General features: G+C 39.8%; 4 protein-coding genes and 2 long non-coding RNA genes across 9 annotated transcripts; all 6 read left to right on the top strand.

The window, feature by feature from the left end:
- The first annotated feature begins 456 nt into the window (after positions 1–456).
- On the top strand, positions 457–4735 carry LOC133420378 (uncharacterized). The gene is made up of 3 exons (XR_009770605.1): positions 457–563; positions 3443–3543; positions 4551–4735. It is a non-coding gene; the product is annotated as an uncharacterized LOC133420378 (long non-coding RNA).
- A 9638-nt stretch (positions 4736–14373) lies between these two features.
- On the top strand, positions 14374–20564 carry LOC133420449 (uncharacterized). The gene is made up of 5 exons (XM_061710141.1): positions 14374–14803; positions 15157–15261; positions 16185–16285; positions 17552–17657; positions 20554–20564. Exons 1-5 carry the CDS (start codon positions 14494–14496, stop codon positions 20562–20564), a joined length of 633 nt encoding a protein of 210 aa, XP_061566125.1. The 5' UTR covers positions 14374–14493.
- Positions 20565–29431: 8867 nt separating this feature from the next.
- LOC133420377 (uncharacterized) lies at positions 29432–33212 on the top strand. Of its 2 annotated transcripts, XR_009770604.1 has the most exons (4): positions 29432–29467; positions 29649–29753; positions 32556–32656; positions 33021–33212. It is a non-coding gene; the product is annotated as an uncharacterized LOC133420377 (long non-coding RNA). The 2 variants fall into 2 exon arrangements; XR_009770603.1 differs by lacking the exon at positions 29432–29467 and having other exon boundaries at positions 29479–29753.
- A 5560-nt stretch (positions 33213–38772) lies between these two features.
- On the top strand, positions 38773–39811 carry LOC133420195 (protein S100-P-like). The gene is made up of 2 exons (XM_061709797.1): positions 38773–39002; positions 39574–39811. Exons 1-2 carry the CDS (start codon positions 38865–38867, stop codon positions 39712–39714), a joined length of 279 nt encoding a protein of 92 aa, XP_061565781.1. The 5' UTR covers positions 38773–38864; the 3' UTR covers positions 39715–39811.
- A 38535-nt stretch (positions 39812–78346) lies between these two features.
- Positions 78347–96979, top strand: kiaa0232 (KIAA0232 ortholog). Its single transcript, XM_061710707.1, has 8 exons — positions 78347–78464; positions 82769–83341; positions 84100–84240; positions 87606–87675; positions 87782–87866; positions 88015–91393; positions 91575–91683; positions 93995–96979. The coding sequence occupies exons 2-8, from the start codon at positions 83105–83107 to the stop codon at positions 94009–94011; spliced, it is 4038 nt and encodes a 1345-aa protein (XP_061566691.1). The 5' UTR covers positions 78347–78464; positions 82769–83104; the 3' UTR covers positions 94012–96979.
- A 1423-nt stretch (positions 96980–98402) lies between these two features.
- On the top strand, positions 98403–142832 carry tbc1d14 (TBC1 domain family, member 14). 3 transcript variants are annotated; one of them, XM_061709489.1, is made up of 14 exons: positions 98403–98422; positions 98548–98830; positions 103237–104005; positions 113071–113194; positions 123202–123326; positions 125538–125620; positions 125697–125814; positions 128687–128793; positions 130099–130334; positions 131963–132034; positions 134459–134587; positions 137033–137142; positions 139848–140106; positions 142066–142832. In XM_061709489.1, the coding sequence occupies exons 2-14, from the start codon at positions 98788–98790 to the stop codon at positions 142132–142134; spliced, it is 2244 nt and encodes a 747-aa protein (XP_061565473.1). In that variant the 5' UTR covers positions 98403–98422; positions 98548–98787; the 3' UTR covers positions 142135–142832. The 3 variants fall into 3 exon arrangements, with proteins under 3 accessions (XP_061565473.1, XP_061565474.1, XP_061565472.1); XM_061709490.1 differs by having other exon boundaries at positions 98406–98830; positions 130099–130173; positions 130252–130334; XM_061709488.1 differs by having other exon boundaries at positions 98406–98830.
- Positions 142833–144179: the final 1347 nt, after the last annotated feature.

The following is a 144179-nucleotide window of genomic DNA, read 5'->3' as shown; positions in this document are numbered from 1 at the left end:
TCTCAAGAAGGGATTCTGGGATATACATCTGCAGTGTCTATGTGGAGATACCGGATTTAGCCACATATAAAGGAAAGGGTACGATTATCACAGTCACATCAAGAGGTTAGTGGCAAAGTAATAATAGTTCAATCGTGTAGTAATGATGTACCGACACATTCTGATTATGATCTGATCTGTTTGGAAAGAAATGATTTCATCTCACTATGGCTCATCTGATCAAGATGAATAACAGCAGGGTCTTATGGTCCAGGTTTATTCCCTCCTAAAGGGGAGTTTTTCTTGCCACTGTTTATGTAATAATTGCTCGGGGGTCATGTTGTGGTTCTCTGGAAAGCACCTAGAGATGACTTGTATTGTAATAAACACTATATAAATAAAATTGAATCAAATTGAATTTTTATGCAATCAGATATTAGCAGTCATTGTTTTGATCAACATCTGTTTCTGACATCCAGGTTCTTCCAGCGGTCTACCAGTCCCCGCCATAATTGCTCTGGTTGTCGTGGCTCCACTGATCCTCATTGCTGTCATCTGTTTCTTCTTTCTACGAAGGAATAAAGGTAAATGAAAACATTTATTATATAAATATTTATTCAGCTCTTATAATTAGCAAAATGTAATTAATTAGTTACAGCTTTGAAATGTCTATGAAACTACTTTTTATGTAGAGATAGCTAACATTTACTTCCACGGAAAAGTTCTTTGTAAAGATGCACATGCTGGTGATCTACCGTCGAGAGATACCATGCATGGAACTGCAATTCATCATAGGAAACAAGTATAAGTAGACCTTTGTCGACCTGCTGATGCTGAAACCACTAAGAGTGCAGAGGAGAAATATGACATTTGCGTCTCCGTAGACCAGTGGTTCTCTGCTGCTCCGGCTTTGGAGCCCGCCATCACACCTTAACGACAAGATGCAACCCAATTTTCTGAATTTGTGTCCAAATTGAGAAAACTTGGACATAAGACAAAAGATGACATTAATAATGACTGGTGTTTGAGTAGAAAGTATCATGGTATGGGGACCGGACAGAAGAGAAGTATTTAATATTAATATTAAAGATCTGGTTTAGGTTATAAACGCAACCAACTTTGCTGCCCATTTCTGTACATACTGTAAATATACACGGATCTACCCATTCACCCAATAGTGTTATATCAGGCTCCTAAAAGCCGCTAAACCCCTTCCTCTTTGTACCTCGTGAAAATCATGTTTTTATATTTGTTTTTAAACTGGTTAATGTTTGGACATTGCTTTAATTCTGAATCCATTCTGTTCCATAGTTTAACTCCACTGACTGATATAGAAAATCTTTTCATAGTTGTTCATGTTCTACGAGAGTACCCCTTAAATTATACCCCCCCTCTCTGTCATAAAACATTTCCTGCAAGTGAGATGGTAATACGTTGTTCCTAGCTGTATGCATGAATTGTGCAGTTTGGAATTCTACTATGTCAAAAAATTTGATTATTTTAGAATTGAAGAATAGGGAATTGGTGTGTTCACGAAAACCTGCCTTATGAATTATCCTTATGGCTCTTTTCTGCAGTATGAATAGTGGTTGCCGTGAACTTTTATATGTATTTCCCCAAACCTCTAAGCAGTAACTCAGATAAGGCAAAACCAGGGAACAGAACAGAATGCGGAGTGATTTGCTATCCAGGAATTGCTTTGCTCTGGCCAGAACTGAGATGCCTCTAGATATTTTGTTGTGGATATATTTAATATGAGATTTCCAGCAAATCTTGTCATCTATAATTACCCCAAGAAATTTAGTTTCATGTACTCTTTCAATGTTTACACCCTCAATCTGTACCTGTGCTTGATTGTTTTTATTGTTTCCAAATAGGCTACCATCATTTTTGTTTTGTTTAAGTTTAATGATATTGTCAAACCATTTCTTAATTTTGTCAAATTCTGAGGTAATATTGTCCAAAAGTTGCTGTAAATTCTCACCAGAATAAAATATGTTTGTGTCATCGGCAAATAGTATGAATTTCAGTATTTGTGATACTATACATATGTAATTGATATAGATGATAAACAGTTTAGGACCCAACACTGACCCCTGGGGGACTCCACACTCAATGTCCAAACATTGTGACTGGTTTTCTCCCATCTTCACAAATTGTTTCCTGTTCTTTAAGTAGCTTCTGACCCACTGTAATGCACACACCCCCTTATCCCATATAGTTCCAATTTACTGAATAATATTTCATGATTTATTGTATCGAAAGTTTTTTTTAGATCAATGCATAAACCAACTGCGTATTTCTTTTCATCTATGGAATTTGTGGTTACTTCAATGAGTTCAGTTAAACCTGGTCATGTTGTTCGGGTTTTTCGGAATCCATACTGACTGTCAGATAGTAAATTGTGTTTATCTATGAAATTGTCTAATCTGTTATTAAATAGTTTTTCAAATTTTTTTAAGAATTGTGGGAGAAGAGAGACAGGTCTGTAATTTGTGAAGTGGTGTTTGTCTCCAGTTTTGTGCAACGGCATAACTTTAGCTATTTTCATGCTATGGGGGAATTGACCAGTTTGTAATGATAAGTTAAAAATATGTATCAGAGGTTTTTTTACTATTTTCATGTCTATTTCATTATAGTCAGTTGATGTTTTGTTTTTGCATTTATTCACAATATCTATAATCTCCTTTTCCTCCACAGGTTTAAGGAACATTGTGTTAGGATTTGTTTCTATGAGATTATCATTGGATGTCACGGGATCTGGGATTTTTTTTATATCTATTTGACTTCTATGCCTCTTTTACTGCTTTATGAGCCATATTAAATATATGAATTTATAAAATTCTTCCACCTCCTCCGTAATACATTAATACTATTAACATATAAAAATCAAAAAGCACATAAAAAGAAAAAATAAATTACCATACAATTCAATTCAATTTTATTTATATAGCGTCTAATACAACAGAGTTGTCTCTAGACGCTTTACAGAGACCCATACCCAGAACATGACCCCCGTGCAGTTATTACATAAACAATGGCAGGTAAAAACTCCCCTAGTGGGAGAAAAACCTTAAGCCAAACAGTGGCAAGGAAAAACTATAATACATATTTATAACGATACAAAAGCTATAATTATACAGACGGCTAAAGTTTTCTATCAGAGTATGTCGTATAATATGTATGGGGCCATTGATTAAACCCTGTGGTGCGCCACTAAAATAAACATGAACTAAAATAAACTAATTATGAGGGCTACTCAGCAAAAGGGGTTCGGTCTCAGCAGTGAAAGGTCCAAGAATTGTACGGCTCTCTACAACTGATGCTCCAGGTCCTAACAGCGTGAAACAGACAAATAAGAACGGAACATGCTCTTACAGCAGTAAAGTTTTCAAATGTGAGAAGATTGCTGTTTTTTACCAACAGTTTGTGTCATGTGGGTCTGTTTCCACGTGTCATTTAGGACATGCAACCAGTGTGATCTACGAGGCTCCCCACTTTGACTCTGAGCAAGCAGAGACGGACAAACACAGCACGAGTTCCTCCAGAGGATCTTATCAATGGGTGAGTTTCACTGGCGTTAAGTGACAATAAACACTCAGCAGCCGCTTTATTTGGCACACAAAGATTACCTGATACAATGGTCGGTGAGCGTATCACGGTGGGGGATCAAATAAAACAAGACCCTACTGTGTTCCCACGTTACCCAGACCTCCCACACAAAGCGATATTTGTAGCATAGGAGAGATGAAGCTGGCCCTTTCTTGGCTGGAGTGGGCCAGACGGCATCCCAAATTGGCTGCTTAAAGAGCAGGCAGAGGACCTGGCGGCTCCGGTCATCACACATCTGGCCAACTGCTCTTACCAACAGGGATTCGTCCCCGATATATGGAAAGAGTCAAACATCTGTCCCATGCCGAAAAGGCCAAGACCCTGGCTCAATCTCAGATTGGCGTCCCTTCTCTCTATCGTCTTGTGTAGGAAAAATAATAGAACATTTTGTTTTGAAAAAGCTCAAACCCACAGTCCTTGACGCGTGTAAAAACCAAAATGCTAACCACAGTGCACAACGGCCTTAGTTAGAGCAATGCACACCTGGCTCACTGAAACCGACTCCAAACCAACAATGGTGAGAATACTGCTGGCAGATATGTCCAAGGCATTAGACCGAATTGACCATGGGACCCTAATGCATTAAATGAGATATTTTTAACTTTGAAATTTAATGTTCTAAAATTCTATGTAATTTATGTTTTTTTATAAATTGCTGTAAAATTCAGCTTTTTTTCAGTGGAGCCCTGGCTTTCACTGCAAGCAGAATTGAATCAAATCAAAACTGCCCAATGTGGTTTAGTGGTATATTATTTGTCCATTTCAAGTTTGTGTTACTTTGTGCATCATGTCAGTTTAGAAAAAAACAACGACTGACATCCTGTGTCTGTCTAAGCATTTGGCTCAAACCAGTGCTGTTCTGTACAGTATGTGTGAAATGAGAAACATTTCCTGTTATGCACTAGTGTTGTACTGATAAAATATGCTTGTAACTTTAACTCTTTTGTTTTTGTTTTTAGTGCCAAGTGCCTGTGTATGATTCCTTGGACTACTTTGAGCAAGTGGAGACTAAAAGAAGTGAATAAGGATTTACTCCATCATTATACCCAACTCTTCACATTGTATATCAAGTGTATTATTTTGCCTTATTGATGTAAATTCTTTTGTTTAATGAAATATTTTATATTATAATAATAAAAATGTTTTTCCATCTTTGTGATCATTGCAGTCATTGTGGTGGAACAGTGAGGGTGCATTCATGACATCAGGGCAAAAACAACACGTTAATAACTTTGATTCGTAGCAGTACTCATTCACACCAGTCAGGCATATCAGTATGACAGCAATTGTGTGAGTTTCACAACGATGAAAGATGAAAGTGTGGTACACAAGACAAGTGCATATTAGGTCAACAGCAGGAAGTGGAAAGAGCGCCTGTGGCCGATGTCTGTAGAGCACACAAACATCTTGTAACATGTAACATCTTGTTACATTTGACCGTTGTGATATTCAAACACTTCAGAACATAAATTCTAAATTTCCAGTTACATTTTTTAATATTTTGCAGCTCTATTGGCCTTTATTCAAGATGTAGACAGGAAGGGGGAAGAGAGAGAAGGGAATGGGGACGACGTGCAGCAAAGGGCTGCAGGCTGGGACTCCAACCTGCGGCCGCTGTAGGACTGTAGCCTCAGTACATGGACTGCTTGCTCTAACCACTGTGCCACCCAGCGGCCCTGAAGTTCCAGTTATATTTAAACCTTCTGTTATTTCTTAGACCCTGTTGGTGAAACACTGTGTGTGTAGCACATAAGAATGAGTCTTAAGCATAAGAAATGCTGCTATCATAGCGTGAGAAGATGAAAGGAGGATGTGTGGGGAGGAAGGTGTGAACGAGAAACCACTTGTTGCTAATTAGGCAGCAGTGCAGATATGCAGCTTCCAGAAGCCCAAAGGTGTCGGCGGCCATGAACGCCAGCGCAGTTCACAAGACTCCGTGAGACAGAGAGCAAGTGGAGAAACAGCAGGGCGTTAGCGGAGATATTGCGCCAATGATGGTTCTCCAATCCAAATAATCAGAATAATCTGAAGCTTGATGGTGTAACTGCTTTTTTTAATTGTTCACAAGATTGTAAAAAAGAGCTCTCGTAGATTTAGACCACATATCAAACACTGTAAAGCCTAAAATCCTGGTTTGGTGCAGACAGGGATCACCGTTATTTCTCCTAATTTTCACAGTTTGTTACTTCCTGTTTTATTTTGAAGTCCATGTCCTTGTGTTTGAGTTCCTGTTTGACGTTACTGTTTCCCATATGCCCTGATTGTCTGCACCTGTGTCTCGTTAACTCTTGTGTGGCCCAATCCCAAACTCCACCCTAAACCCTCAAGCCCTGAGCCCTCACAGACTTTCAGTGACGTCAGCGTCACGTGATCAAGTGTGCGAGGGTGTGAGGGCTCCAAATGGTATAAATAGGAATGGGACACACTTAGCAGAAACCGGAAACAAGTCAGATAAAAACGTCTGTTTTTTTTGTTTTTTTTCAATAAACTTTATTTAAAATTTCAATTTACAAAATTCCTAGTCAGATCAAAATGTTACCTACCGGTATTATAAGTTTGGGAATGATCATCCGGATGTTTGAAAACAAAGTGGTAGCCTATATAAAGGAGCATAAAATTCAACAAAGAACACAATTTAAACATGCGCACAGTACAATATGTATTTCCTTGTTAACATTGTCTTTCTTTCAATCTACCCATACCAGCGCATCCAGTATGCCAGGCTCAATCGCAGAGTAATTTCTTTTTTGTAAGCGCGTGTAAACTGAGTTAAATATTCCAGCTGTGTTATGACCATATAATATTACTTTCCATTTTTCAGCATGATGTCATTTCATTTTTGTAAGAGAGCGTATAAATTGATGGTAACCTGAGCTAAATATTACAGTTATATTGTTACTATTTACTGCAACGTTTTTGTTCAACTTGCTGAAATTGTTTAAATTTTGTGGTCATAAATAAATGAATAACCAAATAACTGCCTGACTTGTTTGTGTTGGATCTAAAACTATCTTGCTAGTATTTACATGTATGCATTTCTGTTAACATAGGGAATCTTATTTCAAACACTGTACTCAGATCAAAGAAAAGCAAGTCTTGTTTATTCAACACAATCCTGGTCCTCGTGGGCCCCTGTCCTGCATGTTTTAGATGTTTCCCTGCACCAACACACCTGATTCTAATTAAAGGTCCTCATTAGCTTGTCACCAAGGTCTGCACAGCTCTGTTGATGACACAGGTACTTTTATCACGGTGTGCTGAAGCAGGAAACATCTAAAACATGCAGGACTGGGGCCCACGAGGACCAGGATTGAAAAACACTGGTCTAATATAAAATGAAAACAAATGAAATTGAACCTCAAATTATGAATGAAAAAATGATGAAGAAAACTACATTTTGTCCTCCATCTTCCCACAAATGTCAATTAACTTAGATAACTGGTCATCCCTCTTCCTTTCCCTCTCCTCCTCCTTTTCATCCAGCTCCCTCAGCCTCTTTTCCTGTCTTTAGTCTTGAAGAAAGTCCAAAACGTCATTTGTCCTTTTTTTGGATTTCTTTCCTCCGTTTGAATGAATGAATGAGTGAATGAAAAACTTTATTTCGAACATGCTAAAAAAAAAGAAAAATGAAATATATATATATATATATATATATATATATATATATATATATATATATATATATATATATATTTAAACCAAAGAACAATAGTTAAATAATATGTTTGTTGGCCGCTCCTTTACATGTTTGTAAAGGAAATAATAGGGCTGTTGAAAAATCATCACGGGACAACAGTTTCTGAATTTAAATCACCAGTGGGATATGTATTTATATTTACAGGTGAACTTTCTTCTCGCAGTCGCACATGGTTCCTTTTCCTCCGCCCCCTGTTTTGTTTTCATTCTCCCTGGTAACCTCCTTTCATGTCACAACGCAATGAACTGTGGGTAATTCCCTTTCCCAGAGTGTGCTGGGATGCTGACTTGCGGGAAGGGGGCAGTAAGGGCTCAAAATGGCTGCCGGGAGCCCTCGCGCACTTGACCACTTGAGGAATGGGACAGCCCTAAGCCCTTACGCAAGGTGCGGGAGCGCGCACGTAAGTCTACGAGTCTGCGAGGGTGGAGATTGGGATTGGGCCTGTATATCTGGTCTTGCCTTGCTCCCTGCTGGTCCGTACTGTTTTCCTCCCTCTGTGTTTTTCCAGTCTTCCAAGGTTTTTGTAGTTTTTGGTTCTTGTTTGAGTTCTGGCCTTTTTGTAACCTGCTCTGAATACTGTAGTAATACCACATAACTTCAGTACATTAACAGCTGAACATCTACAGAAATGTACTCTCCACTGCCACAAAAAAACTGTTTCAGGGAGGTGGGAAGCTAACGCTAAATGATGCACATGACTGTCCACCTGCTCACTGGCATTCGGGGGCATTTAAAGGAGCATGAGGCTCCTTTTAAGAAATGAGACTCTCTAGCGCCACCCTTCGCCACGACGGCCGTCGGGGGTACTGCAGCCAACAGCGAAGCCAGCACGGGAGAACCAGCCCCCGAATCTCGCGCTCAGAAGACACGCCTATTTTTTCCAGTGGCCAGCCGCGGTACTGCAACAAAAAATCCCATGGGCAGGGGCGCCGCTAGGGATTTTGGGCCCCATGAAAATAATCTTTACCGGGCCCCCCAACACAGCGGCGAAATTTGTTGATGCTATTTTACATACAATGCATTTTATTGGTATTTTTGACTATCATTACCATATTTGTGAAAGAAGAGCAACATGACAGTAGGGGAAGAACTGAGCACTCTGAATACAATGGAATTCATTTTGATTCATTTATTTGCTGCAACACTGATTTTTAAATTGGAAATAAACTCTTCCATGAAAAAATAGAAATTATAATCAGTGGAGAGAAAATCTGGAAATGTAAAAATCTCAGCAAAAACAAAACACCATCAAAATACAAAATGGTCATATATGATTTCTCATCGTTTATGTAGAACTTAATATATGAACGAATGGCAAATATATAACGTTGCCGACTGAGTCAAGCTTCCTTTTGCAACCTTTCAATCACTGGTCCTGGCTCAACTTTTCTCACCAAAAGTCCAATGCCGAGCCTTCTCACGTGCAAAATCACTTATCAGGTCTCACCAATATGTAAACTTCTCTGATTGGACTGAGAGCGGTCACCCCAGTCTGTTGCACACACCACAGATTTTCCCCTCTGTTTTTACTGCACGTCTTCTATTTAATTTTTTAAAGGGTTTATGCTTTTTAAACCATTAAAATTGTTCAAAATTACTTTTTTCATTAATTTTAATTATTTCCCATAACAGATTCACCTTTGTATTGTTTTGAGACTATAGTAAAAATGTATCACAATTATTATTATTTCAACACACACAGCTGCTCACCTCCTTCCTCATGTGGGGGCACTGGGGCTGGTTCAGGGGCAGGGGGAGTTGGGGGACTGACAGACAGCTGCTGCTGCTGCTGCTGCTGCTGCTGCACTTGACTGTTCAGAATGAGGCATCATTTTGACAGGGGGGAGATCAACTATTATTGAATGAGAACAGCTTGATAAATGTTTGACTGGATTTATTATTTCACTAATATAGCAGTAAATGAGAAAAGTGAGCTAGCTTATAAACCACAGACAGGGACAAAGTTAATATTCCGTAACTTTCCACCACAACTAACAAACCCACTTTTTTTCGGAAATACCGGGTGAAATACTGTCGACCCTTCAACTCTCTCTCCTCTCTTAATTTCTTTTGTTTTCTTTTTTGGCTGCCTGATTGTTGAGGAATGATGCCTCTCCTCCTCCTGCAGCTGTGACGCTGTGACAAACCGCACGTGCGCTACCTGCAGCTAATCCAGTCGGACTGAACCATTTTACGTAAATAGAGGGGGGGGGGGGCTGCAGGCGTTGATGTTTCCAAAACAAATAAAGTTATTGTTACCAGGGCATTGAAAATAAAACATTTGTGATTATATGTTATTTAATAACTTAGTGTCATTATTTTTCTTTATTATAATTTTGATCATCATTAGGGGCCTCTCTGGGCCCCCCTCAATCATGGGCCCCTATAATCTGTATCCTTTACCCCCCCTTTTCGGCGCCCCAGCCCATGGGGCCCAGAAAGCTTTTTTCCCATAGACCGCAATAGTAAAAGAGAAGCCTCTAAAACTGTTCACAGGAACCTCCAGCTGTAATCACCAGCAATTACTAATCTTTGTATTCTATATTTTTAAGTCATGGACTTTATATCCGTCAAAAATGTTTTATAACGGCCAGAAAACTTTAAAGTCAAAGAAAAGTCTCTTTCTGGGCGTGACGTCACGGCTGACGTCACAGCCGTGTCCGTGCATTCCACGGATGTATTATATTAATATATATTATGTAATTATATTATATTAATACATTAATAATATATGTAATACTATACATGTAATAATATACATGAATTAATATATTATATTAATACATATTATATTAATATTTGCGTCATTGCCCCGGGGCATGATGGGAGGCCCCAGAGCATCATGGGAGGTGACTCAACTGCGCATGCTCTATGGGCCCGTTAACGCGGAAGTAAACTCGGGAGTCCGAAATTTTTTCGGCGTATGCGCTGGCTGAGCAAAATGCATTGAAATGAATGGGCGGCCATTTTCAATGTACCATCCAGTTCTATAATACATCCATGGGGAGAACGGGGAGAACGCGCATGCAGCGTCATGTGACGTCACATCCGCAGCCCAGCGCGGGAAAAGCAGCCCCAGCCTTGCAGCACATTTTGCAGCACACAGCCTGTTCAAGGCAACGGACAGATACACTAGAGGGCTCATTCTTTTTGGTTTGGAACGCTTCATCTGACATTATTACTAGAAAACTTAAAACGTATACAATTTTTTTTCATAAATCCAGCCTCAAGCTCCTTTAAAGGAGCTTGAGGCTCCTTTTAAAAAATTAGACTCTCTAGCGCCACCCTTCACCACGACAGCCGTCGGGAGTACTGCAGCCAACAGCGGAGCCGGCACGGGAGAACGGGGAGAACGCACATGCAGCGTCATGTGACGTCACATCCGCAGCCCAGCGCGGGAAATTCGGGCCCAGAATTGCAGCACATTTTGCAGCACACAGCCTGTTCAAGGCAAAGGACAGATACACTAGAGGAATCATTCTTTTGGGTTTGGAACGCTTCATCTGACATTATTACTAGAAAACTTAAAACGTATACGAATTTTTTTCATAAATTCTGCCTCAATCTGGCCTCAAGCTCCTTTAAGGACAAATACCATTTTAATAAACAACAACAATGGCACAAAAGAGCATAAAGACAAAGAAAAATAGATGAAGAAATCTATACATAAATAAATAAATACTCACATCATTTCAGATGCCAAATCAAATTCTTTGTTTGTACAAACCTAGCGATTAAAGTTGATTCTGATTCTGAGATATAAAGATAAATAGATACAATCTAACAGGCGGAATATAGAAATAAATAGAAAATAAACAGGGGGCAAAACAAAATACAAGCACTTGGTATAAAACCTCATGGAGGCCGTGCTCGTGTGACAACAGGCCACTAACTGAGAAAGACACACCTTGTGGAAAAACTGCACCCTTGTTATATTTGATTTCCAAATATATCAAAAGCCAACCGCAGCCAACACCCACACGGCAGCTCTGTCCTTTTTGTTTCCACATTCAAATTAAAATAAACTGCCAGTATGTGGGCAGATGGTCTTCAGGTTGTGGACTTGGACAGTCTGCATGTCCTTCACCACTCACTGCTGTATCAAAGCTGAGCTGCTCACATCCTGAACGCTAGGACCCCAGTTCATTTGGAGTCTGAATTATAGGACTGCACAAATAATTAAATAATTGAAGCGCTGTAAATGACAAAATATCCATTCAAGTCATTTTGTAAAGTTTGTATTAGTTTTTAATTTATTTTGTATATTATTTATGTATTTTAAGTAAATATTTCAATTTATTTATGCACATCACAACATTTTTCTGTACCTTTTGTATTATTTTTATACGTGGAACAACTGTGGAAGGAAAAACTCCCCAGTACCTGGCAGAACCAGGCTCAGGAAGGGAGGCCATCTGCCTCGACTGGAAAGATGAGAACACAGCGGCGACAGCAAATCAGGAGCATCTGTTTGAAAGAGGAAACACAGATTAAACCAGAATAATGTCATAAATAAAGTCTGAATAAATGAAACAATGTGAGAAAAGGAGGTATCCAAGGCTTTCTAGGCATGTAGCAGCACATATATATATATATACACCGGTATATATATTTCTAATGGCTTGACCACCACCAGTCAGTTATTATGTCAGTTAAATGTGGCCTCCACGTAGTTATGAATGCATTGTTAGTGACATGCATTTGTGGGGATCTGGTGTGATTATTGGATCCTCCTCATGTCATTTATGCTGCTGGCTTCCTTTTTGCTTTTTCTGGACTCTGGTGGTGATTAGAAATAACTTCTTGCATGTCTTTGGTGAAAACTTTAACCACTAGATGGAAGCAAAAGCTGAACTATCAAGTCTTTTTCAGGCCTCAACTACACCTTTGACATTCCTTGATCAAGATGTTTGTGCCCTTAAAATGTTTTAGGAGTCTGAAAATCAATGTTTTGTGTTTCCTTTGGTTTTGTGATGCAGTTTGCTCTAGTGTGCTCTACTAGACATTTTATATCATATAAGTCACTGCTGCCTTGAAGGAGTTACCTTGTCTTAGAGCAGGGATGTTGAACTCCAGTCTTCCAGGGCGGCTGTCTTACATGTTTTCTGTTTCCTTGCAGCAACACAGTGATGATTCATCTGTTCATCCTGTCATCAAGGTCTGCAAAAGCCTGTTAATGACGGTAATTTGTATCAGGGTGTGCTAAGGAAGGGAAACATTTAAGATATGCAGGACAGCAGGCCGTGAGGACTAGAATTTGACTCCTGTGTTTTAGAATGAAGCAACTAACAGTAGGAGGCCTTGTTGTGCTCCTTCTTCAGGCAATTGCCCATAGAGGATGTCTCCATTTAGACTAAAGCATGCTAACAGTAGTGAACACTGTTGTGTTGCCCTACGAGGTGAAACTAGTCCACTGTAGGAACTGTCACGTGTTTAAAAAGCTGAATTTCAACCACAAAGTTTTGTTCCAGTTGCAGGAACCAAAGGTTATATGGACACCCCCCAAAAATGGCCCTGATAAGAGAGATAATGCTTTTAAGATTGCCTGGACTCCAGCAGGTCTTGTTGATTTGGGGGGGTTGGAAGGAGAATGCTCAGACAGGTGAAATGTCTTTGAGAACCTAAATAAGGAGGAAATGGGGAGGAAAGATGGCCGAAAATACAGCGAGTTGACTTTTGTCTGAGAGGAAGTAGACAGTATGAGTGTTGAACACTCTGCGAAACATGCACAGATATCCAGCATGATTTCAATCACAAGTAAAAAGTTAAAGTAACACCTTATTAATAACATTCGTGAACTAGCTGTACCCAAATAGTAACTGTTAATGCTCAAAATCATACAACATATGTTGTTTGAAAACTCCCACTCATGGTGCTGAGCTGTGGATGCAGCTCAAACAACCCCCTCGTCATACTTGTGGTGTCATACTCCACTGAGGCTATGTACACACGTAGCCGGGTATTTTTAAAACCAAATATTTCCCCCCTCCGTTTATAAAATAATTTGTATCCACATTACATCGTTTAAAAAAAAAAAACCTTCCACACATAACGGAAGATCTGCGTTTTCGACCACATTCATAAGCATTCCAAACCTGTAGAGATCATCTGTTCTTCTGGCCTTCGGGCCGGCCTTCGGGCCTGCCTCCGCGGCGCAGCTTCCCCGGGAGCCGCGTCTCCTTCTCGGTAACGAGCCCGAGTCCCCCCAGGTGTCCCGCCACGGAGCTGCCGCGTTAAATCGTTGCAGCCCTACGCCGTAGGGTACGCCGTAGGGTACGCCGTACGGTGCGCGTCGCCGCGTACCCTATGGCGTAGGCTCTGCGTCGGTGTAACGCAGTAAACGGTGTTCAAGAGCAGAGACCATTTATTTAATAAATAGGTTGGAGAATAGATGGTGGATCATATGTAGTTCTGTAGTGAACAAAGGTCGCACGTTAGATGTCAGAGCAGATTTGTTGTTGTTTTGGAGCATAATGTGACGTTCAAAAACGCAAAACTACGGTTGTCTCTGTCTACACGCATCTACTTAAACAGAGTTTTCAAAAATCTTCACTTTGCCCGGAGTTTTTTTAAACATTCGTTTATTTGCGTTTTCATGTGGATGACAGGTCCAAACGTAGGAAAATATCTTCGGTTTAGCAGATACCCGGCTACGTGTGTACGGGGCCTGAGAGAACGCAGAATCTCACCTACAGACGTTGTAGCTGGTCAACTCAGGAAGGAACAGAATCTTCACAGATGACATTTTGGATGTGCGTGTTCACCAATTTATGGTGGGCGGGACTTAGAGAATGAACTGAGTGCTGATCTTCAATGATGAATCAATAGAGGAAGATGTTTCTACTGAGCAGTCTGCTTCTGGCCTCCCTCTGTTCCTTCTCATCATGGAGTAAGTACAAACGCAAGACTTGGTTTCAATTTGTGCAAATTAAACACCTTAACTTCATATTTACATAAATAATATTTAGGTGTGTCATAATTTCCATTTTATATATGTTATTCTATTCATAGTAGAAATTATTGGTATATTTAAACTAGTGTGTGTTTAGCAAATATTCTCTGATTGGTTTAAAAGTGCCTGATAAATGTATTTTAGCTGGTAGTTGAACTTCTGCCATCTTGCGTACATAGATGACCTGCCATGTTCAGCACAACTACATCTCTTCACAGGTGTTTCATCACTTGTTGTGATTCAGACTCCTGACATGTCTGTCATGGAGGGGGAGATGGTGAACATCACCTGCTGCTGGACGGCAATGGTTGGAAGAGCCAGACTAACTTGGTTTAAAAATCAAACAATTATTCAGATGGAGATGGTAATTCGACCTGAACAATCTGAGAAGTACCAGTCAATCAACTGTTCAACTTACACCTTTCCAAACATCTCAAGAAGGGATTCTGGGATATACATCTGCAGTGTCAATGTGGAGATACCGGATTTCGCCACATATAAAGGAAAGGGTACGATTATCACAGTTGTTGCCAGAGAGGACTCACAGGACAACACATCAAGAGGTTAGTGGCAAAGTAACAATAGTTTAATCGTGTAGTATTGATGGACCGACACATTCTGATTATGATCTGATCTGTTTGGAAATAAATGATTTCATCTCACTATGACTCATCTGATCAAGATGAATAACAGCAGGGTCTTATGGTCCAGGTTTATTCCCTCCTAAAGGGGAGGTTTTCTTGCCACTGTTTATGTAATAATTGCTCGGGGGTCATGTTGTGGTTCTCTGGAAAGCACCTAGAGATGACTTGTATTGTAATAAACACTATATAAATAAAATTGAATCGAATTGAATTTTTATGCAATCAGATATTTGCAGTCATTGTTTTGATCAACATCTGTTTCTGACATCCAGATTCTTCCAGCGGTCTACCAGTCCCCGCCATAATTGCTCTGGTTGTCGTGGCTCCACTGCTCCTCATTGCTGTCATCGGTTTCTTCTTTCTACAAAGGCATGAAGGTAAATGAAAACATGCATTTTTATACATCTAAGTATTTATTCAGCTCTTATAATTTGCAAAATGTAATTAACTAGTTTCAGCTTTAAAATGTCTATGAAATTACTTTTTATGTAGAGATAGCTGACATTTACTTCTGCGGGAAAATTCTTTGTACAATAGGTTTTAAAGATGCACATGCTGGTGATCTACCGGCCATGAGTGCAGGAGATACCATACATGGGACTGCAACATAGCAGGCATCATAGGAAACAGGTCTGGCCTTAGTAGACTGTTGTTTAAGAAGAAAGTATTATGGTATGGGTGGCCAGGCGGAAGATAACTATTTAATGGTCACATTAAAGATCTGGTTTAGGTTATATCTATCAATCTATCTATCTATCTATTATGAGCCATATTAAATATATGAATTCATAAAATTCCTCCACCTCCTCCGTAATACAGTAATATTATTAACATGTAAAAATCTAAAAGCACATAAAAAGATTAAAATAAATTACCCTAAGTATTCATAATGATACTAAAACACAAAACAATGATACAAAAGCCATAATTATAGATAACAGACGGCTAAAGTTTTCTATCAGAGTATGTCATATAATATGTATGGGGCCGTTGATTAAACCCTGTGGTGCGCCACTAAAATAAACATGAACTAAAATAAACTAATTACGAGGGCTACTCAGCAAAAGGGGTTCAGTCTCAGCAGTTTTACAGTTTAAGAAGTGAAAGGTCCAATAATGGTACGGCTCTCTACAACTGATGCTCCAGGTCCTAACAGCGTGAAATAGACAAATAAGAACGGAACATGCTCTTACAGCAGTAAAGTCTTCAAATGTGACAAAATTGCTGTTTTTTAACAACAGTTTTTCATATTTTTGTGGACATGTGACATCGTGTGGGTCTATTTCCATGTGTCATTTAGGACATGCAACCAGTGTGATCTACAAGGCTCAGCACTTTGACTCTGAGCAAGCGGAGACGGACAAACATAGCACCGGTTCCTCCAGACGATCTTATCACTGGGTGAGTTTCAATGGCGTTAAGTGACAATAAACACTCAGCAGCCGCTTTATTTGGCACACAAAGATTAGCTGATACAATGGTCGGTGAGCGTTTCACGCTGGGAGATCAAATAAAACGACATAATGTGGTTTAGTGGTATATTATTTGTCCATTTCAAGTTTGCGTTACTTTGTGCATCATGACATTAGTTTAGAAAAAAAAACAACGACTGGCATCCTGTGTCTTTCTAAGCATTTGGCTCACACCAGTGCTGTTCTGTACAGTATGTATGAAATGAGAAACATTTCCTATTATGCACCAGTGTTGACTAATGTTGTACTGATAAAATATGCTTGTAACTCTTTTGTTTTTTTGTCTTTTGTTTTTATTTTTAGTGCCAGGTGCCTGTGTATGATTCCTTGGACTACTTTGAGCAAGTGGAATATAAAAGAAGTGAATAAGGATTTACTCCATCATTATACCCAACTCTTCACATTGTATATCAAGTGTATTCTTTTACCTCATTGGTGTAAATTATTTTGTGTAATAAGATATTTTATATCATAATATAAATGTTTTTTTCATCTTTGTGATCATTGCCGTCATTGTGGTGGAACAGTGAGGGTGCATTCATGGCAAAAACAGGGCAAAAACAACACGTTAATAACTTTGATCCGTAGCAGTACTCATTCACACCAGTCAGGCATATCAGTATGAGAGCAATTGTGCGAGTTTCACAACGATGAAAGATGAAAGATGAAAGTGTGGTACACAAGACAAGTGCATATTAGGTCAACAGCAGGAAGTGGAAAGAGCGCCTGTGGCCGATGTCTGTAGAGCACATAAACATCTGCTGTTACATTTGACCGTTGTTATATTCAAACACTTCAGATTTTTTTTAAGATTTCACAGCTCTAGTGGCCTTTATTCATTGTGTAGACAGGAAGGGGGTAGAGAGAGAGAATGGGGATGACATGCAGCAAAGGGATTCTAACCTGCGACCGCTGCAGGACTGTAGCCTCAGTACATGGACTGCTTGCTCTAACCACTGTGCCACCCAGCAGCCCTGAAGTTCCAGTTATACTGAAACCTTCTGTAATTTCTTAGACCCTGTTGGTGAAACACTGTTGGCATGAGAATAATGACAATGGCAGTGAGTACAGCTTGCATGAATGCACATAGGAATGAGTCTTAAGCACAAGAAATGCTGCTATCATAGCGTGAGAAGATGAAAGGAGGATGTGTGGGGAAGAAGGTGTGAACGATAAACCACTTGTTGCTAATTAGGCAGCAGTGCAGATGTGCAGCTTCCAGAAGCCCAAAGGTATCGGCGGCCATGAACGCCAGCGCAGTTCACAAGACTCCAGAGAGACGGAGAGCAAGTGGAGAAACAGTAGGGCGTTAGCGGAGATATTGTGCCAATGTTGGTTCTCCCATCCAAATAATCAGAATAATCTGAAGCTTTATGGTGTAACTGCTTTTTTAAATTGTTCACAAGATTGTAAAAAAGAGCTCTCTTAGATTTAGACCACATATCAAACACTCTAAAATTTAAAATCCTGGTTTGGTGCAGACAGTGATCACCGTTATTTCTCCTAATTGTCACGGTTTGTTACTTCCTGTTTTATTGTGAAACCCATGTCCTTGGGTGCGTCCGAAATCCCGTACTAAAAAGTATATACTAAAAAGTATACTTAAATTTGGCACACTTTTGAGTAAATATCAGTAGTGTGCATTAATTCGGACGTACTATTAAGAGCGCACACGGCACTTCCTGCCGTAGGGAGGAAGTGACGTGTCACAGCAGCGGTAGCAGCACCGCTCCGCTCTTTCCCGTTTATTCTGGACGAAACAAGATGACATTATATAATATTATTATATACGAATATTATAATATTAATGTTATGTAATAATATTATTATACTTAAAGGAGCATGAGGCTCCTTTTAAGAAATGAGACTCTCTAGCGCCACCCTTCACCACGACGGCCGTCGGGGGTACTGCAGCCAACAGCGAAGCCGGCACGGGAGAACGGGGAGAACGCGCATGCAGCGTCATGTGACGTCACATCCGCAGGACAGCGCAGGAAATTCGGCCTCCGAATTGCAGCACATTTTGCAGCACACAGCCTGTTCAAGGCAACGGAGAGATACACTAGAGCAGGGGTTCTTAACCTTTCTGACCTTGGGGCCCAATTTTTTCAGTACAGAGTGGCCCGGGGCCCATTAAATATTAATACTGTATAGCAGGGGTATTCAACTAAAACTTTAAGAGGTTTTAAATGTACTCAAGCGAAGGTCCAGAACATCATAATAAATATATATATATATATATATATATATATATATATATATATATATATATATATATATATATATATATATATTCAAGTAGCCTCATAGTTGTATCAACATCTGCATCTGACTGTTATATTAAAAAAGTACATATTTGCCACTTAACATGTGTAACTTGAATTACACATATTTTTTTCTCTTAAAAATAAAATACACTATTTTATTTTTCAAATGCTATCTTATTTTATTTCTCTACCAGCAGTTTGAATTTCCCCTTTTCTTGTTAATTGTCTCAACACATTTTTAATAATAAATTAATATAAACATTGGTGAGCCTGGAACGACATTTAGTTTTAATTCTGTTCATTGTGGAGAAAGCTGCTTCACAGCAATATGGGCAGGATGTTTTAAGATGGTCAGTTTATTTTCTGTGACTTCAGTTCAGACTTGAGTGGATATGTTTGATGAAAAACTTTGTGTTTTGTTTCAGTGGCGTTTCACTTTCGCACTTTGAACGCCACGGTCTATGAACGTATGAGACACTGGTTTTGTCCCAGTGGGAAAACTGAACCAGGATGAATCGGTCCATTCCGGGTTGAACTTTCGTTTCCACCTGTTACGCTTCTCATCTCTCTAAGAGTCAAGCTAATTACCGTATTTTGACAACCGTACGGGCGCCGTGTGGAAAGACGTTAGTTTTGTGTGTGTCATTTCTGTAAAACACACACACAGCGCGACGTGTGGAAAGGCCCCATCAACACACACGGAGCGCCGCCTTACAACAACACACACACAGGCATACAAGTGTGCATATTTAAAAATGGAAGCGGGAACAAAACTTAGTTTGACTGTACTTTATTTAAGATATTAAATTAATCAGTTGTCAGAGGACTCAGCGCGTCAGGTTTCATCCGAGACTGATCAGCTGAGAGCCTGCAGCTCTCTGGCTGCGGAGCAGCCGAGTCTTTCCGATGCTTTTGCGAAAGCCCGAACAACAGTCCATCCCAGCAGACACGTCAGCCCTGCATCTACATGTACAATCCTTCAGCAGTAACGACGGAGCCCGCAAGCCCGAGCGGCACCGACCTCCCCGGCCGCGGGGACGCGTCAGGATAAATGATCACGCTGCGCTCGCTCGCTCTGGGCGCAGACGCAAGTTATCGATCCCTGATCCTGGCGGATCTAAACCTACTCTGTGCAAAATGAAGGATTTACTCTGTAAAAACACACCATTTCTCTTACTATTACACGTACAGCTAGCTGAGTGTCTTCTCCTCATTTGGTCGGGAGTTACTATGCAGTCCCGCGGCCCCCGCGGCCCACACGTACAAAACTGAAATTTCTTTTGCGGCCCACTAGATGGCGCTCGCGGCCCAAGTGTGGGCCGCGGCCCTATGGTTAAGAATCACTGCACTAGAGGACTCATTCTTTTTGGTTTGGAACGCTTCACCTGACATTATTACTAGAAAACTTGAAACATATACGAATTTTTTTCATAAATCCTGCCTCTATCCTGCCTCATGCTCCTTTAATATTATACTTATGACATATACGTATCACTTAGCAACCAAACGCTGCTGCATTGCATTGTGGGAAGTTTCTGCTCGGCTAGTGTCCATCAATCCACACTCAAAGAATTCTCCAGAATGAGTATGGATAGTGCACACTATTGAGTACGTTCTAATGTTTCGGACGCACTAAAAAAAAAAATCGCACACTCATTTTGCATACTCATTAGGGTGGAAGTATGCGATTTCGGACGCAGCACTTGTGTTTGAGTTCTTATTTGACGTTCCTGTTCCCCATCTGCCCTGATCGTCTGCACCTGTGTCTCGTTAATCCTTGTGTATATCTGGTCTTGTCTTTCCCTTGCTCCCTGCTGGTCCGTACTGTTTTCCTCCCTGCCTTGAAGGACGTTTACCTTGTCTTAGAGCAGGGGAGTCGAACTCCAGTCTTCCAGGGCGGCTGTCTTACATGTTTTCTGTTTCCTTGCAGGAACACAGTGACGATTCATCTGTTCAGCCTGTCATCAAGGTCTGCACAAGCCTGTTAATGACAGTAATTTGTATCAGGGTGTGCTAAGGCAGGGAAACATTTAAGATATGCAGGACAGCAGGCCGTGAGGACTAGAATTTGACTCCTGTGTTTTAGACTGAAGCAACTAACAGTAGGTGGCTCTGTTGTGCTCCTTCTTCAGGCAATTGCCCTAAGAGGTGAAAACCTGCAACCTCCAGGGCGGGGATTGTAGTACTGAACATTTCTGATTAGTGGAATACTCCCTGATATTCTATTTCCGCCTCCAGGAAGGAAAATCTTTTAACTTGTATTACAGTAATATTCCTCTCTTTGCGTTTCAGTCAACTGAAGAGATAAAACGCCCACTTCATTCATTCTGAAGCATCTCACGTGATAACATCCATCCATCCATTATCTATACCCACTTTATCCTTTGCAGAGTCACGGGGGTCTGCTGGAGTCTATCCCAGCTCATTACAGGTGAGAGGCAGGGGACAGCCAGTCTATCGCAGGGCCACATATATACAGACAACCAGACACACTCACACTCACACCTACGGGCAATTTAGAATCACCAATTAACCTACTATGCATGTTTTTTGACTGTGGGAGGAAGCCGGAGTAACCGGAGGAAACCCACGCAGGTGGTTGAATCAGTTAACCCAGAATACATGTTTTGAACTGTAGGAAGAAGCTGGAGTAACGGGAACAACCACTTTGCCACTGTCCTGTCTGTACTTAGAGATGATTTGGAAAATAAAGAAAAACAAATAAATAAAAATAAATAATTAGTCAAAATAATACCAAAAATAAAAAATAAGTCTGATGAGCGACAACATCATAAGAGCAATGGAGACCTGATCAAAGAAAACAGAATAGGACGTTCCAGGAGATGTTCGAGGGGGGGGTGAAAGTTGCTTATAAGATGGCTGAAAGGTGGAACAACAGGATTCCAGCAACATTTAATCATGAAGCGCTATGAACTGATAAAAATCTCTTTGGAGGAGAACAGAGATGCAGTTTTTTTCCCCTCATTCGGCTGATGTGCAAAATACCACTGAGAGTTTAGACAGGTAAGATTAGGTACGATTCAAGTTTATGCTCAATAGACAAGTATGAGTTCTATAACACTGAAATGCAGATAGTCATGTTTTTGGAATTTTGATTTGATTTTATTAGGGATCCCCATTAGCTGGCGCCGTAGCGACCAGCTAGTCTTCCTGGGGTCCACATAAAAGACATACAAAATAGATTTACAAATACAACATTAATTAATATCAGTATTCAGTACTAAAAAACCTTACAATTTAAAACAAGTTACATGATGGGAGTTGTTAAAAAAGCATGGTAAACAAAAAAACAAAAACAAAATACAAAAAAAAACCTTACAGTGACAAATACAATTTTAACTTCTTTTTAAAAGTAAGTTTACTGAAAAGGGTATTGCAGAGGTTTTGGGGCAGGTTATTCCAAAGAGCCAATGATCGATATATGAAAGTTCTCTTTAAAGCATTTGTCTTTGGACCTGGTAGTACAAGATGTCCATTACTGGAACCTCTAGTGTTGTGATCATGCACAGTATTGCTATAAACTATTTGACTATAAATAAAAACAGGACTTTTACAGATTATGACTGACCTGAACAGTACAAGCTTATTAAAATACAACCTTTTAGCTACTGTAAGCCAAGAAAGGCTGGCATGCATGTGGCTCACATTAGACCTAGGTGAGCAGCCGAGAACTAACCGTGCTGCCCTGTTCTGGACAACCTGGAGCTTCCTCAGGTCACCACTAGCAGCAGATGACCACACGGTGGAACAATAGTCAAGATGACATAGAGCAAGACTCTGAACAATCTGACATAAAAGTGGTTGGGCAACACAAGCAACACATTTCCTGGCTATACCAATTGCTCTGCCCATTTTTGACACAATATAATTAATATGGTTTGACCAAGACAGAGCACAGTCTATCATCACTCCAAGGAGTTTTGTATTTTCAACTTGTTTAACTGGCGAATTACTCAACTTTAAATCAAGCATAGGCCTGTTAACTAGCCTATGCCTTGTACCCAGCACCATACATTTGGTCTTGGAAATGTTAAGGGCAAGTCTATTGCATACTACCCAGTCATGCACCACTTTTAGCTCTCTACTCAAGACCTCATTAAGTATGTTGCATGACGGTGCAGCGTAATATAAAGTAGAATCATCGGCATAAAGTACTGTAGTGGCATATTTAGTAGCCCTAGACAGGTCATTTGTAAATAATGAAAAGAGCAAAGGCCCCAGGCAGCTGCACGCCGCACTCTAAACGTCTGCTACTGGACAGACTGCCATTTAGATAAACCTTCTGTGATCTGAAAGACAAATAACTTTTTATCCACTTTAAAGCAGAGTCACTAAAACCATAACATTTAAGTTTGTCAATCAATAGAGAATTATCAAGAACATCAAATGCGGCACTGAAATATAATAGTACAACTCCCACCATCATAGAGTTGTCCATAGCTTTAAGCCAGTCATCAGTCATTTGAATTAAAGCGGTTGAAGTAGAATGGCCAGCTCTGTAGGCATGCTGAGAGTCTGTTGCAAGCATGTTTGACACAAAATAAGACTGAATTTGTTCATGCACCAACTTTTCCATAATTTTGCTCAAAATAGGTAAAATACTTATAGGTCTAGAATTCCCCTCATTGAAAGCAGATTTAGTATCCTTAGGTAGAGGAATTACCTTGGCCTCCTTCCAAATCTTTGGACATAGGCCCACATCCAAACACCTATTAAAAATATAGCAGATAGGAGATGCTATGATACCAGCAGTCATTCTAAGCAGTTTGCTATCTAGGTTGTCTAAGCCTGCTAATTTACTGTCAGGAAGTGAGAGGAGAAGCCGCTCAACCTCACTGGCATCAACCTGATGAAATTCAAAGACACAACCTTTATCTTTCATTATAAGATTCTTTATACAGTCATTTGATGCTGAGTTGTCTGACAAATTCATAGCCTGCCTCAATTTAGATACTTTATCCACATAATAATCATTAAAGTGATTTGCAATATCACCTGGTTTAGTAAGAACAAGTCCATGTGATTCCACTAATGGTGTGCACACAGTTGACTTGCGTCCCATGATTTCATTTAGAACATTCCATATTTGCTTGGTATCATATCTTGCATCATATAACCTTTGTTTATAATACTCCCTTTTTTTAACCTTATTTAGTTTTGTTGCCTTATTACGTAGCAAACAGTATTTTTGCCTGTCATCAACGGATCCTGAACTCACTGATAACTTTTTGGCCATGTCTCTTTCAGTCATTAGAGACCTAAGATTTTGATCAAGCCATGGGGCAGACCTGTTTTTGACCATAAACTTTTTTAGAGGAGCATATTTGTTTACAACATTCATAAATAAAGACATGAATAAATCCAGTGCAGCTTCAGGGTCGGCTACATTGCACACCATATTCCAATTTACCCTCGATATTTCATCAATAAAGGTATTTTCATTAAATCTCTTGTAGGACCGTGTCAAAATGATTTTAGCTTTAGGTTTTGGCACTTTTGTATATCTAGTGACAGCAATTATATTGTGGTCACTAAAACCTACAGGAACCGAAACGGCCTTAGAACATTGTTCGGAAGCATTTGTATAAATATGGTCAATGCATGTACCAGAGATAACACCATCACTACCCAGACTTATTCTTGTGGGACAAGGGACGATTTGAGACAAATTACAAGCATTTAATATAGAGACCAACTTATTTCTGTTTGGACATGACTGTACCAGCCAGCAAACATTCATATCACCTAATAGGTAAATTTCTCTGTTTTCATCTGCTATCTTGTCAAACATCTCACACAACCCCTGCATATACATAGCATCGGCACTAGGGGGCCTGTAGAAACAACATACCAGTATTGGTTTTAAATAAGGCAAATGGACTTGCACACAAATAATTTCTAAGTCTTCCCTCATCAGATCATTACGTATTTTGGCAGGTAAATTATCTTGGACATAAAGAGCCACTCCACCTCCAAACCTATTTCTATCTTTTCTGAAAATAGAAAACCCATCAATAGTTACACTTGAATCAGAGAAGGAATCATCAAGGTGGGTCTCAGAAATAGCAATGATATTGATACAGTTCTCTGTGATAATACGCTCTACATCATGATACTTATTACGCAGACTGCATACATTTACATGAGCTAGAACCATGCCCTTGGGCAAGCCCAGTTTAATGCAGCCAGGCATATCAGTATTGGATGTAGTCATAGAAATGAACTAAAAACATTTAGTTAAGTTATTCATCAAGACAAGTTAAGGTCACAGTTTTTCACAGTTTTGGTATTTCAGTTCCTGTTTTATTTTGAAACTCGTGTCCTTGTGTTTTGTCTTGACTTCCCTGGTTCCCATCTGCCCTGATCGTTTGCACCTGTGTCTCCTCAAGCCCTCTGTCTTATCTTGTCTTGTCCTTCTCTTGCTCCCTGCTGGTCTGTACTGTTTTCTCCCTCCATGGTTCAGGTCAGGTTTTAGTAATTTTGTCCAATTTAAGCTATTGTGTTTTTTGGTTAGTCCTGCTCAGTGCTTTTGCTTTTTCAAGTTAAATAAATCCCTGTTCTTTGGAGCTCCTGCCTGCTCGTCTCCTGCATCTGGGTCCTGCCCAGCCACACTCTTTGACAGATAGTTAGTGTTGGGTAGAGGAAGCTTCATAAAGCTTCTTGGGGCTTCAGTTGCTCTACTCCGCCATCTACTGGCCAAAAAATTTAAACAGGAAAAAATATTGCAATGATGATTAGTGGTATGTGTGTATATATATATATATATATATATATATATATATATATATGTGTATATATATATATTGAACTTTGTACTGGTTTAAATAGGCCATTTATCTTCATGAAGAGTCATAAGGAAAAGTAAGAATGGGGTGTGAGGACAATGAATATGCTTGTGTTGACGTGGGTTGTAAGACACTGAATGTGCTTTTGGAACTTGAAAATCATTTCTATTGCGAAATAACAGTTTGTTGGATTAAGGTGATTTCTTTTCTTGCAAAGGATTTCGCCTGCCTTTGAGAACACTCCCTGAAAAAGCACAGAGGATGCTGGGGGGCTCAAGAAAGCAACTGCAAGCCTGTGCAAGCCGGGGTAGAGGTGTTTCTGTCGTCCCCAGTACTTGAGTGGATCTTTTTGTCGGCCGCTGTTTGGCTCCATCATATACCTTTTGGACGTCTACAGCGGCATCAGCAGTGACATTCTGTCTTCTTGATTGCGTTACTCTGTCGTCTAGGTGACGCCACAGCTTGGTCTTCCACTGTTGTCCTTATTCTCATGCAGAGCCCAGTAATGCCTCAGCAAAGATCATGTCATTGTTGTATCCAAGTTCCTTGGAACACAACACACACTTCAACTTGCAAAAGAGAAATAGAAAACAAAGTAAATAAGAAAAATAGTACATCATTATCACAAATATTTTTGGAAAATGCATCTCATGTAATTAATTAGTTGTTGGGAGAAATTAGATCAATTAGAGAAAGCCAAGAGGAGGTACTTGAGTACAAGGCCAATTCCACAATGTTTGGGGCGAAAGAAGACGAAGAGAGCCGAGTGATTGGGACGAATCAAGGCCTCAACGAAGGGAGGACTAAGTCTCAACCACAGTCCCCCCCCCTCAGTTTAGCCAATTATATTGTAATCATGCATCTAATATTTGCATTTTGTCAGTAGAAAACTATGATGCACATTCTTGACGTGGTCTTTTTTGGAAGGTTGCCTGCCAAGCAGGAAAGGTCCGTGTGTATGTTAACTATGAATCTCCAATAAGAAAAACTCTAATTGAGAGAAGTTGTTATTTTTAACTAGCCTCTTCTTTCTCACAACGGGCACGCAGGTTTAAAATACCTAACATTTTGTGGTGACCCCGACGTGATGTGAGAAGAACTCCTTGAGTTCCAGACACTTGGACTCCGGTTCGTATGGGAAAGGAATCCTGTGAACTCCCGAACCCCTCGGCACTCACAGGTTGCCTCGGAGGTAAGGAGAAACCTGTTGCTTAAGAGTCAGATCTCTGAAAATGTATGTTGTGAAGAGGAGGTAAGGTTAACTGACCTAATTTATTAAAATATAGTTCTTGTAGTTCAAACTACAGTAAAAATAGTTATTGTATGAGTAATAAAGGAGATTCAAGGTACTTTTTGTAAATGATACAACCCTGGGAGTTATTTCAGGGAGGCCATCTCTGCAGTCCACCTGCTCATTCACCCCTCTGAATGGTTCGTTTCAATTACGCAATCTGTTCCTTGATCTATTTAAGGAGCAAAAAGTATGCATTCTTTGATGCCTTCGGATGTCTCAACCTAGCTTGCTGTCAATCCCACCTCCACCCCGTCTTCCACCTGCAGGCTCTATTCAAAGGGGGGGATTAGTCTTACACCCCTGTATTTATGTATAAGCCTGATGAACTTTGCTTGAATGGAGCCTAAACGTCAAATATGTGTTACAATAAATTGTTTTAACTTACTGTGAGAGTTGTCTTACTTTAATAATTTTTTACTGATTACTTTTGCTCATGTTAATTGATTTTCAAAGGTGTGAAAGGACAGGATTGTTAGGAATACATTTATTTTAGCCTGTGCAAGAGTTGCAGAGAACTGGGAGATTAAAAAGGCCCAAACATCATTGGTGTGTTGTGACCTGGCTCACACTCTCACAGGCAAAGCCTGCATGCTATGGAGGTATCACCCATGTCTTACTTAGTGTAGCTCTGAAACATTTGAAGTAGTTCCCTTATCTCAAGCAAACAGCGACTGAGAGGAGACAGCCAAGGGTGATTACTTGAGTAATAATAATACATTTTATTTATTTATGGCACCTTTCAGGGCACTCAAGGTCACCTTTATAGTGTACACGACATTGATCCAAAGAGGGACAACAATATAAATGCAATAAAATCAGGAATCAGCAGTAGCCTAGACAGGGGGGATTAAAGTGAGTAGGCCAGTTTGAACGGGTGGGTTTTTAGATGGGATTTGATCAATACGAAATTTGACAGGCAGGCAGGGGAGTTGTTGGAGAACAGGAGTGATATGATTGATATATGGAGCTCTGGAGACGATACAAGCGGCTGAGTTCTGGACCAGTTGGGGCTTCTGGATGGACTTGTGGATGGACATAGAGATCAGTGTGAGCAAGTGACAGGGACTTTTACACTTTTTTAATGTGGAAGAAGTAGAAATCACATTTTTGGAGATTTAAACCTTACTTAAACCATGTAACCGGGATACGTACATTCGATATTTTTCTAAATTCTTTCCAATATTTCTGATATAAAGAGCCTTTGATATTAATGACTTAAATATTTGATGGTTTTCAGGTCGAATTTTCCAAAATCTTGCGAGATCAATATCAAGATCAAGACTTTTTCTCTGAGGAAGTAGTGCAGTTTGCTTAGCTTATGGATGTTCAGCACGATTCTGTCACGCGAAGAGTGACATTCAGACCTTTTAAGTCAAATTTGGGGACTAGCTGTCCTGAAATAGTAACTGGTAACGCGGCAAAACATACAACAACACATGTTGTTTGAAAACTCCCACTCATGGTGTTGAGCTGTGAACGCAGCTCAAACAACCCCCTCGTCGTACTTGTGGTGTCATACTCCACTGAGAGAACGCAGAATCTCACCTACAGACGACGTAGCTGTTCAACTCAGGAAGGAACAGAATCTTCACAGATGATTTTGGATGTGCGTCTGCACCAACTTATGGTGGGCGGGACTTAGAGAGTGAACTGAGTGCTGATCTTCAATGATGAATCAATAGAGGAAGATGTTTCTACTGAGCAGTCTGCTTCTGGCCTCCCTCTGTTCCTTCTCATCATGGAGTAAGTATGAATATATTTAAACTAGTGTGTGTTTAGCAAATGTTCTCTTATTGGTTTAAAAGTGCCTGATAAATGTATTTTGGCGGGTAGTTGAACTTCTGCTATCTTGCGTACATATATGCCTTGCCATGTTCAGCACAACTACATCTCTTCACAGGTGTTTCATCACTTGCTGTGATTCAGACTCCAGAAGTGTCTGCCATGGAGGGGGAGATGGTGAACATCACCTGCTGCTGGAATACAATGGTTAAAAGAGCCAGATTAACTTGGTTTAAAAATCAAACAATGCTTTGGAACGAGATTGTAGCTCGATTTAAACAATCTGAGAAGGAGCAGTCAAACAACTGTTCAACTTTCACCTTTCCAAACATCTCAAGAGGGGATTCTGGGATATACATCTGCATTGTCTCTGTGGAGATACCGGATTTAGTCACATATAAAGGAGAGGGTACGATTATCACAGTTGTTGCCAGAGAGGACTCACGGGACAACACATCAACAGGTTGGTGGCAAAGTAACAATAGTTTAATTGTGTAGTATTGATGGACCGACACATGACTGACTATCATCTGATCTGTTTGGAAAGCAATGATTTCATCTCACTATGACTCATCTGATCAAGATGAATAAAATTAATTTAGTTAATCATGAAAAAAAGCTTTTCTGCAATTCTTTCCACAAATCAAATTTTAACGTGGGCAAAAAGACATCATTGTTTTTCACAACACAATCTGTTTTTGACATCCAGCTGTTGCCAGCAGTCTATTTATTCAATTGAGTTCTATTTAGTTTTAATATGCGTCTTTTACGATATAGATTGTCTCTTTCCAGAGACCCAGAACATGACCCCTGAGCAATTATTACATAAACAGTGGGTGGTAGAAACTCCCCTAGTGGGAGAAAAACCTTAAGTCAAACAGTAGCAGGAAAAACTCCCCTTTAGGAGGGAAGAAACCTGGACCTGGCTCCTGCTGGAGGCCAGTCGGGCAGAGCAGGAAAAGGTACCGCTGAGTATTCTGTTCAAGATTAATTAAATACACTTTGCCAATTGTGAAGAACAACTTTTCTGACGTTTTTCGACAAATCACATTTTATTTGGGCAAAGACACTTATCACTATCATCATTGCATCATTAAATATTTGCAGTCATTGTTTTGATCAACATCTGTTTCTGACATCCAGGTTCTTCCAGCGGTCTACCAGTCCCCGCTATAATTGCTCTGGTTGTCGTGGCTCCACTGCTCCTCATTGCTGTCATCTGTTTCTTCTTTCTGCGAAGGAACAAAGGTAAAAAGAAAAATGCAATTATAATGCGTGTGTGCATGTATTTACGTATGTCTGTATGTATGTACTTAATTATTATATTTTTGCTAAATGTAATTGAATATATTCCGCTTTGGAATTTCTATGAAATAACTTTTTCTTTTTAGAGATAGCTGATATTTAATAATAATAATAATTATAATAATAATACTGTAAAATAATAATGTAATGGATTCTATTTGTAAGGCACTCTTCATTCAAAAATCTCAGCCTGTACATAGTTAAAACTAACAATAATAAGTCGTAAAACTCAACTTAAAACCACCTTCCTAAATAAAAAGGTTTTTAGGCCAGTCTTAAAAGAGTCCAGTGTCTGTGCCACCCTTAGATAGTCAGGGAGACTTGACTATCTAATGGTGTGGAGCTTGGTGTTGGGAAAACAAAGGAAAACTGCTTTATTCAGTAAAAACTAGGCAAGCTTTCCAAATGTAAATGAGTGGTATTTACCATTTATCAGTGTGGTAGATGCTTGATAATTGATATACCGGCGAGTACGAGACGTGTGAAACCGGAGTTTCATCTTCAGGACCCGTGCACCCTCGAGACCTCCTCAGGCCAAGTGTGATCTTTCACACTTACAGGTGAGGTTTTAAAACCTTTGAGCTGGGAACCTTCTTACTGGGAAGTTCATGCAAACCAGTACGTCTCCGTTTCCCCCCGCCAGTTCGAGAAATGCATTTGACATTTGATAAACATTATTTGATTGTTGTGAGTGTTCTGTAGTGATTAACAAATCAACATTTCATCTTTCCTATTTCGTTCTTTATCTTGAGTAGTTATATCTATTTTTTTTTGCTTAATTCGTTAATTTGTTATCTTTCAAATTTGACACATTTCTGAGATCTATGTAAACCCCATAATGAAAAGAATAATGATATGTCTACAACAAAATCATTTCATAGAAGAAAAATAAAGACAAAAGAAGTAAAAAAAAAATTATAAATGATCTAACATCTTATAATGATACAAAAATGATTTAGAGACTGAATTGGTGCTATATTTAATTTCAATATATAATACAAACTTTTTTGTTTTATTTTCTGTGTATTATTGCATTACCGGTAGTCTTTAAAAAAATCTATATATTTATCTGTTACCTTAAAGTATTTGTCTTGTCACCATCCAACACCCTCTGTTTTTATTTACATAAGTGTTTCAGCCCATAATGTCCATTTTGTACTTTTCACAAACATTTTTACGTCTACATTATAGTGATAAATGAACTATTTTCTGAGAGCAGAGCTGGTTTGTCCAGCAGGGAGCTGCTCCTCCTTCAGTCCACTGCCATCCTCAGGCTGCACGGCTACAAGTGTAGTGTGAAACATCTATGCGTCAGCCACGTGAAAGAAGAAGCAATAATTGTGCTTTAACTATTGTTTTAACTTTAACTGGCCCCACTATGCAGCTGCCTGCCCTGAATGCTGCCGATCGGCTACTCCGGCCACGAATGTGACGGTCCGGAGAGCATAAAAATGTATAATGTAAAGCCTCGTTATCAATGTCCACGGTGGCCTGCTATCACTCATATCTACAAACAAGACATACAGATGGGTTTAAAATGTCAGCTTCTATCAGAGTATGTCATACAATATGTATGGGACTGTAGATTAAACCCTGTGGCGCACATCTAAAATAAACATGAACTAAAATGTACGAATTATAAAGGATATTCAGCAAAAAGGGTTTGGTCTCAGCAGTTTTACAGTTTAAGACAGGGGTCTGCGACCTGCGGCTCAGAACATATATAAATAATATTTCTGAATTCATTTTTATTCATATTATTAGTTTATTTTGTTGGGCAGTTATCTTGGAGTTTGAGTTGATGCCATGTCATTTTAAAAGAACTATTTTTAATTTCTAATTTGTCAACGAAAATATACGTCAGTCACATAACCTCATCAGCCATATTCATTTGCCTTCATCGCCAATGTTGCTGGCTCGCCTTCGTGCTTGATATGTGGCGAGAAGATATATCGAACAACAAAAAAATGTAACGTTGAAAGACACTTCCAAAAAAAGCACTCTGCATTTGTCGGAAAATACCCAACTGAAGATGAACAAAAGAGCAATCTGGAACAGCTACGAAAAGCTGAAGAGAGCAAACTATCTTTCAAGAAGTGTATTACCTCCCAAAGCTCAACTAGCACAGCTAGTTTTGTGGCGTTTCTGGAGGGGGAATATATGAAAGATTTGTTCATAAAAATATATCAGAGCATCTATTCTTTTATACATCCATTATTTTATATTTATTTTTTAAAGCTGCTAAGCTGCAGCTAATTATTTTTATTTATATTAAAGTTGGGGTAGTTTTTATTTTACTTTTACACAAATAAAAAAATTAAATAGGCCTACAGTTCACAGTTTAATTTATTTCAAAGTATGCCTACAAAGGCACACTGCATTTATGTTGTTATATTTAGTGGTTGTAACAGCTAAAATAAATAAAATATGAAAACTTTTAAAATCTCTGTTATTTTTTGCGGCCTCCGACAATTTTTTTTTGTAGAAGTGGGGTCAAAATGGCTCTTTTGATCATAAAGGTTGCAGACATGTGGTTTAAGAAGTGAAAGGTCCAAGAATTGTACGGCTCTCTACAACTGATGCTCCAGGCCCTAACAGCGTGAAACAGACAAATAAGAACAGAAAATGCTCTTACAGCAGTAAGGTGTTCAAATGTGAGAAGATTGCTTGTTTTTCAACAACAGTTTTTACATTTTTGTGGACATGTGTCATCATGGTGTGGGTCTGTTTCCACGTGTCATTTAGGACATGCAGCCAGGGTGATCTACGAGGTTCCACACTTTGACTCTGAGCAAGCGGAGACGGATAAACACAGCACCGGTTCCTCCAGAGGATCTTCTCAGTGGGTGAGTTTCACCGGCGTTTCACGCACTCAGGGGCTGAGCTCATTAGTCGGGCTACACACTACTAAACACACTAAACACACCAGGTATATCTAATAAAGTGGTCGTTGAGTGTGTGATTCCTTACTAGCTGATTTTAAAACACTTGGTTTAGCAGTAGACTCTTTGTCCATTTGAATTATGTGTTAGTTCCTGCATTGTGATGTTAGTTGAAAAAAACAAAACAGAAAACCACTGACATCCCCCCGTTGAGCACCAAGTACAGTATGTGTGAAATGAGAAACATTTCCTGTTATGCACCAGTGTTGACTAATGTTGTACTGATAAAATATGCTTGTAACTTTAACTCTTTTGTTTTTGTTTTTAGTGCCAGGTGCCTGTGTATGATTCCTTGGACTACTTTGAGCAAGTGGAGACTAAAAGAAGTGAATAAGGATTTACTCCATCATTATACCCTACTCTTCATTCTGTATATCAAGTGTATTCCTTTACCTGATTCGTGTAAATTCTTTTGTGTATGAATATATTTTATATTTTAAAATAAACCATATTTTTTTCATCTTTGTCATCATTGCAGTCATTGTTATGGTGAAACAGTGAGTGTGCATGTATGACATGTTTTAATGGCTCTGTTCTGAACTAGCAGTACTGGCAGAGAAGTCCACATCAGTGGGGCATTTTAACTTGGCAGCAGTTGTCAAAGTTTCACACTAACGGTTCACACAAAGGAACATGAGTGGAAAGTGTGACATCAGAGCACAAGTGTATAATAGGTCAAAGGAAGGAAGTGCAAAGAGCGCCTGTGACCATAGGTTTTGCTGTGTGTCTGTTATTTCCAGTTTGTTTAAAGATCTTGTGGTTCTAGTGGCCTGTATTCAAGGTGTAGACAGGAAGGGGGTAGAGAGAAAGAATGGGGACGACGTGCAGCAAAGGGCTGCAGGCCGGGACTCGGACCTGCGACCGCTGCAGGACTGTAGCCTCAGTACATGGGCCGCTTGCTCTAACCACCTGTTGATGAAACACTGTTGGCATGAGAATAATGACAATTAGAGTGGAGTAGTGGGCCTGGATGTGAGCAGGTAGTGCGTGAGTACAGCATGCATGAATGCACATGAGCACAAGAAACATTTACAAAGAATGTAGTCAAAGGTGGCCTGAAGGTCTTACTAGTATGGAAGAGTATTAGGGCCAGGTAGGAGAAAAATAAAAATATTATTTTAGAGGAGGAAGATTTTTATTTCATTATGCACTTCGAGAAAAAAGTCGAAATGTCGAGATTAATGATGAAGTACAATTTGGATAAAAAAGTCGAAATGTTGAGAAAAAAGTCAAAATTTCGTGAATACATTTCAGAATACAAGAATTGGCTTTATGATATTGATTTGAAACACATATCACACACATGCAGTTGCATAACTTTAGAAACGTACCCTTAACGTTCCACTCCAAGGATGTAAGTTAGTTAGTTAGTTACGGCTGCTGCTGCATAGCTGTCAGTCGCTCTGCTAACTGGATTTGATGGGCCAGAGGAGACATTTCAGGAAATTGTGTTTCAACTTTATTCACGAAATTTCAACTTTTTTCGAAATTGTATTTCAAGTTTCAACGTTTATTTAGACGGGACAATGCATATTAATTAACTCTATATTAAGCAGTGTAAATACACCGGGTTTAGCAGAAATGCTAGTTTCCACCCGCAGTCCCCACAAACAACCAGACACACTCACACTCACACTTACGGGCAATTTAGAATGATCAATTAACCTAGCATGCATGTTTTTGGACTGTGGGAGGAGACCCACGCAAGCACGGGGAGAACATGAAAACTCCACACAGAAAGACCCTGCTGGGCCTGGGGGTCGAACAGGGAACCTTCTTGCTGTGAGGCAACAGTGCTAACCACTAAGCCACCGTGCTTTCAACATTAATCTCGACATTTTGACTTCTTTCTCAGCAGTGCAGATGTGCTAGTTTCAGAAGCCCAAAGGGGGCGTCATCCATTCACACAGTTTCACCAGCACAGTCCACGAGACTCCAGAGAGTCAGAGGGCAAGTGGAAAAACACAGTGAGACGTTAGCGGAAATATGTGACAATATTGGTTCTCTTATCCAGATAATCTCCACCTTGATGGTGTAACTGCTTTTTTTAATGGTTCACGAGATTGTAAATAAGAGCTCTCACAACTTCAGACCACATATCAACCACCCTTTAACTTCAAATCCTGGTTTAGTGTTCACAGGGAAAAGTGTTAAGTCCAAAAACAATGTAAAATCAACACTTTTTAAATCTTACAGTGTCATTCTTCCGCGTTGCTTCAGATGAAAGTTTTGCAGACTACATGGGTAAAATCTCATGTTGAGATAGAGAAACATTGGTGAACGGATAATATTTCTTTGTCCCTTCAAAGAACTTCTACATTACAGGCCACATTCACCCGCGCCACCCACATATACAGGAACTCAGTGTAAGTAAGTAAAGTTTATTTATATTGCACCTTTCACAGACAACGGAATGTCACAAGGTGCTTCACAAAAAATAAAGCATCAATAATAACGCGAATAAAACACTACAATAAAAATAGAAATACGATAAAAACAAGACAATACCGATAAAAGCTGCTAGAATAAAAGTACGTAAAATCAACATGGTGGTCATAAAACAACCGTCTCACTACTAATGTTTAAAAGCTCGGAGAAACAGGTGGGTTTTAAGTTTGACCTGACCATGCAGAGCTCTAAAAGTCAGCACCAAAATTTTAAAGTTAAAACGGAAAGGGACGGGGAACCAGTGAGTTTTTAAAATTGGGGTGATGTGAGCCCTTCTATTAGAGCAGGTCAGCAGCTTTGCTGCAGAGTTTTAGACTTGCTGAAGACGAGACAGTTCTTTCTTGTTTAAGCAAGTTGCAGTTGTCCAAACGAGATGACACAAAAGCATGAATGATTTTTGACACAACTGTTCTTAGTTTAGAGCAGGGGTCTGCAACCCGCGGCTCTAGAGCCGCATGCGGCTCTTTAGCGCCGCCCTAGTGGCTCCCTGGAGCTTTTTCAAAAATGTTTGAATGTTTTTCTCTTTTTTCCTTTTTTTCTCTTTTTTTCCTCTTTTTTATTTTTTTCCTCTTTTTTTCCTCTTTTTTTCTTTTTTTCTTCCGTTTTCCTTTCCTTTTTAATCTCGACATTTTGACTTTTTTCTCGACATTTTGACTTTTTTCTCGACATTTCGACTTTTTTTTTCGAGATTGTACTTCAACATTAATCTCAACATTTCGACTTTGTTCTCGACATTTCAACTTTTTAATCGAAATTTTGATGATTTCCTCGACATTTCAACTTTTTTTCAATATTTCGACTTTTTTCTTGAAATTTTGACTTTTTTCTCGAAATTTTCAACTTTTTTCTCTACATTTTCGACTTTTTTCTCAACATTTCGACTTTTTTCTCGACATTTCGCCTCTCGCCATTTGCCTTCATTCTAAGGTTTATACAAAACTTTTCATTTTTTGTGGCTCCAGACATATTTGTTTTTTGTGTTTTTGGTCCAATATGGCTCTTTCAACATTTTGGGTTGCTGACCCCTGGTTTAGAGATATTCCTTAAATGGTAAAAACAGTTCCTCATCAGCTGTTTGGAGTTTTGTTCTGATGACATGTCTTTGTCAAAGACAACACCAAGATTTAGGCTTGACTTAAATGAGACACTCGAATCACCTAAAAACTGTCTGATAGCTGGTATCAGTGGTATCAGTATGGGATATAAATGATGACGAAGTTAAGTGCAGTCCTGGGGGACAATCCATCATTATTAAGAGACTTGATCCACTGAATCAGCCAATTTCAAATGGTTAAAGGGGTCAAATACAACAGAGACACACTCTTCACTCAGCGGCACATATAACATTTGAAGTATACCACATTTGACCGGAGCGCAGACTGACAGTCACTGCACGGACCCTGCAGATGTGCAAACACGACAAACCTTGCCACACAGTGAGAACACTGGGAACGGTTTGCTGTGGTCTGTGCACACACCTAGAATACACACACACCAGCACCAGCACCACTTTCCCAGGTACACCTGGTATCCCTGATGCAGTGGCTGGTGAGGATTTCAAAATACACCATAATTACAACGTGCGACTGATGTGTGCTATGAAACAGGAACTGGGCGTGCTAACTCATTTTAAGTCTATGAAAATCCTTAATTGAAGTCATTACTGTAATCTTCTTTTAAGTCTTTTAAAACAATAGGCAAGTTTATTCGTATAGAACAATTCAACACAAGGTAATTCAAAGTGCTTTACATCAACATTTAAAGTGGCAAGACACAATTAAAAAGTAAATAACAAATAAAATGAAATAAAATGATAAGAAAAGAGGTAAAATAATAGACGGCACAAGTTGTTACAAAGTAAGGGCAGTAGAGTCCAGCAGGTACTCATCTCATTCTTAAAATGGCAAGAATTACGTTTCTATACGGTCAAAACGTACAAAGACCGGGTCAAATACAGTATTACAAAAGTAATCTTTGCCGATTCGTGCGGTGACCGTGAATCAGACCAATTTGACAATTCTACGTCACAATGCCTGCATTGAGGGCTTATCCATAACTTTGCGTGGTTTTCAAAAATCACAAGTATTTAATTAAAGAGTACGCTTCAGTAAACAATAGTACACAATTAAAAAGTAAATAACATATAAAATTAAATAAGAAAAATAAGAAACAATACATCAATCTGAGCTGAACATGATGTACGATGAGTACGATGGATGATATATAATGTGAGCCTAGTTGTAATGTTCATTTTTACTGGAGCGGTGTTACCTCTCAGTCGTTAGTTGTGTGCATGCTTACTCGCAGACATTATGTAACAATGGTCTATTTCCTGGAAACAAAGAAAATGCAAGCAGAGACTCTCATGTGCATGAAAGCGTTGGATGTCCACACAGTGCAGAAGTAACCACAACCAACAAAATAATGTGATGGCAGCTGGTTCAAACTTGTTTCACAGTATACAGACGCAAATACACACACCCACAGGGTCTTGCCATGTACAGTAAATCGTCACAATTTATTGTAATTGGTGGGGTAGGCATGCACTGACTGAAAAAGCATGCTCATCACACCAGTCAAACACTAGTTTAGTTTAGTTTATTGGTCCTTTCAATTTCCCCAACACAAATAACCCAAAGTACAGGTCTAAATCGTCAGTGTAATACAAAAAATATATAATTTTTTGGTATATATATATATATATTTATACAATTTTAACTAAAAACCAAGGACCAAAAGGTGTAGACTGAAGCCTAAGTTTATGACGCCTACCCTTTTCACAAAAAAAAAGTTAGCTTTTATAAACTACTGCATTTAGGATTTAGAGAATGAAACAAAATACATAAATAAATCCATATGAGAAGTTGCCCGAATATAAACAAAATTACCTATCTAAAATAACCCTAACCCTAACTGTACACAAACATACAGCATATTCCACATGTCATTACTAAATATCATTCCACACAGTATTTATATAAGCACATACATACACATATACATACTTGCAGTACATACACACACGCATACTGTATATACAGTATATATATATACTTTTGTTTTATATGTATTAATCATTTTGTATTTATAGGTGCTTTTGAATTGTAATAACGTGCTCATTTCTGTATCTAAGCTGTCCCACAGATTAACTCCTGTCACTGAGATGCATAGTTGTTTAACGTTGGTTCTTGCCTTTAACAGTCATCTACATTGCTTTTGTTATGATGCACCTGGAACATGTACTGTAAACCACGAGTTTACAGTACATCTAAACTACATAAAGGTGTCTTTTCCCCCCAGCAGAATGCTGACCGGCTCCCAAACAAACAAATCTTTATGAATTCCCTTTGTCGTACAGTAAAGGAAAATGCCCTCTGTTAAATCAATAAATAAGTGACTAACCCTGCCTTTCAGGTAATGTGTACTTAGGGCGTTGTAGGACAGGTTTTACCAGCACAGTAGGAGACACCACCCATTGTAAACACATCCTTAGTTACCCCACCTTTACAATTTCACCTTACCACTAATACCCAACCCTTTTTCCTCACTAGCTATAAAAGCAGCCTCTCCTTCAGTCACTCCCCGCACAGCTGCTTCCTTGTTGTCCTGTTCGTCCCTGTGATTTTTCCTTTGTAACAAAGTACCCGTCAGTTCAGAAGCAGCCATGACCCAATTGGAGATGGCCATGGGCCTCCTGATGAGCACCTTCGATCAGTACGCTGGCGCCGAGGGGAAGAAGGACACGCTCAACAAAGCCGAGGTCAAGACTATGTTGGAGAAGGAGCTGCCTGGGTTTCTCAAGGTACGGCACACCCCTGGGAGGCACCGGGGCCTTCCTCACAACGGACATTTCATTTCATAACAACAACATTTCAAAGCACACGTTTTCCAATATTTAATAGCATATTTTTAAATGTCTTTACAGTTCAAAAATCCTTATTAATATGAAGTAATCTGGTGTCGAGGGTGATAAATGGGCTGTGTGCCAAACAGCAAGTTTTTGTCAAAACTGATTTTCATAACGACGAAGTCTTCAATGCCAGTTTTTATGAAATGATCTTAGGTTATTTAATTATTTCTTAAATGATCATCAAATCATTGATTTAAAGAGGTCAATGATGACGCATTTCCTCAGTGCTCAGCCATGTCTACACCCATATTTATATAGATGTGTCTGTCTGTGTGTGTGTCTGCGTGTGTAACTCAGTGTGCGTGTTTGTGCAGGGCATTAATACGTTTTATGTTTGTGTATTGTTTTTATGTAAAGCACTTTGTGCTGCATTTTTATGCATGCAAAGTGCTATGCATATAAAGTTTGATTTGATTTGCAAACAAGGCAGTAACCTCCAACACAATCGTGTCTGTCTTTGCAGTCTGCAAAGAACCCAGATGAGGTTGACAAGATGTTGAAAGGGCTGGACTTTAACGGGGACGCAGAGGTCGACTTCAACGAGTTCGTGGTGCTGGTAGCTGCTCTGACGAGCGCCGTCCACGACCGCGTCTCCAAGAAGTGAGCAGGAAAACCACAAACCGGGACTCCAGCAGTGACGTGACATCTGTATAGTTATTGTTATTTTGTGATGACTGATTAAAGAGAATTATCTGTCTTTACCCCGTTGTCATGTTTTTAATATAACATTTAATTTGGTGAGAAGATATTGACATGAATGAATCATGAAAGATTCAATAATGCTTTGTTATGAGGGAGCATATTTAAATATCTTTTGTGGCTGATGAAACCTGAAACTACCTGAACAAACTGAAAGAGTTGCCCAAAGTTCTTCCCATAAATTATGAAGAAAAGCAAGTACAAATGTGTAAAAGCTGCAGCAGTGTATTTATTTCCTTTGTCAGCCTAATCTGTTTGAAAGCAACAATCTTGTGAAACGTGTTTTCATGTTTTATGCTGGATCGTAGTACAGCTTCACATCTACTCCTCCGTGCTGTTTAACAGTTGGCTGGACGGTAACATGCAGGTTTGAGAAACATCACATCTTTATTGCTGTAGGGTTGCCACCTTTCAGAAATAGAAATAAGGGACGTCCTGATTTTAGCAGCGCAGGAGCCAAAAAAAAGCCCCAAAACTTCTAAACTGAATAAAAATGTGTTTATTTTATATGAAAAAACAAAATGCTTTGATTTAAAGTTTAAAGTGCTTTAATAGCATTGAACTTGCATGACTGTACAGACAGACAACCTACTAGCAACTGAAATATCCTCCTATGCTACGTACGTCCACATCAGCCAAGATGTAATATAGCCTACAGGTGAAGAATATGGTGTAAAAGTTAATTTATTTCAATAATTCAACTAGAATATGGTGTAAAAGTTAATTTATTTCAATATTTCAACTAGAATATGGTGTAAAAGTTAATTTATTTCAATAATTCAACTAGAATATGGTGTAAAGGTTAATTTATTTCAATAATTCAACTAGAATATGGTGTAAAGGTTCATTTATTTCAATAATTCAACTAGAATATGGTGTAAAGGTTAATTTATTTCAATAATTCAACTAGAACATGGTGTAAAAGTTAACTTAATTCAATAATTCAACTAGAATATGGTGTAAAAGTTAATTTATTTCAATAATTCAACTAGAATATGGTGTAAAAGTTAATTTATTTCAATAATTCAACTAGAATATGGTGTAAAGGTTAATTTATTTCAATAATTCAACTAGAATATGGTGTAAAAGTTAACTTATTTCAATAATTCAACTAGAATATGGTGTAAAGGTTAATTTATTTCAATAATTCAACTAGAACATGGTGTAAAAGTTAATTTATTTCAATAATTCAACTAGGATATGGTGTAAAAGTAAATTTATTTCAATAATTCAACTAGAATATGGTGTAAAAGTTAATTTATTTCAATAATTCAACTAGAATATGGTGTAAAAGTTAACTTATTTCAATAATTCAACTAGAGTATGGTGTAAAGGTTAATTTATTTCAATAATTCAACTAGAATATGGTGTAAAAGTTAATTTATTTCAATAATTCAACTAGAATATGGTTTAAAAGTTAATTTATTTCAATAATTCAACTAGGATATGGTGTAAAAGTAAATTTATTTCAATAATTTAACTAGAATATGGTGTAAAAGTTAATTTATTTCAATAATTCAACTAGAACATGGTGTAAAAGTTAACTTAATTCAATAATTCAACTAGAATATGGTGTAAAAGTTAATTTATTTCAATAATTCAACTAGAATATGGTGTAAAAGTTAATTTATTTCAATAATTCAACTAGAATATGGTGTAAAAGTTAATGAAAATATGGTACAAATCGTGTCCCGTATTAGTTCAAAACGGGACGCAACATTTTTTTCTCAAATAAAGGACAATTCCGTATTTTACGGGACGGGTGGCAACCCTATATTGCTGCCTAACCAGAACCAGTATCTTATCAAATGAAGCGTAGTCAACGTCACACATGCACTCAACAGCCCCTTTCTGAGCCGCACCTAGTAACACAGTGGCCTGTGAGTACATGTCTGACACTTTGTTTGTTTAGTCATCACAACAGGTAGGAATGTGTTGTGGGGGAGGGGGAGGTATGAATTGTTATCATGTATTTACCTCCTGACAAGGCCCGTCTTAGGGATGAAACATTCCTTTCAGAGTAGGCTCAGTTGTATCATGTACACATCGTGGTTGTTCTGCTGTCAGGAGACAGTCTCATTCCCCTGAATTCATTCGACAGCGTTTGCAAGTTGAGACGGTCTGAACACGCTGAGACACAAAGGCTTTCCACACACCGTTAAGATAAACTGTAGGGTTGAGTCTCTGAGGATTATAATCTGTTTTACCCAATCACGTGCATGCATGTGCAGAGCAGGGAGAGAAGGCCCCTTGGCCATGGTTGCGACAGTGGTTTCTGGCCTGATGCAAATCATGTTGCCACAAAGTTTGCTGCCTATTTACGAATGTTTCTTTATCCGTCACATGTGGGGCTGTTTTGAACTTCAGTGGTAAAACAGCTCATGACCTTTTACAAGGAATCAAACAACAACCCTATAAATATACTGATAACTAATCTTTACAAAAGTATTCAGGTGTGGCGTAAGTGATGCATTGGAGGGATTTGCAAACTAAAAGACACTGAATGGGACATTATTCTTCAGAAAGTCTTCTTTAAATCCACCTCAGTGATGTTTTCTGTATTCAAACCAGGTCATCGCTCAACCGGCTGTCCACTCAGAATCAGAATCAGAATCAGTTTATTTGGCCAGGTCTGGTCAAACAAGACAGGGAATTTTCACTCACTGTACAGTAAATAGACAAATGACAGCTCTTATTAACATATACAATTAAAGTTTTAAAGTGAAAGGTGCAGCAGTATGAGGTGGACATGGTTATTGAAAGTTGCATTGTTACAGCATATGATTGTGGTTATTATCATTATTATCATTATTATCATTATTATTATTATTATTATTATTATTATTATTATTATTATCATTATTATCATCATTATTATTATTATTATTATTATTATCATTATTGTTATCATTATTATAATTATTATCATAATTATTATTATTATTATTATTATTATTATTATTATTATTATTATTATTATTATCATTATCATTATCATTATTATTATTATTATTATTATTGCACATTGATTGATTACTCTGAGACTTCATGAGTGATGAGAGTTCATCAGAGCAACAGCTCGGGATAAGAAACTCTCTGAGTCTGGAGGTTTTGGCGTACAGAGCTCTGTAGCTCCGTCCAGAGGAGGAGTTCAAACAGGGGCCCGTTTCACAAAGCAGGTTTAGTGAGAACTCTGAGTCTGTTAACCCTGAAATGAGGGAAACTCTGAGTTTTCCGTTTCACAAAGGGAGGTAACTCAAACCAGAGAAAGAGGAGTAACTCTAGCCTGTTTCACAAAGAGAGGTAACTTAAGCTCTCGGTCAGTTACCGTAGTAACAGACGCTCTGAACCTAACCTGGTCGGGACCAGGTTTATTTCAGCGAACCTGGAGTTTCTCTCTGTCTCCTCCCTCAGTGGCGTCAATTCAGCCAATGGGTCTTTACGCAATACACATCCATCTTCTGCACCACGGACAGCAAGCGGCAGAGTTAGAGAGCAGAAAAGGCGTATCTGACAAACGCAACGTATTTTATTCACTATGTCAGTGCAACAATATCACAGGGACATCCCAGTTTAACTTCAAACAGTTAAAGTCCAAATGCAAAAAGGAGAGGGAGAGTAAAAAAAAGTCAAATATTTCCCTTAAACAGATGTATAAGAGGATTTATATCTTACTTTGAGATGAACTTGCATAATTAATCCATCAGTGGCTAACAGCCTCGTTAATATCTTCTGGACCCATCACTTGCCTTCTTTCTTTTTTTTTTATTGCGTGGTTGTCTGCTTCATTTTAATTTTTGTAAGTTAGTAACACTGCAGAGCGCACTTTTTTTTTTTTACTTTATTTAAAACTTTATTTAAAAGTTCCAATTACAGTCAGAACATTGACCGTGGACAGTCAGGCATCAAGGAATTAAATAAACAAATACAGTATGAGACATAAAGTGGATGAAGTGCATAAGTCATTACATAAGTAACATAAATATAATAAAATAAATCAATTTAAATAAAAAGAAAGAAAATGGCAGGACATATATTATATCTGCAGAGCGCACTAAAAACGAGATTGATAGCGACCACTGTCGTCAGGGACGCTGGGACATTTCAAGATATGAGGGGGGGGTACAAGTGTTGGGAAAGATAATACCTACTGAAATCCATCATGTTGTTCTGATATGCATTTGTAGTTATTTTATATGTATGAAGTAATAGAATACATCAATACAAATAGATACAGAGTAATTCCATAAATGTATTTAAAAAAAAACATTTACATTCTCCCCTGAAGCCGAGGTGTGGCAGCTGCCGTACCCAATTGACGGCCCTGATCTAATTGACAATAACATTTCTTTTTTTTTTTTTTCAAAATATGCTCTCATACTCGCCATATGCACGTATTAACGCTTCTAACTCCAGTGGCGTATACTCCAGTATGTGGATCTTCAGATGCAAACTAACGTTTCCTCAAAGGGATTTTGTAAATTGAAAAGATAAATAAAGTTAAAAAGAAAAAAAAGAAAATGTATGTCGCTCTTTTGTGTCGCCGGTTGCCATGGTGAATCCTTGTATCAGCGATCTACTGATGCTGGCTTTTTATTTCCCTCACGCTCGCGCTTAACTCCCGGTGAAACTACTTAGAGTTGAGTAAATTACCTCAAATCCGCTGTTCTGGAACCGAAAACTCAGAGTTTCCGATCTCAGAGTAGATCAACTAAGAGTTCAGGATTAAACTCAGTGTTTGTTGAACCTGCTTTGTGAAACGGACCCCAGATGTCTGTAAATGTCTGTGAACATGTCTGTAATGCCCTCTTGTGGCCACTTCGCACCGCATCACTTTAGTCCCAGGTTGCTGTTGAGGTATTTCTAACCATCACAAATACACTGCCTTATGTGGATGAGGAAAAAAACATGGCCTGGGTTTTAGTGTTGGATAAAAGCAATTACAGCAATATTTAACCATGTTGAATGCTACTTTCTTCAAGGGTGTCTGAGGGTTGGTCAAAATGTAAGTATGGGAAATTTCAACATGTTCAATGCAACATTGAGAAAGTCCTGTAAGTTTTTGTTTCATAATGGTGGAAAAAAACTTGGCATTACAAAACTATTCTACATATTAAATGCTGGGTCCTTTCAAGGCACTGGGGGCATTGGTTTTTAGAAATGGGGACAAATGCAATTGCAGGAAACGTCTGCACCACTCCTATTAAGTGAAAGGTGTATATGTGCTGTTTTTTTTTTTTAAGAGTAGTGATTGAAATTTAAATTGCAGGAATTTTCAACATGGTAAATGCAGAAGTTGCAAATGTTCAAAAGTCAGCACTGTTCTGGTTTTAATGGTTTGCTGTTAACTGTTGTGGCATTTTCCCTTAAATTAAATGGACACATAAAACAATTTGGTTTTATATATTAGATTGTAAAGCTGACTTCTACTCATCTCCATATTCTATTAAACTGATCATCCATGTTTTAGGTTGTGACACCATCTCAGGCCGTGTACAGGACCGGTTCTCCTCCCCCAGCAGCTGATCAGTGCTGCACTGATACAAGCAGACAGATTCCAGCATCGACCCTTAAAGGAGCTTGAGGCTCCTTTTAAGAAATGAGACTCTCTAGCGCCACCCTCCACCACGACGGCCGTTGGGGGTACTGCAGCCAACAGTGAAGCCGGCACGGGAGAACGGGGAGAACGTGCATGCAGCGTCATGTGACGTCACATCCGCAGGACAGCGCGGGAAATTCGGGACCGAATTGCAGCACATTTTGCAGCACACAGCCTGTTCAAGGCAACGGAGAGATACACTAGAGGAAACATTCTTTTGGGTTTGGAACGCTTCATCTGACATTATTACTAGAAAACTTAAAACATATACAAATTTTTTTCATAAATCCTGCCTCAATCCGGCCTCAAGCTCCTTTAAGCAGCACTGAACACAACCGTGGAGGTTTATCCTCTGCTCAACAAGTTGAACACTGAACTGGGCCTCATCTACAGCAGTGATGAGTTCTGTGGTTCTGGACCAGCTCTTCATGGGGAATAATCTTCTCAGAGACTGCGGCTCTGCTTCAGATCAGCATCACAGATCCTCGGACCACCGCTGGATCTGAGAGCTGCTTCTGAAGAGAATCCAGACCTTCCTCAGCATCGTCTTCATGCGTTGGCCGTGCTGTCTGTGGAGAAGAAACCTGTCAAAAACATCCCTGACTTTAACCAGAGAGTCATTGAGAAATGAGCTTCTCTCAAGGATAAAATGTACAAAAAAACTGCATTATAATTTTGCTATTGTTAATGTAATTTATTAACCCCCCCCCCCGGAGAAAACTACACCAGTTGCCTCTGCAACACAGTAGCAGCATGGCAGGTTAGAGAGCCTATAGTAATGTAGTACATATACTTGTAGAGTGATGAATCGCATTTTCACCACCTCAAGAAAAGAACTGTTAGAGATTTCCGTGTATGTACTCAAGTTGTAAATGTATTGGAGGTATCATTACTAAGAAGTATTTGAGTTTCACCAGGAGGAGGTGCAAGTTGACAGGTCAGAGACGTCATCACGTTCTTTCTTGTGGATCTTGGGGAGCCCATAGATGTACGGGGTGGCTTTTCCTGGGTACAGCCTGTAACAGAGTTTTCGATCTATTATGTTGTTGTCCTCCAAAGACTTAAGGTACCTGATCAAATTCTGTTGGCAGGATCCCTCTAAAGAGCTTCACATGTATCTCTGTCTCAAAGGAGGGCAAACATCTTGGTGTTGTAGTCAGATCCTTTCAACACCCACTATGCAGCTACCCTTGTATGCAAAAAGATCCAAAAATCACCATTTTTTCCAGCAGAGTGGTCTTGAAAAAAAAACAATTACAGTCCAGTTGCCTTGAAGGAGTGGGTTTTTGGACATGAACCTGACCTGGATGACTGAGAACCTTCACAGACATTCAGGAGAAGATTGAACAGAGGTCATTTGAGGACGTGTGAGTTGCCTGATGTGATTGTAGTGCAGCTCTGGATACGTGTAATGAGCTGTTGGTTTCCCTGAGCGAAGCAGTAATTGTTATTCATTCATTGACTTTGTATTAATTGGACTAATTTAGAACAAGTTGAGCTGTATTTTTGTATTGCTTTGAGATGACATGTTGGGATTTGGCACTACATAGGTAAGTAAAGCTGAACTGCATAAAACTGAATTGATTGAGTTCACAAGAAAAAATCTGTTCCAGTCATGGACGTAACCAAGTTGAAAGGACACGATTCCTAAATGTTTATGGGTTTATACTTCATTTTAAACAACTAATTCTGACTTAACAATGAAACAGAGACTAATCCAGCTTAAAAACTGGGAGAAAAGATATAAAAAGAAAGAAAAAGAAAACCCCCTCTCTGAACAGTGAATACAGTCACCTGAACTTTAAGATGATAATAAAGTGATGTAGAACATGCATACATGTTGGCATGACCGTGTCCCTGACGTTAAAATGAAGGTCTCATTCAGATGAACAATAGCCAGACCAAACATCTATGATCCAGTTATTAAACATAAACAATTTGCTCTTTTAGATATATTATTTTTGCCACATCTTCCCATGCCGTTATAGAGTCTGCAAGTGTTGGGGGGAAGCATTGCTTCCCTCTTCCTGTTCTCAAGATCAAAATTAGAAGTTCTTTGGTTCATTGAAGAGGACGACAGCAAAAGGGACACCTGAGTTCTTAAACCTATTAGTCCTACATCCTGATATATCTGCAGCTGGAAGAAAGCAGCACTATCTCTTTAAAAAGTGGGAAGCAGGGATCAGCCAGGATAGAAGAGTCTTCCTTCAAAGTTCTGAGTTTGTACGGGTCATGTCTGCCACCTTGAAGCTGCTTATTGGCATATTTTTGTAAAAGTGTTATCCACCTTAAAATCATGAAGCTTGCCATGAAAAAACTGTTGCTGGTGCACTTTTTTTTGAGTATCAATCTGTGGCTCAGAGGTCAACTTGTCAATTAAAATGTCCAGTTTTAACCTGCTAACAGCATTTATCCCAACAATCTGCAATCATCTCTTTGGTTTTGACTGCGTAGATCAGGGCTATTCAATTGGCGGCCCGCGGGCCACATGCGGCCCGCCAGGAGCTTTTATGTGGCCCCTGGTCATATTTCAAAAAAGGGGTTGTTTGTTGAAAAAAAAAAAAAAAAAAAAAAAAAAAAAAAAAAATTTTTTTTTTTTTTTTTTTTTTTAAATAATAGTGATGCACCTGCGCTGCGCTGCGCTGCGCTGAGCTGTGCGTAATTTTGTTGGCCTGCTGCACACCGCTGGCTGACGAGCAGCCTTGAGACACATGCAGACAGACGGGCAGACAGATATGCCAGGAATGCGTTCACACAAGGTGCGATTTTTATTTGTAATGTGTGCAGAGAATGCATATAGCATTTAAGTTTAAGATGCTTGGTAGCCTTTTTTTAGTTGGTTAACGATGCATAGTGTTTGTACATGTTAATCTCTGTTGGAGATGTTTTTTACTTCAGATTTTTTGCCAGTGTTGCACAGTGTTAATGTTTGTCACATTATTATTAACCTCCGTTGTACAGAGGACTTGTTGACATAGGCTTCTAGGATTGGCCTGACATTTTTTTCATTTGAATAAGTGAGGACTTCTAAGCCTCCTATAATTTCATGTGATTGTTTTGTTTTGCTGATATTATGCACAGATGTTTCATTAATAAAGGAGCTTATGGTTAATATTTTGGTTCCTTATTTATAACATCAAACTGGCTACTATGGACTGAAATGCTTGTGCTCAATGCTTAATATAATATTCAAGTAAGGAAATCTTGGTGGAAAGTGGTGCTTTGTCATTATGGCGTGTTTTATTAAAAGTAGGTCAATATCAACTTCATTAAGTTTGCACAATGCATGGTTTCAAAATGAACTTGCATTTAAAATAATATTTCTTTATCTGAATATTATATTTAACATTCACAATGACTAAATCTGGAGACAATTAATACATAATTCATATGTAAACTAGATATATTCAAATGTATAATACAAATGTATTATATATAAATAAGTCTTCGTCTTTGAGTGCAAATTACATTTTGAAAACCCCCAAATTTTCAAATTGTGCGGCCCTCTCCATACAGTCCTTTTGCAGATGTGGCCCCCGGCCGAATCTAATTGAATACCCCTGGCGTAGATGTTTGGAAAAAAAGACTTGGAACACTCCGAAAAGTGTGTCGCCACTGTGTCAGGAATATCGAAGCTTACCAGGGACAGGAAAAGAGTCATTAACCAACCTGGTGATGTCCTGCATGTTGGCTCTGGCAAGTATTTATTTTGTACATAATGCAAATAAATGCATTCATTCTGTTCATAATTTTTATGGACAGGATTTCTAGGCGCAGCCAGGGGCCGGAGGGGTTCCGGTTTGGGAACCTCAGGATTTCATCTCTGCTTTTTGCAGATGATGTTGTCCTGTTGGCTTCATCAGACCGGGACCTTCAGCATGCGCTGGGGCGGTTTGCGGCCGAGTGCGACGCGGCAGGGATGAGAATCAGCACCTCCAAGACCGAGGCCATGGTTCTCCACCGGGAAAGGGTGGCGTGCCTTCTCCGGGTGGGTGGAGAAGTCCTGCCTCAGGTGGAGGAGTTCAAGTATCTCGGGATCTTGTTCACGAGTGAGGGAACGATGGAGCGTGAGATTGACAGACGGATCGGTGCAGCGTCCGCAGTAATGCGGTCGATGTACTGGACCGTTGTGGTGAAGAGGGAGCTGAGTCGAAAGGCGAAGCTCTCGATTTACCGGTCAATCTACGCCCCTACCCTCACCTATGGTCATGAACTTTGGGTAATGACAGAAAGGATAAGATCGCGGATACAAGCAGCCGAGATGAGTTTCCTCCGCAGAGTGGCTGGACGCTCCCTTAGAGATAGGGTGAGGAGTTCGGTCACCCGGGAGGAGCTCGGAGTCGAGCCGCTGCTCCTTCACATTGAGAGGAGTCAGCTGAGGTGGCTTGGGCATCTGTATCGGATCCTCCTGGACGCCTCCCTAGGGAGGTGTTCCAGGCATGTCCCTCCTCCCTAGGGAGGTGTTCCAGGCATGTCCCACCGGGAGGAGACCCCGGGGAAGACCCAGGACACGCTGGAGAGACTATGTCTCTCGGCTGGCCTGGGAACGCCTCGGACTCCCCCCGGAGGAGCTGGATGAAGTGGTGGGGTGAGGGAAGTCTGGGCATCTCTGCTGAGGCTGCTGCCCCGCGACCCGGGAACGGATAAAGCGGCGGACGATGGATGGATGGATAATGCAAATAAAACTGGCAATAAAAAAACAGCCCTTTCGTGATACACTAGATAATAAAAGAACATTTGATAAAACACCCTTGACTTTCACACACTGTGACCTTTAAGTTATTAAAAATAAAAAAAAATAAAAAAGAATCCAAAAGCCTCTTAACACAATGTTTCTGATATTTTTGTTGCTGCTTTTTCTTAAACTAAACCTATGTATTGGACTCAAACACATTCGGCAGGATCTCTAAGTTTATTTATATCAGCTTTACTGTAATACTTTTTATATTAGGTGTTTGACCTACTAGTAAGTTATTATTGTAAGCTGGTGCTTGGTTGGTGAAACATAGCAACATGTGTCCTCTCCATTTCTTAATCAGTTAATCTGTGACCGACCTCGCAGTCTGCTTAAGAAGACCGTGAGCACACATGTACCGGGATTAGGCGTGAATCAAGAGATGTGAGAAAGCAGGGCATGATATCTTAATGAGTTTATCCAAGCTCATTCCATTCCACCAACGGAGAGCCAGGATGAGAAGTGACGGTCATGTCGGGACAGGTGATGTATCACTCTCATTCTCTCACTCTCTAAAAGTGCCTTTGCTGTTCACATCCAAGTCAATTTATCATCATAAGCATATTAGAAAATAACAACATTCTAAGGTTCTGGAGTAAATGACCAAACATTTGCACACCTGAGTGTTATGTTGAGTCTCTTGACATGGAATTACGCCATTTTAAACCAGTTTCTTTGATTTGGTGTAGGCCTGGGCGATAAACCAAAAAAATTACAGATACCGACATTCACTGCGATGACTGACGTCAATATTCCCATGTCGGTAAATTCAGTGTTTTGATAAAAAAAAAAAAAAAACAGAAGAGAATAAACATCTTCTTGTTTGTTTTGACTGCGTGTGCTGATACGGTAGGTTACTTTCATTCCCTTTTAAGACGGTGTAAAGTGACTGAGAGATGTCTGACCTGTAGCAGCTCCAGCTGAAACCATCATGTTGAACCAGAGCAGCTGGTCCAGTTCATGCAGAGATCCAGAAGGATCCTCTTGGTACCTAAACCAGCTGATGATCCAGATCCTGGACCAGCAGGTCAGTGTGGTCCCTGAAGACTCACTACTGATCCTGGATCAGCAGATTCCTCTACCAGAACCAAGGCTGTCATTGTGATTGACAGGTTCCATCGTTGTGATGGACAGGTTCCATCGCTGTGATTGACAGGTTCCATCATTGTGATTGACCGTTGTGATTGACAGGTTCCATTGTTGTGATTGACAGGTTCCATCGTTGTGATTGACAGGTTCCATCGTTGTGATTGACAGTTGTGATTGACAGGTTCCATTGTTGTGATTGACAGGTTCCATTGTTGTGATTGACAGGTTCCATTGTTGTGATTGACAGCTTCCATCGCTGTGATGGACAGGTTCCATCATTGTGATTGACAGGTTCCATCATTGTGATTGACAGGTTCCATCATTGTGATTGACAGCTTCCATCACTGTGATTGACAGGTTCCATCATTGTGATTGACAGGTTCCATCATTGTGATTGACAGGTTCCATCATTGTGATTGACAGGTTCCACTGTTGTGATTGACAGGTTCCATCGTTGTGATTGACAGGTTCCACTGTTGTGATTGACAGGTTCCATCGTTGTGATTGACAGTTGTGATTGACAGGTTCCACTGTTGTGATTGACAGGTTCCATGGTTGTGATTGACAGGTTCCATGGTTGTGATTGACAGGTTCCACTGTTGTGATTGACAGGTTTGATCGTTGCGATTGACAGCTTCCATCGCTGTGATTGACAGGTTCCATCGTTGTGATTGACAGTTGTGATTGACAGGTTCCATTGTTGTGATTGACAGGTTCCATTGTTGTGATTGACAGGTTCCATTGTTGTGATTGACAGCTTCCATCACTGTGATTGACAGGTTCCATCATTGTGATTGACAGGTTCCATCATTGTGATTGACCGTTGTGATTGACAGGTTCCACTGTTGTGATTGACAGGTTCCATCGTTGTGATTGACAGGTTCCACTGTTGTGATTGACAGGTTCCACCGTTGTGATTGACAGGTTCCACTGTTGTGATTGACAGGTTCCATCGTTGTGATTGACAGGTTCCACTGTTGTGATTGACAGGTTCCATTGTTGTGATTGACAGGTTCCATTGTTGTGATTGACAGTTGTGATTGACATGTTCCACTGTTGTGATTGACAGGTTCCATGGTTGTGATTGACAGGTTCCACTGTTGTGATTGACAGGTTTGATCGTTGCGATTGACAGCTTCCATCGCTGTGATTGACAGGTTCCATCATTGTGATTGACAGGTTCCATTGTTGTGATTGACAGGTTCCATCATTGTGATTGACAGGTTCCATCATTGTGATTGACAGGTTCCATCGTTGTGATTGACAGGTTCCACCGTTATGATTGACAGGTTCCATCGCTGTGATTGACAGGTTCCATTGTTGTGATTGACAGGTTCCATCATTGTGATTGACAGGTTCCATTATTGTGATTGACAGGTTCCATTGTTGTGATTGACAGGTTCCATCGTTGTGATTGACAGGTTCCATGGTTGTGATTGACAGGTTCCATCATTGTGATTGACAGGTTCCACCGTTGTGATTGACAGGTTCCATCGCTGTGATTGACAGGTTCCATCGTTGTGATTGACAGTTGTGATTGACAGGTTCCATGGTTGTGATTGACAGGTTCCATCGTTGTGATTGACAGTTGTGATTGACAGGTTCCATCGTTGTGATTGACAGTTGTGATTGACAGGTTCCATGGTTGTGATTGACAGGTTCCATTGTTGTGATTGACAGGTTCCATCGTTGTGATTGACAGGTTCCATGGTTGTGATTGACAGGTTCCATCATTGTGATTGACAGGTTCCACCGTTGTGATTGACAGGTTCCATTGCTGTGATTGACAGGTTCCATCGTTGTGATTGACAGTTGTGATTGACAGGTTCCATCGTTGTGATTGACAGGTTCCATCGTTGTGATTGACAGTTGTGATTGACAGGTTCCATGGTTGTGATTGACAGGTTCCATGGTTGTGATTGACAGGTTCCATGGTTGTGATTGACAGGTTCCTGCCTTCATATGTTCATGTGGTTGATTGTGAGATTGTTACAGTTCCACTCTTGTGTAACTTATCTGGTGATGTGGGGACTGTCGTGTCCTTCACGTGTGTTCATGAACTTATTGTTGACGTCACGTTTCCTCATAATCTGGACTTCCCTGCATCACCAGTGAGTGTCGCCAACGGACAAAACCTCAGAAATCTGTGTACGCCAGACTTGATGTGTGCGTGAAAGACCACAACTTTCCACGTTCAAGTCACTTTTTGAACATCCGACCGTGGAAAGTGGCGTACGCACGTTTTTTGTCCACTGATCTCTTTGTACACGAGGCCCCTGCAATGGTTGCTGTTTGTGTTTTTGCTTTTTTTTCTCTTTACTTTTTACTTTACATTTACTTTATATTATAATAGCAACATTTAACATCATATGTGTAATTCATAGCTCCTCAACGAAGACTTACTAGTCTAGGAGGAAGTTTAACTACAAACATTGTATCATCAAATGAAGAATGAATGCATGCACTCCGAGTTGTGAATAGGTTCAACTCTTGATAAAGCCAACCTGAAGGATGGACACGTGGTTCTGTTGTAAGGTGGCATTATGCTATTTTCATGCTCACCTTTTTCACTCGAAAGACAAAATCCTTCAGCACATTCTTGAGATGAACTGCAGCATTAAATCTCTGGAGTTTAGAGACTGTGTCAACCTACCAGATACCAGATACAAGAAGACGACATCTGGCCATGGGCAGGGCAGTGATTGTGTCTGATGTAACAATGTCTGTCAAAAAGTAGGTTTCATATTCAAAAATGGTGTCCTAGCAGGCTATTCTGCAATTCAGTAGTTAAACATCAACACACAGTTATTGCACTGTAAATTCGCTAAGAGTTCTCCAGTTGAAATTGATGCTCTAAAAACTGCCTATAAAATATACAAGCATTCAGAGGTGGCGGGGATCGTAAAGCAACAAGGGGATTTGGAAACTAAAAGACACTGAAGCGGACATTATTGGATGAGCTTCTTTGTTAATCTTCTGTAAGTCTTTCCTTAATCCACCTCTGTGAAAGTTTCTGTCTTTAAACCGGGTTATCACTATCAACTCCCTGAGGAACTCTGACCAAGTAACACACTTTCTCCAACCAGGACACTCATGTAATTACTACATGCATATGCTGCCCTCTAGTGGCAGATTAACTCTGCCTCTTCTGCAAAATAAAATAGGACTTTTTAACAGTCTCGCCCTTTTTCCCTGTCCTCTCAGCCTTAGCTACGCGTACCTTGTGCGTGCTCTCCCTTTTCCAAGGGACTGGAGCTGATGTGTGTGTGTTCACCCTGAGTTCAAAGCCTCAAAGTGCCGTTTGTGAAATGCACTTGGCCGGTAATCGGCTTGCAAGGTCAGTGAGCTCAAACTCTCCTTTCTCCACTTCCTCTCCCTGTCTGAGGGCATTATAGAGGCTTATGGGGATTAGGTGTCCATGATGATGGGGGCGAGGGCGGGGGGGGTTGTAGTCCGGAGATATATGTAGGAAGGAGTTGTGTCAAGGGGTGACTAGTTTTATATTTAAAAAAATCTTTCTTCATAGTTTTCTTCCTTATTATTCCAAATTCTCCTTACGATTAAGTATTTGACACTATCATGTGTCAAATATTTACTATTTACTAGTATGATGACACGTAAAAGAACCACTTATTTTACTTCTTACTCTAAGTGAGCAGGCCTTCAGAATGATGAGATATTTTCTTTTTGAGAGTGTTCATGATCAAGTCACTTTAAAAAGTCCTGGTTTACTGCTGAGAAATTCTGGAGCAAATGTGTTCCCATGGGCTTCCATCTCAAGCCCAGTCTCAGTGTAAGATGTTTGTGGTCGGGGATTTACTCCATGAAGCACAGTCCATGTGAGGAGGTAGAGCACTTATGAATAAGTCATTCTGTTTTAAAGCCATGCATTTGTGGTCATATGAGCCGCCCCAGCAGGTTGTCCTGCTCATCTCGTGACCGGACTTTCAGCAGGAGAAGCATGGCGACACAGAGCAGCTCTTTGTCTATATAGTTTAAATGAGCTGTTTATTTATCCTGCTAGGCATCACTAAGTGTCAAAAAAAAAAAAAGTTGCACTAAACGTGCTTTAATACACGATGGTTAATTCATGTATTTCTCATTCTGTTGTGTATTCCTAATAATATGTGAACAGGAAAGTCATTTAAATGGGATGGTGTATGATTAAAAAACTAAATGAAAATATTATACCATAGTGAACTGACAAAAATCGCAACAGATTCTGTTGGGTTATTTTAGGTTACCTGTCATTGTTGCATCAAATACAGTGGGGAGAACAAGTATTTGATACACTGCCGATTTTGCAGGTTTTCCCACTTGAAAAGCATGTAGAAGTCTGTAATTTTTATCATAGGTACTCTTCAACTGTGAGTGACGGAATCTAAAAAAAAAATCCAGAAAATCACATTGTATGATTTTTAAGTAATTAATTAGCATTTTATTGCATGACTGTTTTTCTGATGTATCAAATACTTATGTCATGCAATAAAATGCAAATGAATTACTTAAAAATCATACAATGTGATTTTTCTGGATTTTTTTTTTTAGATTCCATCACTCACAGTTGAAGAGTACCTATGATAAAAAATTACAGACTTCTACATGCTTTTCAAGTGGGAAAACCTGCAAAATCGGCAGTGTATCAAATACTTGTTCTCCCCACTGTACACCTTTCCTTGAAGAGATCAGTATAAAATAAGGTAATAAGAAACACTTAAAAAATGTTTCTCGGCTGACTGAATCTTTAAACCACAGCAGTCAAAACCATGCAGAAATCTGATTCTCTGGATACCAGGTACTGTAATTGCCTTTTTATTTTTGGTTACACATTGATGAGATTACTCATGTGTTCAGTTTGCAATCCAAGACAGGAAGAGCCCATTGGAAGATCTTTGATAATATGGGTGTTGTTAATCTTTACCTGAAAACCTGAAAACCAGACAGACTTGTTGGCTGTGTGGAAGGACTTGGATTTGTGTTCCTGTTATCCAACTGTTGTCGGGGCTTAAACTGTATACTGCTGAGTTCTTCTCATTCCAAACATTCCTTTCAACTTAGTCCCACAAAGGACATTGCTCTCTAACAAGCTGCTGGTATCTATCTGCTTTGAAGACTAAAGTCCTGCCTGTCCTGTTGCATACTCACTTATGAAATCAGCTGTCTCTGACAATGAATGACGTACTTTGTTATCTTTGTTAGCAGAACCAAAACGTCTGATAAGAGAACGAAACAGAAAACAGTATTCATTATGAGTCAGTAGAGCCACAGCGGCTAACAGACGGGGAGTTTATAATCTAATGGCACCCTTTTGCATTACATTATCAGTTTGCCTCCACTTGATTATGGATGACTGAAGGAGTGACTGCATTGAATAGAATAGAATAGAATAGAATAGTAGACTTTATTGATCTCCCAGAGGAGAAATTCAGTCGTGCAGCAGCCAAAACACACACGCGCTTTATACAAAAGATTTAAAATAGAAATAACCATAAATAGTTAAATAATAAAAAAAGAGCAATATAAAAAAGTAGAAAAAGTAGAAAAAGACTATGTACAAGAGAGAAAAAAAAGTAGTAAACACCAAATAAACTATAATATAATAATATTTACAAAATATTTACAAATATTTCCAAAAATACGTGAGGTATTAGTGGTTATTGCACTTGTTATTGCAATTGTGTTATTTCTTTAAATTTCAGGAAGCAGGTTTAAAACCTAAACAGGTTTTAAACAATCCAACAACAAAACAACCCAACAGTCTGTGAAAAACAGTAGAAAACAATCCAACAGAGTCAGCCACAACTTTATGACACTGATGAGAGACATCAGTCTTTAAAAAAATGCTAAGATTGTTTGCATTACATGTGGAAGTTATTTAGTGAAACTGCTCTAATAGGAATGATTATCCGTTTTAACAGAAATACAACTTGTAATCAAAAAGCCAACAAACATGGTACAAATATATTAAAAAAAAAAAAACCCAGTGAAATACATAACTTTGAAATTGTGCCACCAGTACCAGCAATTTACACACACACACATGTATATGATTACTTCCTGAAAGTCTAACAATACTAACAATATCTACTGGCACCATCACTGATGACTGAGACCAATCTATTCGTCCAACTCCTGAAAGAATCCAAACACCTAAGCAAGATCTGCATCTTAAAAACATCCTGAGGTTTAAAAGAAATGTATAGCTGAATATCATCAGCATAGCAGTCTTGTTCATCTATTTTGGAGCCTATCTTTCTGCATATCTGCATATCTTCCGAATTCTCAAACCATGGATCTGGTTACCTGGGGCCTCATGTACGAAGCGTGCGGCGCACAAAAAACGTGCGTACGCAACTTTCTACGCTCACGGTCGGTTGTTTGAAAAGTGATTTGAACGTAGAAAGTTGCGGTCCTCCACGCACAAATCATGTCTGGCATACACACTTTTCTGAGGTTTTGTCCGTTGGCGACACTCACTGGTGATGCAGTGAAGTGCAGAATATGAGGAAACGTGACGTCAACAATAAGTTCCCGACCACATGAAGGACACGACAGTCCCCACATCACCAAATAAATTACACAAGAGTGGAGCTGCAACAATCTCACAATCAACCACATGATCTGAACAAACAACTAAAGGCAGGAGCTCAACGATGGAACCTGCAAATCCCAATGGCTCTGTGCTGATTGGCTGCCTGAATGACGCGATACACTGCTACGAAAAAATGGCGTAAGCTCTGGCCGGCGGAGTTAGTTGTGGGCGTGGTTTCACGCATCGGAGGCCAACCTATGTAAATCGCTCCCGTCGTTATGTAACGACGAGAGCAGAATCTGAACGGCTCGTAGAAGCCACATCACACTGGATGGCTCATCCGGGCGGCTGTACAGACACTGCAGAATCTGGTTGCTTTCCTCCTTCTCTGAGTTGGCAGGCTGAGGGGAGACCCCTTTATATATGTTAAAGCAAGAAAAAACGTGTTTTTCATAATAGGTCCCCTTTAAAATACATTTAGCATCAAAAAAAAGGTTTTAAAATAAAACTAAGATGTCACGGAAAGGTTGGTTGGTACGAATTGATGTGATTCAGCAATGAATGAATGAAGTTTTTATTGGATGTTTAGGATACTTTCAGAGTCTGATATCGTGTCAGCTGCAGGTGCTGCAGGACTCCAGAAAGTGTTTCTCCGGTGATGGACCGAGACACAGACCGGTCTCTCCTCCTGCGGATGCAAAACATTCTGAGTTACAGCAATTTTGCTCTTTATTTCTCACGTTTGCACCCCAATAATCCTGTTGGCACAAATTGTCTTTCTGCAAAAGAGGAATCAGATCGCGGACATCCACAATGTGTAGGACTCAATAAACGTGTACATTGGTCTTAATCCGTTAATACGCGTGACAATAAAGCGGAATTAGGAGCCCCACCAACTTAAGTTCTGGTGCCCGTTCTTAAAATACAAACAAGAAAAGGAGAGTGTAATGATACACTAATGCTGCCCATAAACATTCATGCAGCTTAAATCGGAAGAAATGCCCCCAAATAAATTATTTTTTCCAGGCCTCAACTTTTGACAGGAGTGTCTCCAGCTCACAGCCGATGTTTTTTTAATTTGTTTTACTTATTTTTGCATGTTCCTTGTTAACATGAGTGGTTTTTAATGGATAATTATCCTCATTATCATATTCAAATATATCTACATGAGGGAGGAGACAGGGAGGAGTGTTGTGCGTGTGCATGTGCGCTCAAATCCACATTGATTGTGATGTTCAAAGAAACGTGCGTTGGATTTGGGCGTACGCACAGTTTTGAGAATCTGAATTTTTTTTTGCGTATGCAAGAATTCCACGCACGGATTCACGTTGAAATCCACGCACTCTTTGTACATGAGGCCCCTGGTCTCTTAATGCAATTGACCAAATTGCCTCCAATGGGAAGTTTGCTGCTGGATACACGATGGACTAATGGCAGCAGCAAAGGGTCGTGTGTCTGTCCATACTCTAGCTCAAGGATGTTGAATATGTCTACATAGGTTCCCTGGCTGCCTCCTCCCGTGGTCATGGGGGCTCCGCCCGGGGCTTCCCTCTGTTGCCTGCTGGGATGGGGAGGAGCTTCATGCGGGGGGGTTTCCTCTTGTCCCTCTTCTGGTCTCTCGGGTGGCGTGGTTGTGCCCTCCGTCCTCCGCTCTAGTTGCAGTTCAGGTAAAGCCTTGTTTTCGCTGAGGGGCGGACAGAGTCCGGGGTGCCGCTCTAGGGACAGCTCAGAGGACCGTTCTCCGGACGGGGCCGCCTGAGGGGCATCCAGGACCACCACCGGAACATGGAGAGGTGCTCCGGGACCACCACCGGAACAGGGATGGGTGCGTCCGGGACCACCACCGGAACATGGGGAGGTGCGTCCAGGACCACATCGGGAACAGGGACAGGTGCGTCCGGGACCACCACCGGAACAGGGACGGGTGCCTCCGGGACCACCTCGGGAACAGGGACGGATGCATCCGGGACCACCTCGGGAATAGGGATGGGTGCGTCCTCCTCCATGGCCTCACCGAACTCCTCCCAGACCCAGGTTTTTGCCTCCAGGACTGCCCGAGATGCGGTTTGCTTGGCCTGCTGGTACTTGTTAACCGCATCAGGAGTCCCACAGGCCAACATGGCCCGATAGGATTCCCTCTTCAGTCTGACAGTATCCCTTACTTCCGGTATCTCGTAACGACAACTTTGAGCCACTGTGTCAATAATGGAGTCATAGAATGGTCAACTTTGACTCAATATCCCCAGCCTCCTTCGGAATCTGGGAGAAAATCTCAGGAGGTGGGAGTTAAAGATCTCTCTGACAGAATCTCGGCCAGACATTCCCAACAGACCCTCACAATACGTTTGGGTCTGCCAGGTCTGTCCAATTTCTTCCTCCGCCAGCGTATCACCACCAGGTAGTAATCAGTTGACAGGTCATTATCTCTCTTTACCTGAGTTTCCAAGACATACAGCCAAAGATCAGACGAAATGACAACAAAGTTGATCATTGACCTCCGGCCAAGGGTGTGGCCCCGGTAATGCCAATATACAGTCTACGCACTCCCGTAGACTGTATATAACAAAGAATGGATGGTCATGTGACCCATTGGTTTCTGAAGCCCTTTTTCTCCTTGTACAAGGTGCAGTAATTACAGTAGAATATATTGTTTAATATGTTGACTCGACAGCAACATAAGAAATTACCTTTGCGTTTAGCGGATGCTAGGTTCATAAAAGTGTCTGGTTGCTCCGCTGTACAGAATAGCATGTCGTTTACTGATGAGAAAGTGATAATGTCTAGGCAGCAGTATTGGGGAGTAACAGAATACATGTACCGCCGTTATGTATTTAGAATACAAATTTTGAGTAACTGTATTCCGGTACAGTTACTGTTTTAAATTGGGGTATTTAAAATACAGTTACTATCATAAACCATTTGAATACTTTCATATTTTCTACTCACCCACCAAAGATAAATAATATAGATAAATAATGAATAAATATTTAGAGAAATCGCGCTTTCCCGGGAAATAACCTGCCACCAGGCGCCTAAATAATCCCAGGTAGCAGCTCGCATCGCTGCATTAGCATATGTGTTTAGGCGTGAATTCGGACAGAGCCACCAGAGCCACCAGAGCCAAATCAATCTAACTTAAGTGATGGAAAAAAGCCAAAGTAAATAGTTTTTTTTTTTTTTACCGGTGTCTGTTGCGAGTAGCTTTACTTGTTGGTGTTTTTTTCCGTACCATTACCGTATTGTGTTGATTCACGGAGGTAATTTCTCTCACATACACATTTCAGAGTTAGCGGTGGCTTGTTGTTGTGGTGACGTTTTTCTCGTAAATTTGATTGAAGTAGCTATCAAAGTTTTCAATTTGAAGTTAAATCAACGTCTGTTCACAAGAGCCTATTTAAATATGAAGAAAAATGCAAATAACTTACACTTGGCTGTGGGCTTGAAAAGGAGCACAGACGATAATTGACCACGGACATTAAACAGTGTTGTTGGAATGGAATGGTCACTTCTATGCAAATTATTCAGTAAGAATATTTTAGAAATACCATTTAAAGGTATTATAAAAAAAATACACAGAAAACATAACGTTAGTATGGCAAATCAAAGTTGCATAAAATGTAATCAATTGGTAATATGTTTTTATTTTTATATACAAAATTGTTTTAATGACCTACAATAGAAAAATGTACTGTTCATATCATTGATATTTTGGCTGCAGTGGCATGAATTCTTAATTTTGTTCTTTTTATAGACAACAATTAGCCGGTAACATCACTAAAACTGGATATCTACTTGCACTATTCGGAAGAGTTCGGTTTTATATTATATTTTATGGAAGAGCTTTGATTTGTTTTACCTTGTTAAGTACATGGGTATGAAGAAATGCTAAAATATTTCAATGTTAAAGTCGGTGCTATGTTCAAGTACTTTGTTACACTTTATTACAGAAACAGAAACAAAACTATTTTTAAATATATTGGTTATTACTTTTATCTTTATCCAGTAAATAAATTAACTTTGGTATTAAAATGCCCTCTGTTTATGCTCCTGAGCATTTGCCAGGAGAGTTTGAGTTCCTAATTAATGGTAAGTAAGTTTGTAACAGGTGCTTCAACAATTGTGGTCTTCATTTTTGTAATTATACACCATATTTATTCAAAGTATTCAGAATATAATACTTTGATTAAATTAAAGGAATACGTTACAAAATACATTTTAAGGCAAGTATTCAGTATTCAGTAACTTTTACTGTTATGCTGATGATCTACAAATCTATCTGCCAGTGAAGCCAAATGGTGCACATGTCACGATTAGTTAAACTGGCGGACCCAAAAGCAGAACACAACAAAGTCAAAGTCCAAGGGTGTTTATTAAAAAAAGGCAGGAAAAAAGCAATCCGGAGGGCAGCAGGATTCTAGTGTGCCGATGAACAGGCTGACGCTGAGTGGCAGGTAGGCAGGCAGGCAGGCAAGGCAAACGGCTGGCGGAGATTCTCTGAGGATGAGAAGGACAGGAATCAAAAATCACGAGAAGCACAAAATCTGCACTCACTAACTAAAGTTTCCAAAAATGCAAAACTAGGGAATATACTGGACAGGTAGACTAGAAGCGTTACCACACACTAGGGTTGTGAAACGATCTGGCATCGGCGCCGCAGGATCTCCAAACATTTGTAGACTGGGGATGATTAGCTGACGCCATGCAGGTGAGGAGACGAGGGAACTGGAACCAGGTGTGCCAAGCTGAGAGCTGGAGCCAAGCCTATATGCCCACAGAACACACACAAACAAATAGACAAGACACAGACACTGACAGACTGTGACAGGGCCCCCCCCTCAAGGGACACCTCCAGGCGACCCACCAGGCCCGCCCGGGTGACTGCGGTGGAACGCAGAGACGAGGGAAGGGTCCAGGATGAAGCGCCGAGGCACCCAGCACCGCTCTTCAGGGCCGTACCCCTCCCAGTCCACCAAGTACTGCAAGCCCCTCCCACGACGCCGCACATCCAGCAGCCGCCGGACCGTATAGGCAGGGTGGTCATCAATGACGCGGGGGGGCGGGGGGGGAACATCAGGTGGAGCCAGGGGACTGGATGACAGGCTTCAACTGGGAGACATGGAAGGTGAGATGGACCCTCCAGCGAGGAGGCAACCTCAGCTTGACCACTGAAGGATTGATGACGGAAATGATTTCATATGGACCAACATACCGGGGTGAAAGCTTCTTGGAGTCCACCTTCAGGGGGAGGTCTTTGGAGGAAAGCCACACCCGCTGGCCTGGTTGGTACACAGGGGCTCTGGACCGGCGCCGGTCAGCGTTTTGCCGATTTCGCTCCACAGAGCCGAGGATTGCCGAACGAGCATCTTTCCACACTTTGCGGCAGCGCCGCATATGAGCCTGGACAGAGGGAACGGAGATGTCGTCCTCCTCCGCTGGGAACAAAGGCGGTTGGTAACCCAGGGACCCCTCGAATGGCGACATTCCCGTGGCCGCACAGGACAGGGAGTTGTGGGCATACTCAACCCAGGCCAAGTGGGTGCTCCAGGAGGAAGGGTTCTTGGAGGCAACACAACGGAGCGCAGCTTCCAGGTCCTGGTTGGCTCGTTCCGTTTGTCCATTAGACTGGGGATGATAACCAGATGTTAAACTGACAGAAGCTCCAAGGGCTTGACAGAAAGCTTTCCAGACCTGTGACACGAACTGCGGTCCTCTGTCCGAAACCAAGTCAGCCGGGATGCCGTGGAGACGGAACACGTGTTGCACCAGGAGGTCAGCTGTTTCCAATGCCGTAGGTAACTTGGGAAGAGCCACGAAATGTGCAGACTTAGAGAACCTGTCCACTATGGTAAGGATAACAGATTTTCCCTGGGACGGAGGGAGCCCGGTTACAAAGTCCAGAGCAATATGGGACCAAGGTCGACTGGGCACAGGCAGTGGACGAAGTAAGCCAGCAGGAGGTTGGTTGGAGGACTTTCCTCGGGCACACACCGAACAGGCGGACACAAAGGCACGAGTGTCGGCCTCCATAGCAGGCCACCAAAAATGGCGCTTTAGTAGGGACAGGGTACGGCCAACCCCTGGGTGGCAGGCAAACCGGGATGTGTGTGCCCAGGACAGGACTTGGGAGCGGACAGGGTCAGGCACAAAAAGGCAATCATCAGGGCCATTACCCGGGTCAGGGTGGTCTCGCTGGGCTCCTCGAACCAATGACTCAATGTCCCAAGTCACTGCAGCCACAATACAGGATGGGGGTATAATGGGCTCCGGACTGGGGCGGTCCTCAGAGGTGAATTGACGGGACAAGGCATCCGGCTTGACGTTGCGGGAGCCTGGGCGGTAGGTCAGCGTGATGCGAAACCGGCCAAAGAACAGAGCCCACCGGGCCTGACGAGAGTTAAGGCGTTTCGCAGACTGGATATAGGTCAGGTTCTTATGGTGTGTCCAAATGATGAAAGGGTGTTCAGCTCCCTCAAGCCAGTGCCTCCATTCTTCTAGCGCAAGTTTAACAGCAAGTAGCTCCCGATTTCCCACGTCGTAATTGCGTTCGGCGGGCTCGAGACGACAGGAAAAGAACGCACATGGGTGGAGCTTCTGGTCTTTGGCAGATCTTTGAGAAAAGGACGGCCCCCACCCCTGACTCAGAGGCATCAACCTCGACGATAAACTGGCGTGAGGGGCCAGGGTGGATGAGGACAGGAGCTGTGGTAAACCGTGTTTTTAGGTCTTTGAAGGCTGCCTCAGCCTCGGTGGTCCAGGTGAAAGGGTTGGCTGGGGAGGTGAGCCTGGTGAGGGGTTCGGCTACACGACTATAGTCCCTGAAGAAACGTCTATAGAAATTTGCGAACCCAAGGAAACTCTGGAGACGCTTGACCGAGGTTGGTTGAGGCCAGTCAACGACTGCACGCACCTTTTCAGGGTCTGCCTTCACCTGGCCACTCTCCACGATGAATCCCAGGAATCTAGTAGATGGAACATGGAATTCACATTTCTCCGCCTTTATGTAGAGCTTGTTCTCTAGAAGACGCTGGAGCACCTCTCAGACATGACCCACGTGTTCCTTTAGGTTCCAGGAGAAAATCAGGATGTCGTCCAAGTACACAACGACTGTTCGGTTAAGCAGGTCACGGAGAACGTCGTTGACCAAGTCTTGAAACATAGCTGGGGCATTAGTTAAGCCAAAAGGCATGACAAGGTACTCGAAGTGGCCGAGTGGTGTTTTAAATGCCGTCTTCCATTCGTCTCCAGCTCGGACTCTAATTAAGTGGTAAGCATTTCGGAGATCCAATTTGGAGAAAATGGTGGCGCCTTGTAGGGGCTCGAAGGCAGAGGCAAGTAGAGGTAAAGGGTATTTGTTTTGGACGGTGATGTTATTGAGACCTCTGTAGTCAATACAGGGACGTAAAGAGCCATCTTTCTTGCTCACAAAGAAGAAGCCTGCGCCCACTGGGGAGGATGAGGGTCGAATGATGCCGGCAGCCAATGAGTCATGGATATACTTCTCCATAGCCTCCCTCTCTGGACGAGACAGGTTGTATAACCGGCTGGATGGCAGGGGAGCTCCAGAAAGAAGGTTGATAGCACAGTCATAGGGGCGGTGCGGAGGGAGAGACAAGGCACGTTGCTTACTGAAGGCTTCACTTAAGTCATGGTATACTGGAGGTACATTGGAAAGGTCTGGTGGCTCGGAGATAATAGGGGAAATGGTACCCTCATTAGGAGAGCGAGCGAACCGCAGACAGGTGGAATGGCAGTGGGGACTCCAGCTCACGACTTTACCCGCGGCCCAGTCAATAAGAGGATTGTGCAAAACCAGCCAGGGCTGACCAAGGACTATGGGAGCGTGTGGGGACGAGATTATGTGGAACTGGATCTGTTCGTGATGATTGCCTGACACCAGGAGGTGCACAGGTTCGGATCGGTGAGTGACTTGAGCGAGGAGGCGACCAGTCAGAGCATTGGCCCTCAGAGGTGAAGGAAGCGGCTCGATGGTTAAGCCCATTTGAGAGGCAACACCCGCATCCAGGAAGTTTTCATCCGCACCAGAATCCACCAGAGCAAACAGGGACAAGGATTGAGATTGCCAACGAAGAGTAGCTGAGAACTGCATTCTGCACAAGGGTTTGGGGGAACAGACAGCCTGGCTCACCAGAACCCCCACTGTAACTGGGGAGCCTAATCTTTTGGCCGCACGGGATAGGTAGCAAGGAAATGGCCAGGATTGCCACAGTAAAGGCACACCCCTGCGCGCCTCCGGCGAGTGTGCTCTTCTGGTGTAAGGCGGGCTCGGCCCACCTGCATGGGCTCCGCATCAGGAGGACTAGGGGTCAAGGCTTGGGACACGGGAGGTCTGACCTCAGCTGGTGGGTCTCTGCTACTGGGAAAAAACCTAGGAAGAATAGGCTCGGCTTGCCACTGGGACATTTGGTCAGAGATGTTGATGGCCGTTGTAATGGCATCATCTAGAGAGAGCTGCCCATGTCTAAGCGCAATTTCCCTCCCAATGGCACGGCTGAGCCCATTTTGAAAAGCTGTGAGTAGGGCTTGGTCGTTCCACCCCGACTCCACAGCAAGGGACCGGAATTCAGATGCAAATTCTCTTACTGAGCGCCTGCCCTGGCGAAGTCTCAGAAGCTGTTGAGCTGCCTGCTGTCCTCGTATGGGGTGGTCATAGACTCGCTTGAGTTCAGTGACAAGGGCAGAAAAGGATTGGACTGCAGGAGAACGCTGCTCACGGAGGGCATTGAAATAACTGAGAGGAGGACCCTCCAGCAGATTAGCAGTATAGGCTATCTTAGCTTCCTCACGACCATAGCGAGACGGTTGAGCTTCAAAGCTCAGTTGAACTTGGGTTAAAAAGTCCCGACAAGTGTTAGGATTGCCAGAGTACTTAGCTGGTGGGGGGATGTGTGGCTCTGCATGAGGAACAGCAGCAGCAGCTGGAGCAGCAGGTCCAGGTGGAGGTGCCTCAGGAGGTGGAGCTTGCGCCTGCGAAGCAATGGTGAGAGCAGTAAGCTGGTTGGAGATCACAGTCATCTGATCAACAAGTCTTTGAAGCAGTGAATCATGATTGCCTAAAAGCTGTCCCTGATTAGCAACGGCCTCCTTCACCCTACCAAGTTCCGCTGGGTCCATATTAGGCCAGATCGTTCTGTCACGATTAGTTAAACTGGCGGACCCAAAAGCAGAACACAACAAAGTCAAAGTCCAAGGGTGTTTATTAAAAAAAGGAGGAAAAAAGCAATCCGGAGGGCAGCGGGATTCTAGTGTGCCGATGAGCAGGCTGACGCTGAGTGGCAGGTAGGCAGGCAGGCAGGCAAGGCAAACGGCTGGCGGAGATTCTCTGAGGATGAGAAGGACAGGAATCAAAAATCACGAGAAGCACAAAATCTGCACTCACTAACTAAAGTTTCCAAAAATGCAAAACTAGGGAATATACTGGACAGGTAGACTAGAAGCGTTACCACACACTAGGGTTGTGAAACGATCTGGCATCGGCGCCGCAGGATCTCCAAACATGTAGACTGGGGATGATTAGCTGACGCCATGCAGGTGAGGAGACGAGGGAACTGGAACCAGGTGTGCCAAGCTGAGAGCTGGAGCCAAGCCTATATGCCCACAGAACACACACAAACAAATAGACAAGACACAGACACTGACAGACTGTGACAGCACAATATTTTTTGTCCGGATGTATTGCTGAAGTTAAACAGTGGTTGGTTGTGGAAAGACTGAGATACGAACTCTCCCCTGAAGTTCTCCAAGATATGGAGTCCTGTGCTAGAGCATATGAAAGACCACTGATGCTCTCTTTACCCGCTTACCTTGTTTATGCACCTCCCTGGTAAGATAGTCAGCTTTACAGTGTAGCAGATGGTACCAATGTGACCTTTGCCCCCTTATTTTATTTTATTTATTTTAATTTTATTATTTATTTTAATTTTACAGGTCTGCGTCACTGTTGGTCTTTTATTGTATTCTGTATTATATTGGTTATTGTCTATTTTTCTCTTATTTGATGCTTGATGTAATCTGAAAATTTCTATAAATAAAGTGTTAAAAAAAAAAAACAGTGGTTGGCCCAGAATTGTCTTCATTTAAATGACAACAAAACTGAATGTATTGTGTTGGGGTTACCGTGACAGCTGGCCATAGCAGCTTGACAGAAATCTGAGAGTGACCTTTGACAGTCATCTGAAGTTTGAGTATCAAATTAATAACGTGCTGACGACTAGTTTTTTCCAGTGGCGTCTCCTGGCCAAAGTTAAAATGTTTCTTTCTGACATGACCAGGAGAAGGCCATCCATGCCCTAATTACCTCACGGTTGGACTTTTGCAACACACTTTATGGAGTCTCCCAGTCTTCTCTTAATTGCCTTGTAAAACTTGTAATAATTGCACTAAGAGACGTGTGTATGGCCCACTCCTGTCCTTAACTTCCTTCATTGGCTTCCTGTCCTTTATAGAATTGATTAAAAACTTTTGATGTCCGTGTATAAGGCTCTTAACGGTCTCGCACCCTTGTGTTTATCCAAGCTTTTAACTGTCCGTAATCCGGTAGAGCGCTGAGGTCTACTAATATATTTTTGCTGGAAGTCCCAAGCTCAAAATATAAACACTGGGGTGGCCAAGCCTTTTGCCCCCCCAGGCTCTGGAATAAACTCTCCGCCAAGATGTGGCTCATTTCTGACCTCAGCATTTTTAAATCTAGGCTTAAAACCTGCCTATTTAAGATTAGCTTTTAACACCCAGTAGTGTGATGACACTTTATCTTATTATATTTTGTTGTATTGTATTGTTTTATTGTTCTTATTTATTCTCCTTTTTATCTATTACTTGTTGTAAAGCACTTTGGCTTTTGTAAAGTGCTATAAAAAATAAAGTAAATTACATTACATTACATTAAATACAATTTCAAAGTATTCTACCCAACACTGCTAGCTGTTGGCTGACCCGACTGTCAATCAATTATATTAGAAATACATGTAATGTTTCCTGTCTCCTGGCATGGTGCAATCAAATCAAAGGATTGAGACAATTTTTTTTTTTTTTTTTTAACCAGGCTTTAAATATGTGTATTTCTGCTCTAAAGTTGAACATTTTAACATGCGAATCAATGAAGATTGACTCACTTTTGGAGCCAACCTCCAGCTGCCAGGCGAGGAACAGCAATGAATTAGTTCTACATGGCCTATGAACGTTGAATTTTATCATATACTGTATATATATATGTATATACTGTGTATATATATATATATATATATATATATATATATATATATATATATATATATATATATATATATATATATATATATACATACAGTATATGATAAAATTATATATATATATATATATATATATATATATATATATATATATATATATATGGTATAATAAATGTAATGCAATGCAATTACGTCCACTTGCTTCTGATGTAATTAAAACTAGTGAAAAGACCTGCTTTCTGTCATTCTATCACAGAGCAGCACAAGAAAAACCTTTTAATGCAGATAAATTTAAACATTGTCAGAGTTCTTAGCCTTACTTTTTCATTAGCCACACAAAAGTCCCTTAATGCAACCAAATTCCTAAGGGAATTTTGCCTGTAAGACAACTGAAATCTGAAATCTGCTCTAATGATGATGCATTTCAAAATCTGTTGTTTAAATCCCAGTTCTGATGTGGAAGACTCTTTAAATTTGAATACTACACAGTCCAGATTCTAATATGAAAATATAAACACTTTTTTGTTTGCATGGTTATGTATTTTTTTTAAATACAAACTATATTCAGGTAAAGAATTAACAATGATTTAGTAGTCCTACTTTAAGATCCCTTGCAGCTATGTGGTTACATATTAAGCTATCATCAGACTGATCGATCTGTGGTTACTGACCCACTGATTGATGTTTCTGCTAGAGTTATAACTGAATTTAGGGACATCTGCTCATTTTAAATCATGCTAAAGAGATACTTTGAAAAGGAATAGAGTATATCCAAGTTTGCCACTAAGGCTCTACCCATACTTCAGCAGTTTCTCTTTAAAAACTGTGTTTTAAACCAAAGACAACCTGTGTCCTCTATAGTGTTTCAACTGTAAGTTGGAAAAGATCTCTGTCTACATTGCACCACAATAAAAACTAATTATATGACTATCCCTGCTTACTGGGCATACACACAAGTGATCTTATCCAAGACCAGTGTTCCATATATGACAAAAAATGTAATTGGTGATAATCTTGGTTGCAGATTATGTTTATAACAGCTTGACTCCTGTACGTGGAGGCAGTTGCAGAATTATTCAGTGCAGACTTTAGCCACATGACAGTTGATGCAAAGGATAACAATCAGTGCTTGTTGCTCTGTATCCATGTTGTTGTTTAGGGTAAATGAGGCTCGCCAGTTTGTTATGGTGATGGTTGTTATATCATGGACATACTGTATGATATGGACTCTATGGAATCACATGTAGTAACTCAGAAGAGCAAATCATGAAGCAAATCTAAACTATGCCATCATTTCTGAACACTTTCAGTTATGTTGACCCACTTTTGCTAGTGTAAGGTGGATGTGGGGATAAAAAAAAGTACATTTTTTAAAAGGAAACTGCAGTCGTGTGTACTTAGTCTGAGACTGAACTTTTACTTGAATTTACTCAGTAAACAAAGTTCATGAAAGGCTACAGATAATCCCAGTTTATAAGAGAACGAGCTGAATGGCCTGCAGCAGCTGCAGCCAGTGGTGACAAGAACCTTTACTGTTGGTAAAGTTATTGCCAAAAAAAGGAAAATTATTTGAAATTTCTACTTAATAGAAATGCTTTTGAGAACATTGCAAGTGAATAAAAGAAAAGGCCTCAGAAAGAAGCATTCTTATTTAAGCTTTTATTTTATCATTGTTGTTTTTGTTATTGTTATGATTACATTTTGTCCTTCATTTTTGTAGTGAGAAGTAACACTTCTGTTCCATTTTAGAACGTGGTTATTTAAATGAAGTGAAATGGAGTGAAATGAAGTGAAGAGTGCACGTGAGGATAATGATAATGTCCATAGCCAACTTATACCAGAGTACTGCAGAAATGTCATTGATTGGAAAACCTGTGTATCTGTATTTAATATTGCACCCTGGTTTTCCAGAAATTCTCTTTTCACTTCTGGTATATTTGTATGGAAACAGACTCTTTATGTGTAGTTAGCATTGCAAAAGCAAATAAAGAGCACAGACACCCTGATTACTTCAGGCCTGTGTGAATCAGGAACGCATAAAAGAAGTCACTTCCCTACCACTGACAGCAGAAACACATATAACCTCATATTATGAGAATGAATCATCAGTCCGTCACACAGCTCACTTCACTTGTGCTTTGGCTCATGATGAAAGTATACCTTCTAGCTTTACAGGTTGCAGCATGACTGCAGCAAAAAGTAGTTTTTAGATTTGGAAGATAAGCACATTGTCAACGTCAAAAATGAAATAAAGTACTTCATGTATTAAGAGAAGTCATTCCAGAGTTTGATTTTATCATCATCTGTCTGAGCAGCCTGATGTTATTGAGAGTACATTGCCTGCAGGCTGGCTGTTAGCAGAAGGATTGCACAAAAGTGAGGCACATGAAAAATATGAAAAAAACACTTCACAAAAGCACATGGATCCTAGTCAATAATATGTTTACATGTATCAGTTATGCACACAGTCCTCATAAAAGAGCAGCCGGTGGTAAACCAGTTTGGAGAGAAGAAAGAGGAACCATCTTCCCCAGAGATGCTGATTGGTCTCTTTGAATATTGCAACAAACTAGGATCGGTCTCTGCAGAGACAAATATCTCATTCTCTAAAAGGATTGACGTTGCAAGAACTGTGTCAATTTAACAAGAGGTGAGAGTCACTTTTTGTCTGCTGCTCATGTGTGTTTTCTCCCTCTAAGCAGACAACACTTACTGGATACGGGATGTCTGAAATAAATCCCAGAATGACAACAGAATCTGATCCAGGCAGGTCTTGGCTTCTTGGTGAGTCTAATAATTACCAGTCAGAATGAGTTATAGCAGTGTGTTGGTTCTTTTCACCTTAAAGTACAGTCTTACTGACTAAAATATTCATATTAAATAAGAATCAAATATATCCCTTGAAACATATCATGTACACTTACTTTCTGACCCTAGCTGTTACTTTTATGGAAGGTCAAAAGCTGGTTGTGCTTGTACCTAAGCTATGTTAATACTGACTTAGCCTACTTATACCTGAAAGTGTTATACTGTAAGTGTGTTGCCCAAGTGTGTGTTAACCCTTTACAGGGCAAGTGGCCATTTGTGGTAACTTCAGTAGAACTACATACGATGATTATTACAACAATAAAAAAGTTACACAGGTAATAGAGGTCCTTCGATACTCTCCGACAACCCTCTTGACGTTTTTATTGACTGCCCTTTATAGGGTTAAGATAGATAATTATATAAAATAAATAAAGAACCATAAAGTTACCTTGATAATATTACTTATTTGTGTTGAGGACTAAGAACGGTGGGTATATGGTATCATAATAATCCATTTCACCTCCATCTGCAATTATTTTCTCCGGTTCAGTGTTACAAATATGCCTACTGTGACAATTAAAAAATAAAAATGCCCAGAGAGTATATTGCTCTTGAGATTGTGACACAATGATGGACAAAGCTAAGCAGTTCCAGTGCACTAACTCTATCAACAAAAGATTTACTGAAATGTCCAGCCCTCTGAGCTTGCTTTTAAGGTGTAAACAAACTTTGCAGTTTGGTAGAAAATATCTGCCTCCCACAGTGTTGAAGCAAAATCCCCCGCCCTCCCATCCCCTAACCCACTTCTTGTGAGGGGATTATAGGACATCTTATAACTGTACCATCTGCTCCAAATGACTTTAAGTTAACTGGCAAAGGAGAAAGCTGTCAGAGCAGACTCAGATGTTGCTCTGCAAATGTTAAGTTTCGACATGTTGCTGTGCTTGTGGCGGAGCCCCAGATAATATCTTATCAGTGATAAGAAGGAGAGGAAAGCTGACGAGGCATATTGATTCTAGGTTTCCAATTAATAAAAGGAATAGTTTATAAAGTAAAATACAACTTTCTTGTGGCTCTGGCCTCAGTGTTCTAGAAGTTAATATATTTGTCAATTTGATTGAATTAACTGTTTTAATATTACACATACACTCATATACAATTCAATTCAATTGTATTTATATAGCATCTATTACAATATATATTGTGTCCAGTATTGTGTCTAGGCGCTTTCCAGAGACCCAGAACATGACCCTCGAGCAGTTATTACATAAACATAACATAAACAATGGCAGGTAAAAACTCCCCTAGTGAGAGAAAAACCTTAAGCCAAACAGTGAAAGTAATGGCACCATTATGGCATGAAAACAAGCCAAGACAATTTTATGTGACACACAAAGGCTTTAACCAACCAGGTATCCATGAAAAAGAATAGAAGAGTTCACTATCAGAATCATAAATTTTAATTCAATTCAATTCAATTTTATTTATATAGCGTCTAATACAACAGATGTTGTCTCTAGACGCTTTCCAGAGATCCAGAACATGAACATAAACATAAACATAAACATAAACATAAACATAAACCCCCGAGCAATTATTATATAAACAATGGCAGGTAAAAACTCCCATAGTGGGAGAAAAGCCTTAAGCCAAACAGTGGCAAGGAAAAACTCCCCTTTAGGAGGGAAGAAACCTTGAGCAGGACCAGGCTCATAAGGGGGGACCCTCCTGCCGAAGGCCAGACTGGGGGAGTCAGGGACGTCAACAGCACACAGCAGGCAGGTGGAAGCAGCAGCGGGATGACCAGAGGTGGGGGGGGGGGGGGCGTCAGCAGCACACAACACAACAGTCATGTGGAAGCAGCAGCGGGATGACCAGAGGGGAGGGGTGCAGGCAGGCGGAGCAGCAACAGCAGACATCCACGCAGGCAGGTGGAAGAAGCAATGGGATGACCGGGGATGGGGGGGGCCGGGAACACAGGCCAGAACGCAGCTCCCGAGGCTCCAGCCTGCAAACATACACAAAAGAGAAAAAAGGGGGGCCGGCACAAGAAACTACAGGAACGATGGACAAAAATGATAGCTATGAGATATTTATAATAAATAAAAATGGTAATGGAGAAGAGAGGCAGGGAAAAGGAGAGGAGAAGAAGGGTGAGAGGCACCGCCCAGCGGATCATGTCGGTGCCCCCCTGCAGCATAAGCCTATAGCAGCATATCTCCCGCGAAGCTATATTTGAGACTAACTATTATAGTTTTGTTCTATAGCTGCGACTATGACTACTGACTCTAACACACTAGAGTTTACACTACCTAGAGATTTTATTTCAATACTCTGGGAAGAAATTAGATTTGGCACAAGTCAAGAGCAGAAAAATTAATATAAACACATTTGATATAAATGGAAAAATGGTGTAACACATCAATAGGCCTAATACAATAATTCAAGTGAACATAATGGGTGTCAGCTAAGAATACTCAAGATCTTGCAAAAAATAAAATAAAACAAAAAATAACAATGATAATAACAAATGTGGTCTGATACTGGACGTATCAGCGTTTGCTGCTTTGTGCACCTTTGTTGTAATATTTACTGATACTGATCCTCTATGGATGTGGCACACATCATGGAAGAGTCGATAGCGTGTGGCCACCAGCTCATCTTATTTGCTGCTGTAAAGAAAAAACTTTCAGGTCACCATCAAGATATGTCTGGAATTAAGAATTAGAAAATGTAGTAAAATCAAAGAACATTCACAAAGAATACACAATTAGGAATTTAAATAAAATTCAGTTTGTTTTGTAAAAAAATATATAAAAGGAAGAATTATTGAAAAACAATAATTACTTATTCTATTTCCAGTTAAACAAAGAAAGATTCAATGTTGTATTTTTAAGTGTATGTTCTTTAATATTTTTTTTTTTACTCAAAAAAAATATATTTTTTTTACTCAATATGAATAGAATAGCTCCTTTATTGTAATTCACAACGTAAATCAAATTTATACATAAGAATGATATTTCGGGACTCAATTTAACATTTACATTTTCTTTTAAAAAAGGAAATACAATAGCCTACTACACATTGCTTCCCCAAAACAAGAAATATTGATGCGTTTTTTAATATGACGAGTAATGTTGTATGTGAATGTCAGCATTTAACTACACTTTATAAGTTATTTATTCAGTTCAACGTCATTCACTTTGACCTCAGAGGGACTACATGAGTTGGACTTCTGATGCAATCGTCCAGCGGAGTAATCAAACCTACGCCGGCGGGGCCACGGACGTTTCTCTTGTTGCCTAGATACGAGAACGTCGAGTGGCGCATTCAAGTAGTTCGTCACTCGGTGAAACTGGCTTTCGGACGGCGGCCATTGTGGCTCCGGTTGTGGCGTCATCGCCCGACGATTTTCTCCGTGGCCTGAGCCCGAATGTCCGCCGGTTTCCTCTAATGAAGCCTGAATTATGGTTCCGCGTTAAATCGATGCCGTACGGTTACGGCGTAGGTTGCGTGTCGCCGCGTATCCCTACGCCGTAGGCTCTGCGTCGGTGTAACGCGGAACCATAAATCACCCTTTAAGAGAAGCCCCCTGGACGTGAGAACCATAGACATATATACATAGACGCTTCATGACGTGCTGGAACGTAATCCAGCGTCGCCGCCATATTGGATGGGTTTCCTCACTCCAGGCAAAATTAACTACACTGGAGTTACAGAGTGCCAGCACACGCAAGAAGCTGCAAAACAGTTCTTTTTCAAGGGTTTTAGCTCCCAAGCCCCAGTTCAAGCCTAACAGGGTAGTGTAAGACCCTGGAATGACCTGGATTTATTTTTATAGATATATTTATTGACGGCAATAAGAGAGAAAAAAAATAGAAATATCAATATTTTTCCCTTTTTTAACTTTTCAAAACAATAATTAAATAAAAATAAATAAATAATATTGATAAGAAATAAATAAATACATACATTAATAAATATAAATAAATACAACAACACGCCCCTCTCCCCTTCAAATACATTCAAATGAACAATCAAACTTGTTTCTTTATTAAAATATAAAATTAATTAATTTATACATTCATCAATATGCCATATCATATGTCTTTGTCAAAGAATCAGAATCAGAATAATCTTTATTGGCCAGGTTCGAACATTGTCCAACAAGGAATTTGACTCCTGTAATTTCGCTCTTTAGGCAGTAAATAAACAAATAAAAAAATGTGGTATTTCTTGACATATATACAGATAAACATCTAAGGTGCAGCAGTTTGAGATAAAGAGCAGAATTTGGTTGTGGTTGTGGCACAGATGTTCTGGTCCAGTTTTGTTCTTACATCCGTTCCCTTAGATTCCTGCAACTAAACTTGGATGTACATTCCAATAAAGGTTAGGATAAATGATAACATGCCTATGAAGTTTGACTTTTTGCACCATTACAATACTTATAGGCAACTAGTCATCATATCTCCTGCTCTCTGAAACACATGTTAATGCTCAATAGTACACATATATGGTTCTTTAATATATTTACATTATACTAAGATGCATTCATTTTCAATGGCTTTTGTCCTAAATGGCTTTTTTACCCCTTACATTACTTTTACTTTTATACTTTAAGTAATTTTGAAACCAGTACTTTTATACTTTTACTTGAGTAAAAAACTTGAGTTGATACTTCAACTTCTACAAGAGTATTTTTAAACTCTAGTATCTATACTACCTGAGTAATGAATGTGAATACTTTTGACACCTCTGATTGTAGTCGGGGATTACGACAGAGTATTAGGGCCAAACTAAGACAAAAGAAAATTGAAATTACGAGAATAAAGTCATAATATAATGAGAATAAAGTCGTAAAATTACGTGAATAAAGTCATAATGTTGCGAGAATAAAGTCGTAATAGAATAAAGTCGTAATATTATGAGAATAAAGTCGTAATATTACGAGAATAAAGTCGTAATATTACGAGAATAAAGTCGTAACATTACAAGAATAAAGTCGTAACATTACAAGAATAAAGTCGTAACATTACGAGAATAAAGTCGTAATAGCCTATTACAAGAATAAATTGGTAATTTATGAGAATAAAGTCGTAATATTACAAGAATAAAGTGGTAATTTATGAGAATAAAGTGGTAATTTATGAGAATAAAGTCGTAATATTACGAGAATAAAGTGGTAATTTATGAGAACTCTAACGGGAAGAGCCTCTTCTCCCTGTGTTAAAATGAGGAATATTGAGCATCTTGTGAAGTTATATTTATATATTATATTATATATTACGACTTTATTCTCGTAATATTACAACTTTATTCTCGTAATATTACGACTTTATTCTCACAACATTATGACTTTATTCTGGTAATTCTACGACTTTATTCTCATATTATTACGACTTTATTTTCGTAATTTCCTTTTTTTTTGTCTTAGTTTGGCCCTAATACTCCGTCGTAGGGGATAATTACGACGGAGTATTAGGGCCAAACTAAGACAAAAAAAAAGGAAATTACGAGAATAAAGTCATAATGTTGCGATAATAAAGTCGTAATAGAATAAAGTGGTAATATTACGAGGATAAAGTCGTAACATTACGAGAATAAAGTCGTAATTTATGAGAATAAAGTCGTAATATTACGAGAATAAACTCGTAACATTACGAGAATAAAGTAATATGAGAATAAAGTCGTCATATTATGAGAATAAAGTCGTAATATTACGAGAATAAAGTCGTAATATTATGAGAATAAAGTCTTAATATTATGAGAATAAAGTCGTCATATTATGAGAATAAAGTAATATTATGAGAATAAAGTCGTAATATTACGAGAATAAAGTCGTAATATTATGAGAATAAAGTCGTAATATTATGAGAATAAAGTCGTCATATTATGAGAATAAAGTAATATTATGAGAATAAAGTCGTCATATTATGAGAATAAAGTCGTAATATTATGAGAATAATGTCGTAATATTACGAGGATAAAGTCGTAATATTATGAGAATAATGTCGTAATATTACGAGGATAAAGTCGTAATATTATGAGAATAAAGTCGTAATATTATGAGAATAAAGTCGTAATATTACGAGAATAAAGTCGTCATATTACGAGAATAAAGTCGTAACATTACGAGAATAAAGTCGCAATTTATGAGAATAAAGTCGTAATGTTACAAGATTAAAGTGTATTTATGAGAACTCTAACAGGAAGAGTGTGTTAAAATGTTGAATATTGAGCATCTTGTGAAGTTATATTTATATATGTATAATATATTTAATATTACGATTTTATTCTCGTAATATTATGACTTTATTCTCATATTATTATGACTTTATTTTCGTAATTTCCTTTTTTTTTGTCTTAGTTTGGCCCTAATACTCCGTCGTAGCGGATAATAAAACCTTCCTCAGTAGAAATAAATACACTGGGGGGGCCCGCAATGGAGCCCTAACCAAGATGGCGGCCGCGCTGACCGTCAGAGTCAGTCTATGACGCTTCTACGTTCATACGTCTATGGTGAGAACAGCGCCATTTTTCCGTCGGCGTCCATGATACGCAGCGCTACCGCAGCGGATTCCAGAGCTGGAGCTCGGGACGGGCCGCGGGAGAGAGACAGCCGCTCCCCTTTCGGTGCTTCTCTCGGCTTCATCCCACACGGCAAGTACGTTAAACCCGTGTCTTTTGGCGCTTTGTTACTGCGTTGTAACATGGCTTGCTGTTTCGATGCAAACATGGCGCACATTTTTTTTCTGGAGGAGCGAGGTTTCTCCGGAGCCTCGCAGCCGGCCCGGCTCTCCCCTCCCCCCGCCACAACAACCAGCCAGCTGCCGCACAGATCACGCCGTTAAGGCTGATTTATGGTTCCGCGTTACACCAACGCAGAGCCTACGGCGTAGGGTACGGCGTAGGGTAGGCGACGCGCACCGTACGGTGCGTGTCGCCGCGTACCCTACGCCGTCCCCTACGCCGTAAGTTCTGCGTCGATTAATGCCGCGTTCCATTTGTCCTCGGAAGTCGGAATTTCCCAGTTCCTAGTCGGAATTTTCAACTGGAACGCCCCTCAAAGTGGGATTTCCTACTGGGAAAGTGGGAGAAGCTTCACCACCCCCGAGTTACTATTCCAAGATGGCTGCCATTCCCAGTTCCCAGTTCCGATTTCCGAGGTAAATGGAACGCGGCATTAACGCGGAACCATAATTCAGGCTTTAGCTGTCCGTGTTGGGGGCTTGAATCACATTTCCTCTGCTCGGTTTCTCCTCGCTTCTTTAGTGTAGTTTTAACACGCACTTTGAGACGGGAGTGTAGCCTGTAGCAGCTAAAGGTCGGGAGTGCAGCTCACCTTGTTGTGTGACTGCAAAGTGACGCCGACAACGAGATCAACGGCTGTAGTTTTGTACTAATAATGACACTGACATTGAAGCGTAGCTGCTGCCCCCTTTGAAAACACTGTTACTAACGACCAAATACGGGCTGTCACAGCCTTACTTCACCAATGTCTTTCCTTTTCTTTTTCTTAAAACTTCTTGGCAAATAAATGTGCAAACTGTCACCAGCCATTTGGACACAATGGTGGTGTAGATGGGGCTTCCAGAAGCAGAACTACCGTGCAGAAAACAGCTGGCTCTCCACTGGTCAGCCATGTTCAGCAGCTATTGTATCAGCCGGCTGACATGTCAACTGCTGTCCATCTGCACGGAAATGTCACGGTTTAATTAGAACGTGAATGCATTGGTTTGTGAAATGATTTGATAGCACACAGACCCTTTTTTTTTTAGGGATCCAACGGGTTTGCTCTTAAATTTGCCACCGCAGAATGACGACCGGGCCGCCCAATCAGATCGGTGCAGCCTCCATTTGCTTGTCAGTTTGCAAAGCCACTGATGCCATGTGAAAACACACATAAGTTGTTGTTTTTTTTGCAATACTTGGTCTGACCCAATGCAACTACCAGAACTTGCTTGTAGAGTTAGGGACACTGATACAGTACGATTTTGTATTTGGAATAACAAATTAATTATATGCAAAGCTTCCTGCTAATTAATTCAATTTCAAGAGTATTACATATCATCACTATCATACAACGGAGTATTAGGGCCAAACTAAGAAAAACAAAGAAGGAAATTACGAAAATAAAGTCATAATAATATGAGAATAAAGTCGTAATATTACGAGAATAAAATCATAATATTGAATATATTATAAATATATAAATATAACTTCACAAGATGCTCAATATTCAACATTTTAACACACTCTTACTGTTTAGAGTTCTCATAAATTAACACTTTATTCTCGTAATATTACGACTTTATTCTCGTAATATTACGACTTTATTCTCGTAATATTACGACTTTATTCTCGTAATATTACGACTTTATTCTCGTAATATTACGACTTTATTCTCGTAATATTACGACTTTATTCTCGTAATATGACGACTTTATTCTCGTAATATGACGACTTTATTCTCGTAATATGACGACTTTATTCTCGTAATATGACGACTTTATTCTCGTAATATGACGACTTTATTCTCGTAATATGACGACTTTATTCTCGTAATATGACGACTTTATACTCGTAATATGACGACTTTATACTCGTAATATGACGACTTTATTCTCGTAATATTACGACTTTATTCTCGTAATATTACGACTATATTCTCGTAATATGACGACTTTATTCTCGTAATATGACGACTTTATTCTCGTAATATGACGACTTTATTCTCGTAATATGACGACTTTATTCTCATAATAATATTATGAGAATAAAGTCGTAACATTACGAGAATAAATTAATATGAGAATAAAGTCGTCATATTAAATATGACGACTTTATTCTCACTACATTATGACTTTATTCTCGTAATTTCCTATTTATTTATTTTTGTCTTAGTTTGGCCCTAATACTCCGTCGTACTATCATGAGATGTTTGAGAAAAAAGAAGATAAGTCATGACTACATTCGTCCCATAACTTTTATGCCCCTAACTTATATAATTTTCATTCCTAGGCAGTGACATCAGGCTTTGATGTGTTATTTTGATATTTAATGATGCCTTATTAAAAGCCTGATTAAAAGCTAGGGCTGGGTATCGATTCAAATGTCAAGAATCGATTCGATTCCGATTCTTAATATTCAGAATCAATTATCATGATTCGATCCGATTCGATATTGATTTGGCTTAGTGTTATTTAAAATGTTTTTTGAGCTGTTGCCTGAATTATATGACTGTAAAATAACTAGTGAAATAATAATTTCACAAAAATTATTGCGAAATAACTAAGAAATAAATAACTCAAATAGGCCTTTCAATATCCATTTAAAGTGCAAAAAAAAGAAAGAAATTTGCAACAGTTCAAGCAGTAAACAAATTATTTTAGCTTGTCTGATTTATTCTGTCACCAGACACACAGCTTGCCATGAAGCACCTGGCATTTTTCAGGTATTTCATGACAAACCGTGTCCGATAACAGAGAAACCAAACAAGCTATAGTAAATATAGATAATATGAACTTCATTGAACTAATATAACATTTAGAAATTTAAGCTGAAATGGCCGGCATTTTCTGTAAAGAAAAGTTAATTTAGTTCAGGAGTTTTCAAAACTACTGGGACTACTGGGATTAAATTTCACCAGGTAAAAAAGTAATGATGAAAAAAAAAATCGATCTTTAGACATACAAATCGATTTTTAGGAATTAATATGAGAATCGATTAAGAATCAGAAAATCGATTTTTTTCAACACAGGCCAATTTGCAATAACAATTAAATTAATTGATTGATTTTTATTTGATTTTGAGTTTTATTTCGGTCCATTTGGATACAACATAATACAACATAAAAATAGTCCAATATTTTAAATGGCACCGAAAAGTTATACTATAGGCTGAAGCCAAGGCTTATTATGCCTACCCTTTTATGAACCTCATATCAGGAGGTTTTATACAAAACAAAACTAATAATTTGGATTCAAACATTGAAAAAGAATGTATATATTGGACAAGTAACAGAGGTATCTAGACAAGAAGCAAAGACAAAAAGACAAAAACAAAACAAAAAACATACTATAAATTACAAGGAGTGATAAATTAAGTGGTTTTTGGCTTGAGACTAGAATTCTTGGCTAGAATTACATGCAAAGCTTCCTGCTAATTAATTCAATTTCAAAAGTATTACATATCATGAGATGTTTGAGAAAAAAGAAGATAAGTCATGACTACATTTCGTCCCATAACTTTTCTCCCCCTAACTTATAATTTCATTGCTAGGCATGGACATCATGCCTTCATGTGTTGTTTTGATATTTAATGATGCCTTATTAAAAGCCTGATTAAAAGCACCTTTTTGGGGGCTTCCGTGTAGAAAACAGCTGGCTCTTCACTGGTCAGACATGTCAACTGCTGTCCATCTGCACGTAAATGTCACGCTTTAATTAGGACGTGAATGCATTGGTTTGTGAAATGCTTCAGATCGGTGCAGCCTCCATTTGCTTGTCAGTTTCCAAAGCCACTGATGCCATGTGAAAACACACAAGTTGTTTTTATTTTTTGCAATACTTGGTCTTCCCCCCCTGACCCAATGCAACTACCAGAACTTGCTTGTAGAGTTAGGGACATTGATACAGTACGATTTTGTATTTGGAATAACAATTAAATTAGTTACATGCAAAGCTTCCTGCTAATAAATTGAATTTCAAGAGTATTACATATCATCACTATCATGAGATGTTTGAGAAAAAAGAAGATAAGTCATGACTGCATTTCGTCCCATAACTTTTCTCCCCCTAACTTATATAATTTTCATTCCTAGGCAGAGACATGATGCCTTCATGTGTTATTTTGATATTTAATGATGCCTTATTTCTTTTTGTTTGTCTCTGCTGGTTTACATTCGGTGTAAAATGTATATTTGAAAAATAAAATAAAACTAATACATGCTTGTTTGTTCTGTTTCAGCTTGTGCCGGTGAAGTACATACTCCCAAAATGGATCCCTCAGACTGAGACATAAACACATTTTGTGTTTTTCTCAGCTGCTGAAATCTGTCAGCATCATAAGCCATGCCTCATGATTAAGAGCACCTTTTTTTTTTTGCTTGAAGCAATAAAAAACAAAATATCACTCATGCCTCCCCATGTAGAAACCCTTCAGTACATTCTGCTGGAGTGACAGCCCCCTCTTCCAGAAAGGTTCTGCCTCATCCTCTTGCCAGTCACTTCTCCACCTACCACTCTACAGTAATTATCCATCACGATGATGCCCTGCCTGAAAATGGCCAACACCTGAGGTCCCATGCGTCCACTGAGCGCCGATTCAGCCGGTCCTGCTCCTCCTGAAAACCTGTTTTTCCCCAATCCCCTTGTGGGCCCCTTGCCTGCCTCGGAGATGTCTCTGCTTCAGTCGCTGGGCCCAGTACAAAGCTGGCTCGGCCAGGAGCTTGAGAAGTGTGGGATTGATGCCATGATTTACACCCGCTACATTCTCAGCCTTCTCCTGCATGACAGTTATGACTATGATCTGCAAGACCAGGTGGGTCTCCATAATCTTAAAAAGTTTATACTTGCATCTGAAAAAAAGCTTCAGTGTTCATTTTTTTGAATTGTCAAGTGAGTGGCTAATGGCTGTCACAGAGAAAATGTATAAGTAGGTCCTTCAATATGAAAATATCAGTTTGCAAGGGGCAATTTACATTATGCCTTTCTTTGACATCCTGACTTTACCTCTGAGTTAATATTCCTTTCTTTTTTGCTGTTAGATTTTAGAAACGCACTGTATGTGTAGATTATACACACTCCTGAACTGAAATTTAATGTACAGGACTGTCTCAAAAAATTTAAATATTATGATTTTCTGTAATGCAATTACAAAAACAAAAATGTCATACATTCTGATTCATTACAAATCAACTGAAATATTGCAAGCCTTTTATTATTTTAATATTGCTGATCATGGCTTACAGCTTAAGAAAACTCAAATATCCTATCTCAAAAAATTAGAATATTCTGGGAATCCTAATCTTAAAATGTAAGCCATAATCAGCAATGTTAAAATAATAAAAGGCTTGCAATATTTCAGTTGATTTGTAATGAATCCAGAATGTATGACATTTTTGTTTTTTTTAAATTGCATTACAGAAAATAAAGAACTTTATCACAATATTCTAATTTTCTGAGACAGTCCTCTATATTTACAGTAGATTTTAATGTTAAGGTATGCACTGTGTTCTGTCATTCACTATTAATAGTTGTTTCTTTTTTATTTAACTTTATTTGGCTTTGCTCTGAAAGGAAAATGACATCTTCTTGGGATGGGAGAAGGGAACTGGGAAGAAATGGGGCAAAAGCAAGAAGAAAGGAGGGACCGACCTGAGTCTTGAGGAAATGAAGAAGCAAGCAGCAGTACAGTGTCTTCGCTCTGCATCTGATGAAGTAAGTTCTGCTTTATTGATGAAATCCTGTGGTTCTCAAGAAGTTGTTGGGAAAGTTGTTGCAAGTTAGGAAAGTTTCTGCAGTTTATAAAATGATTACATTATTAGATATGCACTGACTGATAATAATAATATTACATAAAATGTATTTGAGGTGCCTTTCAGGGCACTCAAGGTCACCTTTACAGTGCACATGACACCAATTTAAAAAAGCAAAAATAAAAGAGGAAACATTTTTTCCTCTGCTAAATATGGCCATCATGACATGGGAAGAGTGTTATTGTGTCACTGTTTCTGCTTTCAGAGACTAAACCCATTTAGCAATTTGCAACACAGGTGAAGAGAAAACCCGTGACCTTTCAGACACATTTAAACAAGGCATGGCAACTTTCAGACTGATTTGTATGAAGTGGGATTTCTCATAACCTCTTGGCTCATCCATATTCTGTATTTGGCTGGGTGCCTGTCTTTTCCCTTTTCATTTCTTTTTTTTTTTTTTTTTTTAAAGATTCTTTGTGGCTCTAGTGGCCTTTATTTTGAAAGTGCCTAGACAGGAAATGGTTATAGAGAGAGAGAGAGGACAGGCAGTAAAGAGTGACAGGCCAGGTTTGGAATCTGCGCCACCTGCACGAGGACGATAGCCTCTACATACGGGCCCCTCTTTTCATTTCTGATCCTATATACGACCTGCTCACCGAGGTAAAGGACTAGCTGACTGGCTGTTGCCCCGTAGGGAACTCTGCATGTCAATGAAGGTCATGTCAGATTAACCATCTTGGAATTAAATCAGTGGGCTCCACCATCTGTCTGAAAAGAGTATATAGGTGTTTACACAATTGGGGGTTGTAGGTTTTTTTTTTTTTCAGGGGCCAGATCGCTTAAGCATGTCTCCATTTCCAAGAATGGCCCTGTAAAAGGGCCTTCAGGAACCTTTTGGGGGTGAAAAACGTTCCTTAAGTAGGTGAGGTACTGAGATTAAAAACGTATATTAACCTTTACATACAAGGCAAAATTATTTCAGTATTCCCCGAGTACCTGACTCAGTGCAGGTGGAGACATGCAACAGTGGTGTATTGGCACTGATTAAAGAAAAAAAGAAAGCAATAAAAAGAGAGAAATTTAGCCAATAGGTCTACTACTGTAGATTAGCATGCAGAGCTTCATAACAGCCTTTTGACATTTTCTCCCCATCTCATGCACATGCAAATGCTTCATCACTTATCCACTCTTAATGCATAAACACCAGCCCAACATGCTCACGCAAATAAGGTATTCGCTTGGGCTTACTTCTAAAAATAGACTTGGTGCAATTAGACTTCTTCTTCCATACATGTCAGTAGCCTTAGGCCACGTTTACACATAGCCGGGTAATTACAAAAACAGATATTTCCCGATCTACGTTTTGAAAAATACCATCATTTACACGGACCCGCATAAATACGCTGTTAAGGTGCTATGAGCAGCCAAACCTGCAGGGGGCAGTGTAACGAGAAGCATAAAGTCATGCTAGCCAATCGGAATCCTGTAAAAAACGTCGACAAATGACACGAGTAACTTCCACTTACTTCCAAGATGAAACGAGAGTCTTTCGTTTGGAGTGACAGAGAAGTGGAGTTACTTTTAAGTGTGACTTTACAATATAAAACAGGTTAAATATAAGAAAATATTAACGGTGGCCAAACAAATTGTAAACACAGGTCGCACTCATGACGCTGGTGACGTTTCTGTCGCATAATGTGACGTTCTGAAGCCTAAATGTCCGTTTCCCTCCGTTTACAAGCAAACGTGAAGACAGAGTTTTTGCAAATCTCCACTTTGACTGGAGTTTTCAGAAATTATCGTTTTTGGTGACTTTGAGTTTCGTTTTCGTGTAAACAAACGGCCAAACCGCATGAAAACATCACCGTTTTTGCTACCTGTAAGCGGGGCCTCATTTTATAAAAATAGTTTACACAACTGTAGATACATTCTAAAGAAGCTGGAGAAGCCAAAGTCATTTAATAAATGGGGTTTTAGACGTATTATCGTTTGAGAAATGGGCTTTGAAACTACGAGCTGTCCTATTCTGATTGAAATTGTATCCGCTAAAGTTCACGTTAGTTCGTTGAAATGCAGGTTTTAGCATATCAGGGGACGTAGTCAAAGATCCTCGTCTCAATCCTGAAATCCCAACTTTGTTGGCCACGTCTGATACTGGCGTCGTATTTAGTGGTTGTTCGACATCTCCAACATTTTGCGCGCTCAAGCACAACTGGGTAGTCAACTGGCTGGCTTATGTTGTTTGACTTGCCTAGACATATCTTCAGCATCCAGGCAACCATCATTGTCATGGGCAAATGCAAGTTTTTCTCACAGCTGGATGGAAGACCCAGCATTTAAGGACTGGCTCAGGCCTGTAGTAGACTATAACCGACGGGCTTGTTATAGTGGATGGGAGCTAACGCACTTGGGTCGCACATGCAATCCACCAAACATAAAATGGAACATGTGGCCGGCGAGAGCAGGTTCTTCTGCCACTCAACTTCCTGCACTGCTGCTTCTGTAAGGACAAATCCGGGTACATCATCAGATTTGGATTAGCGTCATTCTTCAGAAAACAGCTTGGCATTAATAAGGCTGGGCCATGCAATTAAGACACTTGGCATAAGATTCCTTTGCCCATGAGTTCATATTAGGCCTATAGCAAAGGTTAAAATCCAATGATACCAGTTCATGTAGTGGATGTCAGTTTCTGAACACATCAGTCATGGCCAAAACAGATCTCCCACCTGTCATGAAATAAGCCATACAGGACTGTCTCAGAAAATTAGAATATTGTGATTTTCTGTAATGCAATTACAAAAACAAAAATGTCATACATTCTGGATTCATTACAAATCAGCTGAAATATTGCAAGCCTTTTATTATTTTAATAATGCTGATTATGGCTTACAGTTTAAGAAAACTAAAATATCCTATCTAAAAAAATTAGAATACTCTGGGAATCTTAAGCTGTAAACTATAATCAGCAATATTAAAATAATAAAAGGCTTGCAATATTTCAGTGGATTTGTAATGAATCCAGAATATATGACATTTTTGTTTTTTTAATTGCATTACAGAAAATAAAGAACTTTATCACAATATTGTAATTTTTCTGAGACAGTCCTGTGTGTGTGTATATAGGATACTGTGACCTGCTAAAAATATTTGAACACAGCTGTCGCATTTGAATACACTGTATTATCATCTATTAGTTGTAAATCATATTGCTCTGACTAAAGCTTTATATGAATGTTGAAGTGTGCCAAATGTTAGGGTATTTATACGTAATCTGAATAAAAAAAATCTGAATTTTTTTTGTTTTGGTCTCTGTTTCCTGTGCAGAATTCTGGGATTGAGAGTCTGGTTGAAGAACTTTGCTCCAAACTGAAAGATCTCCAAAACAAACAGAAAGGTTACATACCATATTTTATCATAGTGTTTTGACTAAATATGAAATAACAAAAATAGTAGTTGAGTGTTTTTAATAGTATGTTTTGGTTATACAATTTCCTTTACAGATGAAAAACACATTCAGAAGAAATCCGATGGATCTCAGTCTCCAGAACGAACCGAATCTCCCTCTTCAAAAGACCAGGTGGAAATGTAAGCTGCATACTTTTGGACATTGTATACTCGAGACTTTATATGCAAAATGTGACTTCTAACTAGACCCGTATTAGTTTATTTCAGATTAACTGCTCTGCGAGTATTTAAATAGCAATTTTTCTCTCTCTTTCTCTTGTGACTGCAGGTATTATGAAGCCTTTCCTCCTTTATCAGAGAAACCTGTTTGTCTCCAAGAAATCATGACGGTCTGGAACAAGGCAAAAACCTGCGCTTACTCAAGTTCATCATCCTCTGCAGCCCCACAAACCAGCACAGATACCTCCTCCCCCAAAGATTGCAACAGTGAGGGCGAAGCTACGAAGGAGCGGAACCTCGAGGCATGTGGAACCATCGCTACTGTGACCTATGAGCGAGGCCAGCAACGGCGGAGCAAAAAGGAGAAGGAAAACAGATACCATAGCGGTGCAGCAGCAGAGGACAAATCTACTGGGCACTCTAAAAGACAGATCCGACACAAATCCGAAGGCAAATACCGACCCAGGTCCTGGTCCTCTGGCTCTAGCGAGGCAGGCTCAAGCTCAAGTGGGAACCAGGGCGACTCCAAGACATCGAGAAGCAAGACAGTTAAAATAAGGCACAAATCCAGGGAGGCTGCAAAGAACAGAAGAGCATTCAGCAGTGGGCAGGCAAAGCTGCAGATGAAGGTTATTGACAAAGAGGAGCGAAGAAACACAGGGGGGAGTAGTAGCAGCGCAACTGGCAGCACCGCCAGACAACCACTGCATTACAAGAAGGGGAAGAGGCTGCTGAAGGAGATCCGTAAAGATCCATGTTGGATGGAAGCAAAAGAGTCCGGAGTTGAGGCTAGAAATAAAAAGGAATACATGGAGGAGCCACTTTGGTACACAGAGCCCATTACAGAATATTTTATACCTTTCAGCAGCCGGCAAAGCAAGCTAGAAACAAAATATCGTAGTAGTAAGTTAGACTCTCTGGATGGCTGTGACTTTTCAAGTGATGTACATAGGCTGCCAGAAGAAAACGAGGGAATCTGCATTGCCAATGAGAACTACCAGAGAGCATACCTAGCAGCAGGGTCATTTGTGGATGGACACTTTGTGGAAGGGCTTGGCGAAGAAGAAGCGGCTGATCTGGCTGGGACTTCAAGCTGCCCTCAGCCGGAGGATGATAGAGATTTAGATGGCAAGCATCTGTTTGAATTTACTCACTTCTATGAAGTTGATATTTACCAATCCATATTGGATACTAGTGCCTCAGACTCAATACAGGAGAGTAGGATCTTAAACATGATTCGTCAAAAAAGCAAAGAGCAAGGAGAGGTTGAGGCAGAATGTTGTTTAGTGCTAGATGGACTTGAGCAGCAAGGGAAAAGTGCAATACGGGCAGATTCACAGGAAGCTCCGGGACCTGTTGAATTTTCACTGGAGGATCTGGAAAACATGGTTCAAGTGTGGGGATGCTATTCACCGTCCACTTCAGAAGAGATCGATGGAGAAAGCTTCATAGGAGACTCTCCCATCCAGCTCTCCCCTCTTCCTGATGGTGATTCCTTCCCCCATAGCAAGCTGTCTAGAAATACGGAGGAACCGCCCGTTCCTGAAACTTCCAGTGAACCATCGTGTTTGACCTCATCCTGCTTTCCTCTGTTTGAGCTTCAGTATGAAAGCCCCACTTTTCCCTTTCCCCATGAGTCACTCAGCATCGGTCATGAAAACAACACAGATTCTAATAGCTGTCTCGAGCCACATCCTAATAAACAGTCTCGTTTGCTAATATGGACCAAAAATAGTGCCTTTGATGAAACTGAACACTGTTCTAACCTATCAACGCGAACTTGCAGTCCATGGTCACATTCAGAGGAGACTCGGTCAGACAACGAGCAGGGAAATGCTACGGCAGAGGATTCCGCTCAACTTGGGATCGATGAGACTGATTGTGTAATCCCGCCCCTTCCTGGTACATATCTAGAGGATGAAATCCTGGATTTTTTGCAAGAAGACTCTGGCAAAAGGTGTGAGGAGACCAGTGTCAATCCAGCAGCCAATAAGCCAACCTTCACAAAGAAATCTAAATTGGAGTCCGTATGTGGTATAGCACTGGAAGAGGAGAAAAGTGGACAGTACAGCAGAGACATGTTTTTGGACAACGCAAACCAACAAAGTGATGATTACAGCTCAGGGATAATAAAAGACATTTGGACTGCAATTGGAGATGGCAAATCTGCAATGTCCAGGCACGAAGCAGAAAAGACAAGGAAGGGTCTCTTCTCTGACGAGCCAGGCACTTACTGTCACAGCTGTTCAGAGGTCCAGACAAAAGGAGCGCCGATACAGGGAGCTCAGAAAAAAGCTGTGCAGCGGTCGGAGTACCACCTCTGGGAAGGCAAGAAAGACGAGCAGGACTTGGCCAAAGGCAAGCTCTCCAAGGTAGATGGTGCTGGGGATTACATGACTCCGTCCAAGCCTTGGGACTTAAACTCTGACAAGGAGAATACATCCTTCATCCTCGGAGGAGTGTATGGAGAGTTAAAAACATTAAGCGGTGATAAGAATTGGGCTGTTGTACCACCAGGCGGCACGCAGAATAGTCTGCTACAGTGTGCCTCTGCTTCCTGTTCAGATATGCTCACCATCACCGGCACAGATGTGTTCATGAACACAGGCAGCTGCTTTGCTCCCGGCCGCAGGCCCCTGTGGAGGCCCCTCGTGTCTTTCGGGCAGAGCGATCAGGCTATTAAAGGAGGTGGAGATGGATTGAATAAGGGATTTTCTTTGATCTTCCATGAAGATTTGCTGGGATCTTACAGAGGCTTGCATCGCGAGGAGCAGGGTTTAGAATATCCATTTGCATCCTTTAACTTAAACAATCCCTTTTCTCAAGTCCTCCATGTTGAGTGTTCTTTTGAGCCCGAGGACATGGCCTCTTTCAGTCCAGGATTTAAGCCCAAATCTATTCTTTGCTCGGACTCTGAGAACGAATCCTTGAACTCGCGACTATATGGCATCAACCGGCAACAGTATAGGGCCATTCGCATTTCTCCAAGGACTCATTTCCGACCGATATCGGCCTCAGAGCTGTCTCCTGGTGAAGTGAGCGATTCGGAGGCTGAGACTGACAAAGAAGAGGTTAGTTTTCCCGTCCTGGCCCCAATGGATGTTTTCGAGGATCCTCAGGCAGACCTTAAACCTCTGGAGGAGGATGCAGAGTGCGAGGGCCCTTATTATGGAAAGTCAGAACTGGAATCTGGGAAGTTTTTACCTAGATTAAAGAAGTCTGGCATGGAGAAAAGTGCCCAGACCTCTCTGGATTCACAGGAGGGTTCTAGTGCCCTCCCGCCTATCGCTGAGCAGGATATTTGCTTAGACTGCAAAACAGCAGCAACAGCAGCAGCCGCAACAAGTGCAGGGAGACAGCTAGACGTCTCAGTTTGCAAGATTCAAAGAGAGGAATCTTCAGGAGAAAAGCAGTCCTGTTTATGTTTACCAGCAGGTCAGATCCCCAAATACGGGATCGCTTATGACTTTGTTGGTGATATTCCAGAGGTAAGAGCTTCTTCAGTTTGTTAGTGTATTTATTTGTTTTTGAAAACCTGTTAATATAAAATATCGCTCATGTAGTGTTAGTAAATATGAGAAACGCACTAAAGCTGTAAAAGGTTTCAACAATAGTGTCTCAGGTGACAACTTCTTGAAACTCTAAGCACTTTTTATTTGTTTTGTCTAGTTTTCTCTGTTAAATAGAAGTGAACAGGAAGGAACTGGCAACCAGCAGGATGAGTGCTGGTGGCAGAACACAATCTGTTCCCCTCTTTTCCCTGGATCTCAGTGTACAGGTAAACCATTGTTCCATTTGTTTACAATAATGCCTGTACCCGTCTTTTGCAATAGAGCATGATCTGAAACTATGCTATGCAGTGATGAGCTGAATTCAGCTGATATTTACCGTAGTGCAAACTTTTATGTGATTTTCTTATGAAAAGATTCTTGATTTCTTAATAAATGTCAGAGGTTTTGCTGTAGTAGTCTAGGGCTGGGTGATTTTCGACAAAAATAAAATCCTGTTTTTTTTGGTAAAACTACAAAAGACAATGGAATAAATTGTTTCAAATATTTTATCTTTATTTTTAAAGAAAAATAGCAAACGCATTTCCCAATTGGGAATGAAGTGCAATTGAAAGATACTGTAAATCCTCCTTGAGTTTAGTAAAGTGACAACATTTACAATTTTCTTGACCAAACAAGGATGACTAGACGAGCTCTGTCTGTAATGCAGCCAGCTGCAAAAAAGGAAAATCGATTTTCCGATTTTCCTTTTTTTAACATCGTCTTGATTAATAAATCCCATTTAGATTTAAAATCGATTAATCGCACAGCCCTAAGTCTTGTACATGAATTCATTGATCTAGTGTTTTTCTGCAGAAGCTGAATTTGTTCATTAAAAATGTATATTGAGAAAAAAAACATGGTACAGGGAAGAAAAAAGCAGCAGCTAATTTTGAGTTGAAATGAATTTGGGATAGTGATGTTCAGGAAATAATTTACTCCTATTGTGAAATTGAAGTGGTTTCCCACTCTTGGTTTACCGTTTGAGTTGCTCACTAGCTGGGATTTGATATGTTTTTCCCTTCATTATGTGTGTTTGGATTGTACCTACTTTTTCGTTGTTCTTGTAACTGTTGGTAGGCGTAATCCTTAATTTTTCTGATAGTACTGGAGGAACTGAAACTCATCAATGTTTTTGGTATGTACTGCATGTTTTCAAGAGATGACTGGACTGGACGGCAGGCAGGCTGACTCTACTACGGTATTCTGTTGAAATAAACCTGCTCTCCCACGAAAAGACAATTGGGATTACAGCAAAAGTTGCTCAAAAATCAGTTGCATATTACAACAGTTTTTATATTTATATAGAGGGAATGCGCATGACGTCACAGATGCGCCTTCACAGCGAGTTACGCCACTGAGTGTCAGAAAGACTGAGTGGCAGCGTAAACTTTCAGTTTGAGCAACTGGAAAACATCTAAAATGGGAAAGAGCTGTTGTGCGATCGACTGTACTCATAGATTTAGCAAGAAATCAGAGTTATCATTTTACAGACTGACGAAAAATAAGCTTAAGAGAGACAAATGGATCGCTGTTATTCGCAGAAACAACTGGATTCCAGGCACCGAAACGTGGATTTGTGGTTCCCATTTTGTATCAGGTAATGTTGGATTTTTGGGTAGCTAACGTTAAACGTTCAAATCATAAAGTTCCGTGTCCTCATCACTTTAATTTCTACAACAAATCCTGCCTTGAAGTAGAACCAAGCGTAAAGACTTTTGTAAGCCTTCCAGCTTTGCTTCGTGTATTTTCCCGGCGTAGAAATTAAGGACATATAAATATCAGGAAACTGGATTCGTGGCCAAATATTAATGTCCATGGACCACTGGTTCTTCTGGTAACTGTACGGGTCACTGTCAAGTCCAACTGCCTTTTAATTTAAGCCGATAATCGGCTGTTATCCCGTCTTTTCCACTAGTTGCAGCTGTTTTTGCTGATGTTTTGCCACTCAGTGAGAGTAAGGGGGCTGGTCCAGTGGGGAAGTGACGTCAATGCAAACCCTCTATTGTTTTAATATATTAACAGCATGACTTAAGTATTATGTTTAAAGCTCAGATATGAATTGTAAACTCTTATAGGCTGGCAACATATTCCTTGGCTACGTTTGGACAAACATGACTTCAATCATAGCAGCCTATGTTTTATAAAGAACAGATAAGAAGTTATGCAATATTGTTATTGTTTGGAAGGAAATAATAAAAAAATCAGAGCAATCATTTACAAAGCAACAAGACTACTGACTTAACATCAACCATGACTGATCTGTGGCCAGTGTTGGAAGCACCCGACAGGTCACATGTGCCACGTGCACTAATGCACCTCCACAACTATTACACAGAGAATTCTCTTCTTTTGTTCTAAGATTAAATTGATTTATTTCATTCATTATCAGATTACAGCAGAACTCTGAAACTTCACTAAGAAGTCATGTATTCTAAATCCAGCTCCAGCTCCTCCGTCGGCTCAGTGCAAGGAAAAAGTCATATTTGGCTGTGCAGCAATTAATTTTAACCATTTTGCCTGCCTTTTTTTTTTCTCCAGGGAGCAACAACATTTGAATTCTCCAGTTTTGCAGAAGACACCTGCCAAGAGGAGAAAGTCCTCTACCTTTGTGACTGGATGTGTACCAGCAAAGATTCAGGGTCATCTCAGAGCTGGAAAACCTAATGTAGGCTAATTTTCTGAGACACCTCTTCCAAAAAAGGAGGGAAAAAAATCCAACACAAAACCCTGTTGGTTTTCATTTACTAACTTAAAAACGTTGTGTAATCAACAATCAGATCAACATAAAGAGTAAAAATAGGAACGCTCAGAAACATGTTTTTTTTTTTTTGTTGTTGTTTTTTTTGAGTGATGCCATGAGCAGACAGGCTTTTTTGTTTTTGTTTAAGTTGATTGCTCATTACACTGGTCCTCATTCAAGTCTCGGATAGCTGGTAGGGACTGTTTTTCTTTTGGTTCTGTACCCATCTGCTTTCGTCCCCGCCTTCTGAGTTTGAACAAAGATTCTGGTGGCGTCTGAATGGTTGTGCATGTATGTTTGTCCAGCTGGTCCCACTCCTCTTTGGTTAAAACAAATGTGTGAAATGATTGCGATCGCATCCTCTACTTTCCATCTTGAGTTCAGAAAAAACAATGTTTGTTGTTTTTTTGAAGATATGTCAGTATTTGAGAATTTAATTTATATAGCCTGGGTGACATTCTGAATGTGAAGTAGAGAATGTGTGCAGCCTTCTTCTAAATATCTGTAAATTCCCCATGTGTGATAAGTTATAAGATTTTTTATTTTTTTTTCCTTTTCAAAAGGTAGTAGTAGACAGTGTGGTTTGTGAGGCTAAAACATTTAAACAAAAAAAAAATAACCAGAAAACAGAGTTTCGTTGGCAAAAAATACTAATAATCTACTTGAAAATATAATGCTGTACAATTTTTTTTTTTTCTTTTTTTTCTTTTTTTTTTTTTTGGGGGGGGGGGGGGTCTGGAATTAAATTTTGTTTTGGTTTAAAAACCATCACAAAAAGACATGGCTACAACCATTTCTGCGACACCTGTGTTGCAGCTAAATGAAGCTTTGTTTTTTTTTTTTAATTATTTGGTCATTTCTGTGGTACAGACTGTTGGTGCTATAAATATGTTCAGAAATCTCTTTGAAGTTGCAGTTTCATAATATGGCAGAGATAAGTTATTGACTGTTTTGTTTGTAGTCCATACAGTCGGTGTCCATGAATATCTATTTAGGGAAATTTGTGAAAAGAAAATGTACGCCTCATTGCAGTTCTTGGTTAATGTGGCATTGGTTTGTTTATTTTAAGGCAACCTTTGAAATGTCAAGCCTTTAACAACTGAAGCAGTGATACCTGCATGTATGTAAGTCTAATGTTTTAAGTTCTTAGCCCTTAACACAAAGGATAAAATCACCACCGATTATCCATTTGGCGACGTTTCAGATTTGTAGTAAGAAGTGGTGGGTGAATTTCAAACCAAAAACAACCTACAACTACAAATGTATTTTTTTTTTTTTCATATGAAATGCTTTTATTTTTTCAGGTCTAGAATATATTTTATTGAAAATTCATCGTCTCAACATTTGTGTATATGGTGACACAGAACGTGTGAAGGCCCCTCTTTAGATTGAGCGAACTAAGAGAAGGTGAATGGGTCTGTAGTCGTACAATACATTTACAAGATCACTAATGCCTTAGTGCAGTGAATACAATTTGAAATACCTGCTGGGAAAAAAAAAAAAAAAAGATCTATAAAAACATTTAGGTCTGGTTTAGCAACCTTACTTTTGGATCTTGCATTTGAAAACAAAATTGAATTAGAGTAATTTTCCCTTGTGTTAAAAGTATTTTTCTATATAATTTATTTTTTCAAATAGGTTATAAGGATAGCAGCAGTGCGGTTCATCGTCACAACCTACCAGAAAAGTAAAGCACAGATAACTAAAAGCATATCTCTTTTAAAGATGAATTAAAAATGCCTGGTCACTGTCACAGGTGAATGACATTACTTTTGGCATGGCGTTGGAAATTGCTTCTGCTTTGGTAAATATAAAGATTTTTAAGGCCTTTTGAGTCCGGTGTTACTTCAATTTTTAAAGGACTCCCAAAAAATGGAACAAAACATTCTCAACTTGAGGATCTCCCAGTTCGTTGACAGCCATTGAGGGTTTCTTATTAATAAAAACGTTACCTACATCCCAATTTATGAAGGTGGATTATTATCATTATTTTATCATATTTTGGATTGTTGAACAGAAATTTACAGCTTTTCTTTCCAACCAAACTGCTGAGGTAACTCGTAAGTTTAGAGCTATAGTTTTAGAGAGGAAAAGAACTAGGCCAATATAGATTGCTCAAACAATGCAGAGGGAAATTCTAGAGCCCTAAGTTCTATGCAATACCTTGATGCATGCAAACACTCAACGAGTATAAGGACAAAAGTCATGCAATGTTTTGCATGGGAATTACTTTTGAACAAGGGTTACCTGAGAAAACACTGTCCAAAGCATGCTAACACCCACACACCATCTCTTGAGTGGGATTTAACTAATTTTAGTTTTAAAAAGTCAAAATTGAGGTTAAATCATAGAGAGAATGTGTTTGTTTTTTTTATTAGATGTGTGCACGAAACCCAGTGACAGAAGGCACTTAGATGGAAGGTATTGCCTCATATCTTTGATCATTAAACTCTTTTTTTTTTCATTTTGATTGGCTCAAAAACAGAGAAAAACCATGTATGAGGAGAAAATGGTCAGTTAGGGTATATGTATTTGGAAACACATTGACATGGTTGAGTTTCTATTGCACTGTGGTCTGAAGAACATATCCAGCACTGTAAAGTTGGTTATTTTTTCTCCCCCCTCTATTCCTCCCAGATGATACTCCTACAGCCTTCCCTCTTCCACTTTGTTCCTGAATCCCATCTGTCTTGAGTAGCAGTGTTCTAATTTCATGTGCATCCTGAGTAAATTATTTCATTTCATTGTGGATTTCTTAACATCTAATAAATAAATAAACCAAACCTCAATATGACTGGACTTCTTTACTTAACATTATTCCAAGCCCTTTGAAGTAGTGGAAAGTTTACATTTTAACCTCTATAACCTCTGGCTAACGCTGATGCTGACTATTGAGTGAGAAGGAGTCCATTATCACGTGTCAGTCATTCTTTATGACCATGTTAATTTATGATTATGAAGCATAATAAAGCATATCAATTTTATACATTTTTGTACTTTGAAAGAAATATTTAAATGGTTCCCTCATAACTTTCCAGTTTAGTTTTGTTATTGGGTTATAATACATCCCTTAAATATTATTAATTATGATTTTTAATATATTTCTATATAATTTGTGTATCAGTTTTGGATGTTAATTGGTTTACATTTTTATGGGCCCTTGGTTTAATATAATTGGAATTATTTGTCCAGTTTAAGCCAACAATGCTTTCACAAAACATATGTTAAATAACCTACTGTGTAATATATATATATATATATACAGGACTGTCTCAGAAAATTAGATTATTGTGATTTTCTGTAATGCAATTACAAAAGCAAAAATGTCATACATTCTGGATTCATTACAGATCAACTGAAATATTGCAAGCCTTTTATTATTTTGTATTTTATTATATGTCCTTCCTCCCTGCAGCTGTGTGACTACACAACCAGCACTGCTCACAGTAGACCACATACAACCTGACAATAAATATACAAACCGGAAAATAATGTGCAATATCATTCTCTGCAACGTGCAATTATGTAAATAACATCTGTAAATATCCATCTGTTATTCTTTTTATATACTAGTATTTTTATTACTATTTTTATTCTCCTTATTATTATTATTGTATATACTGTTTATAGTGTTTTTATTATTATTGTGTGATATTGATGCCTCTTGTGTTTTGCACTATCCCCTTTGCTGCTGTAATCTGGAAATTTCCCCTCTGTGGGACTATTAAAGGATTTCTTATCTTCTTATCTTATCTTATCTTATTTTAATATTGCTGATCATGGCTTACAGTTTAAGAAAACTCAAATATCCTATCTCAAAAAATTAGAATATTCTGGGAATCTTAAACTCATAATCCATTAAACCATAATCAGCAATATTAAAATAATAAAAGGCTTGCAATATTTCAGTTGATTTGTAATGAATCCAGAATGTATGACATTTTTGTTTTTTTTAATTGCATTACAGAAAATAAAGAACTTAATTTTCTGAGACAGTCCTGTATATATAATTTATTATATGAATTTTCTTTTGATTTTGTTTAAACATTACTTGAAGACGCAACACTTTAACAATTTGTCAACAGTGAACCTGTTGTGTGTGTAGGTGTCCATATCGATTACTAATGCCTTGGCGTCCAGGTGAATGGATCGAAGATCATTATTCTGGACTCGATTATAACTCTGTACAAGTTTGGTTTAAAATGGCGGCGGAAGCAGCCAAACAGGTATGAAACTAGATATTCAAGCCAAACTATTTAAATCCGATTATTCATATAGATTTTAGAAGATTTTTTAATTTTTTTTATTTCAAGGGAGTAATACAAGAGTGTTCTTCGTATTTTAATTGAAGTTGGAGAAGAGAAGGAAGCGCTGATGACATCTTTGGAGAGGAAATGATGCAGCAAGTGCACCGAGTGAGCAGCAGGAACCGCGCTGTTTAGTCCCGGAGGGGGCGGAATATTATCCAGTCCGGTGCGGGTTTTGTGCATTAAGAGCCAGTGCGGGGATGTTGCAGCAGTAGCACCAGCATCAGCATGGAGCTCTGCGGCCAGGGGCGACCTGGCGGACACCTGTAGCTGCAGCCGGGGGGATGCAGGGCACCACCCGGGACCCCCGCAGGGACCCCCGCCGCGGTAGGTGGCTGCGTCTCAAGCCTGATTTATGGTCCCGCGTTACACCGACGCAGAGCCTACGCCGTAGGCTCTGCGTCGTTGTAACGCGGAACTATAAATCAGGCTTCAACTTATTCACATTGAAATTGCACTACATGTTCATTTTTATACAGTTTTTGGTTTTGTCAAATATACTCTATACAGTTTATAAAACGTCTCTGGTTTGGTTCACTTGGGTCCAGAAGTACGACGGAGTATTAGGGCCAAACTAAGACAAAAAAGAAAAAAAAGTCATAATATTATGAGAATAAAGTCGTAATGTTGCGAGAATAAAGTTGGAATATACAATGATAGTAGTATGTTTATTTTCGTTATATTACGGCTTTTTTCTCATAATATTACGACTTTATTCTCATAATATTACGACTTTATTCTCATAATATTACGACTTTATTTTCATAATATTGCGACTTTATTCTCATAATATTACGACTTTATTCTCATAATATTACGACTTTATTCTCATAATATTACGACTTTATTCTCGTAACATTACGACTTTATTCTCACAACATTTATGACTTTATTCTCGTAACATTATGACTTTATTCTAATAACATTATGACTTTATTCTCGTAATATTAAGACTTTATTCTCGTAACATTATGACTTTATTCTAATAACATTATGACTTTATTCTCGTAATATTAAGACTTTATTCTCGTAACATTTATGACTTTATTCTAATAACATTATGACTTTATTCTAATAACATTATGACTTTATTCTAATAACATTATGACTTTATTCTCGTAATATTAAGACTTTATTCTCGTAACATTATGACTTTATTCTCACAACATTTATGACTTTATTCTCACAACATTTATGACTTTATTCTCACAACATTTATGACTTTATTCTCACAACATTTATGACTTTATTCTCGTAACATTATGACTTTATTCTAATAACATTATGACTTTATTCTAATAACATTATGACTTTATTCCCATAATATTATGACTTTATTCTCATAATATTACGACTTTATTCTCATAATATTACGACTTTATTCTCGTTATATTACGACTTTATTCTCACAACATTATGACTTTATTCTCACAACATTATGACTTTATTCTCGTAATATTACCACTTTATTCTCGTAATATTACCACTTTATTCTCGTAATATTATGACTTTATTCTCGTAACATTATGACTTTATTCCCATAATATTACGACTTTATTCTCGTTATATTACTACTTTATTCTCGTAACATTATGACTTTATTCTTGTAACATTATGACTTTATTCTCGTTATATTACTACTTTATTCTCACAACATTACAACTTTATTCTCATAATATTATGACTTTATTCTCGTAATATTATGACTTTATTCTCGTAACATTACAACTTTATTCTCATAATATTACGACTTTATTCTCAAAATGTTACGACTTTATTCTCACAACATTACAACTTTATTCTCATAATATTACGACTTTATTCTCACAACATTAAGACTTTATTCTCGTAATCTTACCACTTTATTCTCGTTATATTACGACTTTATTCTCTTAACATTATGACTTTATTCTCGTTATATTACTACTTTATTCTCACAACATTACGACTTTATTCTCATAATATTACGACTTTATTCTCATAATATTACGACTTTATTCTCATAATATTACGACTTTATTCTCACAACATTATGACTTTATTCTCGTAATATTACCACTTTATTCTCATAATATTATCACTTTATTCTCACAACATTATGACTTTATTCTCGTAATATTACGACTTTATTCTCGAAATAGTATGACTTTATTCTTGTAACATTACGACTTTATTCTCATAATATTACGACTTTATTCACATATTATGACTTTATTCTCGTAACATTACGACTTTATTCTCACAACATTACGACTTTATTCTCATAATATTACGACTTTATTCTCACAACATTACAACTTTATTCTCATAATATTACAACTTTATTCTCATAATATTACGACTTTATTCTCATAATATTACGACTTTATTCTCACAACATTATGACTTTATTCTCGTAACATTATGACTTTATTCTAGTTATATTACGACTTTATTCTCACAACATTATGACTTTATTCTCGTAACATTATTACTTTATTCTCGTAACATTACGACTTTATTCTCATAATATTACGACTTTATTCACATATTATGACTTTATTCTCGTAACATTACGACTTTATTCTCGTAACATTACGACTTTATTCTCATAATATTACGACTTTATTCTCGTAACATCATAACCGCGTAATTGGTTTAATTCACCATAGGAATTGTTACAAACTACTTTTGTAATAATATATTTGACCCGGTCTTTGTACGTTTTGATCGTATAGAAACGTAATTCTTGCCATTGTAAGAATGAGATGAACCTGCTGTATTCTACTGCCCTTACTTTTTAACAACTTGTGCTTTTTGTTATTTTACCTCCTTTTCTTATCATTTTATTTAATTTTATTTGTTATTTACTGTTTAATTGTGTCTTTCCGCTTTTAATGTTGATGTTATTATTAAACCAATTAAACCAATTTTACAATTCTATGCCACAATGCCTGTTTCCAGGTCTTATTTCACACAAGTGACGAGAATTATGTTTCTATACTGTCAAAACGTACAAAGACCGGGTCAAATACAGTATTACTAAGTAGGATGTGATTTTATAAATTCAAAATGAATCTAGTTTCTTTTTTCCCTGAAACGCATTGAGAGCTCCACGTAGGAGTTTGGCCCAGGGTTGAACTTCTGTCATGCCGTCAATCTCAAGAGGAATGTGGCTGAACTTGCTTGTCAGCCTTTTGATATTAAACCGTGGTTCTATCAGGCTCAAGGTCAGGGTTATGTCCAAACATTACCAGAGAAACAACTGTCTCCTTTTGTGTGGCCTCAATTCTTCACTACAAACACACTCATGGGAAGTGTTAAAAACGTTCTGAATAACATTTTCAGTCATAAATAGCATTAATAATAGCACAAATACCCATGGTTGGAGATTATTGTGGTACAGGAACAACCTGTTGCTGTGTTTTGGGACAAAGTCTGCCAGGCTCACATGACAACCTGCAGGTCGGGGTTTAGAGCTCTTTAACAATCTGGCTTGGTGTGTTAATGATTTGGAAAAAACTCGACTCAGTGCTGAGATTTTTAAATGTATACTATAAGATTTTTTTTTTCTCCTTTTTACATTTAAACTTTTAATTGTTTTCACCCTCTTGAGTTACAATACCAAGGAATGTGGTCTGTTAAGTTGGCATTCAGCGCAAACACACTTGTGTATAGTTTAGCTTCATATCTGGCCCTGCAGGCGTCACATATCCCTTCTGGGGCCCTGTTCTCATTACATTCCAGGCTCCAGTTGCAGCTCCGTTACTATGGGATTAAATTTCACCCGTCAAAGCTTCCATACACAGAGATCCAGTGTCCTGGCAGATTAGGAAAAATGTTTAATGGTATCAAATCCGTCCTTCCATTCATACATAATGACATGCAGAAAGTTATTTAATTGAGAACAAATTTATTTTAAAACATGTAAGCATAAAATAAATAAATGCATGAAAGAGTAACTCATATGTGGCTTTAATCTTAAATTATGAAGCTTCACTAGCAAATGGACGGATGTTCATCAAAAGACCATACACTGTTTGCCAGAGGGGACTCTTCGTAACCCAATCTTATGTAAATGTTTTGCTTACTTGGTCAATGTTTACAAGCCGGGGCATGGCCTTTTCCTCAGCTTCGGTGATTTTCATTGCTTAGTTTCCGTCTTTGTGCATTTGCATGACATTTTATGAAACCAGGCGTCCACTCATTTATCATTATTCTTCATCATCCTTATTTTGGTTTTAAAAGTTCTCCCAGTATATTTTCATAAAATGTCAAGTCACTTGATTCTCTATGAAACATATTGGTCAATAGAGAATTGATCAATAGCTTATCTTTAGTCCTCAATAAAGAGATCTTGATGGTCCATTCTTCTTTGATCTCACTAGAATAATTAGTCAAAGCTCGATTGTTTAAAATCTAATACTCCTAAACATGTTTTCATTAGTGTAGAGTTGTTATTGCCTTTGTGTAACTAATCTTTGCCATGTTGTGCCACTTTGTTGCTACTGTATCCAGAGGTGGAAACAATATTATCTTCAGCGTTCCTCTGTTGTGTAGTTGTTTCTTTATATTTTGCAGCCATTTCTGTTTCGTGGTGAATGTGGGAATAATCAGTTGGCTGTAGTTTGCTATAAATATGTATTTTGGCATTTTACAGACACCGGATGTCTTTACTTTTGCAATTTTTATATAAAACTTTAACTTCTTGTAATTGATGTGTTGTTTAAAAGTGAATGTTCTATTCTTTGAAGGTGTGTCTGGAGGAGCCATCGTGGAAAATGGATCTGTGGGCAGAGAGCAGCCGGCCTCTGACGTCCGTGGTCACGGCAGGCGTGAGCCCAGCTCCACCTCGTGTTGTGAGTCGGTCCTTCCCAGTTATAAGCCATCCTGCTCCTCCACCCCCATCTACCCCAGTCCCCAGAAAAGTTACTCAGACCTGGATGCAGACCGCCACAGCTTGACTTCCCAGGACTCAGGAATCCCCACACTAGAGATCAACCCCCCAGACCTCCTCATCTACCACCACCAACAAGCCGGTCACAGAGGCTTTATCCTGGACTCAAGTCGAGACACTCCGGCCACTTTACCCCTGGATGATGAGCCATGTGACAACAACACCATACGTAAATCCTCCACCTTTCCCCGAAGTAACTATGACTCCATTCGACTTTTAAGCCCCACTCCCAGATTATCGGCCACCCCGGGCTCGGTTACTGGGGGTGGAGCCTTAAACCACAGTGACGTCATCTCCATGTGCAGCGTATCCAGTTTGAGCACAGAACTCTCGGTGTCAAATGAAAACATCTTGGATTCCACCGTCACTTCTGACTCCAGCGCTATTGTCACCTTGGAGACGGATGACAGCGGCACGGCTGACTTCTCAGATGTGACATTATCTTCCTCACCAGGAGATCCCAGACATTTGAGAAACCCTGCACGACTGCATCCAGGTTCGGTTTCCATGCAACAGGAGGATGGAAGGCAAAAGAAACCGGGACCTTTTGCAAGCTTATTCAACAGGCAAGTTGTTCTTTACTTTGGTCACTAATATCTGTTATTATAGGGGTAACTCTTGTTTCAGAAGGTAGTAAGTGTTATTATAATGGGTTAATTGTTATGGGCCAGTATTATCACTTTACATTAAGGGAGCTCATAAAATGTATACATGGTTTCTGTAAATCTTTCAACAACACACAGCCCTTTACAAGCCATCTTCTTTTCCCACAAGGTTGATACGTTGATGTCATCACTATAAAGGATTCAGTATCTCTAATGTTCAAGGCCCATTGCTTGTGACTTTTTTAACAGGGAAATGACACAAAAAAATAGGTGAAAAACTTGAATAATGAATCAGAGTATTCAAAGACTTCAAATGCATGTAGCATTTTATATGATAGTGTTTCAGCGCCTGAAATCTACCCCAGGGATTTCACCCATTTGGCTCTGGTTGTTTAGAACACAATCATGAATGTAATTTTAAATGCTAATGACGGTGGGAAACATCAATCAATACCTTTTTAAGATGATCTAGGACTATGTTAAGACAACTAGCTAGCTAGGTTTGTGAATTTAAGGTTTACATTCAAGTTGAACTAGGAAAATAAAGCTTGCTTAAAATGAATTGTGGTTCAGGGTAGCTGAGGAAATTTAATGGCCATTGAAGAAAAAAAAGTGTGTGGGGGGTAAAATTTCAAGAACAAAACCAGACAACCTCTGACACTGTAGACCATACATTTAACATTTTTATTATCTGGCGTCAAATAAAAATGCATTAATTTTCTCTCTCTCTCCAAATACTATATATGGAGACTGGCCTTGTGTCTTTAGGGGCCCTTAGTAGCTACAGGGGGGCTATTAATAGGCATAGTCTTCATATAGCCAGGACCAGCTCTGAAAACAAATAGCCTACAGTATCAATCAATCAATCAATCAATCTTTATTTGTATAGCACTTTTTAAAACCACCACTGTTGACCAAAGTGCTTTACAGTAAGTCCATAATATTTATTTATTGACAAGCACACAACATCTAAGGCCGCGTTCAGACTGCAGGCAAATCTGATTCATATCTTATTCCTTCTCATATCCGATTTTCAGGGCTGACTGTCCACACTGTTTTTAGCAAGTGTCCAAATCGGATCTGGCTCTGTTCAGACTGGGCCACATCATTGACTGATCTGACAGGTTGCCGTAGCAACGACGTCGGAGCGGAGGCGTCACCCAGCGCGTGTATTGTGTGAAGTCAAAAACAATAACAATATGGAGCCAGCTCACATGCTGTTCCATACCTGTAAAGCTGGGCATACACTGTGCGATATTTTAAATCGTTTGACACTGCCCCATCTCACTCTAATCCTCCCGTCTGACCTCTGTTACTGGAACTCCAGGCTGGTTTTGGGGCAAAACGTGCGTCCTGCCCACACGATCAAAGGTTATGGGGATCCTTTATTTTTTTATAATTTTATATATATAAAAAAAAATCAAAATATCTGTACCGTTTCTGATTGGGTCGGCACTGCGCATCATTTTTAGACATAACAATGAACGCATTCCGCAAAAGTTGTGTGATCGGCGGAGGGACCCGACGTCCCAGCAAAATGAGAAACAGAGAAAAGTGTTCAGAACAAAACCACCAGCAAACTAACAAACCAACCAACAAAGCTCAGAGTTAACAAAACGAACCAGCAATGAACAACAAATGAGCTGACGGGCTGCAGGTTCAGGCTCACAGCGCGACTGAAGGCTGATTTATGGTTCCGCGTTACACCAACGCAGACCTACGGCGTAGGGGACGCGGCGACCCGCACCTACGTGGAAATGCAGTCTTTTTTCTGCTATTAAAACATGACTTGTAATGTGAATTTGCAACACTTAAACTACAAATAATAGTTTTTGACGTGACATCAGAGATTGTACATGCTCTCTGTGAAAGGATGAGTAGCTCCACAACTGGAAATGGGCGGGTGGTTTGGAGCGTCTGGGACAGTCATATCCGATCTGAGTGTTTGGAGCTGTTCAGACTGACACGCATCTGCCCAAATGAGATATGGATCGGATATGAAACTACCTCCTGGAGGTGGTTTCCATCTGGTTTGCAAAAATCGGATATCATGCAGTTTGGGACTGTTCAGACTTCAAAAGAGACATCCAGTTTCAATCTGGATGGGCTAAAAATCGGATATTTGCCTGCAGTCTGAACGCTGTGTAACTAACCGGCATAAGAAGAGCGTCTCTGTAACCAAGGCAACAATCCATTAACTGCCTCTCCAAACATTCCACGTTACTGTGGCAACGTTAGTTCCCTATTTATGACATCTCTCCCTTTTTAAGTTATTATCAATAACAGAAGTGTAATTTCAACCATCATAACACCAACAATAACAGCCAGAGAATATTCCAACGTTACAAAGGTGGCTTCAAGTCTCTGAATGACTTAAGAGCTTGTTGTGGATGAAGGATGATGAGGAACCGTGAGGGATGATCTGATATTACCAGGTAGCTGTGGTTGTTGTGTTCAAAGGTCAAGAGCTGGGGCCGGATTTACCAATATGTTCTTAAGAACGATCTTAAGAAATGTCTTAAAATCTAAAATTAAGAAGTTCATAAGAAAGTTCTTAAGTGCAATTCCTCAATATTTTCTTAAGAACCGTCTTAAGAACTGTCATTTCTTACAAATTTTTTATTTTTCCTACTTAAGAACTTCTTAAAACATTTCTGTATCCGAAATGGCATACTAACGTACTACATGCTACATACTGCATCAGTATGTACTGTATACTGCCTACTAAATGAACGATTCAGTATGCCCCTCCAGCAGACCGTTCACACAGCAGTATGCAGCCAAGTATCCCAGAATTATATTATATTATTATTATCATTATTATTCATTTCATTATATTCAGTCGATGCACCTGAAGCGAGACTTCCCTACACCGATGCATCGCTCCACAATTTTGCAGGTCTTTGTTTGTGCATGTGCAAATGTGTTGATAAAGGTGATATTAGAGGCTTACCTTTTCACAGAAGAAATTTTAAGACAGGTCAAGGTTGTCTTAAAGTTAAGAAAAAAGTCAAGAATAAATTTGAGAACTTTTATTTCAAGAATACCATTTATTCTTAAGTTTTTTCTTAAGAAGAAAGTTGAGAAAATACTTAAGAACTTTTTTGGAGAATATGACACTTAAGAAGATTTTTTTTCTTAAGAATGTTTTGTGAATCTGCCCCTGGTCTTTTCCATGGACGGTCAGGCAGAGGTGTGGATGAGACGCTCCTTTAGTTGGGCCTGTTTTTACTCTTGGTATGAGTGACACGACATCACTGTGTTCTTGAGTTCTGCAGAGTCTGGCCAAAAAACCAAAGGTTTTGGACATCAGGGGCTAACTGTTTTCTAACACTTTGTTAGCCCCTGGTGTGAAAAAGGAGTAGTTAAACTTCCTCTCGGCGATGACAAAGTCATTGCCGTCCTCCTCTTGAGCAAACATGAATGACTTAAAAATGTTCTGTTCCTCGTTGGTGTAAATCAGGCATCTCACGTGTACTCGTCCCTCGTCCTTGTGAAGTTTCGTTGCGTCTCGCTCGAACCGTCGTCTCCACTCGGGCCACTCCGTCGGCTTGTCAAATGGAAAGTTTTCCGGAGGGTTTAAACTTAGCCATTCCTTTTCTTTTTGCCGTCTTTCTTCTTTTTTTTTTTTTACAAATATTTTTATTGACTTTTTCAATTACAGTACAAAGACACAAAACAGAACAAGGCAAATGAATACGTACAAATAGGCACATGAAGATATTCCAAATGTAGAGATTTAAGTGGTATATTTTACTTTTGTGGTAACTGACTGATTCTCATCATGGCGTTTAGGGAAAAGAAAAGGAGCTAATGAGTGACCAACATGTACATACACAGATGGAAACACATTGTGTACTTAGAGAACCCTTCCACCATCCAAAATGTGATCAGTGACCTTATTAGAAATAAAGAAGTTGCATATATAAAAACAAGAATAAAAAATATACAATACAACAGTAGACTACAAAGCTGCAATAAAATCCTCCCCCTCCAGAAATTGCATAAAAGAGCCCAACATTTTCTCAAATGTGTTATAGTTCTCTTTAACAACATATGTAAGTTTTAAAGCAAGACATTGCAGTAATCCCTCAACCCAACTCTGCCTACTTGGTCTATGAACAGCCATCTTTCTTCTTACTTACTTACTACGTTCGTTGAACTATGTAACCATGTAAAGTGATCGAGGGTCGGATTGATCCGTAATATTTATTTATTGACAAGCAAACAACATCTAACTAACTGGCATAAGAAGAGCGTTTCCGTAACCAAGGCAACAACACATCAACTGCCACTCAAAACATTCCACGCTACTGTGGCAACGTTAGTTCCCTCTTTATGACAATTGCTGCAACAGGTGGATGTAGGAAGTGTTGACTTTAGGGGGGTGGATGGTTTTGCACATCGACTCTTTCTGTTGTTTTGTCCAATTTCTTTGCTTTCCAAAAAAACCCGTCTTTAAAGTTTTGTGCATGTCCTGTAAATGAAATGATGTACCGTATTTTCTGGACTATAAGCCGCTACTTTTTTCATAGGTTTTGAACCATGCGGCTTATACAAAGGTGCAGCTATTCTGTGGATTTTTCTTCCACCGCTCGGGCGCTCTAACCGGAATTAGAATCAAAACTAAGACAAAATAAATGCAAAGAATACGCTACTTCTTCTTTAGCAGATAGAAGTAGGTGGAAGCAGATTTCAAACAGATAAATAGATAAATAAATACTGGTTATTTATTTCTTGGTCCTGTCCCGTTTTAATCAGCAAAGTATAATAAAAGACTTAAAAGACACTGTTAGGAAAGGATCTATTTTGGTACAATCATGTACATCATTTACGGTTCAAAATCGTTCTGTACATGTAGTAAATAGCTAATCTAACACAACATAAATATCTGCGGCTTGCATATCTTTTTTTTTTTAAATAGAGCGGATGCGGCTTATATACAGGTGCGGCTTGTCTATCTTTTTTTCATTATTTTTAAAAAATAGAGTGGTGCGGCTTATATACAGGTGCAGCTTATAGTCCAGAAAATACAGTAAATCCTCAATCCATGTTAATTCCAGGTTGTGAGGCAACAAAACCCCCAAAATGCCAAGTGGTTTGAATACTTTTGCAAGGCCCTGTAAGTGGAGGAGAGAGTGACAGGATTATGATCTGCTTTGAGGTTTCATCTCTGACATTTGCTCGTCTTTAGATCTCTATCCATCATTATTGTCTGAAAATCAGGCGGGGAGATGTTGGGGTTTGGAATATGCTCCTGTAGTCACGTCTCGGTTAAACACATCATATTCTAGATCCTCTGCCTGGTTCCTCACTAGCACTCCTAGTTTGTCTGCCGTATTTTTCAATAATCATGTTGCCCATTATGAACACAGGAAGAGATGGCTTAAACTTCCTCTTTTTCGCTCTTTGCTGTGCTCATGCGCACCACATGGCCTCTTCAAGTAATCAGGGATTTGAGGTCTCGATTTGAGTTTTTGAAATGATCAGCTTCTCCCTTGTAAACAACTGTCTCTGCTTGTTTACTCATCTTTATGGCTGGGGAAACAGGATCAGAAGTAATAGTGGAAATCCCTAAAGCAGCATAGTATCTAAACCAATGTTTTCAGTGGAGAAAAGAATGAAAAAAAAGTCATAAATTGCTTGTAATTTAACAACCAGCTGCCATTCTATTCTTGAAAACCGTGAAGGTCTAAAAATTCTGGAGAACTGTAGTTCGGCCCGGAGCAGGTCATTGGGGGATGGGATGGGGTGTCATTTCTTCCTCTCCTCTTCTGTGCTCCTTGTACTGGCTTGTCCCATATCTTTCCTGCCGACTTTCCTCATTGATAGTTCAAGTGTATGAACCACATGGACACCTCATCCCCTTCTTTGCAGATATGAAGGTGGAACAGCAGTCTTATGGCACTTTTCCACTAGTACCTACTCAGCCCGACTCGACTCGCCTCGGTTTTGCGCTTTTCCACTGAGGGTCTAACGTGCTGAGTAGATACTTTTTCTGTAACTACTCTGGCGAGGTTCTAAGCAGCTGAGTCGGGCTGTGATGTCATCACACTACAGGCCACCGATTGGTCGGGGGTTGGAGTCAGACGTCTGAGTCAGGAGGTGGAAATCAGAGAAAGAGCGACTCTGACGGCTTCTTGTTCATTTTATTCAACCAGCATTTGCAGCGCAAAAGTCTGTTTCATGATCCAACTCTGAGGTGCAGATGTTCATAAACCTGGTGGCTGAGGAGAGAATTAAAAAGGGATCTAGATGGGCGATAAGGAACGACCAGATCCACCAGGAGCTCTGTCTCTTCATAGCTGCTCGCGGCTCCCAATGGACTTTTCAGCAGCCGAGACAAACTAACAAAAAAAAAAAGCGTTGCTGCTTGAAGCTTCTCACTCTCATTTTTTAACTGGATATCGAACACAAGCCACAGACCCAGCAGCACATCTATCATCTCCTCCAGGTTCTACATCTTTAGTGTTGTTGTCTTCTTCGTTTACATCACACAATCAAATACGTCACAGCAGCTTCACTCCAACCTCCTACTTCTGCTCCAGGTGCTGAATTGTTATGGAAAAGAAACCAAGTTGAGTCGGGCCGAGTAGGTACTATTGGAAAAGTGCCATTAGGAGAATTGTAAGAATTTTGGGAGACTTGATTGCAGATCGGTGGAGCACACACCCTCAGCTCAGTCTGAACAGACACATGTTGGACTTGATAGCTGTTCCTCTTCAGAGCTCGTCCAGAGCCTCGGCCTTTCAGCTGCCGCCTGAAAGCGCTTTTGGATTTGACTGAATGCAAAAATGATGCTTTGTCGATGTTTGACCGGTGGCCCAAAACCTGAAAATGTAATGTTTTTGTTGATCTGTCCATGTGACTCTCTAAGTCTTGTCATTAAATACTAAAAGTAAATCAATGCTTGTATAGTTATCAAGCAAGTTCAGGTAGTTTCTCAAGTTCAGCGTTCCCTTTGAGCAGTGTACTTAAAACTACTTGAGAATAGGACTGATGCTCTAGGTCAGGGGTCACCAATCCTGGTCCTCGAGGGCCGGTGTCCCTGCAGGTTTTAGATGTTTCCCTGCTTCATTGCACCATGATACAAGTGACTGTGTCATCAACAGAACTATCCAGACTTTGATGACAAGCTGGTAACGACGATTAATTAGAATCAGGTGTGTTAAAGCAGAGAAACATCTAAAACATGCAGGACACCGGCCCTCGAGGACCAGGATTGGTGACCCCTGCTCTAGGTCAAGGTGATCCTTCTGTGGTCTAAATCAACCGATGGAGTGTTGTATTATGTATTATTACCACTGTGCATAACCATATTGACCAAGAACAAGTGGCAACTGAATTTTTGACCAAATCAGCTGCTTTGATTACAGTGAAAACTAGAAAATTTCAGGAAATTTTGATATGGGCATGCCCTACTGCCCATTCGTCCCCTCTCGCTGCTTTGGTTTGGGGCTGTAGTGGTTGTGTTCGGGGTGGTTCTATGTCAGTTTGAGGTGTTTATGGTTGCATTTCATTCATTCCTGTGCTCCCAATAGTTATTAATGGGGCGCGCACGTCTAGCGTCCCCACGGTAACGCTTTTGACTGAGAAAAGTAATGCCCATCGAGGCACGATGGAGACGCATCCAACGATGTATGCCATGCATGGGTGCATGTTCCGGTTCAGGCTATGTTAACGGATAGGTTTTTTTTTCACCATGGTAAAAAACTCCATCCGAATGAATGGGGCCATTTGGCATGGATTTTGACATAAAATTTCCTTAAATCCCAGCTTCATGAAATTTGAATATGTTGAAGTCCACAGCGTGCCGAGTCTGGGAACCTTTGTACGATGTCTCTACGATAATCTGTTGCCTAGCAACAAGCGTCCAAAGTCAAACGGAAATAAAAAAAAAATGAAATGTCAATATCGCAAAAACTGTAATAACTGGAATAATGAGGTTGTAGGGTCTGTTATTGCTAATCAGGCCGAGTGTTTGAAAGTTTGAACGATGTCTCTACGATAAAGTTCGGCCGAGTAATAAGCGTCTGAATTTTCGCCTCTTTTTTGCTTTTTGGCATCTAGCGTTGCCACGGTAACACTTTTGACTGAGAAAAGTAATGCCCATCGAGGCACGATGGAGACGCATCCAACGATGTATGCCATGCTTGGGTGCACGTTGCGGTTTGGGCCGTATTAACGGACGAAAAAAGAGTGCGGAATAATAAGAAAAGGGACACCTTTTCTAGATACTATTTTATCGCCTTTATTTTTCTGGTTTTTCCGACCGTGTTTTATTTTTTGGGGAATTTCTTTTCCACATCAGAGCGGGGTCATGCTGTACACCCGCTGGTGCGCAGTGGGACTTTTGCGACTTTAGCTTGTTAGCAAAACGCTAGCAACATTGCCCTTTGGGCCATTCTGGACGATTGCAATATGGTCATGCCACTACTTGGCATGCCCATAATAACAGTAAGTGTCATTAAAAATTATCTGGTTCTGAGGGAAATGCAGATTACCACCAAAAAAAGTAAAATCGTTAGGAGCGAGCTATAAACTTTCTGGCACCAGAAATCAGTTTGTAGCAGACATTTGGGCATCTGAGATCAGCTTGGTGTACAAGCAAAGTCAGGCTGCTAAGCTTTTCTTATCTGCTGCCGGCATTCCCCTGAAACATATAGTGTCTACATTCAAATAAAAACTGGCAGGGGATCCTAGTTTTCAATTTAATCATCAATCTTCACTCTTGTATTTTCTCTGCAGGTTACTACTTTATTTATGATTATTGTATTTTTAAGAAATGTACAAGATTTACAAGAGTAGTTAAAGTACTCTCTGTGTGGCCAAGTGCCTTTTATTAAATCTGCAGTCTTATGAGGTGAGCTGGTTACCGCTAGAGACGCGTAGTCGTGCAGCTCGTGGGCGCTGACAGAGATGGAGACGCACTGATGACGATGTGAATTGCTTGTGTGGTTCTTTCAATCACCTGATGTATTCATCAACCTACTAATGCCGACCTTATTTCCCTCCAATTCCTTCAGGAGCCTCTTTGCCAGGAAGGTGAACGACAGCCAGCCTGTGGAGCCGAGGGATGCTGGTTGGAAGCTGTTTGGGAAAATCCCACCACGCGAAGGCCCCGTCAAGGATCCAAAGAAAATACAGAAGGTGGAATTTACGTTTCATATTCACCCATTGCAAAAAAGATCATCTTCATATGTGCTTCAGAGGCTTTATTGTTATGTAGTAGTGGCATTTGACCTCAGCTACACATAAAATGTAAAATATGTGTGCAGTAGTTCAAAGAGTCGACATTCTGTTGATTTAAAAAGTTGATAGATTTTAAACTACAGCACAAAACAATACTACATTAGAAGCAGACTGTAGTCTTTATTTTATTTAGATTTTTTTTTCACCATTTAAAAACTACTGAAACATGAGTTCAGGAACACCATTTGCCAATGTGAAAAAGTCTTCCTCGTGTACAATGAACCAGTTTATCTGTGTGTGGTTGCATTGTAGAAGGCCTCGAGACCACAGACCTGCATATGTACAGCCGTCTGGCACACAGTTAAAACATTAGCATTAAATGGAAAACTGGCAGTTAGGCACGCAAAAATCATTACCCCTCATTAAGAGACCATGATGTCAAGTTGATGGTGATACATTCATGTAAATGGGGTGGGAAAAATTTTAAAGGGGACCTATTATGGCATCTATATTTTAAACAGGCCTTGAATGTCTTAAAAACAAGCTTTTGATTGTTTTTTCTAAATAAATTAGAATTTCAGCCTCTGAGCCATGTCTTTATCATCCCAGTCTCTAACCTCATTATCTATGTGGGATTCTGAGTGGGCGGGGCTATGATAATGAGGCACTGTGCTGATTGGCTGCCTGAATGACGCGATATACCGCTACGAAAAAATGGCGGAAGCTCCGGCCGGCGGAGTTAGTTGTGGGCGTGGTTTCACGCATCGGAGGCCAACCGATGTAAATCACTCCCGTCGTTACGTAACGACGGGAGCAGAATCTGAACGGCTCGTAGATCCACATCACACTGGACGGCTCATCCGGGCGGCTGTACAGACACTGCAGAATTTGGTTGCTTTCCTCCTTCTCTGAGTTGGCAGGCTGAGGGGAGACCACTTTATAAATGTTAAAGCAAGAGAAAACCTGTTTTTCATAATAGGTCCCCTTTATGGCCGGGACACACCGACCCGATTATCGGCCGTCGGACGCCATCAGGCGAGGTCGGTGACTCGAGTCGGGTTGGTGAGTCCAGTGCAGTCGCTCGTCGGCATCTCCGCTCATTTTGGCTGATTCGACATGTAGCATCGGCCACTAGCCGTCGGCCTCTATGACCAAAGGGCCCCATGCCTGATACGATGTCGTTGCAGTGTCTAAAGCAGTTCCATTAGTTTGTTGTTGACATGAGCCGGGGCAATTGGCTGGGTTGCCTGCCCTGTTGCAGCTCCTCTGTATGTATGTGTATGTGTATACGTGTATCAGTGCGTCCGAAATGCCATACTAAACAGTATATACACAAAAAGTATACTTAAATTCGGCACACTTTTGAGTAAATGTCAGTAGTATGCATTAATTCTGACATACTACTCAGAGCCACAAGGCACTTCCTGCCGTTGGGAGGGGGAGCTGTTACCATGGTAACAACTCCTGTCACAGCAGCAGTAGCAGCACCGCTCCGCTCTTTCCCGTTTATTCTGGCCCAAACAAGATGACATTTCTCCTGCGCTGTGTGGTTTTATTTTTACCTCTTTAAATTCTAACGAGAAACAGAAGAAGAATAAGAGTAATGTGATAAATGATGAACTCATCTGGTGAATATCTTATGGAAACCAAAGCGAAATCACACCTAATTACTCACATTTTAATTGTAGTGTGATGGTGCTGCTGCTGCTGCAGCTTTGCTTGGTACCGGTAACGTTATCCTCCATTTTTGTTGGTTGCTAAATATCTGCGCAGCACTTAGCATCCAAACACTGCTGCATTGCATTGTGGGAAATTTCTGCTTAGCTAGTGTCCATCAATCCATACTAATGCATTTCTCCGGAAAAAGGCCATCTGACAGGGCTTGTTGAGCAGGTTGGCAAAAGTTATGAAGGCATGTGTGTGTGTATATATATATATATATATATATATATATATATATATATATATATATATATATATATATACACACACGCACACATAAACACTTTGGTACCACTATAATGAGTTGGGCAGCAGGGTTTTTGGTGGATCGGTAGATGTTTTTAAACTCTAACCAGCCACATACTGAACAAGCTAAACAGCATTAAAGTTGCACATGTCTTAGACAGGCCTTTACATGGCCAGCTAGCCAGCTGGGAAGACATTTATTGTACAATTTCCATTGTTTGGCAGGTACTTTAACTCTGCCGGAGACACTTTTTTGTGAATTTTAATCAGATTTTTGTGCAGTTGCCTGTCCACGTAAAGCTGCTGTGTATCTACTAGGGTTACTTCTGGTATATTTCTCACTTCCTCCTTTATTCTCTCCGTATATCACCAGCAGCATCAGTGATGATTATGAAAGGACATTTTGAACTCTGACAGATGACGCAGCTTACAAGAAAATATATTTAAAGTGAGATATGTTGCAGATAGCGGTATATCTAATTTTATGGATATTTACAAACACATTAAGACAAAAATCACATGACTATTAAAATATGGAATGCCTAGCACTAGCTTCAAAATTCAATAAATGAATATAGTAATAATAATAAATAACTATCATAACTTTAAACAGCTGAAGCGTCAAACTCTTCACAATAAAGCTGTCATTCAGCCCCGACTAGATTAACAAAATATTTCAAGAAAAAGAAGGATAATATCATCTAAGAGGAAAACTAAACTTTAAACAGCCTTGTGTACGTACTGCTCTTAAAAGCATGTGCTTATCAGTCTGCGGGGGAACTTTGTGGAATTGTCTTGATGAAGAAATCAAACGAAGCACTAACTCTATACAGTTTAAAAACACATACAAGAAAACAATTCTTGATCTCTAAAGAACTCAATTTACCTTCTGTATGTATTTATTTTATTATTATTCTGTTCCTTATGTGATACATCATATATGATACAAATGTAACTCCCTGCATTCATGGCTGGTCGTGGATCGTCAAAGAAGTGACTGAGAAATTACATTTTTGAGTTTAGGATATTGTAGGAGACTAGTTTAATTATGCCTTGATCTTTATTTATTTATTGTTTGTGTTGTATTTATTTATTTATTTTTTGTTATTATTTTCTTTTCTTTCTTATTTTATTTGAATTTTTATAATTTATATGGCATATGATATGATATTGTGAGGAAGGGACAGGACTAAATAAGCGTTCTGCTTCTTCCTGTTCCCTCTCAAACACATTATTTTGCTGTTGTTCTTTATTTCTGGATGAGACTTTTGACATTTTGACGCTTTTAATTTGATGGTGATCTGTTTTTGTTCAAGATAAAGCCAACAATAAACAATAAACCAGAGAGCAGAGCGTTTCACTGCTGAGATAAACCCTCAGACATATCTGTGATCTGTGATATCTGGGATTGATTAGACAGTCTGGCAGGGCACAATGGAGTGCAGAGCCTTTCCTGGTAGCGACGGTGACCAGCAGCGTACGGCAGTGCTGATTTGCTGACACATACAGCAGCACTGTACCTGATGCAGAGGGATCAGTGTAGCATCACTGCTCACAGAGGGGGAGGAAGGAAGGACGGGTATCATGCTCCTGCTGTATCCTCTCCTTGGTGGGGTGTGTTCCTCCATCCGTCTGCGTGCTCCTCTGCCCTTCTGCTTCACCCTGCGGGTGTCCTGTTACCAGGAGTGAGCCGGCTGCAGCAGCCGTGATGCTACGCTAGAGTTCTGCAAAGGAAGCCCCACTGGAGGACGTGGTTGTTTTGAAAGGAACTGCAGCGTTCATGGTGAGTGAGCTGCAGCAGTCTGAGGACAAGGGACCGAGATCACTGACCGACGCTCTCCCTTTTTGTCCGCCACTCTCAAAGGATGTTGATGAGCAGTTACTGGAAAGAGGATGTCTCAAAATTCAGAAAAGATTATTATTCCAACTAATTATAGGTCTGGGTTTTGTGTGGTGAGCCGGCAAAAGCCAGAATCTATTCTCTGGAAAGATTTTAAAATAATTTGTCTGTTGTGCGTGATATCCAGCCAGGATTGGAGCCGTGTTTTCTCAATGAATTTTGACTTGTATCTTTCAAAATGAGTACAAGAACAGTGTTATAGTTTTGGCTTTTCTCCTGCTGATGCAGTTAAATAGATACAACTCATTTGACTGCTGTTGTTTATTTCCGAGTTTCCAGTAAAGCCTGCTTAGATGGTTTACCGGCCAAATCAAGACAAACCTGGTTGCACACTTGTCAGTTCTCTTGTGGAAATTTCCTATCAAACGTTACCGTGTCTGTTGCACTGTGTATCTTTTGGGGGAGGAGGGTTGATATTATACTCAAATCAAATCATTTTTTGGCGTTTATTAAGCAGTACTTAAGTACCTAAGTATTTTAAGTAGGTGCAATTTCCAGAGACTAGAATAAAATGAGTGTGGTAAAAGCATGTGCATGAATTATATGAAATGGATTCGTTTGACAGAAAGGTTAACGTCATAACGAGGGCATTTGATTTAAATGAAAGTGGCCTCATGGTTCTTGATAACTACTGAGTTGGACTGGAATCCACTGATTCATCAGCTCATGACCACAATATAACGGTAGGGGAAGAACTGCAGTCGTGTTGTGAACCTCTGATTCCAGTAGCTGAACTGTGAAGTGAATCCTCAATCTTTACTTTTAATGGTGTCTTAAAGTGCCATTCATATAATTACATGGTAATGTTTAGTACCTCTCATGTCAACGCAAACTTTATTATTAGAGGCAGGGCTGGGCGATATATCGAGATTTTAATATATATTGATATATTTTCAAACACGATATGGTACGAGACAATATCGTTTATATCGTTATAGCTTATTTTGCAACAAATTGACTGTACATCAACGCTGAACCCTCGCGGTGGCAAAAAAGTACCTGTGTGTGCTGAAACCTGACAGTGTTGACAGGTTAGTTTTCCTGGCACAAAATCTGTAAAATGTACAGTAGTTGACTTAGTAATTAGTAATTATTTGAGATTTGCTCAAAGAGATGCAATATCTGTTTACATGTTTTATTTGAGATTTGCACAAATGTTTTGTTATTTGCACAACTGTCAACCTCAGTGGAAAAGTCTGCCTGTTACTGTTTACATTGTATTAATTGCACAGTGTATTTTTATTTAATTGTTATGCAGGAAAGGGATATTTGTTTTATTTTATTCAAGAAGCATTTTTATTCTATATATGCAGGCAGTTTATTTTTATTTCATTTGTTTTATACATTTTGATATTGTGCAGACCTCTGTTAATAAAGGAACCTGTGTGACATTTGGCACGAGGCTTTGTATTAAAACTGTTTTTTTAAGGGTTTGCCTCAGAAAAAATGAAGCTAACAGAGATGCTAACAGAGATGCTATGCTATAATGCTTTGGGGGAAACCCCAATTATGTCAGAAAAAATATCGATATATATCAAGTATCGCCATTCAGCTAGAAAATATTGAGATATGACTTTTGGTCCATATTGCCCAGCCCTAATTTGAGGTAAAGAGGACTCAATCCATTTATGTGTGAATGGTCCAGAATCCTGATCTTGCATTTTAACAGCTGAGCAACTGGTTCAGTTTCCCTTTAGGAACTACAACAGTAGTTCAGAAAGAATATCTTTTGAGTATGCAACAGTTATAAATGAGCTGTTTGGATTCAACAGCATCCGATAAGCAAGAAGGTCCCCTTGATCAGAGGTCCTGAATAGGGCTGGGTATCGATTCAAATGTCAAGAATCGATTAGATTCCGATTCTTAATATTCAGAATCAATTATCATGATTCGATCCGATTCGATATTGATTTGGCTTAGTGTTATTTAAAATGTTTTTTGAGCTGTTGCCTGAATTATATGACTGTAAAATAACTAGTGAAATAATAATTTCACAATAATTATTGTGAAATAACTAAGAAATAAATAACTCAAACAGGCCTTTCAATATCCATTTAAAGTGCAAAAAAGAAAGAAATTGCAACAGTTCATGCAGTAAACAAATCATTTTAGCTTATCTAATTTATTCTGTCACCACGCACACATATTGCCATGAAGCACCTGGCATTTTTCAGAAGTGTCATGACAAACTGTGTGTCCGACTACTGGGATTAAAGTTCACCTGGCGAAAATGATGAAAAACCCCCCCCCAAAAAAAACGATCTTTAGACATAAGAATCGATTTTTAGGTATTCATATGAGAATCGATTTAGAATCGGAAAATCGATTTTTTTTCAACACAGGCCTAGTCCTGAAACCTTGAAAGAGGGTGTTTACCACTGTGTTTCAGATTAAACCAGCATGCAAAGTTGGAGTAGCGAGCTAGAAAACGTCAAGCAGGGAGGCTTTAGTATTTGTTGTGTAATCAGGGGGGAAAAATCATTAGCACTGTGTGCATCAGGAGGAAGCATCAGCTAAAGCACTAATTTCCCTGACGGATAAACCTGCTTCTGGAGAAAATTACATTCCAGTTTGTTGATGTTTTCTTATCCAGGGTCTTTTTACTTGGAGCTTTGAACCTGGAATATCTTGGGTAAACACAAGCTTGTTCATTAAAACAGGGTCAGTGTCAAACAGGTTTATGTTTTTTTAGGGGAGAGGGGAGGGTGGTAAAAAAAAAAGAACTATTCCCACCTCATCCCCCTGTAAAAGGCTTTGAGTTGGACCAGTTTATTTTGAGTCCAGGCGAAGGATGCTGCTGTTGTTGTTGTTCAGAACGCCTGCAAGACTTCATTAATGAAAAATAATCTTCATAATCAGCAGGTTCATTGAAATGTTCCGAGCTGCTGCTCAAATTCTTCCTTGTTTCTTTTCCAGCAAGATTTTACGCAGGGTCAAAAGTCCATGTCAACAAGGGAGAATGGTTTTAAAACATTTATAGCAGTTTGGTTGTCTCATGTATAATTCTACGTTTTAGGGCTTATTATTGTGACGCTATTACCTGAAAATCTTCAGATTTCTGCTTCAGTAGCTTTAGTTTTAGCCAGAAGAGCAGGAACATCAACTAGCAGAGTTGGGTACATAAATATTCTTACATCCCTTCCAGGAAATTGGAAAACGTTATTGAAACCCATGGGACAAAACATTTGTCTTGATACTGGCAGTTATTATGGGATACAGTTACCATTCCAGCTTAAAACTAGTATACAGTGATCTTCAAGGGCCTTTCACACAAATAACTATAATCTCTAAAACAACAACAATTTACGTGGCTGAACTGATTAGTAAGAACTTGCTGCTTTGCAATCGTAATGCAGGCTTTAAAGTGGACTTTGATGGCCTGCTGCGCTGCAGCTGCTGCTAAAGAAAGTGAAACTAAACTAGAAGTGTGTTCAAATGTAAAATTATACAAAGAGCTGTGTTTTTTTCTTCCTGTTTTCACATTAGAATAATATGAGTTTAATATTCTGGCAACCATCAAAGATAACATGAGTAAATACCGATGACCTATTGGCAGTGTCTCAAGTAAATAAAAGTAAGATTTACATGAAATGCCTGAGCAGCGAGAACAGCTAGTGTTTCTGTTTCTGGGAGGAGCTGCATCGCTGCTGGGCAGATGCCAGCCTGCTAATTCTGCTCTAACCTTCCTTTCCTCTGCCCTTTCCTGTCTTTTCCTTTACCAGCATCCATCTATTCCCAGCGGTAGCATGTTTTTTTTATTGACCTCCATCTGTCGGTGCTCGGTTGCACATTATTTCTAATGAATGCTTCTTCTCTATACTACTCATTATGAGTAATGTCATTAACCTTGTAGTTACAAAGTACATATTTTATGACAAGGAAATGTCCTCTCAGATAGAAGTTCCCATTAATCAGCTATATGCTGCTAATTCCACTAGTAGTCGTATTTGGGCCAAGATAGTTTATATCTTTGATTTATTCACCAGAATGGATTTAAGTTAAAATTATCAAGATGTGATCAAAATGTAAACTTTACACCTATTTTCCCGATTTTTTTTAGAAAACGATGATGTTTGAATGACCGTTTAGGAATTGCAAACATTTTAAGCAGCCTACTTTTTCAGGGGCTCAGAAGAATTTTGACAAAGTGACGTAAATGTCAACATAACCATAAGGTTTAATACTTGGGTCAAAATCCTGCCTGAAATCTGGAGCCCATAAGCAACACCAGAGTTTATCTCTGGACAGGTTTTGCCAGACTCCTGCAGCCAGTTTAGTTGCTGGTCGTTTCATTTTTTTCTGTAACTGAAAAACATTTTCTATTGAGTTGAGATTAGCGACTGACTTTTCCATGAAAAGATATTCTATGTCTTTGCCTTCACAGAGTCTAGAGCAGCGGTCGGCAACACAAAATGTTTTAGAGCCATATTGGACCAAAAACACAAAAAACAAATATGTCTGGAGCCGCAAAAAATGAAAAGTCTTGTATCAGCCTTAGAATGAAGGCAACACATGCTGCATGTATCTATATCAGTTAGAACTGGGGGAGATTTATTTTTTTCATTATGCACTTCAAGAAAAAAGTCGAAATGTTGAGAAAAAAGTCGAAATGTTGAGGAAAAAGTCCAAATGTTGAGAAAAAATTCGAAAATTTGAGGAAAAAGTCGAAATGTCGAGAAAAAAGTCGAAATGTCGAGAAAAAGTCCAAATGTTGAGAAAAAAGTCGAAATGTTGAGAAAAAAGTCGAAATGTCGGGAAAAAAGTCGAAATGTCGAGAAAAAAGTCAAAATGTTGAGGAAAAAGTCCAAATGTTGAGAAAAAAGTCGAAAATTTGAGGAAAAAGTCGAAAATTTGAGGAAAAAGTCGAAATGTCGAGAAAAAAGTCGAAATGTCGAGAAAAACTCGAAATGTTGAGAAAAAAGTCGAAATGTCGAGAAAAAAGTCGAAATGTCGAGAAAAAAGTCGAAATGTCGAGAAAAAAGTCAAAATGTTGAGAAAAAAGTCAAAATGTTGAGAAAAAAGTCAAAATGTTGTGAAAAAAGTCAAAATGTCGAGAAAAAAGTCGAAATGTCGAGATTAAAAAGGAAAGGAAAAAGGAAGAAAAAAGGAAAGGAAAAAAAAGAGAAAAAAAGGAAAAAAAGAAAAAGAAGAGGAAAAAAAAAAGTCAAACATTTTTGAAAAAGCTCCAGGAGCCACTAGGGCAGCGCTGAAGAGCCGCATGCGGCTCTAGAGCCGCATGCGGCTCTAGAGCCGCATGCGGCTCTAGAGCCGCGGGTTGCCGACCCCTGGTCTCGAGTTTCAGAGTATGTTTATGGTGTTTATCAGTCTGCATTGTCCTATCAGCAGAGTGTATCACTATACACCTCAGAAATGATCTCACTACTCCTGTTAGCATCATCAATAAACACCAGTAAGCCTGTTCCATTGACAGCCACACATGAAATTACATATAAATAAATTACAGGTGAAAGGCTGCACTTTGATTACATCCTGCTTGTTTCATTTTAAATTGGTGTATAAAGACTAAATCATAAATACTCTGTCCTTGCCCCAATACATCTAAATCAAATCAACACTTTGCAGATAAATCAAGGTGTTAACATTCTATGCAATGTGTGGGATCGAGATGAGCTGTATAAATGCAAGAGGTAGTAGTTGTCAGTACATTTTAAGAAAAGCTATTTGGAAATAAAGCGAAATTAAGATTGTGGAATTCTAGCAATACACAATGTAGTTTTGAACATTCCCTCAGAGTCCTTCAAAACAGTCACATTTTACTTTCTGAATCTTTTCATTCATATTTCTCATCTGTCGAAAGCCACTTACTTCTTTGCCTATTACAGCTGTGACCTTTTTGAGACATTTCCCCTATCAGGGAGCCACATGCATCTCCAGCTGGCTGTCAGGACTTTGCCATGATGCTTAGAATCAATGATTTGCCCATTTTCTGGCCGTACTCGTCTCCTCAGCGCTGCACACCCGTCACTTCCAAAGTGTAGCCCACATGAGGCTGACCTGTGAAGCAAGCGGGTTGCCCTGGTGCTTTACTTCCTGTTGAAGTGTTAAGTTTGTGTGTCTGAATCTGTTTTGGTGTCAGGAATATGAAGCAAAGAGTGGCAGAGCTGCACCTGGCACCCCGACATCCCCCAGGCAGAGTGTGAGGAAGAATCTGGACTTTGAGCCTCTCTCCACCACTGCATTGATACTGGAGGACAGACCTGCGTGAGTAAACACAGTCACACACAGGACTGTCAATGCTGTGGTCATCCCATTGTGTTATTCTTCATTTGTTTTTATCACTCTTCTCTTTCTCTGTTGGATAATTACAGTCCAACCGGTATTTTTTTGAGCGTATGCTTACCCTGTTCTTATTACAGCTGGTAAGACAAGTGCTGTTGAAAGTTTAATGACTTGGTTATGTCTCTTTTGTTCTGTACCCCGCCTCCCCAACCATCTTATTCTTTGTCAGCATACAGACAGATGCACGTTTGGTTTCATTTTTCAGTGCATCTTTAAGATGGCATAATTCTACTGAGCCTGAATGGAAACTACTGATGTCATTTAGCCAAGCATTTTCTGAATTCCAGGCCCAGTTTAGAGCCATCAGACATGTTTATACACCGTAACACTTCAAATAATGGCCGAGTCCCAATTATCCGCCGGGTGTAGCAAAATATTTTTTATATTCAACGCCCATCCCAAATGAAGGAGCGTCAAACATCGTTTTTGTGGTGGCCAAAAAAATATTCTACCAAATGCAAATATAGCCGATATAAACACAAACAAATAACCTTGAAGGAATTGAAAAATGTGGGACTATTTATTTTATTTTAGAGTGACCTCACTGATGACGTGTTATGAAAGAAAGGGGGGGAAGAGGTGAGCTCGTAGAATCTAGCTCTTTGCTCACCCTCATCTCCCCCATAAACGCCCAGGCCTTTATTTGGTGTTTTACGGTACATACCAACTGGTTTTTATAAATGAAGAATGTGCAGCAAGAATATGTGCAACTCCCATATTTTTAAGATTATGTCAGTCTGTTCTAGGCACAATTTAATTCTGAAAATACTAAAGCAGAAATAGGGATGGTGTTAATTCTTTTCACAAAATAAATTATAAACAAAGCATATATTAAACATGTTAAACATAAAACTTAAATATCAGTTAATTATATATTCACACAAATTGAAGTAATTGATTTTTGTTTTGTTTTTGTTATTGTTATGTAGTTTGTTTATGCCCAAAAAAGGATGTTTTGTTGGACACGAGAATAACTAGTGCCATGTTTTTGTTTTTAAATGTGTTTAAAAGTATGAAAACATTAAAAGTTTCAGTTATAATTGCATACATTTTCTATATTTCATTAATTTATATGTGGGGTAACATTTGCATAAAATGCTAAAAACCAAATTCTCAAGAATTAAAAAAAAATGGAAAAAATGAAAACGGAATGTGGGAAACAATAAAACGGATTTCATAGGGCCTCTCAAATTCAATTTTGTTTCAGCTCTGGAGTTTTTACTGATAAAATTGGATTTCTATTAGCCCACTGTGAGACAAGTGGAGAACTCGTCTCACAGTGTAAACTTCTATATTTGTAGATTTATAATTACTAACCCTACTATTACTGCTGCTACTGTCATTTAGCAGACGCTTTTATCCAAAGCGACTTACATATGAGAAAAACACAAGCAGAAATCACATAGGAGGGTCCAGCTGCATCAGTGCTGGTCAGACTGCTGACAGTCCAGTTAGACACAGGTGCTGCCATGCCAGTGCTAGAATTCTTCTAATTTTTTTGGTTTCCCTTCCTCCCCAACACAACAGTCCCTTTAAACAGCAAAACTAGGTCTTAAATTCACCATCATAAGATCATCTTAGCATAAGTGCATGCAGCTTACTCAGTGCTGAGTCATGCAAAGACCTGGACAAATCTAACTCATCCTTATGAGCAGAGAACTTAAATATGTATGGAAATGCTTCTTAAAGAGCTGACTCTTTGCCTTGCTTACATTTTTTACATTTCTCCCCCCTTCATATTTAAGCCACTCTTGACATACAACCGGGTGCAGAAGATCATAAAGGTATTCTGCTTTCAGCTGGATGACAGTGTATCCTCTCACTGACCTGTGACAAGTAGCATTTACTGCCAATACATGTATTTCCTCTCAATCCTTTGACCACTCAGTATGCCCTTTCTTGATGATCTGTAAAAAGTGAAACAAGGTTATTTAAAGCTATTTGGAAGCATCATAAACCTCCAGTCCTGTACATGTGCGGATCTGGCTGTAACGGAAAACAGTTTACCAGACACAGGAAAGTGTTCTGTCCTGTTCTTCTCTCAGAACACCACACGCTTCCTCATAATGAATACCACAGGTGAGGCCCGTTCAGCTCGTAGGTGCAAACCCCTTTTCCTCACATGTTTTGCAGTAACCTGCCTGCCAAGCCTGCGGAAGAGGCACAGAAGCACAGACAACAGTATGAAGAGATGGTGGCCCAGGCCAAGAAGAAGGGTGAGTTTGCTGACACTTACCACAGCTACAGACTCTGTTTTCAGATACTTGGGTGTTAACCACTACTTTTCAATAGAGCTGAAGGAAGCTCAGAAGAGGAAGAAGCAGCTAGAGGATCGATGCAAACTTGAAGAGAGCATTGGCACTGCAGCTCAAACCTGGAACCAAGAGATCTTACCCAACTGGAGTACAATGTAAGTGCGGTGCCGACATCCTTTCAGTTTAGAAAGAAAATACATCCGTAGGACACAACATTTAGGAAGTATTGCTTTGATTACTCTTAAAACCTTTTCCACAGAGAGATATTTGGGGGGACCTTGAATATGTTGTGGATATGTGGGTTAAGAATGCTGGGTCCCTTTAGGAAACTCATGTGGTCAGATCAGAGCTTTAATAAATAGACTTTATAAAGATCCCACAGCATACTTTGCATCTATTAGTTAAACGAGAAGGTAATGTTCACATGTATTTCTGTGGATAATAAGATATTAAGAACATAATTTCAAAGCCAATGCAACTAGAACTTGGCCCTGGAGCTACAGCCGGTTTTCAGGCTTGAGTTTGTTGCAGAAGTAAGAAAAACTTAAGCTACTTGATCCCCATGTTGTTATGTCAAATTTTGTAGCAGAAATAAATCCCATTACAGCTTGATTCAAAGATTAGTTTTTGTCTGCATTGCTCGATTTCAGATGTCTGACAACTGTGTGGGCTGAATTATTGTGTACCTCTTCAGGAAAAATAAATGTATTTATACTCACAACTACTCAGTGCCCCACACTGTTTTGACGTGACCGCTGAGCTGTGAATGAAAACCTAAACCATCCGTCACTGTTGTTTTAAAGCTATATTAATAGCTATATAATAGCTTGTTGTGCTTTTAACTTGGTTAAGAGACTTGTACAACTGGTTTTGGGTTTGCCCGTGACGATTATACACTGCCTGTCCAAAATAAAACCCAGTCACACTGCCTTTCACTTTGATTACTGCTAATCATTCGTTGTGGCATCGTTCGGATAAGCTTTATTGATGTTGGGAGAGTCGGACCATTGCATAATCTTTTCCAGCACATGCCAAAGATTCACAATTGGGTCAACGACAGCCTACCCGGGAAAGCCTACGCCAGGGTACTGGAGAGGAGAATACGGCCGATAGTCGAACGTCAGATTCAAGAGGAACATTGTGGTTTTCGTCCCGGTCGTGTAACACACTTCTTTGTGGATCTGGAGAAGGCATTTGACCGTGTCCCTCGTCCCATTCTTAGGGGGATCAGTGAGTATGGGGTCCGGGGCCCTCTGTTAAGGGCTGTCCGGTCTCTGTATGATTGGAGCAGGAGTCTGGTTCGCATTGCCGGCAGTAGGTCAGACAGGATTTCTAGGCGTAGCCAGGGTCCGGAGGGGATCCGGTTTAGGAACCACAAGATTTCGTCTCTGCTTTTTGCAGATGATGTTGTCCTGTTGGCTTCATCGGACCGGGACCTCCAGCATGTGCTGGGGCGGTTTGCGGCCGAGTGCGACGCGGCAGGGATGAGAATTAGCACCTCCAAGACCGAGGCCATGGTTCTCCACCGGGAAAGGGTGGCGTGCCTTCTCCAGGTGGGTGGAGAAGTCCTGCCTCAGGTGGAGGAGTTCAAGTATCTCGGGGTCTTGTTCACGAGTGAGGGAACAATGGAGCGGGAGATTGACAGACGGATCGGTGCAGAGTCGAAAGGTGAAGCTCTCGATTTACCGGTCGATCTACGCACCTACCCTCACCTATGGTCATGAACTTTGGGTAGTGACCGAAAGGACGACATTGCGGAAACAAGCGGCCGAGATGAGTTTCCTCCGCAGGATGGCTGGACGCTCCCTTAGAGATAGGGTGAGGAGTTCGGTCACCCGGGAGGAGCTCGGAGTCGAGCCGCTGCTCCTTCACATTGAGAGGAGTCAGCTGAGGTGGCTTGGACATCTGTACCGGATCCTCCTGGATCCTCCCTAGGGAGGTGTTCCAGGCATGTCCCTCCTCCCTAGGGAGGTGTTCCAGGCATGTCTCACCGGGAGGAGACCCCGGACACGCTGGAGAGATTATGGGTGCTTCAGAGCTGTGGCCCGTTTGTTTTGTTCCGATTCAGGGGCGAAATCGATACAGTTGTTTCGTTTTTCGTTTGTGGTGTTTTTCGTTTGTGGCGAGCTCAGCGGCGCCTGCCCGAATTTCACCGTGCCACGCTGTGACGACATTTCGGCACATCCAATGGAAGAGAGAGAAGGGAGAAGAGAGAAAGTTGTGTCCAATAGGAGAGAAGGTGGTGGAGGCTGCGCCGACACTTCTCCTTGCGCCGTGGTAGCACATACACAATGAATGGAGTTGTGTCGGTTGCTGTGTCCATTATGTTCTCACTCCAAACGCACCGCTCCAGGTCTGGAATGGAATCGGGCCGAGGCCACCTCTCCTAGGTGATCTCGGCTCGCTTGTTTTGTGCCGCATCCGAGCGGGATCGCTGTGTTCACATATACCAAACGAACTGATCTTTAGGGGGAAACGCTCCCTGTTTCGGAAGAACTGCTCCAAACGGGACAGGTGTGAAAGCACCCTATGTCTCTTTATGGCCTGGGAACGTCTCAGACTCCCCTCGGAACAGCTGGAGCAAGTGTCTGGGATGAGGGAAGTCTGAGGAAATCTGATAAGACTGCTGCCCCAGTGACCCGGTAATGGATGGATGAATGGATGGTTGGATGGATGGATGGATGGATGGATGGAGGCTCTTACATATGTGATAAGTTAAATCCAGGTGGTGACTGTTTTCTTTTTTTTGAACAGGCAGTCCAAATTATGCCACTTTGTCCAAATACGTTTTGAGTCCCTGAAAATGTACAAACTTTGTTTAAAATGGCTGTAATCCCTAAATGAAAATCTGCCATATTTTTGTAAACCCCCAAATTAAAGGTTTAAGTTTACATTTTGATCAACTCTGGATTGTTTTACTTCAAATTCACCGTGGTGGGGTTAAAAAAGAATGTTTTAAAACCTCTGTAGTGTTCGTGATACTTGTGGAGCTCCCCACGTCTGACCTGCATGTCCCCTCTGCTGCAGGTGTACGTCCCGGCGGGTGAGGGACCTCTGGTGGCAGGGCATCCCCCCCAGCGTGAGAGGCAAAGTCTGGAGCCTGGCAGTCGGCAACGACCTCAACATCACACATGGTAAATGGGGATCAATCACGTGTGTGTGATTGATAAGCCAAAGATCCTAGATGCATTTTCTTAGAGCAATGCCAAATAACATAACAGGCTTAGGTTTTTTTTCCTGTCATCTCTTTCATCTCTCTTAACCTTTTTTAAACCTTTTAAGACACCAGTGTACCTTTTTGTATTCTACTTTTTTTTTATTTGTATCTTTTATTTGGAAAAGCCTTGATTTCCCAGATGCAGATTTACATAGCGTCAAAATCACTTCAAGGAAGTTAACATAACATTGGCATGTCATTTTGTAGAACTTTCTGATGTCCAATTTGCCTCCTGGCTCCTCCCAGAATTTTCTTTGTAAAATATTTACATGGAACATGGAAAGCTTCTCATCTTAAATATTACATACAGATAATTACACACAAAGCAGAATGAGTAAAGATCGTGCTGTAGATTATATCAATATATCATATTATAAAACACATTTTGATCCCACTCCTTATTTTTGTCAAGTTAGCAAAAGTCAGATCTAATAGGTTTTATGTACTCAGTCCACTTAGATCTGGTAACATTTCTCCTTCTCGATTTTTAGAGAGAATGACAACTTTTCCATTACATATATTTCATATATTATTCCTGTCCATTCATCTATAGTAGGGGATTCAGGTTTTAACCACCTCCTTGTAACAGCTTTTTTGCTCACTGCAAGGAGTATCTGTAGCAGTTTCTTATCTTTGTTATTCCACCCCTCAAATTGGATGTCACCCATATATAGAGTATCAAACCAATAAGGAATTTTGACTCCAAATATATTATTAATGTGTTTGTGAATTTACCCCCAATAGGGTACAATAACCTTGCAATCCCAAAATACATGGAAGTGATTGGGATCCTGAGTCCCACATTTTCTCCAGCAATCATAACTGCTTCCCTGGCGTCTACTTTTTTTTAAACGTTTTTTCGGCTCCCTGTAAACTCACAGGGAACATCAATGAAGACTTTATACCAAATCATCAGATTATGACCACAACACAAATTCCTACCCTGCCTTAAACCAAGTATTAAACACACATTTAAACAACCGGCCTGACCCCCTCAAGTTAGATTGTACTATGGACAACTGTGCATGTGACACATAGCTCATCTTATCATGTTATTTTATCGTCACTAGAGGGCAGCCACAGCTCAAATCATGTTGTTTCCTTTAATTACTCTTACTGCTGCTGCTGCAGTGTCATGAACTAAAAGGTTTGCATCCACTAATCCTGCCATCTTCCTGCTTTTGCTCATTTCGATATGTATTGGTGTTTTGTGTCCCTGCAGAGCTTTATAGTATCTGTCTCGCTCGGGCAAAAGAGAAATGGAAGACCACAACAGCACCAACCACAGACACTGAAGGTAAAGCCGAAGAGCAAACTGAACTTTGGTCAGGGGAAGTGTTCCATGCCGTGCCAAAGCCATGTCTGTCTGATCCAGGTTCTTCGGACCGGGAGTCCAGCCTGGAGCTGATCAAGCTGGACATCTCCAGAACCTTCCCCCAGCTGTGCATCTTTCAGAAGGTCAGTGAGGAAGGTCTGCCTGTCACATGGGCTTCCAGTGAACGTAGAAGAAACAAAAACAGCAGAAGACGGTGTTCTCTTTCATAATATTTTGCTTGATGTCTCACTGTGGGAAACCTGGTACCTGCGGCAGACGGATACGTTTTACCAGCCAATCAGGATTGGTGTAATGATATGTAATGTATAAGAAATTACAGCATTTTCCGGACTATAAGTCGCCTTTATTTTCATAGTTTGGCCGGGGGTGCGACTTATACTCTGGAGTGACTTATGTGTGAAATTATTAACACATTATTACCGGTTTATCATTTCACATGTTATTTTCACACTAAACCGCGAAAGGACGAACTGCAACTGACGATGAGTCTGACGTAATCGACGTAGAAGAGGAAGCGCTGCATCTTCTACCTCCGGAGTTAGCGGAGTTGTTTAAAAGTGACACCGACGGGGCCCTGGATAGCTCAGTGGGTTGAGCGGGTGCCATTTGTAGAGGCTATAGTCCTCGTGCAGTAAGCGCAGGTTCGATTCCCGGTCTGTTGCTCTATACTGCAATGTCTTCCCCCCTCTCTCTACCCATTTCCTGTCTACTTACTTTCTAACTAAAGGCCACTAGTGCCACAAAAAAAAAAAAAGTGACACCGAGGATGAAGATTTCATTGGATTTTAGTTATTTGGAATTACACGGATGGTTTGGTAAACTTCTTAGCATGTTTTGGGCATCTGTATCGGATCATTCTGGGCTTTTTTTTTTAAACAAAGTTTTTGATATGTTATGTTAACATACTAGGCAGTTCTCAGTTGTGTCATGTAACGTAAGAAAACCATACAATTTCTCAGCCTCTTGTTACCTCTATTCTATTTTTATTTCAAATTTCCTATCAAGATGACATGTCTGTTCTCGGTGTTGGGTTTTATCAAATACATTTCCCCCAAAAATGCGACTTATACTCCAGTGCAATGTTTTTTCCTTCTTTATTATGCATTTTATGGCTGGTGTGACTTGTACTCCGGGGCGACTTATAGTCCGGAAACACGGTAAATGAAATAAAAACAAAAACAAATAATTTCTTTACGGAGAATCAGTGTTTCCACCCGGGCTCGGATCACTGGGTTTTTCCCTGATTCACTGATTCTTTCCATTTTTTGGTGATTGGCCGATAGGTTGATACAGCTGCTCTGAGCTGTACGAGCGCTCAGCGAACAGTAGCATAGTGCCTTTGACTCGTTGGTAAGATGGGCTGTTGGAATTTATGCGCGGTGAAGTTAATTTCTCAGTGTGTGAAGTTGTTGAAATGTGTGTCTGGTGCCCTGCAGTTCACACTCTTAAATTGGCAGCTTCATCAATGAGTTTACTCAAGTTAGTGACACTGACTTGGCACCAGGCCAAACTAACTTAAGCTACTGATATGTTACGTAAGGGTAGCGGACATCAAGTCTCTTTAACTTGTAAAATGTATTATGTGTTATCTTAAGCTAATAAGGCTACTTTTACACACAAAAAAATCATCCTTGTATCCCTAATTAGAAAGCTCAGAGATATTAAGACTATGACAAACAAGAGGGCAAGTGTGTGTGTTCATTAATGTATTCCTGACCATTGTCTTCACTATTCCTTTGTCCACTTTCAGGGCGGGCCCTATCACGATGTGCTGCACAGCATTCTGGGAGCATACACCTGTTACCGGCCAGACGTCGGCTATGTAAGTTGATCTCCAAGCACCCTTTTTACCAGTGAATACAGCTCACTACGGGTAGACAGGAAAGGGAATTTCGCACATTGCCAAGCAAGCAATAGTGACTTTAAAATAAATAAATGACTGAACTGTATGTAATGTCACGTGCTAATGCCTTCATACATGCTCAGGAAGATTAAAGGAACGGCTGGGAGCACATGAGATCTCACTGCGTGAAAGAAAAAAATCATGCCGGATAGCTGCACTGACATGAACTAGGTAATGTGTCTGGAACCAAAAGATGCCTTGTCATTTGATAGAAAGGAAAATAACCTATAGAAATATAGACAACCTGAAAATGAAAGTGAAAACATTACGCAGCAAGCAAGTCCATTTGGCTGAAATTGAATTGCAGCAACTGGAAATGCTACTCAAAAGTTTTTATGGCTCTCAAATGCAGGTCTCAGATTAGGTGAGTGTGGCAGTCAGTCAGTCGTATTAATTCCTCTTCTTAATTCCACTCTTGCCACATGAGCCTGGGCTTTGCTGTACAACAGGAAAACCCAGGACCCGCTGCACCAGTGTAGAAGCGGCTCCAAGGATTTCATGCCAGTACCTAATGGCAGTCAGGGTACCGGTGTATAACTAGTACAGGTCTGTGTGAGGAGAGACGTGGATGTTCCTCCCCCGACTGTCAACAGTGACTGCAGTTACATGCAGTCAATAACCCTTTTAAAACCGGAATATTGGCAATAACCCGAATTTGCACAGCCATGTAAACACCAATAACCCCTTTGAATAACCCGAATTTGCTCATATTCGGGTTTTTAAAAACCCGAATATGACCCCTGGGTTACTCCTTTTAAAACCCGAATATTCGGTCATGTAAACGCCTAACGGGATTTCCCCATCAAACGGAACATGAATTTGTTTTCTGCGCGTGTTCTTTTCGCAAGGAATCTTGGTCTTTTGAGTCCAGGAAGTTCTTATAAACACGGAGAAACGCAAGACCAGGAGGAGACTAATCACTTCATAAATGTAATGAAGGATATTAACATTTTGGCATTTGTAGACGGTAGAAAGTACGGGGATAGCGAGATTTACAAGAAGGTGCGCGAAAAGTTGGGCGAAGCAGCATTTGTTTTGAATTTGGATACAGGAAGAAGAAGCGGAAATGACGGGAATTGAGTCATGACGTTCTCCGCGCGTCGCTGCTTTGATCCAGATATCCCAAATGATTAATCACCATGTAAACAGGGAGAACCCTGTTTGCTCACGCATGGAAACAGATTATTCAGAATGTTTCAGTAACCGGAATATTAGCAATAATCCCAAATTTTGACTGCATGTAAACGTAGTGAATGTTTAAGGCACGCTAACGTCCTGTGTGGCTTTTCCAGACCCTTTCATGTCCGTCATATGTGCTCCAAGTGAACCTGCTCTCATCTGTGAAGAATGCAGGGCGTCTGTGGTGCACATGTGTTCGTAGGGCCCACTAGACTAGAGGACATGAGGTGTTGTTTCTGTCAGCCTGTTTCAATTTTAGTTTTAGTCTAGTCTTTGGGTCAAGCTATCATTTTAGTTTTTATTAGTTTTAGTCACGTTCATTCTCCTTATAGTCGTGTCAAGTTTCAGTCGACTAAAAGTCTGACCATTTTAGTCTAGTTTTAGTCAAAGACTGTATGTATCCAAACCCATTTTACAATTCAAACAAGGTTCTCTTAATATTATATTGTTGTTACCTTAGAGACTCAAGAATACATTCATTCCAGATACAGAAGACTCTAATTTGAGTTTACAACATATTTATCTTTTTCAACGACACATTGGATGCCAGTGACCTCCATCTGTAAAACCATTTCCTGCCTAAGGGGTCAAAATGATCTGCCAGGCAACTCAGCCTTCCTTCAATTCTCCGTCTCTACTTGACCTAATCTTTGAAACTTTGAAACTGAGGAGTTTAGTGACGTTTTCTTTTAATCACTTGAAGATGGTATTAGAATTTTTTTTTCTTTTTTTTGCTTACCCTCTTAACTAAATTCACAGACAAATCCTGGTATTAAACAAGTGCCAGCCAGCTTTAAAAGCTTTAGTCATCCAGCTGCACCATCAAGTTGAACTTGCGTTGCTCTTTTGAGCCATGCTTGGAGAGGCTGCTGTTGTGGTTGTTGGTGCTCTTGTTTGCAGCCTCGCGCTGCTGTGTACATCTGGGTAGAAATGACTGTTATTTCCTGTACTGACCCCAACCCATGGGTGCTTTCACGGCGCTGCGCATTTACCTTTGCTTGCAGGTTCTTTGCATCCCTCTCTGTGAGCATCTGTCACGTAAATGTTACTCCTTTACAGTATCGGTTGTTGACTCTGTAGCACTTTCTGTGTTGAAGACAGAAGTCATGGCATCACTTCTCAGTGTTTACTCACATGACTGCTTATGTCTGGTTGGTTTTTCAGGTGCAGGGAATGTCGTTCATCGCAGCAGTTCTGATCCTGAATCTGGACACGGCTGATGCCTTCATAGCTTTTGCCAACCTGCTCAACAAGCCCTGTCAGATGGCCTTTTTCAGAGTCGATCACAGCCTTGTCAGTACCACACACACACACACACACACACACACACACACACACACACACACACACACACACACACACACACACACACACACACACACACGCTCTCATTACAAAAGTCTGTCCCGTAAATCAGTCCACATAAGATTGTATTTGTTCTGTGTCTGTGTGAAGTCTGTATCAAACCTAAGGAAGTAATAAAGGCAGAAATGCAGGTGTGTGAAGTCAAACTCATCACTCAGTGATCTATAATGGCGCTTTTCCACTAGTACCTACTCGGCTCTATTCTACTCAGCTCGGCTCGACCCAACTCGGCCTGGTTTCTTTTCCATAACAATTCAACACCTGGAGCAGAAGTAGGAGGTTGGAGGAAGCTGCTGTGACGTATTTGAATGTGTGATCTAAAGAGATGATAGATGTGCTGCTGGGTCTGTGGCTTGTGTTTGATATCAAGTTAAAAAATTAGAGTGAGAGAAGCTTCAAGCGGCAACGCTTTTTTTTTGTTGGTTTGTCTCGGCTGCTGAAAAGTCAGCTGGAGACGCGAGCAGCTATGAAGAGACAGAGCTCCTGGTAGATCTGGTCGTTCCTTATCGCCCGTCTACATCCCTTTTTAATTCTCTCCTCAGCCACCAGGTTTATGAACATCTGCACCTCAGAGTTGGATCAGAACAGACTTTTGCTGCCATTGCCTGTTGAATAAAATGAACAAGAAGCCGCTCTTTCGCTGATTTCTGTCTCCTTCTCAGACGTCTGACTCCAACCCCCCGACCAATCGGTGGCCTGTAGTGTGATGACGTCAGATACAGCCGACTCAGCCGCTTAGAACCTCAGCAGAATAGTTACAGAAAAGTATCTACTCAGCACGTTAGACCCCTGGTGGGAAAGGCGCCAAACCGAGGCGAGTCGGGCTGAGTAGATACTAGTGGAAAAGCGCCATAAACTTCCACACCATATAAAGCAGGCACCCAGTTACACTTTGCTATGGATCATCATTGATCCCTGATCTGTTCGGATCAATATCTTCGGTTTGGCACACACGTGATCCGTGGATTGATTTATCAAAAAGGAAAAAAAGAAGTTGTGAGCATGCTCAGTCCATTCATGGCCAACGGAGGAGCTTGACCGCCCCGCGTCATTTAATCCCCCTGTATGGGAGCGATTTGGCCCCCCGTCAAATGAACTGATGAAGGAAGGAGGTTGGTGGATAAAACCGTGACGCCGTGTCGGCGCTGTGGCACAAGAACCCCTACGACGGTGGAAACATGCCAAGCATGGCCGCGCATTTAAAGCCACATCCCTCCCCAGGGGAGGGGAGGAAGGCTGCTCAACAACCACGCCACCACAGCGTGTTTGCAGCCCCGTGTTGCACAATCCGAGCGGGCTGCAGCGTCACACAGCTATCGGTGTGTTTACGTAGCGACTGCAAAGAGGTCCACTCTCCCCAGACAATGTAGACAGCCCTCTCTTTTAGAAAAAGACTTTGAAATGATAAGATATACCAATACGGAAGAGTATTAGGGCCAGGCAGGAGAAAAATAAAAATAATATTTTAGAGGAGGAAGATTTTTTTTTTCATTATGCACTTGGAGAAAAAAGTTGAAATGTCAAGAAAATCTCAAAATGTCGAGAATAATGTTGAAGTACAATTTAGAGAAAAACGTCCAAATATATTTCAACATCATTCTCGACATTTTGACTTTTTTCTCAAAGAAAACAGCCTTGAGCAGCAGCAGCCAACATGTTACACCGTTATTTACACCAATGTGTAGTAGAGCACCTTTACCTACAAGATCTTGAATTAATCATTTTCTACAGTATATCATATTATTATTCACTTCATCCTGAAACACTGAATTGAATAAGTCTGTATTTAATCTATTATATAAATATCCTCACGAATGTTTAAAAGGCTAATTATATGAAGAGTGTATTCATACCATGCTGTACATTTCGGTACAATATTAATTAGAAAAACAACTTAAGTACAAGGTTATTACAGATTTGAATCTGCATATAAGGCTTCCAAGCCATTATCCCTCGTTATTAAGCTGTCAAATATAACATAAATGATAAAATATCAAAACAATACCATCCTGTGTTTTCGAGAGAGTATTTTCTGATCTCCAAAGCCAGAGACATGAGGGCTGAAGAAAAGATAAACATTGATGACTGTGGACTGAGTTTATCTATTTGTCTTTGTTTGATTTGGATTTGATTGTTAACATTCTCAATAACATGAAAATGGAAGGATGAGAAAAGAAAAAAAAACAGTTGATAGTTTTTATAACATGCTCTTTTAGTGTAATACAATCGTAGCGGTATTGTAAACCACGATAACTTCTGTGAACCTTCATGACGGTCCAGACATCCTCAAATCCCATCTGTCTGTCATAACTTTTACAGATGTTTCTCAGTGTGGTGTCTGTGGTCTAAGATCAAATTCTCTCCTCTCTCCAGATGTTGACATACTTTGCAGCATTTGAAGTGTTCTTTGAAGAAAATCTACCAAAGCTCTTTGCACATTTCAAGATAAACAACTTGACCCCTGATATTTATTTGATAGACTGGTAAGTCTTGCTTTGTTTGTCTCTCTTTGACATGTCTTGTATTCTTCATAGAACATTGACTCTCCTTATTTGACCGCAGTAGTTACCTTTTGCCTATCTAACACTCGAAACCTGCAAATTACCAATTTGAATGATGTTCCATTATGTCATCTGACACTGAGCAGTAAGGACGGCTGCACAAGCAACATGTATTTCCTCTCCAGCTTCGAGGCGAATGCCCTTTATGCTCCGTTCTGCTGACAGCGTGTTTCATCTTACTAGTCACATTTGTTGCATCAGCCATTTCCCTAAAAGAGATACATTAAGTAAAAAAAATATTTGTTTATAGCCATTTACTGTGGAAATGTTTACTTCTGTTCACCCTTACTATGGAAATCTCATGGCATCTTGTTTATAAGGAGATAAGTTCTGGACTTAGAAAATCTATTTTATATTTCAAATCATTTTTATTGTCATTGTTTGGGATTTGTTTTTACCTGAAACTACAAAATAATAACCAAAGCACCATGTCGCTGGAGTGGCAGTGTTTATAAGGCCACTTTATGATATTTTTGGGCTACAAGTTACCAGTTAGTATTGTTTAAAGAGCCTTTGTTGAAGGTTATAGCGCTAGTGTTGTTTCTGTCAGCCTGTTTCAATTTTAGTTTTAGTCTAGACCTTTATGCTATCATTTTAGTTTTCATTAGTTTAAGTCATGTTCATTCTCCTTTTTAGTCATGTCAAGTTTCAGTTGACTAAAAGTCATTTTAGTCTTATTTTAGTCAGAATTGTCCAGGACCATTTTAGTCTAGTTTTAGTCAGATTGTATTTATCCAAACCCATTTTAAAATTCAAACAAGGTTATCTTATTATTATATTATTGTTACCTTATAGACTCATGAATACATTCATTCCAGATACAGAAGACTCTAATTTGAGTTTACAACATATTTATTTTTCCACATTTCTCCCCGTCTTTGTCTTTTCCAACGACACATTGGGTTTTCTTTTCCACGTCTATGTAGGAAAGTGTATCCAAAGATGGTTCTTCTTCTTCTTCTCCAGCCCCAGAGCAGATCCCAGCGTTTCTCTATGTAACTTTGTTTTTAATTGACGTTAACTAGAGCTCTGCGTTAACGGCATCAGCCTCTAACTCTGCAGCTGATTCTGGATCTGGACCTGGATCTGATTCCCCGCTGCAGCGACTGGGATTGAGGACGTGACGTCACCCAGCAGAACTAAACCAGAGGAAACTACTGAAAACATGGACATTAAGGATCTTTGTTAGAACACTTCGTCTCGTTTTGGTCAACGAAAATGAATACACATTTTAGCAGTTTTTATTTATTTATTTATTTATTTATTTATTGAGTTTTTATTTTGTAATCTACATTTTAGTCTTGTTTTTATTCCTCTACAATATTGCATTATGTATCTAATTATCGTTATCGTCACATGACCAGCATTTTCATTGCGTCTCGTCTCGTTTTCCTCAGGTGATAAAGGTTCGTTGACGACGATATTTAGTCATAATTTTTGTTGACGAAAGCAACTTTATATAGCGGTGGGCGAGGCTGCTCTCCTGTAGCGTCTGTACCGAGGCTACTGCTCTAGAGGTGTGTTGTCTACTCAGTTCAAGAGCCTTTAGAGTAGCTCTGGACACACACCAACCGTTTTTTGTTTTCTAATGATAAGGCACAGTTTCTTTGAGTCCCGGACTCTGCCGCCCCTTTACATACGAGGAGCCGAACGTTTTGCTCCTCATCTCTCCACATTGAGTAGTGGTTTCACTAACTTCTAGGGTTGTCAGCCGTCCCTTGAAAAACTAAATCGTCCCGTATTTATAAACTAAAGTCTGCGTCCCGTATTGAGCTGAAAGGGGACGCACTTTGTCCCGTATTACTGTGAGTCATAAAATAGTCATAAAATGCCATTGGAAAATGGCATTGAGCTGTTGAGTTCATAAGTTATTGTTTCTGTTTTACAACTGTAGCTACAGTCATGGCCTTTGAGGCACAAATATGTTTACACGTTTTCTACAGACTTTCTGTTTGCACTTTTGTTATTGCACTAAAAATGTGCACTATTACAGAATCGATTTTAGGTTAAGCAGGACAGGTTTCTGTTTAAGAAAGATACTTGTTTTATTCAGTTAATTTAGTTATTTTGTATTAAAGTTAATTGTTGGATAATAATTTGTTTTCCATGTGTTGATGGTTTTAAAAATATGCATCTAATTCAATTCAGGTTCCAGTCAAATAGTTAAAAAATCATTTTACTCACTAAAAAAGGGGCTAAAAAAATTCACCACACCAGGAAAGGTGAAGGCAATCTGCCGATGAGTTGTCCTTTATTTATTTTACAGGGAGTTGGCAACCCTACTAACTTCCCACGATAAGTCTTTGATAGTCTTAGTTAAAATGATCATCCTAATGACAGATCCTTTTCAATAATTTCCCAACTCGAGGTACTCGAGAAGTACCACTGAACCACTGAAGTACTCCAGAAAATGACAAAGGTGAAATAAAGTATAGCTGATTTCCAAAAGTGGTCCAGTTTTCTGCTCAGTCTGGGGTTCATTGTGTTGGACGTGAAGGAGACGGGACCTTCAGATGGCACTTGTGCTGGATGTTGGTCCATCGGTGTTTCAGCAACCACACCCTCTTCTGCGTGTGCAAACGAGACGCCTGTAGTTGACGTGTTGTTCCTGTTTCTTGCCTCTCCAGGATCTTCACCCTGTACAGCAAGCCGCTGCCCCTGGACCTGGCGTGCCGGGTGTGGGACGTGTTCTGCAGAGACGGGGAGGAGTTCCTGTTCCGCACGGCGCTGGGCCTGCTGCGCCTCTACCACGACGTCCTGACCTGCATGGACTTCATCCACATGGCTCAGTTCCTGACTCGCCTCCCCGACCTCGTCCCCGCCGAGCAGCTCTTCCAGCACATCGCTGCTGTCCACATGACCAGCCGCAACAGGAAATGGGCTCAGGTGCTGATTTAATTCAGTCATTCATGTCACTAGTGTTGTTGTTGTCAGCTTAGTTTCAATTCTAGTTTTAGTCTAGTCCAGGGATCAGCAACCTGCAGCTCTAGAGCCACCTTAGTGGCTCCCGGAGCTTTTTCAAAATTGTTTTTTTTTTTTTCCTTTGTTCTTTTTTTCTTTCTTTTTTTTTTCTTTTTTTCTTCTTTTTTTTCCCTCGACATTTCGACTTTTTTCTCGACATTTCGATTTTTTCTCGACATTTCGACTTTTTTCTTAAGATTGTACTTTAATATTAATCTCGACATTTCAACTTTTTTCTCGACATTTTGACTTTTTTCTAGACATTTTGACTTTTTTCTCGACATTTCGACACTTTTCTCGACATTTCGACTTTTTTCTCGACATTTCGTCTTTTTTCTCGACATTTCGACTTTTTTCTAGACATTTCGTCTTTTTTCTCGACATTTCGACTTACATTAATCTCGACATTTTGACTTTTTTCTCGACATTTTGACTTTTTTCTCGACATTTTGACTTTTTCTCGACATTTTGACTTTTTTTCGACATTTCGACTTTTTTCTCGACATTTCGACTTACATTAATCTCAACATTTTTACTTTTTTCTCGACATTTTGACTTTTTCTCGACATTTTGACTTTTTTTCAACATTTCGACTTGTTTCTCAAGGTTGTACTTCAACATTAATCTCGACATTTTGACTTTTATCTTGACATTTCGACTTTTTTCTCGACATTTCGACTTTTTTCTAGACATTTCGACTTTTTTCTCGACATTTCGACTTATATTAATCTCGACATTTTGACTTTTTTCTCGTCATTTTGACTTTTTCTCGACATTTTGACTTTTTTTCGACATTTCGACTTGTTTCTCAAGGTTGTACTTCAACATTAATCTCAACATTTTGACTTTTTTCTCGAAATTTCGACTTTTTTCTTGAAGTGCATAATAAAAAAAAACTCTTCCCCCAGTTCTAACTAATATAGATACATGCAGCATGTGTTGCCTTCATTCTAAGTCTTATACAAGACTTTTCATTTTTTGCGGCCAGACATATTTGTTTTTTGTGTTTTTGGTCCAATATGGCTCTTTCAACATTTTGGGTTGCCGACCCCTGGTCTAGTCTTTGGGTCAAGCTATCATTTTAGTTTTATTCATTTTAGTGGTTTTATTTTATTCATCCTTTTAGTCGTGTGACAGTTTCAGTCGACTAAAAGTCTGAGCATTTTAGTCTTATTTAGTCGGATATATATAATAGTCCAGGACCATTTTAGTCTAGTTTTAGTCAAATATTGTATTTAGCCAAACCCATTTTACAATTCACAAACAAGGTTCTCTTATTATTATATTATTGTTACCTATAGACTCATGAATACATTCATTCCAGATACAGAAGACTCTAATTTGAGTTTACAATATATTTATTTTATTTATGGACGTGATGTCACCAGCAGCAGCAGCCACTAAACCAGAGGAAACTACTTAAAAATTGGATATTAAGGATCTTTGTTAGAACATCCTGTCTCTTTTTAGTCAACGAAAATGAAGACACATTTTAGCAGATTTTTATTTTGTAATCTACATTTTAGTCTCGTTTTTATTCCTCTACGATATTGCATTATATATTTAATTATCGTTATCGTCACATGACCAGCATTTTCATTGCGTCTCGTCTCGTTTTCCTCAAGTGATAAAGGTTCGTTGACGACGATATTTACTCATAATTTTCGTTGACGAAAGCAACTTTACATGTCAGTTATGTATTTATTTATTTATTGACTGTCTCTTAGCTGCCTGTCTCACATGGATCTAGTAGAATTGATACACTTTTCACATTTATTTTCTCCAGTTTGTGCCCTGATCTTGATTTGGTTGAGTCTTCTAGCGTGTTAATAACTTCCTTGTTGAAGATGCTCACGGTTTTCCACTTGTCCCTCCTCCTGTCAGGTCCTGCAGGCGTTGACTGAGCAGAAGAAATTAGGAGTGAGACAATCCGGTGCCGAAGCGATGAGCTGAGATCAGAGGGAATACATCGCACACTTCCTCCCTCAGTCAGATCCTCTCCAGGAAACCTTCAGAAAAAAGCCTGGACCCTCGCCAGACCAGATCCACCTGAAAGAGACAGACCTTCCATCAGAGTTACAGCTGCTATGATCAAACTACTCTCCATATTGCTGTGTCAGTGTCCTGACAGCACGCTGGAGGAGGCTCCGATCAGGCCTGAGTGTGAAACAGAAATATGAGGCCTTATTTAACTGTCTATACCGCCTGGAAATTGTAACTAGGAAAAGGTGACGAATGTAAGACACACTTCCACATTCATGTACATACCGGGGTGAGTGAGACCTTCACGGACCAGAGGAAACCAGAGATTCCAGCTACCGCTGTAACCCTTCCCACTCGTCTTAATCCTCTGCTGTCAGCACTCTCTCAGCATCGCTGTGTTTGCTTCCTGAGTTCAGGTTATGTTGATGAACTTCTGTCTTTGACACTAGCAAGTGGAATATTAGCTCGTTTCTCAGCGTATCGGTACTTTTTTTGTTCCCTCAACACTGGAGTCATTCCTTCAGGCAGTGTTGTGCAAGTTCATACTTCTCATGAACCAGTTCATAGTTCAGTTCACATCGTTTAATTAATAATTCACGTTCATAGTTCACCATTTTCACTTTGAACTAGTTCAAATTCAGTTCATTTCAGTATTTTTCGGTCAGAAGTACGAATGAAACGCCAGACTATCCTAAAACTGTTCCCTGTATACAATCATGTATTGTCTTAGTGGCTTCTCAACTTTACTCAGAGGCTGTAAATCTCCAACAATGTCGTCCATTATCAGTTTATCTACCTGTTGCTGGGAAATCAACCCCCTGAAGGTGCAGCAGTGGGACTGGGGTTGTTTGGGGCTGATGGGTCTTCTTGCTCTTTCCTGATAACCTTTTTTGATTGTCAAGGACTTGCAGATATTTTCTCCCACTGGACGGATGCTTTAACTCCACATGACGTTTCAAATGTGAAGTTGACGAGGCAGATGCTCTGACTTGTTTTCTCAGTGCAGGTGGACACAATTTGTACAGAAAGGTTAGATTTTTACCGTCAGACTCTTTTTTTTTTTTTAAGAATGAATGAATGCATGGTTTATTTCGGACAGAATACATTGAAACATTTACATGTTCGTTTCACAAATAAAATAAAAGGTAAATAGAAATGTCCGAAAAAGGAGTAGGCTGAAGCCAAGGGCTTATTATAGCCTATCCTGTGCAGTGTATATCATTCGATGGATGATAATACACAAATAAACTAAACAAATAGACTCTTTGGGAGACGATGTATAAAATTCCCACAGATAAGTGGAGGCTGCGTCCGCATCGTCTCTCTCTTCACTGGTCGTGTAAAGACTGCACCGGGCTCGGGCCGCCGTTGCCATGGAGCTGGTGCCCGTTCCTATGCTAGTGTGTGCACTGCATTGTGGGTAATGTAGTTTGAAGTCGTCGTCTCGTCGAGTATTTTAAATGTGCCGCCCTCTGGTGAAATGAGGATTATTCTGTAATAATTGGACCTAAACAGTGAAGCTGAAACTCACATAATCTGAACAGTTAAAATTCCAGTTCGTGACCTGCAGAATGAACAAGTTCAAGTTCTTTATTTGCAAATATGTTGCGTTCAGTTCAACGTTCTCACAGAAATGAACGCGTTCATTTAAACACGTTGATTTGAACTGGTTCATGCACAACACTGCCTTCGGGGTTCCTCTCCCTGCCGTGTCTTCTGACTCTCCTCCAGCTTTGTTTTTCCGCTTCTCCTTTTTATGTTGAAATCCTCTGCTGCAACAGAAGAGTGCATGTGTGTCACGTTGTATTTGAGCACCTCATAAAGTGATGTCTGCAAGAACACCACGTTGTTACATGTAATGAAGTCTTTGACACACGTTAACATAAGCTACCTTAAGTTAGCACATTTATGTCGGTGAAACTGGAGTAATAAGAAAAGGTGTGGAAGTGTTTTCACAACACATCGCAAATGTTGATTTCTCATGTGTTTAATATATATATGTAAATGTCCATTTC

The sequence above is a fragment of the Cololabis saira genome, chromosome 20 (assembly GCF_033807715.1).
Source record: "Cololabis saira isolate AMF1-May2022 chromosome 20, fColSai1.1, whole genome shotgun sequence".
In the NCBI taxonomy this organism is placed as follows: Eukaryota; Metazoa; Chordata; class Actinopteri; order Beloniformes; family Belonidae; genus Cololabis; species Cololabis saira.
This window is presented reverse-complemented; position numbering and strand designations above follow the sequence as displayed.

Excerpts from the sequence above, each read along its gene's own strand:
- LOC133420449 (XM_061710141.1), top strand. The coding sequence starts at position 14,494 with ATGTCTGTCATGGAGGGGGAGATGGTGAACATCACCTGCTGCTGGACG. Across the intron at positions 14,804-15,156 it reads ACAGGACAACACATCAAGAG|ATTCTTCCAGCGGTCTACCA; the intron begins GTTAGTGGCAAA and ends TCTGACATCCAG. Across the intron at positions 15,262-16,184 it reads CTTTCTACAAAGGCATGAAG|GACATGCAACCAGTGTGATC; the intron begins GTAAATGAAAAC and ends TGTGTCATTTAG.
- LOC133420195 (XM_061709797.1), top strand. The coding sequence starts at position 38,865 with ATGACCCAATTGGAGATGGCCATGGGCCTCCTGATGAGCACCTTCGAT. Across the intron at positions 39,003-39,573 it reads AGCTGCCTGGGTTTCTCAAG|TCTGCAAAGAACCCAGATGA; the intron begins GTACGGCACACC and ends CTGTCTTTGCAG.
- kiaa0232 (XM_061710707.1), top strand. The coding sequence starts at position 83,105 with ATGCGTCCACTGAGCGCCGATTCAGCCGGTCCTGCTCCTCCTGAAAAC. Across the intron at positions 83,342-84,099 it reads ACTATGATCTGCAAGACCAG|GAAAATGACATCTTCTTGGG; the intron begins GTGGGTCTCCAT and ends TTGCTCTGAAAG. Across the intron at positions 91,394-91,574 it reads TTGTTGGTGATATTCCAGAG|TTTTCTCTGTTAAATAGAAG; the intron begins GTAAGAGCTTCT and ends TGTTTTGTCTAG.
- tbc1d14 (XM_061709489.1), top strand. The coding sequence starts at position 98,788 with ATGCAGGGCACCACCCGGGACCCCCGCAGGGACCCCCGCCGCG. Across the intron at positions 128,794-130,098 it reads CGACCTCAACATCACACATG|AGCTTTATAGTATCTGTCTC; the intron begins GTAAATGGGGAT and ends GTGTCCCTGCAG. Across the intron at positions 137,143-139,847 it reads GATATTTATTTGATAGACTG|GATCTTCACCCTGTACAGCA; the intron begins GTAAGTCTTGCT and ends TTGCCTCTCCAG.